Source organism: Sinohyriopsis cumingii, chromosome 13 (assembly GCF_028554795.1).
Source record: "Sinohyriopsis cumingii isolate HCF-2022 chromosome 13, ASM2855479v2, whole genome shotgun sequence".
NCBI lineage: Eukaryota > Metazoa > Mollusca > Bivalvia > Unionida > Unionidae > Sinohyriopsis > Sinohyriopsis cumingii.
Window position 1 is genome coordinate 51466796 of NC_142973.1, and position 144179 is coordinate 51610974.

The 144179-nt window shown below is 36.4% G+C and overlaps 2 protein-coding genes and 1 long non-coding RNA gene across 6 annotated transcripts; all 3 read left to right on the forward strand.

The window, feature by feature from the left end:
* Positions 1-33281: 33281 nt before the first annotated feature.
* On the forward strand, positions 33282-81420 carry LOC149785547 (syntaxin-7-like). Of its 4 annotated transcripts, none has more exons than XM_089979347.1 (11): positions 33282-33440; positions 41576-41710; positions 43094-43159; positions 43839-43908; positions 50434-50521; positions 53938-54012; positions 57753-57836; positions 59832-59963; positions 68098-68170; positions 71599-71681; positions 74413-81420. In XM_089979347.1, the coding sequence occupies exons 2-11, from the start codon at positions 41611-41613 to the stop codon at positions 74506-74508; spliced, it is 867 nt and encodes a 288-aa protein (XP_089835473.1). In that variant the 5' UTR covers positions 33282-33440; positions 41576-41610; the 3' UTR covers positions 74509-81420. The 4 variants fall into 4 exon arrangements, with proteins under 4 accessions (XP_089835473.1, XP_089835476.1, XP_089835475.1 ...); XM_089979349.1 differs by lacking the exon at positions 33282-33440 and adding an exon at positions 33598-33756; XM_089979348.1 differs by lacking the exon at positions 33282-33440 and adding an exon at positions 37413-37533.
* An 8897-nt stretch (positions 81421-90317) lies between these two features.
* LOC149785548 (uncharacterized) lies at positions 90318-99153 on the forward strand. Its single transcript, XM_089979351.1, has 3 exons — positions 90318-91048; positions 97740-97883; positions 98627-99153. The coding sequence occupies exons 1-3, from the start codon at positions 90853-90855 to the stop codon at positions 98887-98889; spliced, it is 603 nt and encodes a 200-aa protein (XP_089835477.1). The 5' UTR covers positions 90318-90852; the 3' UTR covers positions 98890-99153.
* A 3335-nt stretch (positions 99154-102488) lies between these two features.
* Positions 102489-110107, forward strand: LOC149785549 (uncharacterized). Its single transcript, XR_016413517.1, has 5 exons — positions 102489-102765; positions 107835-107993; positions 108270-108379; positions 108752-109002; positions 109330-110107. It is a non-coding gene; the product is annotated as an uncharacterized LOC149785549 (long non-coding RNA).
* The last annotated feature ends 34072 nt before the right edge of the window (positions 110108-144179 follow it).

Below are 144179 nucleotides of genomic sequence, written 5' to 3' on the forward strand. Positions count from 1 at the left end.
GCTGTTCCAACTTGCATGCATGAGATATACGCCTATGTGCATTATGTAATAATCGGTATCAAATTACAAAAAAAAACCTGTTTTCAGCTGTTGGTGGGTAAATATGTTTTGGATGACTAATATGTTCTTGAATACAGTATATGTTGTCTTGAATTTTGTTTATTAAGAAGAGTCCATGGCAGAAAAGAGGTTCGTTTTACTGTGAATCTCTTGTCGCTAAACAAATGTATAAATGTCGGAGTCTTGAATATATGGCCAAACTGGACAAGGCCAGACCGTCAGCTAATATCACCTCACATGCAAAGAAATAAATTTTTAAAAAATACAGAATATAATTCTAGCATTACCAATCAAATCTTGTATTCAAGATAAGAAAATCAGATAATAAACTACACTCTTATTACAGTGTAAAAAATGTCAGCTTTTAAACAAACAAAAAAGGCTACTTAAATAGGAGACACTTTAATTTCCAACCAGGAAATATTTTCCATTATATGGGTGGAACAAGTGAGCAAATTTTAAAGAGACTTGCCTCTAAAACGACATATAAAATATTTAGAGCAGGAGTTCTACAGGGATCAGTATTAGGTCCACTTCTGTATCTTCTAAATATAAATTATACTGCTGATGAAATTGTTAATCTTTAGAAATTATTTGGTAACGACAGTTCGATGTCATATTTGCATGACATGGAGTGGTTTAAAAACCTGTGCTGAAATACTTGTCAAGCCAATATCATGTCAGGTTAATTCTAATAAAGAGATATAATGGTATTTTTATTCATTGCCATGTGACATTTTTCTCTACTTATTTGCCACGTTTCTTCCTAATTAGTTCATTGATAATGAAAAATGATTTTTTACAAATCGTCATAAATACTTGCGGTTAAGTGCAAATGGAAAATAGTCAACACATATACATTTCTTCTTTAGCTCTGTTTCCCAGCATTTAGATTAGGCAAAAAAATCTAGAGACATGTTTTTGTCATTTATTTGGCCATACTTATGGTATGACAATATTCTTTGATATACCTGCACAGGAGAATATTCGGATAAGTAAGAAAGAAATATAATTAAAATCAGCATGAATTGCAACTAAACCCTCTACATGTACCAGAAGAATGAATCATATAAGGAGACTGGTTGGCCAAAATTAAGTGAAAGACTAATATTCCATAACCGCATATATTTTTTCTCCCGCTTTGTATAAAAATATAAGCAATAATGTCCAGGATACCGGTATGACTTACAATCACTACTAATTGTTCCTATAAAAAAAACTTATATCTGTAAAACGGAATAATTTTTGAAATTCCCGAATGTTATAATAAGAAAATAAATGAAGATCGTTCATTCTTTCGGCCATATCGATGTGGAACATTCTTTACGAAAACATCAAACAGTCCCCAGCTATTTCTATTTTGCAAAGACTACAGCATATAACAAAACTAGACACCACTCCACTACACATAAAAGTAGTATTTGAATAGTTCTGAATATCAGTGCGCTTTAAAAAAAAAAAAGTTCTGTATTAACGAACAATACGTTAGTGCATCCATCAAAGTACTCCCCGTGCGCCTTCTGATACTTTCTCAGACTGATTGGTCGAATAATAAATGCCATTTCTTTTACTATTCTTGTTCATACACTGAAAAACACCCAAATGTGAGTTGCTTTTCAAATCGTTTAAGGAATCTTTTCATAACATGATTCAGCCAAAAATCACTTGGAGCTAAGTCAGGACTGTGTAGGCATGTGACAAAATTTGGATGAGTACTCGTTCAGGAAGTCTGTCACGATGGCAGATTTATGCGCCGATGCGTTATCACTGAGTTGAACGATATATTATGCATCGGTACGAGGACAAGGTGGTTCGGTACTGTTCTAAATCATTTTGTAACCTTTTCGAGTAATAAAAGTGTCCAATGACATGAGAAGAGTCAGGCATATATACCTAAATGATCCAGATACCTTTCAACAGAGAATGCAGTGTACCTTATATTAAGGTGGATCCTCTACTGCTTCTTTCACTTAACAATTTGAGACCAAATTATCCATACGATTTATACAGTCTATCGGTTCCTTCAAGTCTTCAATTAATGTTTTGGAAGAGTTTAAAATATTCCAAGAAATCACTTATCAATATATATCTCATTCGACAGTTATTAAAGAAAGCAGGCAAAACGTAAATGAATAGGTAAATTCTCAGGAAATACCTCTCTGCAAACTGGGATGGGATGTCAACACTCTTTTGAGTTTTGGTCTCTAAAAACGGTTTTTGTCTCCAGAGGCCTGGACTTTTGTCTACGTTCCAATACATCTACCCATAAATCAATCATGCAATAAATAATAAATAAATCTTAGCAGTAGAGGCATTCTGGGTATTATCACATGGTTATGTTCTGCCCAATAAAAAGAATGTTCCTTACATTTATGAACTGATGCAGCTGCAATTATTGTTCAGTGAACCATACCAAAGTAGACAATTAATCCAAGACAGACACACGCAGAGCAAAATACACGAGAAGGATGATATTATCATGAACTCAGCACGTATGGTGTCCTGTATAATTGTGATAATTTCATGTGACTACAACGCTGAAGTGAATGCGACAACTTTGACAAGAGAGATGTTATGAGAAATGGCCTAAAGAAACTAATTTTGTGTCAGTCATTAACAGACATTCCCAATGCATGTCACGATGATGACTAAACAACGACTTACCTCCTTTTAGTAGACCCTAAACCTAATTATATCAAAGGACTCTCGCCTTCTCCCTTTCGTGGAAAAACTGCCTCAACAAAGCTCTGAAAACTAACCTCTCAGATAAGACTCTTCTTGTCCATATTGGTGTCGTTTTTTAATATCCCAGGAACCCACATTAGGAGATAGCCGAAGCATGCAATGAAGAATGTTAATAGCCAGCATGAACCTTCCACTCCTACTGACTATTTGGCCAAGAGTGTAATCCAAGTTCTTAAGTTGAACATTATTGTATTCAACAATCAACATTTCTTGAAAGTCAACTGGACTGAAATGGGTAATAAAAAGGCATATTCGTACGTCCATATTTTTATTGGAATACACGAGAAAAGACAGTTGTCTGCGTTGAGAAAACGCTCCTCCATAATATATTGAGATAGATATTTGAGTTGCGGTAGATTAACGGACGATATAGAATACAACTGGATGAAAATATGTTTTAATTTCATCAAGTCTTGAATTTACCTATGCCTTCCACTCTACTCTTAAATTTAGGTCAGGATCAACAAACCGGTCATCCAGGATACCCAGAGTATTTGCTTCGGACCAGCTGCCAACAAATGCACGTAATTAAAAAAATATACCTTTACGCACCAAACGCATCTGCTCCAATCCAGCTATTTTTTTTAAAAGATACTCAGAGAGCTGAATTAGTATTTTAGATACCGAAGGAACCATTTTGACGAGCTTATGAACAAAACTAGAACCCTCGATAGAATTTGACAACCGAAGTATGAAACCAATAAAGACAACAAATCAACTGGAACCAGACCGAATCTTCAGAACCTCTGAAGGGCATATATTTCAAGCAGTTCATAAAGCTACATACGATAGATTTAAAAATGCCAAGGACCATTTGGTACGTATCAAAACAATTTTGGACAGGACCAGATATGTAAGCAAATCAACTGCAAACAGATGCGTTGTCTAATCTACAAAGGAATTCACGATACCATATCCTTATTATGAAACATAAGTTAGGATGTGGAGCCAAAATGTAATCTATGAGACGTATTAGCGAATCCGTTGATATCAAGAAATGAGTGTGCGTCTGTAAGAGTCACAGTCGCAATAAAATCAATGCGAAACTTGTAAAGCCAGTGCAATTCAACTTGACATTCAGTTGAGTCCCTCGAGATATTATCGAGTCAAACGAGGGTCGGTCTGATGTAGAATATATACGAACACCTAAGACACGATACTGGATTCTGTAATTGAGAACTGATGAGGAATTTTGATGTAAATCGGAATACAAGCTGAACATGTTTAGACAGACGTAAGTTTATGACACTTAGGCAGGACTTTGTGAGAGCCTTTAAATATGATACTATTCCCTGTACTTTAGCTTTATATGAACAGCTACTGTTTTTGTTGTTGTTAATGATGATGATGATGATGATGATGATGATGATGACGATGATGATGATAATGATATTCTTCTTCTTGTTCTTGTTCTTGTTCTTCTTCTTCCTCTTATTATTATTATTATTATTATTATTATTATCTCTTTCTCGGTATTCCGTTGCAACATTTTATTGACACATTTCCTTTAATACCTTCTCCAGGCACAACTTGACCAGACTATACGTTTAGTACATATATGGTCCTGGAAGTTTTTCTCTAAGCATTGGTTCCGTTCTTTGTTCTTAACCTGGAACTGGTTCAGATCAGTTCTGTTCCGGTAAAATAAGCACGCAATTACTCAGATCAGTCAACAAAACAGACGTTTGCTATTGTCAGCCCAGAAGAAATCGACTTTGTAGTTAGTACTTTCCGTGACTCTTTTTCACTTTTTGTGTTCCATTATTAATTATTTTAGTCAATCAAACACAGATATATTTAAGATTTTCTCTCGGTGTTTATGTTACGCATTTGTGTCGTTTACTTGAGCTGTTTCTTCCCTGGACGAAGAGGTTAATGAACTCGAAACATTGAGAAACTGTTTTGTAGCTACTCTGCACTACCGGAATCACGTTTTTATCATGTTGTTATGGCAGGTTATAACATTTGTCTTGTCTCCATCGTTATATTTATTCGTTCAATAAAATGCTTTCTGATAACACATACTAAGAAATCTATACCGATAATTGTTGTGAGTCCGATTTTCATGCTGCTAATAAAAACAGCACATAACAAACACCTTTGACCGAAATTATAGCCTATACAATGAAGTTTAACATGCATCACCATCGCTTTAAGCTTTATATTTTTTCTATTTAATAATGGACTTTGGGTTAATATTCCATGTTTATCTTGGGAGCCGCGATATATCAGTTGGTAGAGCGTTGATCTAGTAACTCAAAGTTACGGGTTCGGTATTGTATTTATCATCCCAAGGCATTTGTAGTGCCCTTACGAAATTACCAGTTCCAGCAAAACAACTAGCAAACGTCAGTGACATGACTCTTTGCTGGTGACTAATCTCCCCAGTTTTATTCCTCCATTCTATCGAGAGACAACGTATTATAAACGAAGATTTGGAAACAATTGAAGAATGGGTTAATGAATTGCTGGTAAACTGTAGAAATCAGCCACTTTTGCCAAATTTAAAATTTCTTGACGAGAAATTTAATTATGTTAAACGACATAAACACCTCAGAAACATGTTTAGTGGCGCTTAGACACAGCATCTCAATATAATTATTATTACAGCTTCCAAGAGAAGATGATAATAGGCAGACATATATATATATATATATATATATATATATATATATATATATATATATATATATATATATATATATATATATATATATATATATATATATATATATATAGTTACGTTTGGTCTCTTACAAAACGTAATAAGAGAAGATTGAAGAAAACAAGCTTTGTAAAGTTTAACAAATAATTTATTACCTTAGAAAAACAAGGTAACAATGAGATACAGAACTTACGGATCAACGAATCGAGTTAAGAAATAATCCAAGAATAATCCAAGAATTAAAAAATAGAAGTCCTAGTAATAAAAAGTCCTAACGAAACTGAGTTTGAATCCCGATGAAATCCGAAATGGAAGGCGATGACTTATGATGTGGGCAGCGTAGTACTGATGTGTCAACAGTTCCTTGTTGAATCACAGAAAATAATATTCCAGTGTTTGAATTATGTTTAAATTTCGATAATTGTCCTTGTCCAAGAATTGATATAGAGCACAAGTATTTCCAGGGAAAAATAATCTCATAATCTCTTGGAATTCAAATAATTTGAAGAAAAATTAAAAAATTCAACTAAAACTGGTCACAACGAAATACCTTTTATGTGTCAATGATTTAAAGCCCGACTACCCACATTCACTATAGAAAACAGTTGTACACTAACAAAAGACGCAAAACAGATTCCCGTATGAGGGTCACATGATCACCCTTCTACAACAACACAGAAGCTTTTTACATGCCTAACATCACATACTCCAAGTATGGCCTTCACTAAAACCAATGATTTTAAAACAATTAAAAAGTTGTTTACTTCAACCCCTAATGATTCTCAATCAAGGTCAAGAACTAGGTCAGCATTAGATTCAAAGTCTTTATGATGTTGTTTCTAAAAACGGCCAGGTCAAATAGAACTGAACTGAATTTCTGGAAAATGTTAAATCCAGTAAATAAAGTTACATTACAATAGCATGTAATGGAATATTAAAAAATTATAACTAACAAACAAACAAGTCAATTAAATCAAACATAAATTAAATCAAATACACATAACAATATATATAATCAGACCTACACTTGAGTAATACACCTGACCTGAGATATAAAGAAATAGATAAGAATAAACTTGAAAAGTTTCAACTAAACGTCGGTCGATTAGTAACAGGATTTCCTAAGTATGCCGCAAACATTTCCTTTATTAAAAACAACGGTAGGAAGATAATAGCAGAAAGGCGAACGTAAAAAAAGTATATCAACATATCATTAAATCACCTTCTCATCTCGCTTTTTAGCCATGACTAGCTGAACAGCCCGTTAAGAAAAAATCACATTTACCCTAGACAACAACAGCGTGGATCAGTCTTCAACAATCGCATTTGAACGAAACATCCATCACATTTTTATAGATCTCCTGCTAAAGCGACAGCATTTATTAAATGTGGAAATTGTCATAATATCGTAATTCACACTGGTCAATCGTAACGCAGTGGCAACGAAGGTCAATCATAACACTATGGCAACGATCCCTACGCAATGGCAGCAACAGTTATATGTAAAACGATAAAAAACGGTTGAAGCAGAGACCACGCGTATGGTTTGGGATCCATTTCTATGTTTTATAAAGAGACAATAATGCTGCTGCAGCTAATAGTCACATGGAATGTCTACAAGATTCATGTTTTGAAAAATGTAATAAAAGTATACGTGCAATATAGATATGTAGACAATACTAGTTTCCATCAAAACAAAGATCACATATTCTCTACAACATGGCTGAATGGCAAATGCGCAAGACGAAAGATTTTGCGCATGCATATGATGGGATTCAAGTTCAGGGACTTGACACTATTTGTTCAAAGGGTAATCCTCTTAATCTGAGAAATTAATTAATTAATTAATTAATTAATACCTATGTGGATTTTGCAAATATCAATTAATAAAAATATTGTCAAGTTAGTTTATTAAAGATTTATTTATAAACGTTTGTATGGGGTTAGTCAGGGAACAAACTACAAGACAAACGTTATTCTGTGTCACTTACGTTCAGCAATAATTACTTATTTAGGCATTGGCTGTGAAAATGACCATCCTTTGACAACTACGACCGTAATTAGCCGTTTTAACAATGATTTTCATATTTTCGTAATTATTTCAGGATCTATAGCCAACATCCATGTTCGCTATTTATAAGAACATAATTTAGAAGAAAAAAACTCCATTCAATTTTTGAAGATAAAGTACATATATTTATTGTTTTATAGTTGTGGGGTAATGTATCTTTAAAAGTCTATCCGAGGTTGGAAGTCAGATGGATGTAGTGCAGAAATGAGGAGCTGCATTTGAAGTGATAGCCACGAATCAACCAGCTAGGCCCCAATCTACATAATACATTTTAGTCACTTTTCCTATTTTAGTATATTATTATGAATAATTTAACCTCAGTCCTTGTGCGAATAAACATGTAACATTCGTTAACCTGTTGACTTACAAGCTTTTTGGAAGTTGTTTATATATATACGTATATATATAATCCTTGAATTGTTTAGAGAAATAAATTAGTGGTGTATATTTTTGTTTTTGACAGTCAAACCACTTCTCTTGTTGCCAATAAAGAGAACAATCGTCAAGTCAATTAAAACTGCAGAAAACTTTTATAGCATATACTAATAATATCTCTAAACTGAGAGTAATAAGTGAGCATTTTAAGTTCATATAGTGGTGTCGTTTTCATATCCAGGATATCTTTATCTTCAAGGTGTTTCTTAATAGAGTGGCATATGAAGATTAGAAAAGGAATTACACGCACAAACAAAAGACACTAACAAAACTCCAACCCATGCGCACATACACGCACAGATGTACATATCCAGAAATTTAGCATCACTGTTATAGCATCGTTAATTAGTTGGTATCTTGTCAGGCCTGAGCAATACATATGAATTTATCCTGTCTGAAAATTATTAGAAGCGCTAAACGATTCTATTGGTAAAATATTACTTCAGAATTAAAATGAATATTTATAGGGGAGATTACCCAGAGAAAAAGGAACTAATCATATTTGCCAGACTTGTTGTATTCGAGCTAGTTGACTTCTGGCTGTTCGAGCAAAAAGATAATTATCTTTGCTACGCGCACACAATGATAAGTCACACGCATCTAGGACTTTTGGTGAGAACGAAAGATCATCCAAACGATAGATTTCTTGTACATACTCTTTCGAATTCGAAGGTAGAATGATGATAAGAAATCAAAGGCACAATGAACGGAATTATGACGAATAAATATATATATTGGACAATTGAACTGTTCATGGTATCGTTTTTTACGAAATTGTTTCGATTAAAACATTGTGCCGAAAACTATACAAATAAATTTATCTTTAACAACTGACATTATATTCGTCTGAACTGCAGTTCCTCTTTATTCCACCACCATATGCTACAATCCCTGATAGAAATTGCTCTCATATCACTAAACAATTCCCCAAAAATATAAACATCTTTTTCAAAACAGCCAATTTAATGACGTAGTCGTCAAACTGGAATCATGTTTAGAGTCAAGTAATTGGCTACTGCGGAAAGAAAGGGTCCAACGTTTGATCTTGCAGAGATTCCGTGTGTCTATCACCAACAGCAACATTTTTGTCTTTACATAAATAAAACAAAGAAACTGATTATGAACCCTTTCGTGGCTTCAGTTACCGTTATCATTTCGTTGCAAGTACAGTGCGAAGAAATACCGTTGCAGGTGCGCTGTGATTAGACAATAACTATTCATCCACTTGCGACATAACTATAGTACTGTCAGCTTTAATGTATGTAATGTTTTTTAAATAATTAGCCCTGTCTACTCGTGTGATTCATACTTTAAAACGACCTTCAGTGAGTTATTATATCTGAGAAACTGCTATGGGCTGAATAAATTTATTAACATCAACCTTTGCGGAGAAAGGAATAGCATTCATGTGCATTGAACAAGTCCATACATACAGAGGTTCAAAATTATATGAGAAAATGTAAAACATGCGATTAAATATTAGTTAGTTAATAGGCGTTTTTCAATAAGCGAATCTGTCTGTATGTACGTGCGTATATATGTATGTTGGCGTATATAGCATTTCAATCATAAGTAAAATGTATACATTTGTTTTGTCATCAAATTGTAGCATTTATGCCAATACAGTTCTATTTTCTTCTCTTTTTAATGTGTATACAATGTAATTTAAAAAGCCCATTATACTTATGTGCATAATTCATGAATCATGTACCTCGTTTACTTATGCACAATGTTTTTGTTATGCATATAGCGTATATGATAGTAACGACAAGAGTGATGATGATGGTGGTGGTGGTGGTGGTTGTGGTAGTTAACATGATATATTTGTATTTCAACTTTTTATAGTATTCAGTTCTTGTACATGTTGATATTAATGACAATAACAGCTATCAAGGACTTGGTCGGCAAATAATTTTCTTCTCATTATTTTAAAAGGTAAAGAATACTATAAAAATTCTCACTGTACGGAAATGATATGAAATAGATCTCCAAAGAATTAAAAATGTTTTCAAAATCGATTTTACATCATTTTACACGTCCAAGAATGCATAAATAATATATTTTTAATCCCCAAAAATTGTTTAATTCTTTTGAATTACAGAACACATTGCGTATACATTTCAGAGGGTCAAGCATACAATTTCATAGTGGTATAAAGGTTTAGAAAACAAGCAAAAATCAGTTACAAAATATAAAAGGACTAAACCTTTTCTCAACTTTACTTTTATAGTATTTTTGAGGGCTAAAAATGCCTAAGCAATGCATTGCATAATTACAGGAATGATATCACGTAGAATGCTTAAAAATTAGATTTATATGTATTCAATGCAGTCCACAATCATATAAAATCGATTTTCAAAGGCTTCTAAATTAATTGCTTCTAGACGTAATGAATGGTATGGTATGTATATAATGTTTTAGAGATTCGTATTGGAGGGTTTCAAAAGTGATATCTAAATCGGTCCCCTTCGATGTTTCTATTGTGCAGTTTAAGTTCGGGAACGATATGCTTGAAGAACGTATAGAAAGATGTCTATAGAGGATCATTCCTGATATGATCATAATGTTTTATAAATATTTCATAATGATATTTGAACTGCATTCTTGAGTGGGTTGAATGAGACGTTTCTTGGATGTGTTCGAAGATGATTTGTTTATGGCATCAATGATATAAATGGATAGATTCAAAATTAATGTGTTTGTAGTGTTTTCAAGGTGCTGTCAGAAGTTAGATATCGATTGTGTTTACTTTTTATTTAATAGTATTTTAGGAGGAGTACAATGATGATGATATATTAGGATTTAAACATTGTGTAATTAGTTCACTGTCTTACCCTTACTTACATTTAAAATTTTTATCACATTGTTCTTTGTCAGTATGATTTTCATAACAGCAGTGATATCACATATATATGTCATGCAGCTGATTGACTGCTGGTCCAATTTTCGAACGGATCTCCAAGGACATCGTGTCTATTTGAAGGCAGCATCAGTTTCCTCCTTTGTAACAGTATCAAGATGAAGTTAAGTATGTCCAGTGTAATGCATTTTTACAATTTTTTATCAACATAATCATATAATTGGTGGCATAACTGTTGTTTTCTTTCTTCTAAATAGGTTGCATTTACCATGTTTAAATTGAATGTGATAATATTATATTAAATAATCATGCAGCATAGTGCATATCAAGAGAGGCAATTAAATGTGTTTTAAGAGTTTATAAAAAAAATTACACGCATGATGAACATCCATATGAAATTGATAATGACGTAAAATTATTTGAACAAATTGTTTGAGAGTTGCATGAAAAACACAAAGTGGATTCAACTATTATCAAAACATTGAATAACTATATTGTCCGGAATATCAATAGCTAACAGGATACCACCATATTTGTTGAATCTATCAATGAAATAAAAGCCCGTCTGGATAGTGTATACACAGAACGAAAAAGAAAAAAGACGAATAAAGACTAAATATCATAAAATATTTGATATAATTGAAAAACTGAAATATCGTCCTTAGAAAAGTTATATCAACACAGACGGTTTCAACGAAATTACTTTGAGCATGACGTTTCGTATTGGAATAACCGACGATCAGACTTGTGTTGCTTCTTTTGGTTTAACGCCATTTTTCAGCGCAAGATAGGCTATATAAATATTTTGCCAGTATAACTGATTGAGGAAGAACCCGGGAAAACTCCTGTAAGAACCACCGACTTACAGGAAGCTACTGGCAAGTTTTTCATATACCCATATTGGGTGAGCCTGGGACTCGAACCCACGCGGACAGAGGTGACATTTGATCAGTTATAGTATTAGTCATTAGGATGCATATTTTTAGATGAAATTCTCTTATACAATCAATATTAATTAAACCTAATAAAAATGGTTGTGGATATTAACCAAGATAAGCGCGTATTGTGCCAGGCGACACTGATCAAGAACGCCATTTTGCCTTTGGAGTTAATAGCACAGAAATAAAATAAAAAAACAATCATCAATTATTTTGGATGAACAAAATATTTAATCATCACATTCTTCTAAAAAGAGATGAAAGGTTAACTAAGGGGTCTGATTAAAACAAATGTTCTAAATTTGAAAAAAGCATGTATACCTACCTAAAATATGATGCCATGACCAGGACCGTAGAAAACGATCATGGGCCCTGGAGTAAGAAACACGCGGGACACTCCTAGTTCTCGTTCAAACAAAAATTTTCTTTTATAAATATAAAAACTGTAGTTCGGCCAGGGACCCCTTACGTGATTGGGCCCCGGGGATATATCCCCGGTTACCCGACACACACACATACCTCTTGTCGACCCTGGTCATAATTACATTTATGAAACATGGAATTAACTTTATTACGCTCATGAAAGACGTACAAATATATATTTGTTTAATTTCAGATACAATGATGTCAATCTGCATAACTGGTCCAAGTATTGCTCTTAAAGTTTAACCTAGAAAAACAGTGGCTATGTTTTTCACGAATAAAAACGAAACCAAACAATCCTGAACTTGCTTTTTTTTTATATAATATCGAACTTAACTATGTGGATTCTCATCGCCATCAAACACCAGATGGACTTGTCAAACTGATAGTTTTTAAAAACAGCAAATCTACAAAAACTAAGTAGACAAATTTTATCAAACCTTTATATAACTTATATCAGGCCTATCTTGGAATATGCGAGTGTGCTCTGAGACGGATGCTCGGTGATCGATTCAGAAAAATTGGAAATACTACAGCGACTTCCAAAATACGTTAGTAGGCAACCTCTGTGTATTGAAACAGGGTGGGGAAGTCTGCAGTCTAGAAGAAAAAGACAAAAATTACTAACACACTACAGCATTAAAATGAGCCAAACTCCGGATTATATATTTGAACTGCTCCCTTCCCCTGTGTCCGAACAAACAAATATAACCTTCGACGTTCAAATAATATTGTCATTTGCGGTTTCAGGCTACATTCTGTCCAATCATATTTTATACCTTCAACAGTATATTATCTTTAGGGAACAACCTCGAATAGGTTACTCAATGTTATATGTCTTACAGTGCTTTGAAAAAATGTTGATGTCCAAAAATGTTATCTAGCAAAATGCCAAGTTTTATTAATCGGACGCTGGATATTATCCATACTAGATTAGGACATAATGTAAATTCATTAAAAGATGGTGTTTACCGTGTTCAACGTGCTGACACTCCTTTTTGTTCATGCGGTGGGATCGAAACCACCATTCACTTTTTCAGGTTATGTCCCAAATACAGTAGACAACGAGCTGAGCTGATGAGAAATTTAATTTAAATGTCATATGCAACTTTTAGGTCAGATTTGCTAATTTGGGGAAATGGCGATGCGGATAAAAAATATAGAATTTTGTATCATATTCAACTATATAACTGCTACTGGACGATTTCAATAACTTAGTCAAATCGTGATTACTATCATATTCTCTCTCTCTCTCTCTCTCTCTCTCTCTCAGAAATTATTTTTCATTATTATGTTGTCATGTTAAATATTTTGCAATACTTGTGTCATGTAGGGAGAGGGATAATTTAAGCTGTTAGAACTTGTGCCCAATCCCATTGTACCCTATTGTGACAATAAAATATGTTGAAAACAAAAAACAAATTCAATACTAAAATCTGAAGGAAAGAAGAATCCACCATCATTGACCCAATGGATTTTCGATACACTAATTCACGATGAGAGAAATACATTTCTAGGATTTTGATCATATCAGTAGAAACCACGATATCACTTTAGAGGCTGCATATTAGTGAAACCCTTTTCAACATTTTTTTTTTGAAACATAAATATATGATTTTGTTTAAGCATGCCAACAACAAATGTTTTATAAACACTAAATATAACATTATTTAACTCCTAATATACCTTAAAAATGTCGATTTTTAAAACCGTTTAGTATACTACAAAAAAAAAATTCGAGGCTACCGTAGCCTATAATGTCTACATTTTGAAAACACAGTAATATTATTTTACTTCTCCTACAATATTATAAAAGTGATACTTGACTATTTTTTAGACCCTTTAAAACACTTTAAACTTTTTGCTCCTTCTAAAATGGTATAAAAATCAAAGTTAAACAAAATCGATAACGGACTTTTTCCTAGACCCTTGAAACCATTTTAAAAAATCGTTTTCGAGCTATCCGAACATATCATAGAAACCATTTTAAACATTGTTTTCGAGGCTATCCGAACATATCATAGAAACCATTTTAAACATTGTTTTCGAGGCTATCCAAACATATCATAGAAGCCATTTAAACACTTTAGACATACTATTTTGAAGCACATCCAAATATATCATTCACGGTCCTCTAAAACACCATAGAAATGGATAATACAAAATCATAATTTAAATTTTTTCGGCAACACGCCTCATTTAAACCTTTCAAGAATGCAGTCAAAATTGTAATCATAAAACACCTCTAAAAATCTATAATCACAGTATAAACGAGCCTCTACATGTATTATTCTATTCCTTCTTCAAAGATGTCATTCTTGAACCCAAAGAACAAGATTTTAAAAAATCAAAAAGATATAAAAGGGACATATGATTCCCGAAGCCCTCCATTTATATAATTCATCACCCTCTTAAACACTATAAACAAATACTTATTTGACCACTATATTGCAGTTAACTCAATCACCTATGAAAAGCGATTTAGATACTTTTAGAACGCAAAGAATGTATAGAATTCTCATTTGTCAGAACTTTGTTTGATATCATTCATGAAATCTTCCAATATGTCAGTATGCATTCCTGACCATCAGACACGCATTAGAAGCAAAAAGTTTAAAATAGAATCGTTTTTGTTTCGCAGTTTATTTTAAGTCATTGTTCTTAGCCTCTAAATAGAACATTTTCAAATCTCCTTCTGGGTCCTCAGATAATATTAATGCAATATGTTTTGTAAGAATGCATCATTTTATGTATTCTTGACCTATACAGTGATATAAAATCGGATTTTGCAAACATGATTTTTCAAGTTTTGGAAATCGATTTTATATCATTTCCGTATTGCGATAATTTTACAAGTGTTTTCTTTAGCATTTACAATAATGGACAAAAAAATATGTGCAGTACAGGACTAGCTAGAAATCACTACATTTACTACCTGAAACTGTGTTATAAAACTGCAATTTCTTCCTAGAACTGTGTTATAAAACTGCAGTTACTCCGTTGAAAGAAAAATAAACGTCAGATGTTTCTGTAGGTATCAATACAGATTTGTCAAATACTGTAATGTACTTATTTGCTGAAGAACAGCTGATAAGGATTAAAATTGATAGGAAACTCCCACTACAACCTCCTTCATCGGAAGTGATGCATTCCGGTAATTTTAAGATGCCATAGTGGATTTTTGCTTCGATTGAACGTAAGTTTTACTTTAAATTCCGTATTAATCAAAACTTTTCAGGTAAATGATGGTGTGTACCAAAATCAACATATTATGGTCTAATCAGTTATCTTTGTTTATATCTTATGTGAAGTGTCATTTCTTCAAACACCTCAACCGATCGATTGGTTAAGGTGTTTGAAGTTTCAAGTTATCAGCAGCGCTTGTGATAAATATATAACAGCGATAATACTCTGAGAACCTGCTGACTTTGGTACACTAGATGTTTTTGCATGAAAACTCTTCAAAGATACGCATACATTAAATTTATCTCGAATCGACACCTCGTTCAAATATGGCGGCTCAAATTTCCCGCAATGCATCACTCCTCGTGACCTAGATTGTTGGCTTTGACAAAGCCCTGAAGTAAAAGCCACCATTTTCATTTCTTTTCATTTGCCAACATTATCCCTTTATCTGTTTCACATCATGCCTTTCATTTTTTCTTTCCTATCTAGTTTATATTTAATCTTTCGTTAATATTGTTCATTATTTTCAAGTAGCCGTAATATTTTCTTTCGAATAATGAAGAGACACCTTTAAAATGTCTTGAGAACTTGATTTAAATTCTTTTGCCAAAGCATATGACTTGTACAGCAGTAAAATATGTTTAATCTAAACGCCAAGGGTAAATACTCATTGGCGATTTCGTATTTCAACTAAACGGTCGCATAACTGGCAAATGACAGAAGATGGTACGCGTTGTTTGATATGTAGGGGATCTCAAGTGGGTAATGATTTAATATTGAATTTATGAAACTAGTTGAATAATATCAAGCTTTTCTGAGCCTTGGCTAGTTACATAGCAGGATAATATTCAACGAGTTTGACAAATTTAAATTTAAACCATTACCCATTTGAAATTATATTTATCACGTGGTTTTATTTTAATCTAAATTCTTTAGAGAGAAAGATACATAGTTTTATTTTAATGAAAATTCTTTAAAGAGAAAGAAGGAATAATTTCGTTCATTCTGACTCTAACGTTGCACCCTAAAGATGCACCTTTCATTTATTGTGGTAACAAATGGTCTGAGACACAGATTTACAACCATTCACATTTAAAAGTAGATTACTTATTTTACAAATAATAATTTAAAGAGCAAGTTATCTTCTGAATAAACATAAACGTTTACATAGATATAATCATTTTTCAACACAGAATGTCCCATGCGTGTGATGTCACATAATTTGATACTGGTTAGGGTAGACAATGAATGTTAACACTAAAGTGTGTCGGTTTTACTACCAAACAGTCCATTGTTGTGATATTCATGTGAAAGGATAATTGCTGCATGCAGAAATTCCTCGATTTACTGCAATGTGCTTGTGACCAGATATTTGCATTATTTTATTTGGAATAGAATACTACAGAAGACATCAAACACATTATTTAGAGTCGGAGTTGCAGCACATAAGAAATATTACTCAGTAGCTCGTTTAAGCTATTTTACAGCGTAAAAATGTTGTGGATGGATAAAGTTCTGTCATTTAAGAGACTAGTTTATGTCCACCTTCTGCTGTGAACAGAAGTGAGTTTATTTGCTTCTATAAGTTATCTGTTAAACCAAGCTTGTATGTAGGGCGGATCCAAGGTATACCTCGCATCCCACACCCATACCCGCTTCAAGTGACGAACACCCTTAGTTTTAGTTGCTGCTGTTGTTTTGTCTTGGGATTTAACCCAGTTTTGTTTCAGACATGATATACTATACCCCTGTGGGGTAAATTAGTCATATTCAGGCAGGCGTTACCTTTTTCTTCCAATTCCATTTCGAGTATCGATTCGAAAAATGGCCGTCAACATGTTCACAGTAACAGTAATAACAAAAAGTCCCAGAAGGAGAGGCTACGACAATTTTACCACGATCGCAGCCAGTCAGTAAAGAGAATAATGCGCAAGAATTTCGTGGGCTTATTTTGGACCAATTAGAATCACGAAAAGTGATATGCTAATATGTTGCAATATCAAAACTTTTAAACTGCGCACACTATAGGAAAAGTGTACCGACTATGTGATAAATAGAGAATCTCACATGGGTAATTATTTAATACTGAATTTATTAAACGAATTTACTATCATCTAGTTTTGCGAGCATTTAATGTTAAACCATTACTCATTTGCGACTCTGTTTATTATAGTTTTTATTTTAATGGAAATAGTTTAGAAACCAAGAAGAAGAAATATATTTTTTTATCTTTCTCATACGCCGCACCTTTCAATTGCTGCGCGTTTCAACAATAGATCTCCGATGCAAATTTCTGTGTGACGTCCCAAATGAATTGTATCAACTATGTGATAATCAGCCGACACACTATATGCCGCACTCGACATAGTATTTCCATAAAGAAACACGCTTGTCGTGTGATAAAAATATACAGATAAGTTGCCCTCCAAATGTTCCTTCACACCGTGATTTTTCTGGCACGTCAATGATGACAGTTTATGAACTTTACAATAAGGAGACAGAAAACCAATCTTTATTATTTCCAGCAGAATCAAGCAAAATATTTTGACGTTTCAATAAGACAAGCGGCAAAATAAAAACATTTTTGCAAATTAAAATCTTGGAGAAGTTAAGACATTACATTAACATCAAGAACTGTTACTCTATATACAAATTAAAATGGGGACGGATCGTCAAAACTGAATTGTTTATGTCATAGTTTTGCCATTAAACGGTTCTTTGTTCATTTTCCAAAGTAACCCCGTTGTTACTATTCGTATTAGCTTTAAGATGTTCAAGTATTTTTATTTTCAAAAAATAAGGAGAAAAGAGGAACTGTGACGGAATTTGTGGAGAGCAGTATATTTCACTTATTATATATCTATTATCGCTTGTATGTCTGTATGCATTATGTATGCATGTACGTTCGTATGTATGTATGTATGTATGAATAAGGTTCAATGGCACATCAGCACAGTACAGACTATTTAGTGCGGGGGAAGAAAAAAAAAGGTAGGTGGCAAGCAGTTTAAATACAAAATGCCCCAGAAGACAAACAACTTCAACCAAAAGTAAATAAGAGACAACAAATAAATGGCAAATATGTATAAAGTCCCATCCAAAAGAACAACGACAAAGGCAAAAAAAAAAAATACCAGTTCAACATTTAATATATAAACCGCTTCTTTCAAAAGTCCTTGACCTCAGCTGTAACGTCAAAAATGGACGCATTGCACGGCAAATAGCTGTTCTCAGCTAGTCGCCCCATGCGACATACATGATAGTCAATCGGACTATTCTTCATCCCCAAGCCAGCACTGCGAAGCATCGATTGTACGGACACTAACAGCAATCATGGTAATTATAACCTACTCAGAGAACCAATAATACAGTCAAAAGCGCACATTATCTTTGATTATGTACAGTATATCAAACATCTCGCCTCGTTCACAGAGGAAATTACTTACCATGCATCTTAGTTACATTAGGCAGCGTCATGTCTTCCAAACCTACTGAGGATATTGAGAGGACATAAGACTAATATCCGTATTTGATAAGGCTTCTAATTAAATCATGTATAATTCAGAGAGAAAATGTCTATTATGTGCATAGTAAATCAAAGTGTGAATATTAAGGAACGGATATGAAGTTATCATCCACCCCAAGCTGTTTCGGCAGGAAATTGTGCGACTGATCCTGCACGCACTTGCGTACGTTTGTCCCTGAATGTATCATCCTCTGAAGGTTGAAGGTGGGGAGACGTGACAATAAAGCGGACAGATAAACGCCATGAGTTACTGAGATTTTCGCGAGAAGATGCTTTTTTGCTGCAATATATTATGACTATGCTATCATACGCCTGACTTACTGTATTTTTTACGTATTCGAAAAAAATGAATATTATAACAAAATACCAGCAGCATTTACCACGTAAATCTATTGGAATAGTATGTACATTACCGCCATCAAAACACTACCAAGACAGAAGATACCAAAATACCATACCGAGAGGGGAATAAAAACGATATATGTAAAGTTCGAGTTCGAGATAACTACATGTTGTTTCAATGGTTTATTTATCGAGAAAGAGAAAAAATGTCATTAAGAGCTCGGCAAATATTTATGACACGTTCAAAAAATGTACAATTATAACATTTTTGTTTATATAAAATACTCCTGTATGTTTATAATGCTTTAAGTTATCTGCTTCGAGAATAAGTTCTTTTACGTTTTCATTTGAAATTAATTATTAATTTCCAATTTCATTACGTAGGTTTCGACTTCAGTCTAAAAATATCTGATCGGTGAATGTTAAGTCAAAAATAGACTTCCACTTTCCAATCACCAGATTTGTTGGTGAATTACAGACAGGGAACATTACTTACAATTAAGTTTGTTTCAAAATAAAAAGCCTAAAGGACTGCAATGAAGCTGGCTAAAATAAAATCATTGGATAATTAAAAATTCATTTAAATTTACTTTTTTGAGCTTTCCTTTGAGCAAGATTTTCAGTTTTTGAAAATCGAGTTAAAAATATCTACCATGTTCATTGTATCACAAAATTAGAAGTACCTCGTAACAATTAAAGGCAGAAACAGACTTCAGAGTCTATTGCTAGCGATCATGACTGAATGAATTTTTACATTATTTCAATACGCTATTTTATCTGGTAAAAGGCGACTTTACAAAAACGATGGCCTCTCATGGGGTGGGATGGGGAGAGCCGGCCTTTTAGTTTGCTGGACCCAAGGCGCCACGCTAACAGCGGGACCCGGCCGGTGGAGCTAATGTAGTATGCCTAATTATTTTGACAATTGGAGTGCGGAGCTACGAATTGGCGTTACCCAAGGCAACATATTTGCTCACCTTGCCCTAACGCCTGTCCTGGGGAGTGAGGATGGTATAAGTATACGATTTTACTCTAAAGTCACGGTACTCATGTTCAAGTCACTCTTAATAGGCGTCTTTGAAAAGAGGAGCTTGTGATAGGTTGAGTTGAATTTGAAGAAGACCACCCCTCCCTTCCTCTAAAAAAATTCACAAAAGGAAAATTAAATAATAAACATACAAAAACCCTACAAAATGCCAGTTTTAATCATTTTGAGCTGCGAATTAATTGCTTGATAATGTCAAAAACAGCTTGGAATTTCCCTTTGCATCATTTTGCCACAGTAATAAAATTTACCGCTTGAAAGCTCTTTTAAAAAATCATCCTTAGTGAACTCCTTAGCACCATGGGGAGATGTCGTGGGTTGATTTCTCGAACAATCATTCTAACATCCGATTTTTTGATATTTTTTCTCGAGTGTGACGATGAATATTTTATGAGAAATTATCAGGGAATGTCGTATATTAAAAAGATAGTGCGGATATGACACGTGTAAAGGGAAGACGCTCAATCAATATGTTTGCATACTTCTTATTGCAATAAATATTTACTGTGAAAAGTTGTCCTACAGCCTGCAAATTCAGGAAAATACTATGATTTATTCATTTTTCGAACCGAAAAATTATATTACTGAAAACACTTATTTTTCTATTGCCACACTATTTATTTGTTTTAGATTTTTATCTGACACGAGATAAGAAAAATATTTTTAAAAATGAAAGTGTGGTACGAATAATAGCTTGATGAAAAGGCTTTAATTTCAGTCCGAGCAGAATCTCAAATGAGGACATACTAATATTAGGACAGAATATCATACACATGCATACGTAAATACACACGTACGTACGTAAGTACGCACACACATACATACATGCATACATACATACATACGTACGTACGTACCTACATACATACATACATTCAGGTTGCGATAACGCTTTATCAATGCCGATTCCATAATATGTAGCAACGATATAAAATACTATATAGTGAAAGGATATTTGATGCAATAGCGACATTTAAGTGAAGTAAAAGCAAGAAATTGTAAATTCTCCATCCAATGGTTCAGTTTCTCTCTATTTCCCTAATAACGCAGGCTCAATTTAAAGTATGTTTATGCACTGCCGTCAGTTTACGTCATTAGACTGGTGTATGCATCCTGTTTCTTTTTCAATGAAGCAAAACAGTATAGTATTTTATAAGCTTTACCATTATTAGTGATATACTAATCAAATATTCGATCTTGTCGTTAAATGTGTCTTCTGGGCAGACACTGCCACTGTGTAAGCATTGTCCAGAGTGATGAAGCTATCAAATAAGACACCGTACTACGTCACATAATATACATTGTAGTTACTGGCAGCTGCGTTAGCTCAGTTGGTAGAGCGGCAGGCTCGCAATCCAAGGGTCGCTAGTTGGATATACCGGGGGATGCAGCCCGGTTCGGCTTCCACAGCGTGTCCTTAGCTCCTATTTTATGCATGACATAGTCAATAATATGTTAAAAATGTCGTTAAAGCCAGCAAAAACGAAGCATAGAAAACTTTATATATATATATATATATATATATATATATATATATATATATATATATATATATATATAATGGTATTTGCATATGTTTACTGTGGGAGGTGAATTGGTACCGTGAGTCATGTAGTTACCATGTCAGATAATGTGACATTGTACCGAATTTACTAGTATTTAGCACGCTTTCAACTCACTGCAAACAGTATACCTGCCGTCGGATTAGATAAATGGACAGAATAGGGTCTTAACTGAAATTTCGCCTTAAATTCCAAGCAAAAGCTCAGTGATTTGTAGCTGAAACGAAGATCTAGATGTACAATACGCTGTTAACAGAAGTGTGTGTGTGTGTGTGTGTGTGTGTGTGTGTGTGTGTGTGTGTGCGCGCGCGCAGATAGTGGAGTCTTTAAAGATCACTCACCTCCTTAATTGGGATCTCATTTTGCAAGAACGCTAGTTCCATCAAAAAACTCTTCCGATAGCCATTAAAATGTGATATAATATGCCTAATTTATCTTTAGAACATTTATTAAAAGAGAGCCCAACTTCACCTTTTGCTTCGACATGTTCTCTCATCAAAACATAACCATAGCGTAAGTCCACCACTGTTCTACAACTTTCTCTACGTGTATACGTCCATTCTATTTCGCGCCACACCTTGACATTTGTAACTTCCGGTCATTTAAGCCCAAAACCAGTTTGGCACTCTGTACCATCGCCGCTATGTATGAGACTTTGTTATCTGGCCATATAACACAATTAATTTTACTATATGTTCTCTAAAACTGTTTCTCAGTACTGGCCTTTCCACTGTGTGACAATCAATACAAATCATACGTTAATCTAAAATACCTTCAAATATGACTTCACGGTGAAGTTCTTGTCAAAGGTTGACCTGCTCTTTGTTAAGATACTGGACTGTCAACAGAGCAGCATGTAAACAGAACACAGATTTCACTTCCAGATCATCACCAATGCCCTATTACTCACTGTGCACTGTCGCCGAAATACACACGGACAACCACACCCTGAGCTCATATTCTCAAGAATAAATAACTACCTTTCAATCCCTACCAAACATGCATAAATAAAATAATGACCACATTCGTGGGTAATGAACTGGAAGTACTAATTGTGACCCGATTCCATCTGACGATTTACTGGCGATTTGGAATTTTTCCCTACAGCTATCAGCAACGCGGACACAGATGTGTGTTCGGAGCTTAGCAAAATAGCTTCCAATATTTGGTGCCTTTGCTTTCTTTTCTTGAAACGATTTGCTAACATCAATGTAATGTATATTCTGACTTTAATTTGAAATAAGTAAAATTCTTAACAATAAAACTTCTCAAAAAACTAATTTTAGGAGGTATGTAGTTTTTTTCACTTTGTCAAGGTCTTCAATTCCAATCTTGACGTATTCTGCAATCCCGTGATTCGTACATGAAAATGATTGGTTTTGAAAAATACCGGAATTGCAAAGTTTGCTTTTTTGGCCCGCAATCAGAAACTCCTATGATTTTCCAATTGTATGCGCGCGCGCACACACACACACACACACACACACCGACTCATGGTGTAAATAATGGCCAGCTTGGTTTTTATTTCGTCATAATACTTTTATGAACATAACGATGACTAGATGACGTGTCGTCTCTAACAGCAACGTAAGCAATCGCTAAAAGTTCTCGAAACTGAATGATTTTTTTCTGAATTGTGTTCATTGCAAAGGTGCAGGAATAACAATAAAAATTAAAACTGCGAGTATTTCATTGGTTGTTGATAGGTCGCCCAATGTTATTTTCATCATTTTGGAAGAATGGGTTCTTCACACATAGAGCTTAAGTTCGTCCACCAAAGACGGTGCAGGAAGTATTACTACGATTATTTCCGAGTTTCTTTCTGAGACGAGGATGTTCTGAATGCTCTGCCCGGGACGATTTGACCCAAATCTACATTCCGTCAGCGCGATTCTTCTCGGGACGTTTCTATGAATTTACATTTGATTGCTGATATAGTGTGTGACTTGAATAATGCTGTGTTCCTTAGAATATTTCTGACACGCTTATAAAGACGCTTGAAAAATGGTAGTACTATTAATAGGTTTATGGAATCACTATCACTGACCTGTGCCAGTCAATGAAATGAGGTTTACTATCCACAAGGGAAGTAACTCTTAATTACTGACCGAACATCAGAACATGGCTTGAGCATAATCTATTTTGATGTGCCAGTGTTGTGAATATATATATATATATATATATATATATATATATATATATATATATATATATATATATATATATATATATATATATATATATATATATATATATATATATATATATATATATATATATATATATATATATATATAAATCTTTGCAGATGCTCGCTGCTGCCACTTTGTGATCAGTTTTATAAGCAATAGAAGTGGAATTATTATTGTTATTTCAGCAAAACTGAAACATTCTCCAGCTAACAAAAGCTTAAAAATACCACTTGAAGGTGTGTGTGTGTCCTCTTGGTCATTACACGATGTATTCTGGCCACATGACTTCCATCGAGCACAGATGAAACTAGGCTCTGAAATCAGCCTTCACTGATAGGAACACCTGGTTTGCAATATTATAATTAGAAACACGAACAGCTATTTAGTCAACTGACACTAAAAGAAGAAACTTCTTTATGTTATTTTCTAAAACTTCAGCGGTAATTGACAAAGCCAAAAATATCTCAATACAATTTTGACAGACAGCCCCTGTAAATATACATGGGAGCACGTGTACATGTTTCTTCACGCCAGAGTGTACATCTAATGGCAGATGATTAACTATTTATACCTATTTGTAATTACAACAATGGAATTTAGGTACCCCTGTCAATCAGAGTTAATTATAATGTATAGTATCTGCTGTTTCTATTGGAGATCATATGGCTAAAATGCATGGCGCACTAAGCACGCTAGGCACAAAAACATAACAGTATATTTACACTGGTGGATAATACGTCTAAGACGCATTAGCACACACATGTTACGTGTGCCTTGTGTGGGTGTGGTGCAAAATTGTGCGATGCTGCGGCCATATATGTGGTGAGAGTAAGGTTGGTGTGGTGAGAACGTGGTGTGTGTGGTGTTGTGCAGTGTGTCCGTTATGTGTGTGTGTGTGAATGTGATGCGGTTTACTATTTTGATTATTATGTGTGTGCATTGGGGAGATATGCGCGGTGTGGTGACACTCTGTCGTATGCTTATACAATACAATCCACCATGTCATGTGTGTGCGGGGCAGGGGCCGTGCTGCGATGCACAGGGGCTCGTGTCGTTGCTTAAAACTGACCTGTCGTACATGTACTATACATATATGACAAGTCCATTTTAAGCAACAATACGAGCCCCTGTGCCGGGATGTGCACCGCGCCACGTCGTTTGATGTGTGCTTGCTTGGTGCGGTACACCGTAGCCATTCGTGTTCGTACTCGTATGTGTGTGTGCATGCGTGCGCGCGCTGTGTGTGTGTGTGTGTTTCTAGTGCTGTGTATTGTGGCCCGTCATGTTCGTGCGCCTAGTACAGAGCGCAACACTATATTGTGCGCATGGTATCGTAAGTTTCGTCCTGTCGCGTACATGCGTGCCCCTGTGTATGTCTCGTGTCGTGTGAGCCAATGCGTGCGTGCAACTGAAACGGCGAGCTACTCTCATCTGCTTGTGTGTTCCTGGCGCCCGTGCTATGAACCCTGTCTCATATGTGTGTGTGTGTGTTCATGTATGTGCCAGGTGCGATGCGTTTCGTCCTGTAGTGTACATGTATGTGCCCTTTGTGAATGCCTGGTACAGTGCATTGCGCCCCGCTTTGTACGTGCATCTGTGCGTTTGGTTGGTGCTGAGCACCCAATCGTGTGTGTGTGTGTGTGTGTGTGTATGTGTGTGTGGTACGGTGCGTTGCGTTACGGCCAAGCGTGCCTGTTGCAGTGCGCACCGTTATGTGTGTGCGTGTGTGTCTGCATGGTGCGTCGTATTGCACTCCATTATATGTGCGCATGAATGACTGGTGCTTTGCGCCCAATTGTGTGCGTGGGTGTAAAATTGTGTGTGCGTCCAAAGAGCGGTACGATGTTCCTTGTCGTGTACGTTTGTGTCCCAGGAACGATGCATTTATCGTTCCCAGTTGTGAGAGTGCGTGCGTGTTTGGCGCGGTGCGTCGAGCCATGTCTCGTGTGTGTCTGGTGCTGTACGTCGTGCTTCGTCGTGTGTGTTCATGTATGTTCCTTGTACGGTGTGTTTTGGCCCCTCATGTTTGCGCGTGTGTGCCTAGTGCGGTGCGTATCGCTAGTTCGTGTGCCTGGAACAGCGCGTTGCTCCAAGTTGTGTGTGATCATCTGTGGTACTTTATGTCGTGTTTTGCGAGTGTGTGCATTTTCTTAACGTGATGCACACGCTCGTGTACGCGTACTTGATACGATAAATTGCCGCCGCAAGTGTTTGTACGTGTGTGCATGTGTCAGGTTCTGTTTTTTGCGCTCTTTTTGTGTGCGTGTTTCTCTCTGCAACTGTTTCAGCGTGTAGCATCCCGTCTTCTGTTTGCGCGTGTCTGCCTGGTGCGGTGTGTTGCGATCCGTTGTGTGTACGTGTGTGTTTTCATGATGGCCTGATGATGTGCTCACAGTCGTGTGTGTGTGTGTGTGTGTGTGTGTGTGTGTGTGTGTGCAATTAACATTACTTTGCTTTGTGTGCATGCGTGCCTGTCAAGTGTGTCTGATGCCCATCGTGTGTGTGTACACCGCGCGCGCACGCGAGAGAGAGAGAGAGAGAGAGAGAGTGTGTGTGTGTGGGGGGGGGGTGACAGGTGCAGTCAATGAACGCCTTGTCATGTTTGTACATGCGTCGGCTACGTGTGCAGTGTTTGCTCTGTGTTTGATATATATATATATATATATATATATATATATATATATATATATATATATATATATATATATATATATATATATATATATGTGTGTGTGTGTGTGTGTGTGTGTGTCTGTGTGTGTGTGTGTGTGTGTACGCGCGCGCGCGTATGTGTGTGCGCGTGGTGTTTGCAGTGTGTAAGTGTAGTCTGTGTGCATGTTGTATCCGATGTGGAATGTATGTGGGGCTCTGCAATTTTTGTGTATCTTCCTAGTGCGGTGTGTTGCTCCGCGTCGTGTACGTGTGCGTGCACCTAGTGCGGTGTGTGTGCACGTGTGTGCGGGATGTTGTGCGTGTGTAGATAGTGGTAAAAGTTGCAGAGGGTCGTGAAGAAAACTATACATGTGGGGCTAGTTACCAACTAGGAGGTCACCCCACATGAAGATTCACACATGATGAAGGCTTATCATGGTCATTTTGATCATGGACAAATCATCCAAGATTACTGTGAAGGGCGCATTAGATGCCCGCCCCATATGTAATTGTCTCTAATATAGTTAACATGTATTTTCGCAGAAACAATTTTTATTCTTTTCCACAGAGTGACATTGACCTTTGCCCTTCTTACCCAAACTTCAGAAACTTGTTTTAACCTTAATTGCAAGCCATCTACAAAGTTTGGTCCGAGTATTTTTTTCTTCTTCAGTCAATGGCACTGACCCTTTTTAACTTAAACTCAGCAGCTTTCTTCCCTACCCTATATGCAAGCCATCCACAGTTTGTGGTTGAGGTGTGTCAAATGGAACAAATAATGTTGTGTGGAAACCTGAATTTTTATCCTATTAGTTCAGTCACAGTTACCTTGATCTTTCACCTTTTGACTCCAAAATCAATAATGTTCTTTCTCGTATCAATTCATGCAGTTTACAAGGTTTTGTAACTGTAGATGATATAGAACACGAGTTATTATGCAGAAACCATTTTTCTTACAGTGACCTTGGATCTTTAAGTATTTGCATTCCTAAGAAATATGCATTTTTATCTATACAAAATATGCCATCAAGTGGCAGATAAATGCAGAATGATACATATAAACAAGGGAAGAAAAAATGGCCCTGTGTGTCAAATGCAGAATGAGCAGATGCCTGCACTATGTAAATAGGGACAAAATAAGTGGTTGCGCACAGACAACACAAATGTAAAACAAAATACGTTAGGACACAAAGTCCCATTGTAACAATGCAGTCAAGGGTACTCATCTACCCTAATGTAAATAATGCTCAGTGAAAGCACGTCATCAACCCGACTAAACAACATCAAAAATGGGGACATACAGTCAAAACAAGCGTAAACAATGTAGGCGAGTGAACACACCTCAAACCCAATATAAAGTAACCCAAAATAAAAATGGATAGCAAAAACAAATATTCAGACAATGAACATATTATAACAACGAAGGGAAGATACTAGACACCAATACAACATATTTAGGTCACTAATACATCACCTGTTCATTGTGGTATAGATTAATTATGAATCTGTGCGTGTTAAATTACAATGCAAGGAGCATGCATCGAAACTGGAGAAATAACGGCTCTAGGTGTTACATGCCGAAAATGTATATGTGTTGTAATGTTTTAATAGGAGTCTAGTAGAACTTCTGAATTTGATATATATTATTCAAATCATGTTGTAATGTTTAAAATGGGTCACAGCCATGTTTACCGAAAATGAATTGCTCAAATAACATTTACAGTAAGTCTTGGACCGTTAAAACTATCTGCGTAATAAATGTTCTGTTTTGAAGTTCAGCCTCCAATACACAAATAAACGTACACTCCCATGCTTCTGATTTAATCCTGCAATGACTTCATGCGTTAATAACGTGCTGTATTTCACGGAATGTCAGCCATGCAGTATACTTATTTCAACCAACATTATTATCATTTCAAACATTTCATTTTCTTTAATTTTACTATTTTTGACTCCTTAAGTTTTGTATCAATTATATCTTCTTTTTCTTCATTAGTGAAATCAAGTTCATTTTCCAATAATTGGTATTAATAATTGTTATGTTATTTTCTTTTCTTGTTTGGATCTCAAATCATTATTTCTGGGAATTTTAAACTTATTACAGATTATGTTAAATGTTTCATATATATATATATATATATATATATATATATATATATATATATATATATATATATATATATATATATATATATAATATATTACTATAATTAAAACACATTTCTATCCTCAGAAAAAGTGTACTTCACTCGAAAACAATAATTTTTACTTGAAGTAAACAAGAAATTTATTTTTTGTTTTGTTTGGCTTGGTTTTGGGGGGTTCTGGGGTTGTTTTTTATGTTTTGTTTACTTTCCCACTCTGGAACTCTTTTGCTTGATAAATGCCAGAATAATATGCCACAGCCATATGGTGTCGTCCACTCTGCCCAGTTAATCTGATTACGCTGAATTTGAGGTTAAGTTTACAAACACATGAAGAAAAAAGTTTACTTGCTTTATAAGCTTCAGTTTTTCCTCGTCATTTGAATCCAGAAAGTATGTTGCGGTCAATCCTCAAGTAAAAATATATACGGATTTTTGTTGTATTTCTGTTTTTCGTTAATCTTTTAAATTTCAAAAACACATAAATCTAGTTTGACAGCAGGTCGGGTAGAACTTTTGCTCATTAGCTGGGTATTTTATGACGGGACTTTGACACATGAAATTGGGGATATTTTTTAGTATATTTTGGCACTGTTTTTTATACTAATACTAGCGTGTAAATGATACTTTAGAATGTGAGTTTCTTTTTTTAAAAATAATTATTCTAGTACTGTTGTGACAATTTTGATTCAGTTGATTTGGCATCGTGGTTTTAAAAAATTAATTACATTGTTATGTATATTTAATTTGGAGTTGTTAGTTTTTTTTTCTGGGGGATGATATGTTATGTATAGTTGTATTTAGTACTTTACCTTATCCAAAATCAAGTTTATTGTGTACCTGACTAGTAACTTTTATTTTGGTAAACAAATAATACATAGCTAATATTTCCCTATGAGTGTGGGTTAAATATTAGAATCATTATCAATATCGGTACATAAGTTGTTTTTTTTTTTGGGGGGGGGGGTCTGGGTCTAAGACATTAGTATTCCCTTATCAAGAACCTGTTGTACCTGATGTTTCCCGTGTTCTTTATTATAATTTTAGTAAAGATTGTATCTGTTTAAAACTTAGAATTGTTTGCTTGAAAAAAAAACAGTCATTTTTGCATTTAACATCTTTAGCAAAATCATTCTTTTGTTGTGTTCATTATTCGAGAATTCTTTATTGAAATTATTATTCACTGGAAATACAAAATGATCTTCAATAATATTCTTGGACAGAAACATTAATTTAGAATTATAATGAATTCAAACAAGGACATCTTGGAATATATCACTGTGGTTCATCAAACGACTGTTGGCACATCTCCACGTCACAGGCCACTACAGCCACATCAACGCATTCAGCGTTGGTCCTTATTTGGAATACCAATGGAATTTAATTAGAACTTTATTCATTAGGACTGGTGATAGAACCTTTTAGACTATTTGGGATTAAATTCGCAATACTAAAAGATAATTAAAGTTTTCACTTTGTTTTCTAGGGAAATAAATTATTTGTTGAATTTGACAAAACTTGAAGGTTTTCGCTCTCTTCTATTACTTAATTTAAGACCAAATATTTGTGAAAAAATTTCCATATGTTTTTCTTTTACGCTTTTATTTCAACTTTAATGATGTTTCTAGGAATCAACAAACCAATGAACAAATAAGTTCAAACAAATAAATAAAATTGATACAGTACTATGGTAGTCAATGGATAGAAATACAAACGAATGAACAAATAAAGTCAGCATTAAAATAAAATAAAACCTAGCAGCTAAAGCGAGTCAGAGACAATACTGTTTTGCTGCGTATCTCCAGCAGAATCTTCATACAGGTAAGCTAAGTGCACACAAATTCTCTACATTATATATATATATATATATATATATATATATATACACACACACACACACACACACACACACACTATTGATTGCAAGGGAGTTAACTCCTGGTGCACTTTAAACGGTGTTTATAGACCTATTTCTCCACCTTCACTACAACAGATCCTTTTAACCAGGTGCAGTATAACCCACTATTGCTCTATGCAAGCTTGATGTTAAAAACAAAAAAATAAATATCTGAAGGGGAAAAAATCATACCGAGTGACAAAACTACCTCAGATTACCCTCAAGACCCGTTCCGACATAGAATCATGTCTATCACACTATAAAAAAGACCCATCAAGCTCGCGTCGAGCACCCCTGGTATATCCCAGGAACATATTACGATGCGTTAAGTCTCGTTCGGAAGAGTTATGACCCTCTGATTGCTTGCCCTCTGGACGTTTTCCGCAAGATAACTTCACTAAACTTGGATTTCAACCAAATCTGGCATGTGGCTTAAGATTTATGAGATCTTCGAACAATCTGATTTACAACAATCCACAACATCACTGTAAGCACGTTTTACTTACACGAAGTCGATGGTTTCGTAATGCATGCTATCTAGCGTGATCAAGTTCACGAAGGCATTCTTGATAACGATTGTGTATGTCAGATTTTCTTTTTGCATGTAACGCAATCAAAATTTTCTTGGTATGTTGATTACTAATTGATTTGTCTGTCAGTTACGATATTTTCTTTCAGAATTTTTCACAATCACGTATCCTTTGTGTTAAATTGTCTATGGTCTATGAAATTTTCTTTGTAGAAATGGTCGCACAAAATTATTTTATCCAGCGTTTTGTTTAGATCAATCGGAAAATGGTTTTAAAAAAATACACGTCTACAAATAAAGATTTTTGGAGGCTTGCGGAGGGTCGCAAAAGGGTTACAATTCTTATTCTTGGGATGATTAAGGAACGGGTTAATTTGACACGCCCTGAAGTGGTCGGCTTGGCCCCCGTGCTGTTAAATACAACTCGATAATATTTTTAATTATGATGGAAATCTACAGAAAAAAACGAACGACCCCACCCCAAAAATTAAAATCACGCTTCGTGCAGATATTACAACACGTCCTATCGCATACTACAATTTATTTAGGTAGACCATTGGTTCCCGAACTTTTTCGGGCCACCGCCCCCTTGTTGCCATAAATTCATCCTTGGAGCCCCCTACCTTACCCCGTAAAAGCGCCCCCTTCACCCTCTCGTCTATTAACGCCCCTTTTGGTAATCCCACCGCATCGTGGGGTGTGGGGGTGTGGTACCACCCACTTTGGGATCCACTGAGGTACACCGTACAGTCCTTCCAAAAACAGTACATTTGGTATACCGGGAAGATAAGCTAAAGGAATTAAGATAGTTTGTGTTTTTGTTAGAATTTTTATTTTAAAAAATAACCTTCTATCTTAATATTTGGCTGTATCATCTTTACAGCTCTGGGGAGCAGGTAAACTCTGTCCACAACAAGCTCATCCCCACCATATTACACCATTGTTCGCAAGCTCTCCACCATTTTATGTCAAACTGCTCACGCCCCAACTTCAGTGCCAACTCGCACCCACCATAAATCACAGGTGCTCGACGCGAGCTTGATGTTGAGCCCGTACCTTCAGTTTGGTACAACGTAGAAAAGTCAATGATGGTTGGATGAATAGAAAAATATCTCAGGAGTAAAACAAGCCATACAGTATGGTCATGTGCCTTTAAAGACGGAACTAGCATAAGGAAATTGAGGGTCGTGGGTGGAACGAAGTATTTGGAAGTTACGTACCTTCTCTCTTATATATTATGATCGAGATGTTCCTGTGACTGAACGGGTAATGGGGGTAATCTAAGATATTTTTGTCACTCTGTATGGTCTTTCCCTCAGATTATTGTGTTTTATTTCTCAACATCAAGCTCGTGTCGAGCACCTTTGCCATGAATAATAAGTTTATCAATGTTGGACAATTCATGAGGCACTTTTGTCCAACATAGACTAATAATTTTTCAATTACTAATTGTCTAATTATGAAATAGTAGCAATAAAAACGTACAAAAAATACAGAAAAGATAGAAAAAATCGGAAGACGTACATGTTGCCTAAAAAGTTCTATTAAAATTAGGGCGAGTTGGCACAAACGGATTGTTTAATCGGAATGGTAGTTGGGGCGAGATGACTCCAAAGTAGGTTGAGTTCATTTTTTTAATTTAAAAATATTTGGTAAAAATATATTTTATTATTATTTAGACTGAACTTAGACAAAAAGACACATTGACCCCATTCAAGAGTGCTCTCAAAACTCACTTATTTCGACTGCAAGAACAAACTTAAAGACCTAATAATGTTTACTACCTTAAATATTCTCAGCATGTTTTTTTATGTTTTCTAATTTCGTGGTGTTTGTTTTTGTAATCATATCATTATGTTTTTTATCTTATAGGTGTTGTCTAATGTTGTAAAGCGCTTACAGCTTCTAAAGATTAGGCGCTATACAAAGTCCTCCTCCTTATTATTATTATTATTATTGTTATTTAATTTTTTAATTTTGTATTGTATGTAAGCGAATGTGGCGCAGAGTGAACCATAGCTCCGTATCGTTTTCGTCATAATGGATGGTAAGCATTTGACATACACAGACCGAAAATCAATGACCTTGTATAACAGAGATCGGGTGTGATCCTTCCGTCATATGATGATGGTGATGAATTTGACAGGAATAGACCGGCTGTTTGACAGGTAAAACCCCAATATTTTAGTGTGTTTTGATGATAGAAAATAAAATATTGTTTCATTTTACAAATTCCTACCCATGGTAATTATAACACTTGTGAGAAAAATTGGTTGCAGTCAAGGGAAGAATGGACCACAGGGGCTCGTATCGTTGCTTAAAATTGACCTGTCATAGATGTACTAGTAGTTATTATATAGTACATGTATGACAAGTCAGTTTTAAGCCACGATACGAGCCTTGTGGAATGGACATGATACATCGAAAACAGTGCATAATGTCAGCTGCTGAGCTTCCGTAGTCGGAACGTAAACAAGACTATAGGTAACAATATATATCGGTGGGGGGGGGGACGAGAGAGAGAGAGAATTGAAAGACAGTAACATACGGATAGAGAGATTAATCCCTATATTCATTTGCTACTGTCTTTTTCCATACCAATCCTTCATTATATTCAAGTATGGGAAGTCGAATTTGTTGCATCGAGCTCGAGTGAATAGGGCCCACACTATGAAAAGAACAGGAAGTTATATTCCCGTCAGATGGAATTGTTCACAATTTAAATGGATCTATAGCCTACTTTCATGCATATTCTTTCACAGTTTGAAAACAAAATATTTGACAAAGTTCAAGTCACTAGACATAATTAAACACCATTAGTGTGATGAAATATCGGAAGAAAAGACCTTCAGTAAAAGATATACATTTTTTTTGTTCAGTTTCAAATGGGCATTAGTACAAATTAACAAGCTACTATAAACACAGAAATACACTGAAAAACCGAGATACACTGAAATACACATGTATTTACATGTTCTCAGAGTATATATCCTTGTAGACACAGGAATTATTATTTAATTTTGCTTCAGTTGTAATATTGAGCAAAATAAGATATTATTGGAGCGATTTTATGCATGATTTACTTTCCTTCTAGTTACAGCACTCGTCAATTGGTCATACCTTATTGGGCAGGTATTATAAATGGCTGATCGTTCTTTTGCGGAACACGAAACTGTGGTAATCTCCATAACGGATTGTGCAAGTCGGTTTAATTCACATTATTCAAAAGTTAAAGTAAATATATAATTTAATGTTGGCGAATACTTCTGATTATTTTCACTTTCATTCTGTGTATATATTAAATCTGTGATTCTCTGCTTATATGTGTTGAATCAAGTATGCCCAAGTGACACCATTACTTACAAATCATATTTTATAATACTTTATATTATTATTGAAACAAAAACAAATAATAATTCCTGTGTGTGCACCAATATTGATACAGAGAACGTAAATAAATGTGTATTTGATTGTATATTTCAGTTTTTCAGTGTATTTCAGTGTATAAGTAACTGCAAATTAAGGTTAAAAATTTGATGACTGCATAAAAGATAAAAACCAAATTTTCAATTTAGTTAAATGATGGATCACTTCAAAGTACTTACATAGAGAGAACAGAACAAAAAGTTCTTTTTTTTCTCACGTGACTGGTGGCATGAACAACCATATAAGCCAGAATCCCTGGTGGATGGTCACCCTCATAGAAAATAGAAATTTTTATGCAGCTTGCTGCTAATAAATAAAATTGTTTCCACTGACCATTGTATCCCGACGGCGAGTATATTCCCTTTTGTATTGACCATGGCATTAAACCTGTTAGAATAATCATTTTTTTATATTGATCCCTATTTTAACAGAAATCTGCTGACATATCCGTGGAATGCAGCATCACCGCAATGCATGAGCATTATTCTTTAAGCATTTAAAGGTTCTTATATCAGCTGAAAAAGACTAATCCTTGGGCCAGACTTAGTGGAAAATCATGCCATTATGTTAAGAGAAAGAGAGAGTAAATTAATAAATAAAGAAAAACAATTAAACAATTCTTGCATTGAGGTGTATTTACCTATAAAGGATATAAATAATGCTGCACAATATTATTTTTTTCACTGGTATATATTAATGTCTGAAATACTATTTATGACTATCAGGAAATACATACATACTGGTATTTACACTTGTTAAATTACTTACTTCATACTGGGACAGGAAGATATCCTGTCACTTTATTCCTTTTGTCAAGTTTTGTTTTTGCATGATTTAATTTACATGGGCACTGTATTCGTCCATGCTTATTGCTTTTGATATGTCCTGAAATGTTGTAATGCCCAGTGGTATCTCCCACGAGCTCTTGTAAAAGGTTCTTATCCTTCATTAGTTTAGCATATACTTCAGTATTACTTTTCCTTGAAATGTTGATTTTCCTTCAAATTCAGTTACATTTTTAGAATATATTCTGGTCTAAAACATGCAAACCCCACCAGCCAACTTGTTTTATTTGTCCAAAGTGGCATTGCACAGCTGATGATATACTGATTGCATGCTCACTGTAAAGAAAATGTATAACAGATGAGTATGAACTATACTTTAATATTTTATGTATGAATGGAATCCTGTAAGCAAATTTTTTCCCAACACACAAGATTTTTAACCACCAGCTAGATCTCAAATTAATCATCTGAAAAGATGCTTCAGTAGTAGTATATGTAATACACAACCTGTCCACTAATAGTATATGTAATACACAACCTGTCCAGTAGTAGTATATGTAATACACAACCTGTCCACTAATAGTATATGTAATACACAACCTGTCCAGTAGTAGTATATGTAATACACAACCTGTCCACTAATAGTATATGTAATACACAACCTGTCCACTAGTAGTATATGTAATACACAACTTGTCCACTAGTAGTATATGTAATACACAACCTGTCCACTAGTGGTATATGTAATACACAACCTGTCCACTAGTAGTATATGTAATACACAACCTGTCCACTAGTAGTGTATGTAATACACAACATGTCCACTCATAATCCTTGTATACCCTTGTTTAGAGCAGTTATCTTTCTCAAGGACACCATGTAAATGGATGTATGCATGATGTGACCAGAGAAAAATTTACTGTTGATAGTTAAATACCATGTTGCAAACTTTAATTCAGCAAAATTTAATATCAGTATTACATTTCTTCCATATCAATACTTATTTTCCATGATGGTAACACCCCTGCCCCCCCCCCCCCATTATCAGACTTTTGTTCACTAAGGGGTCATATTGGTTACCACAGTGTGCCTCCCCCCCTCCGGGTTTAGGGTACATTTATGCTTATATCAAAATTACATCAGGATACGATTGAGTCACAACAAACCCTAACATCATAGACATTACACAGTCATGTAATTTGATATTTGTTCTTGGACTCACCATATTAATGAGGGGTAATAGTAGGAAAGGTAATCAAAAGATGATTGGATCGATATCTCCTTTACTATTAATCCTATGAATCTTTATGGGATGTGGGGCCTTCCACCTCAAGGAAATCGGTCCTTCATGCCTCCATAGATTACTACACCTTTCTCCGGTAGTAGAGCTGATGCTGAGGATTGTGAACTGCCATCATCACCTTGTCACATGGCATCAACCAGGAGGTTTGGAGATGTGCCATACTAGTAATTACATCTGGGAAAGACCACTGGTCTTGTTTTCTGACTGGAATTTCTAGTAAATACAGAGCCCCTACTCACTGCATGGAGTTGCAGGCATTGGTGCAGAGTGCTCCTATTTCACCAGTGCTTCTACTGGACAATAGTGAGGCCAAACTATTTTGCTGTATAGAGTGTCCTAGACAGTTATCTGTTGTCTATCCTTGTCAATTCCAATGAGACTGATGTAGATGAATCCCCATTGTTGCCTCCTATCAGGCCTACTACCTCCTCTCAGTTGGATGAAGAGGAGAAGATATGGTCCTTTGATATGGCATCTAATTTTATTTGCAGACTTGAGCTCAAAACCACCAGGTGCACAATCCAAGAAGTTTTTTTCCCAGTTTCCAGCCATAGTAAAGACCTTCTTAAGGCTGCAGTTTCCAGCCATAGTAAAGACCTTCTTAAGGCTGCAGTTTCCAGCCATAGTAAAGACCTTCTTAAGGCTGCAGTTTTGAAAGGGGAGACCTTCATCAGAGGACTTGTTCTTACTGTGGTTTCCAAAGATCTCAACGATCATCAACACATCATCTACACCAAAGTAGAGAGGGTTTGAACAATCAGTCTCCTGTATTCTACTGCTGATATTCCTGGAAAAGGGGGAAATTTTGTCTCATAATTTATTCCTCCCCTTCAAAATATGTGGTAGAAAAGAACTTGTAAATCTACCAAATATAAAGCTGTCCCATTACTACCATTTTACTGTACATGTATCAAGTACTTAGCACCTTGACAAAGTTTATGGATATCATCCAGTCCAACTAATAAATCATTTTGTGTTACAAACATGTTGTAAAATAAGACAGTGAACATTTCACTTCAGTGTGATATTTGGTTGAGAGATTTAAACTTTTAGAGAATAACCTGTACCATTCATTTTCTTCCCATGACTCTGTTTAATATAATGAGCTCCTAAGATTTTGATTGTGACACAGAGAAAAAAGGTTATGCATTTTTAGAAAACTTTTTCCAATTTGGCCTGAGAAATTACTTCTACTAATCAATCAGGCTTTAGACAGAAACATTCATGTGAGACTGCCTTGATCTCCCTAACAGATAAATGGCTTCAAGCACTTGACCAAGGTAGAATAATAGGATCTGTATTTGCAGATTTCAGGAAAGCTTTCGACATGGTGGATCATGAAATCCTTTTGAAGAAACTGAAAATCTACCAATGTGATGAAAGAACAATTAGATGGTTTACTTTTTACTTAAAGTGAGATAACACAACATGTTTACATAAATAATGTTCTGTCTGAACCTGGAACAATTATATATGGAGTACCACAAGGCTCAATTTTAGGTCCATTACTATTCATTTTATTTATTAATGACCTACCACTTTTACTAAGAGACCCAATATCGTCTACAGATCTCTATGCAGATGACACAACATTGTCAGACATCCAAAACACAAAGCATGAACTCGAAACTGGAAAACTGGTGCACATGCAAGGCATGGTGGTAAATACTGGTAAAACTAAAATACACATGTATTGCTTATCTCAACACAGCAAAAAAGGACAAATCTTGATAGTGATGAACTATATCTGACATGGAAGGATAAAAATTTGCAAATGGTCTGTCATGATAGACTACTTTATGTTCAGGTAGAAATAACCTAACCATGGACTGAACATATCAAACGTATCAGTAAAAAAAAGTCAGTTTATGGCTTCTCAGTAGGATAGAAAGGCACAGAAAACTATTTTATAACAGTTACATACAATCCTATTTAGACTACTGTAATACAGTATGGGGTAATTCAAATGATAAAAACATAGGAAAGCTGGCACATCTTCAAAAAAGAGCATTAGGGCTAATATCAATCCAGAAAGAAAGCAAGGAAAATTTATCTGATAAGTTAAAAATTATACCTATTAAAGACCGAATCTGTTTGAGAAAAGCCAAATTAATTTAAAGGATATCCCATAATACTTGCTCCTGCATATTTACAATCACTATTCCAGTATAGGCTACCTGGTAATACTCCCCACCTGCGATCAATGACTACCAAACAGTATAAAATTTCCAAACCAAATAAGGAGTTATTTTAAAAAAAAGTTTTCAATACTCTGGAACTCTGCTCTGGAATATAATTCCATTTGAGATTAGAAATGTACTCTCTATTTCATTCTTCCAAACCCAATATATCCAGTGGCTTCAGAGACGCAGCTAAAATAAATAAATTCCTTTGTTTGAGGGCCTCAAGGTAGATTGGTTCTTAGTTAATTGTGTTACCCTTTTTATATAAGGTCATTATTATTATTATTATTATTATGTGCACATATGCCAAGTATTGCCAATTATTGGTCATTATGACTAAACACTGCCCATGTCCTCATATGCCAAGCATTTGTCATTAGGACCAAACACTGCCCATGTCTCATGTGCTAATCTTGCATGCAAATAGTAATAAACCCATACAGTGCTCTCCCCATGAATATTTGATAGCTTCAGACCAAGTGCATGGAGGCATTGCAACGGTTGCTTTCAAAAATGCACAGTATGATCATAAAAGCGAAAATATCAATGAAATCTCAAAGAAAATAAATGCAGCTTTCCCTTATTTTAATGTACCTCATTTTGATATGATTCCAGAATGAACACTATACCATTATGAACTGCATGACCAGAATCTTACAAATCTCGAACATTATAGATTGAAAAATACAACATAAAGCTTTGTGTTTTATTTTTATTTCTGTTTCAATCACAGATATTTTTAAAAAATTAGATTATTACCTCTTTACTACAGTTTGGTGTATTGTTCAATCAATCGCAGTTTAATATATTTTGTTATTTCTAATATATCATGGTTGGATATGTAATTCAGTCAGCAGATGTGGGCCCAAACCTTTCACAATGTTTACACTCATGCCTCGTCATTCTGCTTGGAAGTTTGAACATCTATAGAGGAGATTGCTTTCAGAGTCTTTATCATTAGAGGCAAGAGGAATGGTATGGTGGACAGCATGCTGATACAGGGGTAAGCAGTCCTCATGACAAAGTCTCTGCACCATTTGTTAACAGATCTACTTTTTTCATCTGTGGGGGAATCCAGTGGTGGACTTGTTCACAACAGTCTTTGTCTTTATTTCTCACCCATGTGACAGAGAAATCTGGCTGATTTGCTAACCTTACTTTTCTTATCTGAGTCTGGTTGACTCAACCCGGTTGTCTCAGTCATGGTGTCCACTTGCTGGGAACTACTTTTGAAGGGAAGAAACCATTGTTGTCTTCTGCTGTGCCTGATGGAGTTGTTTTAAACTTAAACAATAACAACAACAACAGAGATAAATCAAAAAGAACTTCACTTATAAAGCAACTTAAGGTCTCTCCAGCTTTGATAACACATCATGCAAAACTACTGATTGATTAAGAGAGAAGGAAAGAGAGAGAGAGAGAGAGAGAGACACACACACACACACACACACACACACACATGCAATGAATTCCTTTAAATACCTTTTCAGCAGTATAGTGCCCTGTCCTTCTGTGGATTCTTGTTGATTCTAGACCTCTACTTACTATGTGGAGAAGATACAATGCCCTTGAACTGGAGACTAAGGCCAGGAAAATAAATAGCAAGGCAAAAATGGCAGATGAATATTAATAATTAAAATTATTTGTACGTCACCCTCAATTTTGTAAACTTTCGTCTCCCAGCACAAGTTCCCGTGTTTATTGTCAGGAAGCAAGTCGTAGTGAGCAAGGCCCTTTTTTATGCACCCGTTGCTGATAGCTCCAGTCTTGAAATTTATTTTGTATTGTAAGTCTCAGTTGAATACTTGATGTTGAAATAATCTGTAATTTGTTTATTTGCATTTTGGATTGTTTCACTTGATTGTAGCCTCACAAAGATTCTGAGGCCAGGATTTACCATAAGTAGGATAGCATATTATGACCCAAATTTAACAAATTGAAATTACTGATGGTCCTGTGTGATGAGTACTGTTTTAGGGGCTCTTTGTTCCAGTTACATCTTTACCTCATTATAACATGATTCTGGATATGACACGGTACCACTATGGACCCCATGACAAAAATCGTATAATTATATAACAATATGGGTTGAAAGAAGAGAAGTGAAGATTGGAGTTATAGTTTTATTTCCTTTTTAAGACCAGATTATTTAACCAATTTTGACAGTTCCCACTGTGCCACAATTTGATATATTACACTGTTCTTGGCATATCATGCTCTAATACACAATGCAGTTTTCACTATAACATGGTGCGGTACATAAAACAGTTGATGGGTATGTGCCCTAATTTTAATATAATTAGGGAAAGCTATTCAAACTTAAAAATAAAAATTGTTGCTTCCCCAGCTCACAGTTGGCAGTATAAGGCTACATAGCATCAGTTTCCATGGTGAAGTTGCATATTAAAGCATGACTTTTCTTGACTTTTTTGCATGAGTATTCCCCTTGAACATTATCTGCCTTCCCCAGTTCGGAGATTTCGGGGCCAACAAAAATGCCAATTTTCAAACACCATGATCAATTGATATCCATGAAAATGCATGTATGTGAATTCACAGTATCTCCTGTTTTTGAACATTCATGTCAAGTAATCTTTTATTTTCAGAACACACATCTGAATAAAAATTCATTTGAGTCAAAATGTCGAGAGGCACTGGATACGGGTCTACACAACGTCCCTATTTTGATGACCCCAGCAGAGAGTACAGGGATGAACCTGGTGGACGATACCAAGACAGCTGTAAGGTTCCAATATGATGAATCTTTTATATTTTATGTAAACTTGATTGCACTCCCTATATGAGGTTAAATATCTACTACTTTCTTTTGGTTTTAATTGCATTTGCCGTATTTTCTCACTTACAAGATGATCTGCATCATACAGTGCATTGGCATGTCTGGGTCTGCGCAGTTTATATGGAGTAATGAGTAAAACAAATGACATAGACCCTGATATGTAGGTGCATTATGCTGTGGAAGATCAGGATCAAAGTTGTTTGCAGTTAGGTCTGACATAAGCGAGCAAATATGGTATGTGCATTCTTTTGTAACTTGAATGTATAATAATTACTATTGTAACTTTTTGGGTTGATTTTTAATTTGCTCGTGAAGTCAAGACAGGTTATGTTTGGCTTCTTGATTTTAATAGCACATTTAATACATTATTTGCTGTACCAATTCATGGAGATGAAAACTGTCTTTCCCAAGAACGCTGAGGAGGCAGCCAGGATATAATGGACATGTGTGTACACAAGTATTTTGAATGTTTCCAGGTCACATCTTAGATCTGCTCCTTAAATATATTTTAAACTCACAAACATTAAAAAGTAATAACTCTGCAAAATAGGTCATCCCCGTCTTAAAAATTCTAGCAATGTAGATTATGAGGATTTTTCGAAGGGCGAGACTGTCTCTCACTTTGAACAAATTTTATTGGGTGATCCTACCATCACCACGGCACCACCTGTACCTATTGTAAAATGTGGGTTTCATCTCCTGGCAGAGCGGAACAACTATATATTATATATTTTAAAAAGATAAGAAATGTAACTTTGATCTTGAGAAAAATAACAGATACTGTGTTGGCTTTTTCCCCCTGTATATAAATATCAGCAAGGAACAATTCAGAAGGATTCATTTTAAAAACTAGAAGACAGTACTGCAATTTCACATGAAAGCAAAACATTCTATTGTGTCATCTTATACATCCGATCACATGTTAGAGTTAACAAGTACATAATTCTGTGAGTTTTTTTAATGTTATGCTAAAGAGTTAATGACCTTTGACCCACTAATGTGCTAAAATGGTTGTTCTGTGGTGTCATTGGTATTTTTCATCTTTTCATTGTGTTTGCAGTATTATTTATCATGATGTCATTAATTTGTGTCAACATATTTATCAATCATATTTCTATTTGACTTTATAGGGAGAGTCCCTGACACTCAGAAACTTGAGAAAATTAGGTTGACACTATCCACATTTCAAAAGTGTTGAATAATTAGCACTGGGACTCTTATAGGGCTGATCAGTGCAGAAATCCCAAATAAACCCATTGTTTACTTTTATCTTTAAATTAACAGTCCTTTTACTGTTTCCAGCATAACACGTGACCATTTCTTTCAGCCTACTCTTCTTTTGATGAGATTTGTGACCAAATTAGCAGTAACATCTTTACTGTGAACAATGGAGGTAAGAAGCTTTCAAATTTTACTTGTCATATATACTGACTTATAAGACAAGTCCAACTGCAAACTGCATAGACCGAGATCTGCTATCGCATAATACACTGGTAGATCTGGGTCTGTCCAGTTTGTTAGGAGTAATCAGTAGAACAAACAACTTAGACCCTGGTCTACAGGTACATTATTACATGGCAGATCAGGATCTTTGTTCTTTGCAGTTTGACTCGACTTATAAGTGAGTACGTACAGTATGTTGATTTACATTCGCCAATTAAAGCAAGACACATACCCATATTGTTAATGTAATCAGAAATGTCATCTTTTGATACAACCTTTTCAACACATTTCATAGGCTGTTTCTGTAATAATAATGAGATGGAGACAAGAAGTTAACATAAAGATTAATTAATTAATTAATTAATTAATTACTAAAATGTAATAATATAAGTATAAGAATTAAAAGAAAAATGAGAATAATAACAATTACAAAACTCCTAGAACCTCTTATTTTGTTATTGGTATGTTTACTTCAAGAAGTTGCTGGAATAGCACAAATTCAACAGGTTATTAATTTGTTTTGTTTTGGGGGTTTTTAAAGACAAATTTTACTTTTGGTAAGAAAGAAAATTTGTGGTTTCCAGTTACATGGTTTTATGTGCATTTGATGTCCATTTTTATCTCTTCAGCCAACAGTATTGACAGGGCAATGAAAATTATAGGAACAGACAAAGACAGTCCACAGCTAAGAGATAAAATGTAAGTGATCTGGTAAATAATAATCACAGAGTGGGAACTTAAGATATGTCCTTGATTAGTAAGGAAATACAGTCAAACCCACTTATCTCGACCTCGGTTATCTCGACAACCCGCTTATGTCGAGCGTTTTGGTCCGGTCCCGAAAAAATTCTTCTTTGTTATGCTATTTTTTACCCGCTTATCTCGACCTCTGTTAAGTCGATAACCCGGTTATGTCGGGCATAAGTTTCGGTCCGAAGTAACATGTGGACCCGCTTAATTCGACGAAATGCAACTTTTTAACGTCAATCTCACAGAAATTGTACAAGAAATAGTCAGCAAAAGCGATCGATTTTCAGGCACAATAAACGCATACTATATATGAATAAAAAAATGAATACTTTTTTCATTTTGAATCTATACATCTATAAAACACACAAGTACATAAACATATCATAATGTGCACTACATTATTTTTGTAGAAAATATGAAGTAATATCAGTCTGCTTTTGTTTACTCCGGTGCTGATTTGTAACGAACGATTCAAAAGCACTTACGTTTTCATACATATGCTCGGCACCGTCGACACTTGCCACAAACAATTTCATTTTTTTAATGCATTCAGCCATTTCACTGTAGCTTGGGATAGTGATAGGCTGATCATCATCATCATCATCATCATCTTGCTTGCATGATTGTATCTGCTTCGTTGTCACCGATTGGATTATTTCCTCATCAGTAAGTTCACCATAGGCATTGGCATCATCATCCACGTGAACATAATTAGAAAATTCATCCCAAGCAATGCCTATGGAGTCCGCAATCTCATCAGCCATCGCTTCAAGACCTATTTCTGATTGAGGCTCTTTAATTTCTTGTGCAATTAAACACTGCTGGTGAAATTCTTCATCAGAAATTTCCGGAAAAATACAATGGAACCAGCAGTTTTGAATGGTTTTCGGCGATACACTGTTCCAAGCTGCACGGGCATACATGATGGCGTCTAGCAGAGTTGGTTTATAGGATCGCTTTTCCTCAACTGCAAGCAAATAATTGCAAACTAAAGCTTTCCGATAATGGATTTTAAAAGCCTGAATTATTCCTTGGTCGAGTGGCTGAAGCTTACTGGTAGCATTGGGAGGAAGAAAATACACTGTGATTGCTTGTAACCCTTCTACACGTGGGTGAGCACGGCAGTTGTCTATTATCAATGCGATCTTTCGTTTTTCAAACTGTAAGTGGCAATCTAACTTGCGTAACCAGCTGGTAAAGATACAATAAAATAACCTTTGTATTTGATATCCTGCCGGTAAGTTCAAAGAATTAGTTTACTGCTCGCTACCGGATGTGTTTATTCACCACCCGCGCATCTATTTATTTGCCATCTGGAATCATAATTGATACAAACTCGCATTGATGCCTGCGGGGTAAGTAGTCTACTCAACAATAACTTGCTTTAATAAATACTCTTTGTAACCCATGCTAGCGAAAGGAGTGTCATTTGCACTCACAGTCAATGTACATGTACATGTACATGTATTTTCAAAAACATTTATTGATCTTTATCTGCGAGATACTGTCATATATTAACCTGGATATAATACAATCTTGGTTATTTTGCACCTAACACCGCGTTATGCGTGAATGGCGGGTGCCTGAAAGCAATCGGTGGATGTTTCTCTCTCACTCTCTCGTTTGTGATTTTCTTTGATCCATTTTTCAATCTGATAACATATTCAAACCTCTGAGTACAACCAAACATGATTTGTTTTTCAATATTCACATCAATTATAAAAATGCGTCGTGTGTTATCTGACATAAGTGATGCACACTACAGTAATGGATGCATACGCTACATGTGATATAAGGAGTTCATAGATATATTTTTTCTTTAATAAATTACTTATGATGATAAAAAAGGAATAAATGATAACAACACCAGGTTAGTTCATTTCATTTTATTATCAATTAAGCGTTTTGTTTATTTTATTGTAACATGCAGTGGGAGGGGATTCCAGTAAACACCAGCAAGAGACAGGAGTAATGCTCAAGGACATTTTTAAAATTACCGGTTTTTATGAACCCGGATATCTCGGGACCCGGTTATGTCGACGATTTTTTTACACCCCCGACGTAATCGAGATAATCGGGTTTGACTGTACTTTATAACATTTAGAAGGGCACCTGGGACAAATTTAAGGAATTTGCAGTTAACAAGCAATCTGACCAAAATAGATAACAGATTTTGGTAACAATTAATAAATGGAATTGATGTTCATAAAGTCTTCTACTCCCAATTTTTATCTGAGGATGGATAGGTTATCCCTCGGCAGTAATTACAACCAAGATATTTTTTAAAGTCAGTAATATTTATTTGTGGTTTGAAACCAATGAGATGACGTTTCACAGATCCTAAGTATGAATGAACAAATAAAGAGACTGAGAAAATGGTTAAAGCTAAAGAAGTGAGTAAGTGAATGAATAAATAAACAACGCAATGAACAGATAAGCAAACAAATGAATAAATGAATGAATAAATTGGAGAATGACCATGTGAATGCACAACAATGGAGAAAGAAGAAAAAAAAAATTCTGACAAAAGGGTTAAATCATCAGATTAGATTGAAATATATATTCACTTAGTAACACATGCAGACACAAACATTTCACATTTACTAAGTCAGGAATTGAAATACTTTTGTAAATTAGGTAACAGAGGTAGTATTTGATCTTGGAGCTTATTACCCTCAATATGTGCCCAATAAACTTTTAAAATTGACTTCAACCTACAAATCTCTTTTTATCAGAGAACTCAAGACAATAGAACAGGGGTGTTGATTTTATTATTATTTGATAACACTTGAAGACATTGCTGAGTTTGATTGTAGTAAAGATTTCCATACCAAAGACTTATAAAAATGGTACAAACAACTGCCTCACTAAGCGCACATCATTTAGAGATTAGTGTTTGAACTGGTTGACATGATGGGGTGGGACATGTCTGTGGCATGATGCCCCAGTGCTAGACATAACTATAAACTGCCACACTGCAGACATCATAGTAATATGACTGAATTTTTTTTAAAGCTAACTTAAAAATCCAAATCTGTCTCTCACACACACACACACACGAAAGATTTCTCCAGTGTCTTGAAGAAATTTGTTTAGTTTCTCTTGTCAATGGAAACCTTGCAAATTCTTGTGGGATTTAATGTTATTTGTTAAGGACCTTTGGTATGCACATACAGAATGTGACATTGTCTTTATTCATTTATTCAAAAGATGATGTACAGTACTCAGTATTTATCCTGATGGCTTCTTTAACTTTTAAATTAGTGGTTAACAAAGTTTGTTAAACAGCGCTACTGTTTGTATTTGAAGAAACAAATCTCAATAAAAGCCATATAACATTTACACACATCTTTTTATTAGTTATACACCTCTCCCTCGATAACTTGCGCACAACGGGGTCCACAAACATAGACCGCAATATAAGCAAGGCGCAAGTTACCAAGGGACCTCCAGAAATTGAAAAAATTTGCTTTGACATTGAGAAAACTGTGGAGAGGGAGTGGCATTAGGGAACTGGGCTGTTTAATAACTGAATCCTCATTTTACAATCACATTGATAATAATATTTAATAATGCGCTTTTTCTAATAAAGTTCGTCATTCTGCTTAAATAACATTTATTTTCAAAATATCCAACATACGAAATATCGTTCCAACTGGTTTGAACAACTATCATGTGTATGCGAAAAATCTGTGTATTACATCACTGCTTGTTGTTTTCTTGATGAGTCTGGTTCCCGTAGTGGTGTTTAATAGTATCCTGCCAAATTGGGAGTCCACAAGCAATGAACTAGACTAACTGTTGATACACCACCAAACAAGATTTCTTTTTTTCTCAAAAACACGCAACATTTATTTCGTGACACGTCTGCGTCAAAACTTTTACTGTTCAGTTAGTACAGTATTGATGTTGTGATTTCATTCGAAGTAATAATGAAATTTTTTATCATCCCTGAGGATATCTCTTAGTGCCAGTTCAATAATTCTCTGAAAATCGCTTGCCCACAATGGTCCGTATCTGTAAAATCAAGCTCTTTATTTTAGGAAGTGTTCATTTTGCTTGGCTGCCTTGTTATCTTTGATCACAGTTATGAAAGAGTCTGTTAATTTAAGGTAGCTTATGTTACATACACAATAATGTTTATAATGGTGTTCGGTTGATAAAATTAAGTGAGTTCACCCAACATACGACCGAAGCCGCTGGATTTTAAGTTAGTAGGATTTTCGTGCCTTTTAACTTTTCTTTTATTTGGTCTCTTTTTTTTGATTCAAAACACGTAATTAATGTGATAATACAAAGGAGACCAACTTTTAATTCAGTGCAACAATACAACAAATACTTCTGCAAGTCAGTTATAAAAACACGGTAGGCACTTAATTAGGTTCTCAGAGAAATGCTCACAGACATAGCTGTTACGGTAGATTGATGCATTTTACGTTTAATTACAAGAGGACACATTGCATTTATGATGATTACACTTAAAAGGAACTAAAAGATTGAACTAGAACACAGATTTCAATTGATACAAAAATTATTTAATTTGTATATATTTATTAAAGTACTGTCTCCACTTGGCATAAGTGACATTTTCTTGATTGAAATTTCCTTACGTAATGTTAATTGCAGTGTACTAGGAATGTCGTTTGGATAGAAAATGTAAAAGATTGTATGACCATGTTTAAATTTGATATTTCATAGTGTTGATTAAAACTTCCAGGTCCTATCTACCATTTTTGATGATAGAAGGAGCAATACATCAAAGTTTCTGTTACCAGTTTTGATCACAATTTTCTTCAAGTTCAACAAATAGGAATCAATTGTTAGGGTATTTTCAGGTTAAAAAAATGGGATCCATGCCTGATCCCGCATTATAAGCAGGTTCGCGAGTTATCAGGGCATGCGTTATTGAGGGAGTGGTGCATTTCAAACATTCATGCATTTATAAAAAAAAAATTTACACACAAATTTTACTCATTAGATCACCTAGTCATAAATACAAGCGAGTTTATGATATGGTCCTGCATTATGCATATGCTGTGTGTCATGCATCTATCAACATTTGCTATATTAAGCTTTCCTTAAAAACCATTAGATCATTTTCAACCAAATAAGGCAGAGAACATCTTGACATGAAAGGCCTTTATGTTTATACATATTGTGATAATCTGCTATCAAATATGACTGTCATTACTGCAGATAGAATCATTTAATGACTTCTCAAAAACTGCTGAAAAGATTTAGACCAGATTTGACAGCACCTTGGCATGAAAGGCTTTCAGATTTGTGCAGATGATGTCCATAGACTATCAAATATGGCCACTACAGTAAAACCTATCATGAGAGACCACATGTTTTGAGAGAGCAGAATTCCCATAAACAGATTTATTGATTATATAGCGTTACAACCTGTTTTGAGAGACCACCTTTTTTGGCAGAAGGGGTGGTCTTTCAAGACAGGTTCTACTGTATCACTAAATCTAGAAAAACCTTAACTGACTTCTCAAAAATGGCTGAACAAATTTGATCAAAAGCATCCTAGAAAAGAGGGCTTTTAAGTTTGTACAGATAATACAGATCTGCCATCAAATGTGACATCTGTTACTAAGAACAGAAAACATGTACATGACTTCTTCTCAAACACTGCTCAGCAGAATTTAGCAATGTTTGACAGAAAGTATTCTTGCATGAAGGGCTTTTAAAATTACATAAATGATGTCAAACCACCGTTAGATTTGACTATTGCTAAAACAGAACTACAATTAAATAATTACATTTTTTATTAAAAAAACTCAACAAAATTTGACCAAATTTAGAATGCTTCCTTGCATGAAGGGCTTTCTGGTTTATACAAATGATGCCTATTCATTGTCAAATATGGTCACTGTTTCTAAACATAGAAAACAGAAAAACTTTTGATGACTTTTTCTCAAAACCTACATAACAGAATTTTACCAGGTTTGACAGAAAGCATCTTGGCTTGTTGGGCTTCAGAATTTGTACAAGTGCCAGTACAAAAAAAAAGAAAAAGAAACATTCAGACAAGTATAATGATGAACCACATATAAATATTGCCATTGTTACTAAAAATAAAACATTTTAAATGACATCACAAAACCTGCTGAAAGAATTTCAGAATAGAAATTGACCAAAATTTAATGCAGAGAAGTCATTAAATATTGGACAGATTCTATTGTACCATTAAATATTGGTAAAAAAAAGACACCTTGCAACAGTTGTTTTGATAACATATGCAATCACCCTATTGGAAGATGTTTCTTCAGAAAGCAACCTACTCAGATATCTTGGCCAGCTGCCTTTTCTTTGTCTTTTAGACAGATGAGTGATATCAGGCCTGTTTGGGTCTCATGTTTTATTCATATAGTTTAGAAAAGGTCCTAGTTAGCGGTATGTTTTCACCTACCAGAAACAAAGACCTAACCTGTATGTTAAAGATGATTGCTTCCTTTATTTCAGTCATGAAACGTCACAGGACACAAACACTGTCATTTCCGAAACAACCAAGTTGATAAAACGGCTTGCATTGATGAGTCAAGCCAACAGAGTAAGTCTCAGCCTCACCATTCTTGTTTCCTGCCTCTTTATAACTAACAGTCTTTTCAAAGTGCTCTGGCAGATCTTTTCCTGGAATCGATTTATTTGTTTGCAAAGACTACTTAAAATTTAAAAGATTTTAATCTATGATTTATAGAATGAGCACATCATGGAGATTTAGATAAATCTTAATTTTATGTATATGTTTGTAAGTGTGAGATCCATGTTGAACATCTGAATGATTGAAATTAATTTTGTACTTAAATTAGACCACAAATAATTAGCTATGGATAATTCATTTCATTTGTTTGCAGTATGATAATTGTTACCATGTTTTATGTATGTTTTTATTTTATTTTTTCAGTTATATTTTTGTTCCTTTTCATTCAACATGGCCACATTGGAGAATAGTATTTCACTAAGTCAACCATAGTTTTTAAATAAATCAAGAGAATGATGATTAGAAGAAGAATAATATTGCTAATGTTAATATTGTTGCTACTGCTGTCATTGGTCCGTTATGGTCTGTCTCATAGACACAAAGAAAACTTTAAAAAGAGACATTTTTTTCCAACATTTTTGTCTTGCTGCTGTTTTCTGGCAACAGCAGTAGCAACTTGGGTATTAAATTTTATATTAAACTTGCATCTTTTCCACCTTAATTAGACATGTTTAAAAAATTTCATAAAGACCACTACAAATCGGAAAAATGTGTTTCAGTCAGATCTGATAAGAAAAGATTTTATTTTGATTTGGGAATGGTGAAAACTGTTAATTTTTGTTTCAGCAAAAGAAAAAGTTTTATGTTATTATTCAAATACACATTAAACAACATGACTTAGATTATACTGTGTATTGTTGCCTTTAAGTGTCGGGGCTTGAATTTAATGCTCACATTCTCACAAATGACAGGCTGTTTGTAGAAAATGGGAGTTGAGATTTCAAACTCTTACATCTTTTTGCAAGTGCTAAATTTTCTAGTGACTTGCAGGAGATTATAAGTAAAACTTCATATTAGTAAGTAAATTCAACCAAATGCATGTGTCAGTAAAACGCATATTAGTAAGTAAATTCAACCAAATGCATGTGTCAGTAAAACGCATATTAGTAAGTAAATTCAACCAAATGCATGTGTCAGTAAAACTTCATATTAGTAGGTAAATTCAACCAAATGCACGTGTCAGTTAAACTTCATATTAGTAAGTAAATTCAACCAAATGCACATGTCAGTAAAACTTCATATTAGTAAGTAAATTCAACCAAATGCATGTGTCGGTAAAACTGCATATTAGTAAGTAAATTCAACCCAATGCATCTGTCGGTAAAACTTCATATTAGTAAGTAAATTCAACCAAATGCACATGTCAGTAAAATGCATATTAGTAAGTAAATTCAACCAAATGCATGTGTCAGTAAAACTTCATATTAGTAAGTAAATTCAACCAAATGCATGTGTCAGTAAAACTGCATATTAGTAAATAAATTCAACCAAATGCATGTGTCAGTTAAACTTCATATTAGTAAGTAAATTCAACCAAATGCATGTGTCAGTAAAACTGCATATTAGTAAGTAAATTCAACCAAATGCATGTTTCTGTAAAACTTCATATTAGTAAGTAAATTCAACGAAATGCATGTGTCAGTAAAACTTCATATTAGTAAGTAAATTCAACCAAATGCATGTGTCTGTAAAACTTCATATTAGTAAGTAAATTCAGCCAAATGCATGTGTCAGTAAAACTGCATATTACTAAGTAAATTCAACCAAATGCATGTGTCAGTAAAATGCATATTAGTAAGTAAATTCAACCAAATGCATGTGTCAGTAAAACTTCATAATAGTAAGTAAATTCAACCAAATGCATGTGTCTGTAAAACTTCATATTAGTAAGTAAATTCAACCAAATGCATGTGTCAGTAAAACTTCATATTAGTAAGTAAATTCAACCAAATGCATGTGTCAGTAAAACTTCATATTAGTAAGTAAATTTCAACCAAATGCATGTGTCGGTAAAACTGCATATTAGTAAGTGAACTCAACCAAATGCATGTGTCGTTAAAACTGCATATTAGTAAGTAAATTTAACCAAATGCATATGTCTGTAAAACTTCTTATTAGTAAGTAAATTCAACCAAATGCATGTGTCAGTAAAACTTCATATTAGTAAGTAAATTCAACCAAATGCATGTGTCTGTAAAACTTCATATTATTAAGTAAATTCAACCAAATGCATGTGTCAGTAAAACTTCATATTAGTAAGTAAATTTCAACCAAATGCATGTGTTGGTAGAACTGCATATTAGTAAGTGAATTCAACCAAATGCATGTGTCGTTAAAACTGCATATTAGTAAGTAAATTCAACCAAATGCACATGTCAGTAAAACTTCATATTAGTAAGTAAATTCAACCAAATGCATGTGTCAGTTAAACTGCATATTAGTAAGTAAATTCAACCAAATGCATGTGTCAGTAAAACTTCATATTGGTAAGTAAATTCAACCAAATGCATGTGTCAGTAAAACTTCATATTAGTAAGTAAATTCAACCAAATGCATGTGTCAGTTAAACTTCATATTAGTAAGTGAATTCAACCAAATGCATGTGTCAGTAAAACTTCATATTGGTAAGTAAATTCAACCAAATGCATGTGTCAGTAAAACTTCATATTAGTAAGTAAATTCAACCAAATGCATGTGTCAGTTAAACTTCATATTAGTAAGTGAATTCAACCAAATGCATGTGTCAGTAAAACTTCATATTAGTAAGTAAATTCAACCAAATGCACGTGTCAGTAAAACTTCTTATTAATAAGTAAATTCAACCAAATGCATGTGTCGGCAAAACTTCATATTAGTAAGTAAATTCAACCAAATGCACATGTCAGTAAAATGCATATTAGTAAGTAAATTCAACCAAATGCATGTGTCAGCAAAACTTCATATTAGTAAGTAAATTTCAACCAAATGCATGTGTCAGTAAAACTGCATATTAGTAAGTAAATTCAACCAAATGCATGTGTCGTTAAAACTGCATATTAGTAAGTAAATTCAACCAAATGCATGTTTCTGTAAAACTTCTTATTAGTAAGTAAATTCAACCAAATGCACGTGTCAGTAAAACTTCATATTAGTAAGTAAATTCAACGAAATGCATGTGTCAGTAAAACTTCATATTAGTAAGTAAATTTAGCCAAATGCACATGTCTGTAAAACTGCATATTAGTAAGCAAATTCAACCAAATGCATGTGTCTGTAAAACTTCATATTAGTATGATGTCAGTTATCTAAGATAACATATTGTTTGAACTATTGAAGGGACATTTTCTCATGGTGTTTTGTACATGTTGGCTGTACTTTTTTGTTTTTTACCTGTTTGTTTATGTGTTAATTGACCAGCTAAACAATGTTTTTTTTCTTTCTTTCAGCAACAAAAACTTAAGTTAGACAGAATTAAAAATGATTATCAAGAATGTATTCAACGATTTTCTACTTTACAAAAGGTGAGGAAAATCCAGTTTTCTTTCTTATTACTGATTGCAATTTAAAGAGAATGAAGATTATGTTAGAGGGAATTTAAAATGAGCTTCACGAATGTATTGATTGATTTTCTAATTTACAGAAAAGTTTGGAAAAGCTGATTATTTTTTTTCCTGTTACTGATTTATGTTTAAAGAGAATGGAAATTAAGTTAGAGACAATTAAATTAGTTCCAAGAATGTATTATATAATTACAGAAAGGCGAGGATAATCAAATTATTTTTGTCTGTTTCTGATTGAAGATGAAACGACAATTTGTAAACATTTTTAACAAAAATGATGAACTTTTTTTTTAACGAAAGCCTTGTAAATACAGTAAGTCAGAAAGCACTTTAGGTAAACAAGTGAAGTTCGGCGAGTGTTTAGCACTTGTATGCAGATGAATTGATTAGATTTTGATTAGATTTGTTTTCAGAGATACACAAAGTATGATGCTATTAATAGCACACACACATGTACCATGTTAACATGCAATCTCTTTTGCCAAATAATGTTGCAGTGTTTTAAAAAAAATTTATACAAAAGTTGGGGAAAATCAGATCAGCACCAAATAGGTGAAGAATAACCAAAGATGAATTGTTTTCTATCATCTGTATATAACAGATGTCAGCATACATATTGTACAGAAAGTAGCTGTTTTAAAAGCTCCAGTATTTAAAAAATTGTTTTCACTACATTGTAACACTAACTGATTATCAACAGATGTAATCATTTTGTTTGATAACTTGTTAAAAAAAAAAGCATCATACAGTGTGCTGGACAAATGCATCAACTAGTTTCTAAAAGCGACTGCAAACTTTCCATGTTCAGGTCAATAATTGTATGGATCATTAGTTCTCCACTACCGTTGCGGTACATTCATGCCAGTTGATATTGTCCATACAATATTTCCATGCCAATCAATATTGTGCATATAGTACATTCATGCTCATGCCAATTTATATTGTTTATACAGTACGTTCATGCCAGTCAATATTGTCCATACAATATTTCCATGCCAATCAATATTGTGCATATAGTACATTCATGCTCATGCCAATTTATATTGTTTATACAGTACATTCATGCCAGTTGATATTGTCCATACAATATTTCCATGCTAATCAATATTGTTCATACAATATTTCCATGCCAGTCAATATTGTGCATATAGTACATTCATGCTCATGCCAATTGATATTGTGCATACAGTACATTCATGCTAATTGATATTGTGTATACAGTACATTCATGCCAATTGATATTGTGTATACAGTACATTCATGCCAATTGATATTGTGCATACAGTACATTCATGCCAATTGATATTGTGTATACAGTACTATCATGCCAGTTGATATTGTGCATACAGTACATTCATGCTAATTGATATTGTGCATACAGTACATTCATGCCAATTGATATTGTGTATACAGTACATTCATGCTAATCGATATTATGCATACAGTATTATCATGCCAATTGATATTGTGTATACAGTTCATTCATGCCAGTTGATATTGTGTATACAGTATATTCATGCTAATTGATATTGTGTATACAGTACATTTATGCCAGTTGATATTGTGCATACAGTACATTCATGCTAATCTATATTGTGTATATAGTACATTCATGCCAGTTGATATTGTGCATACAGTACATTGATGCCAATTGATATTGTGTATACAATACATTCATGCCAATTTATATTGTGTATACAATACAGTCATGCCAATTTATATTGTATATGCAGTACATTCATGCTAATCGATATTGTCCATACAATACATTCATGCCAATTTATATTGTGTATATAGTACATTCATGCCAGTTGATATTGTGCATACAGTACATTCATGCCAATTGATATTGTGTATACAATACATTCAGGTGGCCGAGTGGTATAAAGCTCTCTCCATTATGGATCACTGCCGTCTCACCTCTGTCTGCGTGGGTTTGAGTCTATGATTCGGCTAATGTGGGTATGTGAGAAAGCTTGCCAGTAGCTTCTCGTGGGTCGGTGGTTCTTCCCTGTGTTTTCCCGGGTTCTTCCTCCACCATTTATACTGGCCACCATGCATAGCCTATTGTGTGCTGAAAAATGGCGTTAAACCCCACAACAACAACAACAATACATTCATGCCAATTGATATTGTGCATATAGTACATTCATGTCAATTGATATTGTTTATACAGTACATTCATGCTAATTGATATTGTGTATACAGTACATTCATGCCAGTTGATATTGTGCATACAGTACATTCATGCTAATTGATATTGTGTATACAGTACATTAATGCTAATTGATATTGTGTATACAGTACATTCATGTCAATTGATATTGTGTATACAATACATTCATACCAATCGATATTGTGCATATAGTAATTCCAATGAAAACTAGAAATTAGAATATTTTTTTTTTTAAAGTTTTGAAAGGTGTTCATGGTGTTACTGCATTATTTCTAGAATCTGTTATAATGATGATGAGCTAGCTCTACATAAAACAGATACTTTTTTCTTTTTTAATAATTAAACCAGGTTTAGGTTTTCTTAAGAGAATTATAGACTGACTGTGTAAATATTATATGCTTATATGTCTGCATGTAAATAATGGCAGATTTATTGCGAAGATACCAGCTATAATGTTACCAAAAGGAAAGTGTAACAAACAGAAAATGGAGGATCTAAGACTAATGTCATTTTAAAATGAAATGTCGGAATCAAGTTGAAGGATTTTAAATGCCATAAAGATAAGCAGGGTTTGTGATTAATGCCTAACATTTAGAATTTGGTCTAACTCAAGGCCGTTATACTGTGTGTTTCTGTTATGTGTATGTGACAATGTTTACAAAGATTCTTATATCATTGTGTCATGGCACACAAAGGTAGTCATTACTCAATTATAAGTCAAACTACAAAAAACAAAAATTCTGATCTGCCATAGTAGTATAATATGCCTGCAGATCAGGGTCTATATTGTTTGTTCTACATGTTGCACAGACTCAGATCTATTGGTGCATAATGTACTGGAAGATCTGGGTCTGTTCAGTTTGCAATTTGACTCTTCTTATAAGCAAGTATATATAGTAAATGTGTTGTGATAAATGAAGAATAAGGGTGTACTTAACATTTATGAAAATATTTTCATATCTTTTTTTAATCATTCTGTTGCTTATGTTTCTCTTGATAGATTTTGTACATACTTGGCAGGAGTTATTATGAAAGTAAGAAAATGCATTCTGCAACATGCTGGTTTGCTCCTTTCACTTTGCTATCATGGTCACTGTCAAAGAATATTTGCATTAGAGTTTTGGGTTAAAGTTCTTCCATTTGCTTATATTTCCCCAACCCCTTTAAAAAAAATTTCAGACTTGGGATACACACTAGCTTGGCTCATTGGTGTCTAGGTTACAGTTGTATAAATTTTTTATGTAGTTTTTGGTTAAACATCTTGATTGATATTCATCATACTTTGAATGAACCTTTATTAAGCAAACAATTTATTCTGTGACATGCTTGCTCATCTTTTTGACCTTTTGGTCAAGGTCATACAGTTTAGAACATTATTTTGATAATTGGTTTGATGCACAGGCCCTGGCCGCCTTAATGAACAGATTCAGCTTAACTCAACATTTTGATTTGTTAAACTTTAATTTACTCATGGAATTAAAGTTCAGTTTTTTAATGTAATCAGATTTTAATTTATTTTCAACAGAAAGCAGCAGACAAGGTGAAAAAGACTGTCTCACTTCACAAACCAGCAGAGAGACCTGAGCCAAAGCAGAGTGCAGGGTGGCTGGTAAATATACAAATAAACCTCATTTACTTCAGTACTGTAATATTTTGCAGAGTTTCTTTTGACTATATTTCACATAATGTATAAATAAATAAGTGATAAATGAATTATAATTATCTTTAACACTGGTGCACACTTTTAATAAAATATAACGTTTTTGAACAGAAAAATAAGACAAAAAATGAAAATCAGTTTAAATTTTTTAATTTTTTTTATGTACTAATAGTATATGAAATATTAGAGAGTATGACACATTACAGACAATACAATATCAATTAAATATTATGCAATGCTTAGATCTTTGGAAAATCAAATTGGTACCATTTCAGAATTAGCATAGCCAAATCAGGATCAAGAGATCTTGCATATTTAAGTCTTCTCTTTCCTGTAGAGAGCTTTCACAATCGAAACCTCAAACAATTATTTTGGGTATGCAACATTTTCAGTTCTCAGTTTTACTGCATTTTTTTAATCAATTCAGATTTCATTATATAAACTTTCTTTTTTGTTTTAAAAAAAAATGAAATTTTGACTTTAATTATTACATGTATAGGATTTATCAATTTATGATTCTTAGTTCTAAGTGCACCACAGAGATTGTGTGCCATCACATGTTCCCGATTTGTGCCAGCAGATCTGGGTCTATGCAGTTTCAGTAGGACAAACGAAATAGACACTGATCTACCAGCACATTACATGACAGCATATCAGGATCTTGTGTTCTTTGCAGTACTTATGGTAATTAGAAGGACCAAAAATGAATAGAATCAAGTGTACAGCATTAGCTACTTAGCTTACATTTTATCCCACTCTTCTGACTTTATCAAACCTGAGTTTATATGAGCCACTCAGAACAGTGTTTTGGACAGGTTACCTTTATAACAGGTAAAGAAATATTACTTATAACTGAAATAATTGTATTAGATTATTATTCACCTGTACACATTTGGTCTTTTTATGCATATGGTCACTTGAGCAGGTTTTTCTGTACATAGTTTGAAGTTATGATGGAGATTTTTCCTCTGTATATTAGTGTCCTAATTTTGGATTGTGAATGCATCATTAGTATTGACAGTGTAGCACTTGATTTCAGGCTGTGATCCTTATTTACTGTATTTTATTATGTATTCATTTATACCATGTGTCAGACTGTGACCCTTATTTATTGTATTTTATTATGATTTCATTTATACCATGTGTCAGACCGTGACCCTTATTTATTGTATTTTATTATGATTTCATTTATACCATGTGTCAGACTGTGACCCTTATTTACTGTATTTTATTATGTATTCATTTATACCATGTGTCAGACTGTGACCCTTATTTACTATTTTATGTATTTTTGTATACCAGATGTCCGAGCTCTAGATAAGCATTAACATATATTTACACAGCTCATCCACGAAATAGATTTTTTTACTGCATTCACATTATGCAAAACAATTTAATTTTAAACATTTTGACCAAAGTTGACAGTGTATTTGCTACAGGTGATTCCTTGGTTCATGTTTTGTCATTATGCAGTGTGCTTTGAGTTAAAGTTCCAGATGTTCCATGCACATTTGAAATAATAGTACTCAATCGATGTTTACTCACTGAAATAAAATTATGTGATCAAATGCACCCTGAATTAATTTTGGTCATTAAAACCATTTTATGTATTTGAAAAATCATGATTAACACTTATTCTTGGTAGTGTAAGTTTGTGTTCACAAAAAGTTTGATAAAATGCAGCAAGTTCCAAAGTTAGGGAGGAAAATACCCAATTTATTAAATTCTTATAATAAAACTATGGTGTGTTCATCTTCTAACGGCAGAAACCCAGATCAGCTGTTACCTAATTTTCCAGCAAGTAAAGGACTACTCTGTCCTGTTTCTTTCTCCTCCTTATTGTTTCCATACCAACAGTGAACTGTAAACAGCACACAATTTATATATTGCAAAATCTGGAACCAGTATTCACAAATGAAAGAAGACTTATTAAAACATTTTCAGGATGATGATGATGACCAGATGAAGTTGGTGGCTCAGGAAGAAAAACGTCAGCAGCTATTAGTACATGACCAGATAATAGATGATGACCTCGCTTTAATCAGGGAACGTGAAGAACAAATACGGGCTCTTGAGGTAAACTCGGATTAGCTTTCACACAAGCATGTATTCAGTATTAGCTTGGAAGTGCCAGATTTTAATGCTTTATTTCATTTTTTGCTTGATCAGTCAGAATCTCCTGCCCAAGGTATCTGATAATGTTTCATTTGCAATAGTAACACTTCATAGCAAATACAATGTTTTGTAAATAGATTAATGCTTTTTATATGCTTTAGAGAGACTTTTCAAAAATGGTACGCAGTTTCATTGTATCTCAAAAGCTTTTAAATTACTACTTAAGATGTTTCTACAACAGATTGACAATGACCAAGGAAATCAATTTAATGTAAAAACACAATTTAATGCCAGACACTATTTGGTTATCTTGTTTGCCCAACACTGATTTAAGATTTTTTTTTTTAAAGCAGAGCCATGACGTTTAGAACAGCAGGCTTTATTTGAGTAGGTTTACTGACTGTAATGAATAACTATTGAACCCTGCTGGTGATAATCATGAACATCTTAATAATTTATTTCATTTATGCATCTTGTCACTTTTTATTGTTTAATTCCTATTCTGCTGATTAAGTTTCATCTGTACAGTTTCTCTGTTATTCCTTGCTTCAGTCTTTAGATTATCATGGTTATTTACACAGCCATCTTCTAGGTGTACAGTATTTTGATCAACTTGTGTTGGATGAACTTTTTTATTCAGTTCATGCCAGGTTATAACTGCTGCAGTATTAAGACACCAATGTTTTGATTTTAAATTTGGAAAATTCAGACTCAGGACAATGTTTTTGCTTTTCACCTTCGAAAATGTTCCCAAATCACATTAGCATTAGGACTATAGGCTGCTGTATCCGGAAACAAGCCATGCTAAAAGAACAGAAATACTTGATTTATGTCTATATCATATAGATAAAGGTCAGTATCTTTTGTCCATTACCTCCCCTAGCTGCCATCAGGTGTCACTAGTTTTGAAGCTTCACTGTTGTACAGATGGCATCATACAAAAACTCCCAATATCCATGTCGATATAGATGTGAATTTTAGAAAATTGTCCAGAAATTTGGATTTATATTATATAATAATCATTTCTCTTCAGGTGGTATATATTATTTAAAAAAACTTTTTTCCAATATTTTCATGAATTTGTAACATTCTTTGATTTTGTCTATTTAGATCACTTTGTACAACATGCTATCATTGATGCATTTTGTGATTTGCATTTTAGCGTGCAGTGTCTAATGTTCCCACATGCAGTAAGTAGTGTGGTCTTAGTGAATTACTAACTGCACTGTTAATTTATTCATTTTTTAGTACTGTTATTGTTTTACTGAAATACGTTGACAAAAGGCAAATAATGCAAGAAGATCATGCACTTTGTCTGGTATGTTCAAAATGTACTTCATCCTTACCTTGCAGTATGTGCACAATTTGATCTGAAGATGTATGGGCCACTGTCTTGGAGATATTGGCCAAAAATAAGCAAAGAAAAGAGAGGAATATCTCACACATGACACAGATGAATTAAGTATTCATCCAAAATTGGAATATCCTGCCAGCCTTCCAGAGGACATTGGTAGGATTCCCAACCTAAAGTGTGGTGGATACAGATGTCAGATACTATTACTGGGAGATACAAAATGTTGTTGTTGTTGTAGGGTTTAATGCCATTTTCAGCACAAGATAGGCTATACATGGCGACCAGTATAACTGGTGGAGAAAGAACCCTGGAAAACCGCGGGAAGAACCACCGACCCACAAGAAGCTACTGGCAAGCTTTCTCACATACCCACATTAGCCGAGCCTGAGATTCGAACCCACACAGACAGAGGTGAGATGGCAGTGATCTGGAACAGTGAGCACTTTAAACCACTTGGCCACTTGGGACTTAAGATACAAAATGAAGAGGTTCTGTAGTCACAACTATCTGACCATCCTTCAGATTGCAGACTGGTTCAGGAGATGAATACACAATGAATAAATTTTTGGGCAAATTTTGCCCTTGTATCTCTCTCTTTCTTCCACAGGTAATTCTGACACATTTGGGAAGTGTCCCTTCAGTTTTAGGCAGCCCAGTGGAACAATCTCCACCATCCATAGCAGAAGGATGATAAGGAAATGGGATCTTTTACATCACAGTAGGCAACAACCTACCAGTTTAGGAGGCAACCGTATGGGGAGGAGGATGCAAGAAACCAAGTTCCTCCTCCAAGCATTCAACTCTTGACACTGACCTACAACCCCCATTGCAGCATTTGGCCTTCCATTTGGTGCCAGACTCCTGTAATTCCAATCTCATTTAATCAGCCTATTTCCTCAAAGTGAATGGGTGATCAAGTCATTTCTGAAGAGCTTCAGATTTATACAAACCTCATCTCTTTCTTCCTCTCGCCTTCTGATAGACATACTGTCATATCAGGTAAAGAGTGATATTCAACAATAGAAGGTATGGTTGCTCTTTGACCAAAGGGCTGTGGACATTGTGCAAAAGCTTCGTTCTCTGGGGTTTTATGCAAGGCTTTTCCTTACTAAAATAATGCAAACAGCCAGTTGAGTCCAGTCATTGACTCAAGTCATTTCAATCAATACCTTCTTTCACCAGAATTCAAGATGGAGACAGCAAGATCAATTTGACTTGCCATCAGATGGAACAAGTATGCCATCATTCTCAATCTGACCAATGCTAACTTTCATGACACTATCCACCCGGCATTGCAAAAGTTTCTTTGATTTGCTTTCCGAGTCAAGGTTTACTAGTTTCAACTTCTTATATTTGGTCTAACATCAACACGTGTGTTGTCATCGAGATCATGGATTGGATTGTGATCCTGTTCTAGTTGACTTCATTTATAGTGATTGCAGCATACAGGGACAACAACCACAAGTTCTATTCTTTGCAAAGGCAGAAAAGATCTTCTATCCCTTTTGAATCATCTTGGTTTTCTTGTGAGCTGTGAAAAGTCTGACCTTCATCCATCACAGTGGGTTTATTTTCATCTTGGTATGGAGTTTATCACAAATATCAATCTGGTATGACTCTCTTAAGTTTCAGTGGAATAGAGTGTAAAATTTCCAAAATGTCTTACATTTCAGTGAAAGAGTTCTTTTAACTCCTCACATTATTCAATGCAGCAGCAGACTTGATTCTTCTGGATCATCTTTTTATGCATCTCGTACAGATGACCTTGCTGGTTCAGTGGCACCCATTTTTTCAGTCCACTGGATTAAAAGGTCAGGATCATGAATCAGGTAGGTTGTGTCACTGGTGCAACCAGAGTTGGCTCATGACAGGAATTCTTCTGGAGAAGCCACAGTTGGAAGCGACAGTATATGTGGATAGCAGTACATAATGTTAGGGAGTCCACCTGTTGTTTATGGGCAGCAGCACTTGGGAGTATAGGGAACTGCCTCTGTGGACCATCCTTCTCAAAATGAAGGTTATTATTATTGCCTTTCATTTCTGGAAAGACCAACAGTCCAGGAAAACGGTCCTGTTTATGTTAGACAACACTGTATTAATGATGTACCTCCACAAACAGGGTGGCACCAAATTACCAGACCTTTGTCTTCTGGTATGACAGTTTCTACATTGGTGCTCACCAGCACCATATCAACATACAAATCAGAAAAGTTTGCTTCAGTTAACATCTAATTCTATCACATCATCCTACATGCTAAAAGGCAAAGATGCACCAGGATGCATATCTTGCAATGAACCATTTACTGTTAAGCACTTTCTGATAGATTGTTTCAATCTCTAACCATGCACAATCAGTACTACAATGTGCATAACATGAAGGAACTTTTTGATACAATAAATGTCTCTTGCATTTTAAAATTCCTGAAAGAAGTAAACATTTATTATAAGATATTACTTTTATGCATTCACCTTGAGCATTTTTATGTAATGTATGTACATTCATTCATATTCAAAACATTTTCATCTAAATCTTCATTGACACACACTATTTACATTCCCATTGATCGGGAAGCTTTATATGTTACCCTCAACAACATCATTTTGCTTTTAACTGTTCAGTTTTATTATCGCTGGTCAATAAGAAACCCTTTATCTACTGTTATTAATCCTATATACAACCTTTTCTATCATACTAAATGGCCTAACAGTGCTGGTGTGCCATAAAACTAAAATCGGTCAATCTGTCACTTCATATCTGACGTTCAGTCATCGTGACAGAAGAAATATCATTCATGATAAAGATCCATTAGACTTACTAGCCAGTTTGATTTGGATCAACCAAAATCCTTCACCCTGTTTCCAGAATGGAATCTGTCCTGGGTTTTAACATGGCTCATCTTGATAAATCTGAGCCTTTAGCCTGAATCTTGCTGCAGCCACTATGATACAAAATGTGTTTTCAGATAGCTTTAATTTTGGCACTCTATCTTCGGTTCAGATCGGACCATTTGGCAGTCCTCATTACAAAATCAGACTTTGTGGCCAAACATAGGTTGCAGTCGATGGGCAGGCAGCCATGCAAGACAATTATCAACACCCACAAGCAATAGATGAAGCTGTTATTTATAAATTGTATTGTGTTTTTGACTTTTGTCCATGATTGTACACTCTGTCTATTTAATGTGTATTGTGTAACTGACCTTTGTCCATAAGTGAGGGTAGGAGTTGGGCCAACCAAACTAATGTATTTTATTTATAAACAACACATAACATATCTAATTGTTGTTTATGATTGTAGATTGTATTTTAAGATTATTATTACTTGGAAATAAACATGTTTACAGGTGCTAAGTTCAAGGTCTGATTCTTTTTTTAGAAATTAAGAATGTTCCAGAAGCAACATGTTTACGAATTTGTCTCTGTTTTAAAGCCAAATTCTGCTTTTTTCCTGACTTAAATCAGATTTTTCTTGATATAGTTCATTTTTTATATCATCTCCAATCTTTTCTTTTAAAAATGGTCGGTCTGGTCCCATTCTGTAACCACCTTGTAAAAATTATTTGCTCCATATATTAGCACATGAGTCTCGTAAAGACTATTCTGATTGGTCAAAGGTTTAAATTCATCCACTGAATCTTCGTGTAATGGAAACTGATGGAAAGAAGAAGCATGCTTGCAAAACATGGCTTCCTGAGTTGTTGAGAGAGACCATGACACGAAAAGTTTAGATAAAGGTTTAAAAAACATATGGAAATGTAAATGGCTTGAGCGAAAAGTTGACGGAAATTTACTTGGTCAGTTTATAAAAAACCTGAACGCTAGAGGACTGACATTTTGTGACCTCTGCAAGAAAGATCTGAATTATGGTAATCACAGTTGGAAGAGTTTGTAACAGCACCTACAAAAGAAGCTGCATATGGAAAAATTGAAGCCTAAAAGGCATCTGGAAAAAGTGCAGTTAATTATTATAAGAAGAAAGATTTCTTGCATGAGAGAACAGATGTAGCCCTCTGTCAGAATATGTGCATTGCATGTTGCCAATACAAGCACCTGCTTGAAAGTAAAAAGACTCACATTGAGAAGGAAAAGAAACCATGGAACATTGAGCAAAAAAAATCAGTGGTGACAGAAAGGAAGGTTAAAGAAATCTTTGCCAGAGCCACAAAAAGAGCTTGACTGGCATATCAACAGGTTGTGTCCATTGGAGAAAAAGACAAGTGAATGTATGGGATTATTTGTATATAGTTGATGTACTTGAGTGTTTATTTTTCAGATTTGTTATTAAAAGAGAGAAGTATAATATATTTGCTGCAAAAATTGACAAATTATTGTGACTTAATTATGATGTGAACACTGACATGCACATGAAATAACGTAAACATCAATAGTATTGGAGAACACATTCATGTGACTATAAATATTGTCAAATTGTTGAAGTCAAGTTGAACATTTTTGGTAAGTTTATTAGTTTTTCAAATGATTATTTTGGTTTATTTTATGATCTTAAGTTGCACCAGGAGCAGTTTTTTATGAGTGTTCAGTGCACTTTTCGCAAGGAGCCTTTGGCCCCCTGAACCACTGGATCGGGAGTGCAGCACCTCGAGACCCCATTGGGGGAGGGCCCCCAAATCCCCTTTAAAAAAATTTCAGCTTTTTTTTATGGAAGACCAAAATCATGTCTCTTTTGATGGAAAATTCCATTAAGATGACAATGTATTTTCAGAAAATGATTATTGCAATATAGTTCAAGTGGAGAGGTATATAAATTAGTTTACTTCAGAATTACTCATTCCATATCTTTAGACTGGATTTAGTAGAATCAATTTAAGTTGTGTTTCAGCTACTATTTGAGAGGATTTATTTATTTAAATTATTCATCGAAATTACAAAGTGCTTATACATTATTTTCAGACTATATCACGATTTTGGAATTATTAATAATTGTACATTCAAGAGCATTTTGGATTATGCCATTGGAATATATTAAAAATGTTGGCACATAAACACTTTCCTGGTTGTGGTACATCAGCACTTTCAAGATGAGAATTAATTCAGAACACCACTGAAATTCATTTGGGACTTAATACATTTCAACTTTTAGGGCTAATTAGGATTTAATTCACAATTCTGCAAGTTTTTAAATTTTCACTAAAACTCATTAGTTTTTGCTCATTTCTGTTGCTTAGTTAAGACCATAGAATCATAACAAATAACTCAGAGACCAGTCACAGCACACACAATTGACTGTTTCCTCTAATGAACACCACAAAGTAGAATATAATCCATTACTCCCTTTCTTCATGCCTGAAGTGGTTTATATTCTTGGAGTAATCTCTGTGAGCCTTCAAATGTAATATTCAATCCAAGACATTATAAAAGCTGTTGGTTGGCATATAAAGTCAACATTCTCAAGTTTTTATCTCGGGGATTAAGTTTCACAGAGACAAACATGGAATCTGGTATGTCCTATGGTAGTGGCCCAGATGACCACCAGACCCAGTTAGAACCAATACAGCCTCTTAACTTTGCTGAATTCACCAGTGAAATTTTGTTGGTGAAAATGAATTCAGTATCATCTTCTTAACTGGATGTAGGAGTCACAGATCATATGACTGTAGGCTCCATTGCTTTTATGTAAGGAAGATTCCCATGAATGATGCCTCAGCATTCCCTCTTCCTATTACCTATTCTCCAAACATTAATGTAATTGGGTAACATATTTGAGGGAGAAAGTAAATTTTTGAGTAATTTACATTTCGTCAAAAATATTTATCTAATTGCGTTCCTTAAAATTATACCAGCCATCTGGGCATCCTTGTTCGTATTTCACTCAGCTCAAAAACTAGTGACACCTGTTGGCAGCAAGAAGAGATAATGTGCAAGATAGTAAGGCTGGAATTAGGAGGTTGCAGGCTTAAGTCTGTAACATTTGTTATTTTTGGGTAGGTATTCTTGAAGAAACTTTATTTACTGGAAACATTTGCATTTTTTATTAAGTTAAACTGAATTTTTTTGCTACAATATGGCTACAAAAAGTCTTGTAATAAAGTTTGTTTTGGTATATTTTCCATTGGAAAGTATTTTTATCACTTTTTAGTCTCATGTCTGGAAAAGAGGCCCCTTAATGTATGAATATATGCAGTGTCAACCCCTTTCCTTCCCCATGGGACTTTGGTTTGTTTTGTTTTATTTTGTTTGCCTATTTTAGTCCTTAAATGCCTGGAATTTTAATTAAAAAAGTTTTGAGAAATATGAACTTGTATGTTACATGGACTGTTATAGTTGCCAACAGTTACCAGTTGTAGCATGATGCCATCATATTCTTTAATAATCAAGTTGCACTGGTTTAAATTAGGGACCATCCTATATTGAGGACTGTATTGTGAGGGGCTACTATAATCCAATCCAAGAGTTTTTTTTTTTACAATTACCACCCTAGTTTAATAGGTTATATTTAGATTAATGACATTTGTGGTCCAGTCAATTCATTTGGTCATCACTGATTAACTATTTGTACATGAGACATTTGTGGTCCAGTCAGTTCATTTGATCATGACTGGTTTACTGTTCGTATATGTAAGGGAATTTGGCTTTTTGCCTACTGATACATGCAAACATCAACTAAATACATCCCAATGGCTAGCCAAAATATTTTGTTGTCGGTTTTCTATGACAAGGCAGCTTTTTATTGCTAATCAGATGGTTTAGTAATATATTGATAACTGCTCTTTCTATGCACAGGCTGATGTTTTAGATGTTAATGAAATCTTCAGGGACTTGGGTGCAATGATTCATGAACAAGGAGAACAAATAGGTAAGAATTGTTCCTTGTTCTTTATAACATTTATAGTAGAAAAAATATTTTTGACTGAAAAATTAGCATTTAGCTTTGACTGATGAAGAGATTTTTTTATAAACTTTTTTTATTTTGATTTTAATAATGACTAAATCTATGATAAAATCTTGCTGATACAATAAATTTATACTAGTGGATACCAGTTAATAACCTTTTTAAGAAAAATTCAGTTTGGTGGTGTTTTAGATTATACTAAATATCAACTCCTACTTTTGTATATATTACTGTATTTGTCTCATTATAACTCTCTCACACACGCACACACACACACAGTATCAAGTTTTATTATGCAAATTATACATATTGCTTGGACTATTATAGTTAAGTGTCACTTGTGAGTTTAAGTTAACAATCCATTTACTTTAAGAAATGGTCAGTCTTACAAACAAGAAAGAAAGTAGTAAAAACTGATATTAATTATACTGTTGAATCTGACATTTTTGTGGGGTTATAATTTTCTTGTTTTTATCCCTTAAAGTAATTTCACAGGGACAAGATTTCATGGATTCATACAGTAACCAGGGCTAGGGGCATGTATACATTTTGTTGGGTTTTGAATTCAAGGATATAGTAACCTGGGTTTAACTGAGTGAAACATTTTGGGGTTATAAATTCATGGATAAAATGAAATTTAAAATCCAACAGAAGTCTGTACTCACTCTTAACCCCAGTTAATGTTTGAATCCAGAAAATCATGTCCCCATGAAATTACCTTCAGGCATAAAACAAACAACAAATTTAACCCTTCAAAAATTTATGATTTTACAGTATTGTGATAAGTTGACACTCATTATTTAGTTGGGCAAAGGTCCATGAGATGACATTTTATTATATTTGGGACAATGATAGTCTACTTTTTTTGCTTTGGTGCAAAATTAATGTCTTTATTTTAAAGGGGACAAACATGTAAAACTGAAATTTGCGCAAACTTCATATATAATTTGCTATAAGTATAAGGTTTATTCTTGAAAATTTATACCTTTTATTCTTACTCATTACGAAGAAATTTATGAAAAACTGATCATCTCTCCCGATCCATCTTGAATAGAACAACGTGCTTTCCTCCCCCTGTAAAAATAGCGGGTGTGATGGCATTGGAGACACTGTATACACACTGGCATTGTTGATAATGAATTATGGAGAACTCACCCAGGGAGAACTCATCACAGGTGTTAGGAGAAGTCACCCCATGGTGGTCGGAGAAGTCGCCCCACTGCGCCTGAAGAAGTCGCCCCAAGGATCATATATACTAATTCTGAGATGTCGCCACGTGGTTGTTAAGGCTTTATTTATTGTTGTTTTTCTTCAACTTAATAACTTATTAAATCTATAAAATTTGCAACTTTCAAACTTTTCCGCTTCTGTACTTAACGAAAAAGAAGTAGTATCTATCCCGTTTGCTCTTCAAATCGTTAAATGCATTTTAATTGGAAAAATAGAGCGGGTGTAAGCATGATATGACGTCTGCAGTTTTATACATGAAAGGGCTCCAATCTAATAACTAAAGTCATCCTGAGATGACTTTATGGCATGGACCTCTATAACCCGAAATCGACTGAATTCTTGCTGACAGTCAATAAACCAAAGGGTTATATTATCATCTCTCAAACCGAACAATTTAATCTGATTTTTCATTGAGATTTGCTAACCATTGACGAATGATACTTGAACTCGATAAAAAGCATTATTGACGCCTACTCAGGAAATCCGATCGCTATTGAGTTAAACATCATGGCTAATGCACAGAATTTGGATGATTTCTGAAAGCTCATATGTACTACGCCCATCATTTAGTTTATTTCTTCTTTTTTGTCAGTGTTCGTAATTTTATTATTTCTCAGTAAAATAAACTATTTAAAGTTGAATGAGGAGTTAAAAAAATATTTCACTACTAAATTGCAGATGCACAATAAACATGATTACGTTATTTTATTATAATTAACAATACCATGATGATGCGTACTAATGGGATTTTGTGACTTTAAATGCATATTTAAACTGCTCAATGTACTTGGGACATAATGAGAAGATCATCTTTAAAAACAAATTTAAATGTCACATTTAAATCCTATACTAAACTGAATAACATTTCACATGGTCCGAATCAGCTTGGAAGTTTGGAGAATCAGCCAGATACATGGGCCAAATCAGTCAGCGATTTGTACTGAATCAGCCTGGTCCGAGTTTGAGAGTAATTAACACAATTTATTGAATAATGTTACTGTAATAGATTTATCAATCAAGAAAGTTAACAGTAGCATTTGTTTAAAAAATTGTATTGTGGTGTTCTGGTGTGTGTAGTTATAAGAAATCTAACGAGTTTATACACAGACTTTCAATTATAAGTGATTTATTTTTCTATTATTGACATTACACAAACAAGATGAATGCAGAATGGGAAGGAGTGGTTTATTATACAACGAGTGGAAAACAGTCTTGAATATAAGTGTGGAAGAAAAATGCATATTCATCCAATGCAGTTACATACAAAATCAAACGTGCATAATAAATCAATGTTGGAAACAGTGAATGAAAAATTGTAAACATTTCTTTAATGTTATTTCATTTGGTAGATAATTTCTTACTTTTCAAAGATGGAGAAAAAAAAAGAGTAAAATAATTGAGGATTGTTCCAGAAGTGCTATTATTCACACAATTTAGAGCTGTGCATTGAACCATCTTGTTTCTACTTGACTATTCGCTGCACAAATTGAATACAACTCTTATACGTTAATCGTCTCAAATGCCATCACATTCTGTTTGTATGGAAGGGAGCTAACAAATTTGTGGCAGGTTCTTTCTGTTTGATCTCGGAATACAGAACAATATTTTGTATGAAATGTTTGTGTAAATACAATAGATGCAAAGAAAAAAATAGTCCCCTTTAATATAAATCACATTTTGCGCATGTCAGTGTGTTATGGTATATCTTGCTTTATTTATAAGCGACCATTTTGGTGGCTTAATGATTAAAGCGTCAGCCTCAGATGCAGGAGGTCGCATGTTTAAACCCCAGCTGAGTCATACCAAAGACTTATAAAAATGGTACTAGCAGCTACCTCACATAGGTGCTCAGCATTAAGAGGTTAGTGTTAGGACTGGTCATCCTGCTGTCAGGATAATGTGACTGGGTGGGACATCATGCTACATGTCTGTGGCATGATGCCCCAGTGCTAGACATTACTATAAACTGCCACACTGCAGACGTCGTAGCGATATGACTGAAAAATTGTTAAAGCTATGTTAAAAATGCAAAACACATACATCCTTATAACCAATAAGCTTTCTGCTAGCACTAGCCAAGTTATATCATCTAATAACATTCCATGCTATCAACATTCATCATTCATTCATGTCACTGTACAGAATATTTCATCCTATTACAGATACAATAGAGGCCAATGTGGAAAAAGCATATACAAATGTTGAAGAAGGAACAGCACAGCTAAATAAAGCTGCCACTTACCAGGTACTGACTCTGTACTTTTTATGTCCTCATATTGATAAATTATGATCAGCCATGTCATTCCATCCATGGGTGGTTAGCCCTGTAACCTGAACTTTGTGTAAAGTGATTGATGGAGCATAGTCTTATTGGGTATCATGTTTTGGAATGAAGAGATGATTATGAAGGTTCTGGATTCAGCTTGTGATCAAGTTATAAGTCAAAGGGATGGGTGATGAGGTGATCTTGCATCTCATTGGCCAAACTTTATACCACTCTGGAAGCTATATTTCTTGTCCAGCTTCAATCAGTCTTGGGAATATTTACTTGTATACTTGGAATGATTCAGTAGTGAGTGAGAAGCATGCATATTAATGAGATGTTCTTTCATCTGATTGACAAAGTTTGTTGTTGACCCTCTGCAGGACATATTTCTAATCCAGTTTTGATGAAACTTGGAATAGATGTTCAATAATGAATGAGATGCAGGCATAATAATGAGGAGATACTGCATCTGTTAGGATCAACGTGTTACGACTCTGGAAGTCATAGTGATGACATAATTTTGGTAAGACTTCAATATGGGCTTATATTTTCATGATCATGGATGGTTCAATAGTGGGGAAGTTCAAAACACATTAATGAGGTGATCTGTCATCTAATTGGGTGAGCTTGTTTCCACTCTGCTAGCCATATCTTATGTGATTTTGAGAGGCTTTTATGATCACGATCTTTCACAAGTTTGTTAATGTGCAGTATCTAGGCATATTAATGTGGTGATCTTCCATGTGATTGGCTGATCTTGTTATCACTCCAGAGAGCATATTCTGTTAGAGTTTTGATCAAACTTGTTAAAATGGCTTAATTCATCAAGATCTTGGACAAGTATCATTGTGAGTGAGATTCATGCATTTCAATGAGGTGATCTTGCATCTGACTGGATTATTTGTTTTCCCACTCAACAGAATGTAATTTTAATCAGAATATGATAAAACTTGGATGATAGACCTCTGTCATCAGTATCTTGGTTAAGCATGATTTTATGAGTAAAAATACATGCATGTTAATGATGTGACCTTGCATATCATTGGATGATCTTTTACGACCTATCCTACAATGAGGACTGCTCTGGTGGCCTAGTGGTTAGAGTGTCCACCTTGGATGCGGGAGGTCATGGGTTTGATCCCTGGCCGAGTCATACCAAAGACTTAAGACTTACAAAAATGGTACTAACAGCTGCCTCGCTAGGTGCTCAGCATTAAGAGGTTAGTGTTAGGACTGGTTGGCATGGTGTCAGGTTAATGTGACTGGGTGGGACGACATGCTACATGTCTGCGGCATGATGCCCCAGTGCTAGAGATCACTATAAACTGTCATACTGCAGACATCTTAGCAATTTTACTGAAAAATTGTTAAAGCTACATTAAAAATCCAAATCACACACACACACACACTCAAAACTAAAGAATATATTTCTGATCAGATCTTGATCTGAGCTGCTAAAAAGTCTTATATTATCAAGATGCCGGATGAGTTGGATTAATAGCAAGATTTGGGCATATTAATAAATTAATCTTCTGTCTTACTGTTTATGCTAGATTTTACATTACCTTAAATTGGAAAATAAGTTTATATTATCATTGTCATAGACAGGTTCTATGGTATACTCTACAGCTCTGTAACAAGGGTCACAGCAAGATTTTATCATGGTATACTCTACAGTCCTTTAACAAAGGTCACAACCATAATTCATCATGGTATACTCTACAGCCCTTTAACAAATGTCACAACCATAATTCATCATGGTATACTCTACAGCCCTGTAACAAGGGTCACAACCATAATTCATCATGGTATACTCTACAGCCCTGTAACAAGGGTCATGGTAAGATTTTATCATGGTATACTTGACAGCATTGTAACAAGGGTTACAGCCAGATTTCATCATGGTATAATCTACAAACCTGTAGCAAGGGTCACAACCAGATTTCATCATGGTATACTCTACACCCATGTAACAAGGGTCACAGTAAGATTTTATCATGGTATACTCTGCAGCCCTGTAACAAGGGTTACAGCCAGATTTCATCATGGTATATACTACAGCCCTGTAAGAAGGGTCACAGTCAGATTTTATCATGGTATACGATACAGCCCTGTAAGAAGGGTTACAGTCAGATTTCATCATGGTATACTCTACAGCCCTATAACCACAGTCACAGTCAGGTTTCATCATGGTATACTCTACAGCCCTGTAACAAAGGTTACAGTCATAATTCATCATGGTATACTCTACAACCATGTAACAACGGTGACAGATTTCATCATAGTATACTTTTGTTGACTTTGCCAGAATAGTTTGGGGAAAAAATGCACTGAATATGCTTGTATTGAAATATTGGCCACCCATCTTTAATTTCAGCAACTTGAAGTTTCAGATTTCTCCTCATCCTTCATTTGTATTTTAATTTTTTTCAAATAATATCATGTTTTCTTTAAAAGTCACAAATACTGAATAATCACCTGTCTTAAAAAGTCAATTTTTCAAGGTTTATTGAACGAACATATTATTAATCAATTATCTCTCTTAAACAGACATTTATCAGGGTCTGTTGAAGACATCGACCTCTTTTAAGGAATTATGTTTTCAGAGGCTACCTTTCTCACATCCAAGAAATGGCTGTTTCAAAAAGATTTGACAGACTTCATTCTATTAATGAGTCAGTTTAATTACTCATACTTTTATCTTTTTCAGAAAAAATCCAGAAAAAAGCTGTGTATCCTGGCCATTATATTTGTGATTATTGCTGCTGTCATTGCCATTATTCTTGCAACCACTTTGAAAAAATGAACAATAGATGACCAAGATTCTACCATGTTAGTGACATTCCATTATTTTTTTTTATGTCTTTGGAGGGAATCTATTATTTACTGATGTTCTTCACTCTCCACATGTTCTGTTGTATCGGTCACAAATTTCATTTCTGCTTAATAGCTTTTGAAGATATACATGCATTGAAATTAAATTTAATTTAATTTGAGGCTAGTTGCTTGTTATGATGTGGAAAGGTGAATGGTGCTTATTCTAAATCCTGAGCCCCCAGAGGGTCAGAGTTAATGGTATAACACTTGAAAATAATGGGCTTTTGTGGTCAGTTAACTTTCACTGAAGCATGGATACCAGCTTCTACTAAAAATGCAATAAAAAAATTTCAGACTCATGACTGGGTGACTATTCAGTGTCAGCCTTGTATTTAATTTAAGCAGTCAAACATTTTCCATATATAATAGGGCACTGTTGCATGTTGTTCACTTGGTGTGAACACCATGTCTTTAAAGGGAGGCAGCTGATAGAATCCAGTAGATGTCACTAGTACAGTGCCCAGAAACATTGTGTCAAACCTTGTCTAGCAAATATGGAGTCACTTTATTAGCTTTGCTTATTAAGAAGCATCCTAGCTTAGTTCAAAGTATACATTTGATAATTAATCTAGATACAAACTGTGGTCCGCCTTTTAAATTCCACCTTTACACAGGTAGGTAAAAAAATTTTATTTTTTCTAATAACCAGTCTAAATATCATGTTAAATAATAAATTATCTTGTGTGTGACTATCTTAATGTTCAAAATGTTTAATTAATATGATTATTAAAATTAAAAGTTCCTAATCAGTGTCGCAAGAAAATGAACTACAGCTGTTAGTGATGGGTATATTACAAATGGCCTCACTACAGTTTGTTCTGCTGGGCCTTAAATAGGATATTGTGTTGGAAAACCAAAATAAGAAGAACATGGGCATGTGAAGGCCGTGACACATCTAAATGAAGACATGGAATTCGAGAAATACATCTTATTCACCGCTTCAACAGTATAGAGGTGTGTGATAACCTTGGTTGAAATGGATTATTCCTCAGCAAAGTTATGTTGTGAAAACCAAAGATAGAATGATGGGCAGTAAAGGGTATTGCCTCTTCCAAATGACATTGTGGATTGCTGGATTTGAAAACTGTTCAGATTGGCCTTAGTAGAAAGCTGCATTCCAGATTTGCTTGAAATCCAACAATTTTCAGTAAAGAAGCGCTGCGTAAAGACAGTGTCAAGAAGAGGGGCAATCAGCAGCCATAACTTCCGTATATGATGTTTTGGAATGCTTGAAATCAGATGCCATCAAGGTCCCGTCACCATAAAGGTGTGTGCTACATTTGGTTGAAGTTTTTTGTTCCTTAATAAAAGTTAAGCTGCATCAACCAAAATTTAGACATTGGGAAATCAGGGGTCATAAATGATGTGGAGCACTGGGAATTGAACTCATTCAAGGTTTCATCCTCGTAATGCTGCATGCCAAATTTTGTTGAAATCCTATAAGCCTTGGTAATGTAATGCAGTAAAGTCTGAAGGAAGGATGGTGAGGGGACATAACTCATGTAAATATGTTAGAAACCAAAGTCCAGGGGGCAGGGTCCAGTTTTTATGTACAAATTTAATGCTGCAATCAGTGACCTAGTATAAAAAATCATAAAAAATCAAATACACAAGTGAGGTCAAAAAGGTCCATATTTTTAGATACCTATATTAAAACAGAGCATAAGAATAGTATTCACTTGACCAGAGAAGTCAATGGCAGTTCATAGCAGAAGAGGTTTATGCACCCCAACCCCTATTTTATACCTGCATTTTTCACATCCAAATGCCATTTTTGACAGCATGTAGTACTCACAATGCAAATGCAAGCCCTTTCCCTGGATGAAACTTTTGAAAAACATTGTCTACTAAATAGTTTGATGCAATTCAGAATAGTTGTCATTCAAGCCGTTTTTGAGATACTCGGCTTGCCTTGAACCCACGTGTCTACTGCTATGGGAGGCTAGCTCTTCTTCCTAGCCAACTATTGGTATTTCACTATCAACATACTGCAGAGCAACTATGGAAGGTGTACATGACTGACATCAATTTCAAGAACAACACAAGCCCAAAACACCTAGTTCACAAATATATCCATATCTATAAATAGTAAACAATAGTAGCTGAAAAAGTCACACCATAGCCTTAAGTTAAGAAATTTGCCAGGGGCCAAATTACGAAACTGGACCCTGCCACCCCAGAGGATGGACAGTGAGGGGACATAATTCATGTAAATAATATTGAACACTGCTGGGAATTAAAATCATTCAAGGTTTCATCCTCGTATCAGGGGTCATAAATGATGTGGAGCACTGGGTATTGAACTCATTCAAGGTTTCGTCATTGTAAAACTGCATGGTAAATTTGGTTGAAATCCAACAACCTTAATAAAGGTGTGCAGCAGAATCTTAAGTCAGGAGGACAGGCCATCAGGTGACTTAACACCTATAACTGATGTTATGGAATGATGGAACTGAAATGCATTAAGGGTCTCATCACTATAAAACTACAAGCCAGATTTGGTTGAAATCTATAAATTCTTTGTAAAGTTTAGCTGCAGAAACCCATGTAAGAGACAGGCAATAAGGATTCAAACTCCTGTAAACGATGACATAGATGGCTGAAAATGAACTCTTGCAAGGTCTCACAGTATGCAATTCTACACCTAGTTTGGTTAAAATCCAACAATTTTGAGGAAAGTTATTTTGTGGAATCCAAATTGTTGATGGACAGACAGACAAATAGAATATGTGACCACCATATTGTCCTGTCCTAATATTGCAGTTGTTACTCTGACGGACAGTTTTGGTTTTGTTTTTTTACAAACCAAGGTAACAATGTTTCTAAAATGTATGCAGTGAAATAATAATGCATTATTTTAATTTTTAAACATATTTTTCTAGACTGTCTTTTTGTTATTTTTATTTCAATTGCATGCTTAAGATAAAGGTAAATTCATGTTTATCCATAAAATATTATATTCACATTGACTCTATGTTTTGTCATGAATAGTTCCTATCTGCAGTCTTCAATAGAGCATCCTTAGCCATGTCACCCATACCAGGAGCATAGAGAGAGTGAGGCAGTGCAAAAATCACCCAGTTAAACATGGCATACTATTTATATTTCTTCTTCTTCAAATACATTACCCAATCATAATACCTTAGGAGAACTACCACTACCTAAGTTATTATGATTGGGTAAGTATTCTCAAAGAAACATTTTACTAGGAAAAATTGGTTTCTTCTTCAAATATGTTACCTAATCATAATACCTTAAGTAGTAGTAGTTCTCTGAAAGTATTATGATTGGGTAAGTATTCTTGAAGAAACATTTTACTAGGAAAAATTGGTATTTGAGTCTGTTAGCTAGCATTGATCATCCTTTACATTATTGCTTAAGATTTGCTTGTTTCCTTTTTTCTGCTGTTACGTAAAGTGTTTGCCCCCCATCCACTTTGGCAAAACATCATCCAGTATAGAATATTTATTTGTTTATATTTTCATTTATATTTCAGAGTGAAATTTCATTAAAAGTAAGGTTATGCAGTTAGTATATACACTGTATATTTGACTTGAGTTATTCATACCTGGTACACATCTGTTTACTTTGTACCACAGTCAGCCAGGTATCTTCACCTGGATCCATGCAGAATATTGCCAGTGACAAAGATGATGTTTGCACTGTATTAATTATGTTTTATTGTTGTTTTTTTAAGCAATCACTCTGTCTTTTAAACACTTTTTCGTCTTTAGCCCATATCACTATCTTTATTCCACACTATATATTCAGGTCCCACCCTGGGCAGCTATTATTCCCTCCCATTTTAAAACAGAAAGCATCAAGTATATAACAAATACACAAAACTTAATGATTTTCATATATTGATTTATGACTTCTAACTCCATTGTTCCTAACGCAGTCAATGGAACATCAACCTTAGTACAGAATCCATATTTGCATGGATAAGTGTGTGTTCTTCTCACAACAAGAGTGATGTTCATAGTGTAATGTAAGCTTCAGAATATTGGGCATATTTTTACACATTTGTATTCAGTTTTTGTTCTTAAATATTAGAATTAGACATTTCATACATTGGATGCAGACAACAAAGCGTTAATCTATGTTTTAGGCCTTGCATCCTTTCCTTCATCAAAATGGACTCTTCAGCATTTTGCATTGAGGAAGCTTATTTACATTGAAAACGTTTGTTTTGTTTGAAATGCGAAGAAGATAATGTTAGGGAATACTAAGTGAAAAAGAGTTAGAAATTCTAAATCAGTGAATTAAATGAGTAATGAGTTCCTCACAGAAAACACTATTGAATTTTCTTTAAGCATATTTCCATGTCCTTACTACTAAAACGTTAACCAGCTGATATAAGTTATATTAAGGAAATAATATATGGTGATTATCAAATGAAATCATCAGTCTTGAAATATCATTACAGGTAATTTAAATTCTGTAAAACCCAAATTGGCTTGCAGGTTTTCTTTGGATGATGACTGTTACACTCACCTGAGTTGTTGGCTTTAGGAATGGAATCAAGATTATAATATCTAGCTTTTGGATATATATATTCTCTGACTTGTTTTATTATTTCTATTTTACATTCAGTTTTAAAGGCTTTCTTTCAAGCTAGGTCCATTAATGTTTAAGAACAATGAACAGAGCTATGATTCCATTTGTCTATACTATTTCAGACATGCACCATAAACCTGACATCATTATTCTTTTCAGTGATTGTTAAACTTGTCTTTTGGCAAAGTTTTCTCTTGTCACCAAAAAAGCACCAGGATTCTGATTCACTAGCAAATCTAATACACTTTCTTTTGGTATGAATGTCAAAATTTATGTCCGTAAAATGCCAGTTTAATGTCGGAAACCTGAGCACCATTATGACATCTGGTATCTTCCTGAGCAGTATAGAAAGGAAAATGTGTTGGAATGGGAATAAACCGTCTTGAATGTTAATATAAGGACAATAATAGTGTTGAAAATATAAATTGTACCAGATCCATCGACACATGACCAATAAAACCACCATTATTGTCCTCACATCCTCGTATACTTCATTGTAAATTCACTAATTGGAACTCTAAACCAATTATGTTAAATATCTTAAGGACATTTTTACGGTAAAGTTGATGAGTATTTTAGGCTGAGGTTTATTGGTGCTGAATGATTTGTGAATACATAACATGATGCATGCCCATGAAAATGTAGGCTAAATTAAACAATCCATGTTATTTCAATCCCAAGATCATAAATTGTCTGACCTGAAAAGATAAAACTTTCACAGGTTCATTTTTATAGAATTCCTTCCACATATATCTGACAAAACGAGAAAAGGGTGGTCCTTTGCTTGTACTGTGGTTTGTTTGTAATGATGTAACCATTTTGCAAAGCAGATGTGGTCATGTAGAATGGGTATCATCGGGTGAGACACATTAAGGCATGGTATCTGGTGAGGAGTACAAGAGGTGAACTATGCTAAAGTGGTTTCAAGGGGTGGCCTTTGTTTAGAGGTACAAGGGATGCTCTGATAAGGGGCAAAATGAGTGGCCTTTGGTAAGAGGTAAAAGTGATAACCTCTGGTGATTGGTGGAAGGGGTGGCCCCTGGTAAGGGGTAAAGGGATATCCTCTGGTGAGGGGTACAAAGGGTGGCCTTTGGTGAGGGATACAAGGGGTGGCCTTAGTAATAATGTGCTATTTTCGTGCTGGGCAAAGTGGTTTTTTGGAAAAGCTGGCCTTCAGTCAAATGAAGGTGACCACTGTAATAGATCTAAGTTAGAAAAGGTCTATTTTACATAAGTTTCATATATCTGTATGTGATAATGAATCCTAGATTAGTTTTGTCATTTGCAGTGACAGCAAAATGCACATTGACCTATGTGGACACTTCTTGGATACTGACTCATTATTTTTCAAAAATTATTTTTTATTTAAGCAATATTTTATTTTTCTATCTAACAATACACATTGTTTCATCATTTAAAGCTAATGGTATGTGTAAAGTACTTAACAGAAAGGCAGCGAGAGATGCTTATAAACTGACGTGATATAAATTGACATGTCACATATTTAGCATGGAATAAAAATGAATGAAAATGACTTTAATTGAAAATAAACTGAAAAATAAGAAGATAGAGAAATAAATTCAGACCTAAACAAAAATGTGTTGTCATAATGAAAGTAAAGACCGGTTGCTTGATTAACTAGAATGAAAATGTTGCCAATGTCACTGTTTTCCACACTAATTATTGGGGCATTGTTTTAATTAAAATATAACATCAGCCTTTGTAATCAATTTTATTACTTGGACATTTCTTCTTTTCACGCTTTTTATATCTTAACACCAAGAAAACGACGAATAACATTCTTGGGTAGGCTATATAGAGATGAAATCAGAAGCATACTTTAGTAAGCAGAGCTCCTTGTTAGACTAATTCGTGAAATTTAATCTTGCCATATGCCTGTGTAGAAACGGTTCTGACAACAATTACGCCTGCATAGACGTATAGATTTAGTCTTCATGGGAGGAGACTTATTTTCTTGTAGTTACTGTTGCAAATGAAAAATAGTGCAAAATAGCATCACATATTCCATTTTTTCATGACTTGTCAATTATTTATGTAACGTTGCTTGTAGCTAGAACGAACGGATGAGTTTAGGATAAATTTTGTACCATATGGTATCGAAGTTCAATGGGAAACAACTGTCTTCCGACACATTTCTTTTTGTCACTTTTCTGTAATTTGCTGTTGGAACGAATCACAGCCGCTTGAGTTTATTTCAAATAATGTGAAATAGTACAGGTGTATATGACTTCGAACAATAAATTTCGTTTGAAAATGTTGAGTGAGTATTATTGTTTTCCATAATATTAAGTTTTATAATTTCTATCATTGGTTATCGTCTTGCTCAGACGGCGGCGTGATTGATTTATTAGCCACGGTTGCTATATCGTTGTCATAAACTTTCAAAGTCAGATAACTTTCGAAGTCGATCAGATTGTGTTAGAATCGTCAAATGCACAAGATATAACCGTCCATTTTGAAACTTCAAGAGAGGATGAGATGTAATATGATGGAAAACGGTTGAATTATGACTTTGTTAAATGCTGACAAAGCAGACGTGTTGCCATCTGAATGGAAGTAGCACGACTACATTTTTGCCTAACAAATATTTAAAAATGTCAAATTTGTTTTTGTACCTTGTATGATTAGGCATCGTGACATGGGCATTTGTTAGTCATGGTTCATCCATCATGCATTATCCGTCCAGCACTTACTGTTTTGAACTTCCTTCAAACGTTTGTCGTAATTCGACTTATTCAATAATTCATATATATAACTAGTTGATGATAATAATATTGTATAGCAATCTAGTGCTCTCCAATACATTTGGCCAACCTCCAGCTCAAAAACAGGATATAAGTACTCAGTATAAGTGTTATAATGGTGTACAAGAGGTGTAAATAATCCATATCTAAGTTCATATTTCAAGGTCGAGGTCAGTAGCTATAATTGTATTCAAACTGTTCCAGTTTGCATTAACCCCAACCTAGTTTTCCAGACAACTCCGACATTTCTTTGCTATTAATAAACCAGCAGAAGAAGAAGAAAACAAACATTGGAGCGACAGCTAAGCATTAAAGAGTACTGAACACGTGGACCACTCTAGTCAGCGACTACGCCTTCCTGCAAAAGTGTGCAAAACAGAGAGCTGATATGTAACGTTCTTCCTGTAAATGCGTCCCATTGTGTGAATATACATTGGCCGAATTCCAGCTCAAACGGGGGCAAAATAAGTCAGCAAAATAGTTATAATCGTTAACAAGAGTTGTAGATAACTATTCATATTTCAAAATTGAGGTTAGTGTCTCAACAGTATTCAGTGTCCATTGTGCTTTCACCCCTTCACAGCTTTGCATCTCTACAGTCAATAGCTACATTTCTTTCGTGTCAAGAAAGTGAGAAAAAATAGAGGCACAACGAAGTATTCGAGTGTCCAGAACAAACGAAACACCGTATTCAATTCTAACGTTTATTTACGAACATTATGTATGTCAGTAATCAGACGTATAGCTTTCTCCCAGTAAATGCGTCCTTTGTGTTAATACCTTGGCCAACTTTAAGGTCGTGCGTGAGTGTGTTTGTGTTGGATTTTTAACGGAGCTTTAACAATTTTACAGTCATATCGCTACGATATCTGCATTGTGGCAATTATCCTGAGACCAGGGCTGACCAGTCCTAACACTAACCGCTTGATGCTGAGCGCTTAGCGAGGCAGCAGTTAGTACTATTTGTATTGGTCATTGGTATGACTCGGCCGGGGTTCGAACCCGCGACCTCCCGTACCCGAGGCAGACGCTCAAACCACTTAGGTCACCGGAGCGGTAGTATCAGGTCAAACACGAGGTATAAGGAGCCAACAAAACAGTGTAATGATGCACAAGAGTATTAGATAGTTCAATCTTATTCGTGTTTCAAATGTGTTGCAAGTATATATAAGAATATTCTACCTATTTTAATTTACATTCACCCTCTAACGGCTTTGTAGTTTTCAAGACAACTCTGACTTTTCTTTACTGTTAAGATACCGTCCAGAAAAACAATGGCGGCACAAATAAGTATTCACATGTACTGAACACGTGAACCACTATAGTAGCCGACTACGCTTTCCTACGAAAAGTGTGTACAATAGTAAGTTGACTTGTAAATGTCTCCCAGTAAATGTGTCACTTTGTGTAAATATACTTCCCATATCACGATCAAAAGTACCGCATAAAACTGTTAACAGTGATGCACACGAGTTGTATATAATTCATTTCTTAATTTATGGTCTACATCTGTGATGGTATTTAGTTGTTGTTTCAGTTTTTCTTATGACATATCAATGGCTCTGCTGTTTTCCGACATTTTCTTGCTATGTAGAAATTATCCACAAAAAAAAGAATATAAAACACGCAGCAAACTAAGCATTCAAATGTACTGAATAAGTGAACATCTATCGTGATAGACTACACTTGCATCCCCCACTCCACCCGGATTAGCAAAGGCTTTGCCTTCTTTGACCCTATGTAACTCGGAACATAATGGTGTGAATTCCATTCATGTTCATGCAACCGATCCAGCTTCTTCAGTTAATATGACCCCTTTCTAAACGTTTGACAAAAAAAAGGAAAATTGTGGAATAATTTCTTCAAAATTTGATTTCAATAATTTAATGTCATGTTTCAAAAAAAAAGCATTTCATTATTTTTGCTTTTACAATTCGTACAAATGATGTCGCTATGCTAACCAGTACGGGCATAGAAGTTAAAAATAAGTCAATGATACAAACGATTTCTCAAATTACTGGACTACTCTGAAACCGACTGGAATGATCTTGACATTTCAACCCACATCATCAGTTGATATATTGACCAAACGGGGCCACGGTGAAATTAAAATCCCAGTTTTCTTGATTTATTAATTACTCTCTAAAAAAAAAAAAAAAAAAAAAAAAAAAAAAACCTTGTATAAGCTGACTGTAGTATTTTGAAAACAAAGCGTACAAAAATATCAGATCAGCCAGGCGATGACAGTTGGGACTTTCACAGAGTAACATGGTTTTGTGACTTCATTTGGATACTATCCCACATGGCAGAATTGCAGCAGCTCAGTGTGGACAAGGGTTATTGTAATTAAAGTTCGTCATAACCAATATGATTTTCCAATAAATAATACTAAATAATACATTTCTAAACATGATAAACCATTCTCATTTGACAACATGACAGAAGACGCGTAAACTGGCTTTCAATTGTTGATTCAATTCGTAACTGCCCGTCTTAGTTCCTGGAGCCGAGAAAGCTTAGTTGATAGAGGGTTGGATTCGTAATCCAAAGATCATGGGTTGGATACCCGCCCAGGCCAGTCTGGATTGGATGCCTAGGTATGGGAAGGGCACTTAGCTCACATACCTTTGGCGTCATATAACCAACAATGTGTTAAAGGTGCAGTTAAAACCAATAAAACCAAGCCTTCACAGTTCCATTTTATGTTTGCCATTTACTGTATTAGCACTGTGACGTCATCTAGATAAATAATCAAAATCCATATTAGGTAGCAGAATAAAAAAAATATTAACTTTTTACAGTTAATTAATAGTGGAACTAGGCTACATTGTATTGAATTTAACTGTTGAACATTGTATTGAATTTAACTGTTGAACATTATTTCGAATTTAACCATTAAACATTTTGTTGAACTTAACCGTTGAACATTGTATTGAATTTAACCGTTAAACATTGTAGTGAATTTAACCGTTGAACATTGTAGTGAATTTAACCGTTGAATGCAGCAATGTTGGTATGTGGAGATAATGCCTATTTCTTCACATTATTAGACGGGCTAAATGTATGCCCAAAGCTAGCTGTTTTGAAGAATAGCATTTATAAGAATGAAGGTCTTAATTGGTTGTTTTCAGAGCATAAAAAGATATGCTCCAATTTTTTTATATAGAAAAGATGCAGATTAGCTAATTACATTTAGTGATGATAACATTAAAAAAAAAAAAACATTATCAATCCTAATGGCAAGATGGTGACAACAATATGGTCTGAAAAAGGAAGAAATTATATTAAGCATTTGATGTGTGCAAATGCACATATTTACATATGACTGAATTTACATTACAAGTTAGAAGATATTTCCAGCTTTACAATGGCAATCTACAACTATATGACAAAAGCAGGTAGAACTGATATAAGATTTAAAACAACACACGAATAATCAATTAATAAAATAGCTGCAGATTCTAATATACAAATAGCAAAAATGGAATAAATCAGGAAGTATTCACACGTATGGGAGGATGAAAGAAACGTTGCACACTGCTGAAACTAAATGTACTTGTTGTAGACGGTCGTCCTGTTTAATTGTTCATAACATCTAACGACAATTATTAAGCATGATGTATTATCTGATGTTTGCATTTCGCTTTTAACGATTAAAAAAAAACAGTATTTAAGACATAGTTACTATGGTCCTGAAAAGTCAGTTTATTACACAAATATAAATCAGCTGCAGGAACAAACTAAACAGGAGTAAAAGAAGATAAAATACGCTGAATTCAAAGAATTTTTAACTCTGTGTGTGTGTGTGTGTGTGACAGTTTATAGTGATGCCTAGCACTGGGGCATCATGCTGCAGACATATAGCACGATGTCCCACCCAGTCACATTAACCTGACACCAGGCCAACCAGTCCTACCACTAACCTCTAACCTCTTAATGCTGAGCACCTAGAGAGGCAGCTGTTAGTACCATTTTTGTAAGTCTTTGGTATTACTCAACCGGGGATCGAACCCACCACCTCCCGCATCCGAGGCGGACGCTCTAACCACTATGCCACCGGAGCGGTCCAAAATTTTTAACTGAACAGTCTCCCTAAAGATTACACAAAATGACATTATTACTTCCATTCAGAAGGGTCAATGTTAGTCCTGTGGAATATAAAGTGGCAAGGAGACGCTGACGATAAGCAAACACGTGAAACTTACAACAATCGATGCGAACATATATTGACAGTGACATATATTCACTCAAAATACAATTGGGCTGAAAAAGTAAAGCAATAAAAGGAGATGACACATGGGGACATATTTCGAAAATAACTTCAAAAGATACAGTTGACGGAGGAAAAGACAACAGGAAAGTTAGGAAATTGATGTAAAAGGAAAACGCTGAATACAGTTCAACTTAGACAAACAAGCATATGTACTGGAAGGGTTCAACAGAATGTTAAAGACCTGAATGCGGAAGTATTCTACGCAAAATGAAACTCAGAAAGTGGGTTGATAGTTTGCAAAATTGAACTAATGACTTTATATTTATCTAACCTTTAGCTAACCTTTAACTCCCAGTCACCACAGTAAGATTGAAATTTACTAGGTAAGTACTGTATATCCATTGGCGTTTCAGCAAATGTAATTAAATCATCAGAAAATAGACCATTAAACAGGTTTAACATTTCATTAATGTCTAATGCACTTTGAAAGTCTTAGAAAAATAAAGAATAAGGTGAGGGTGATATCTTTTTCACGACTCTTGGAAAAGCCTAAAAATCAGTGGACTATGGTAACCAAGACTACAATCAGGAAAACCTTTTTACAGTATGATAATATTAATTCAGAATCAATTGCGCAATCAGTTAATGACTAGGACAAAAATGGGATTGCTTTCTGTTATGACGACATTACCAGAGATAGTCTAATTGACATTGCAGACAATGCTAGTTTAATGAAACTCATACTTGGTTCTCCTCCCGTGAAAAATGCAAGACAAACTGCGGGACTGGTAGTGCTAACGCGACTGTGTTCTACATCCACACTAGACCAACAAGCAGGTCGACGCTTTTTTCTGACATTTCCGCTACCAGTAATGTCAAAAAAAAGTGGAGACCTACTTGTTAGTCTACATCTACGCTGCATTAAGCTGAATAAAAAACATAAACAATAACTTTAACAAAACAAGTCTGTAGTTCAACAATAAGTATGTTTCAAGAGTTAACAATGCACTGTGCAATAATGTAACCAGCAATCAGCATCAAATTTACCAAAATCAATATTTGTTTTTGCCTCCAAAATTCAAACGCATCACAATGTACATTAATGATATTTACTGCGGACTCGAGGTTGTTCGGATTTTACCTTTCGGTCAATGGTGAAATCCAAGACTATCCGAATGCAATAGACCACTTCTAGAAGGCATTTGTCCAGACGTCAAAATCGGCGAACAATTATTACATTTTCTCCATTATGTCACAAACTAAACGAAGTGTGTCGAGCTTGTTTGAAAATTGAACTATTCATGATTACGACGGGCTTAAGCTGGAAATTAGCAGACGCAATTAGGATAAGCTAGCAGTGTTTGAACTACCGAGGGGTGCGGACTGGTATCTTCCCTTGTGTTATATTGTTACAGGTTAGAACCCCCATCCCTTGGTTCATGGACGGATACGCCAAATTTTCTTTGTAACGAACCCTTGTGATGTGCAGGACTCCTGTTTGTAGGTTATTTAGTCGCTGACTTAACTAATATTGAAGATGTTCATATATACATACGAGTTTTGGCATATCATATCTTTTCTTAGCCAATCAATGATATGTCATTCGTACATTACAGAAAGTCGCACATTAAGGAAATAGTTCAGGTGTGTTGATATTGGTTCGATCGACACTCTCTGGTATTAATCTGAATGATAATCAGAAAACATTATTTGGAAAGTTGTTTTCTCATATTCAGCTGAACATGTGTGGATGACTAGGTCTGAATAACTAGGTGTGGATAACTGGGTGCGGGCTAACTAGATGTAGCTAGAGACCGTTGTAATAAGGAGAGATGACGGACCACCAGGAGAAGTGCCAGCGTGTGTGCGCATGGAAGGCCTGGGTGGTTAAAGTGACCGAGCCGGGAAAGTCGGTCAAAAGCTTCATATGAAATGTCAAGTAAACATTGGCCATATGTATGAGAAATGTCAGTATATAGTATTTGACTATAAAAAGAATTGTCATTATAGTGTTTGACTCTAAGATAAATGTCACTATAGCGTTTGACTAGTGTTTGATTATAAAGCGTAAAGTCAATGTAGTGGTTGACTATAGAGACAGGACACATAGGATACATGATAGTGTTTGACTATCTGCGACAATGTTATAGTGTTATTGAATATTCCATCTAATTAGTTATTTCTTCTTCTTCATTGTTTTTCATTGGGTCCATACTTTGTACTCTTGTAATTATTTCAGTATCCTGTTTCTTTATTTTACAATCATTAGTACGAGAGGATAATACATTTGTTTCCATTGTCACTCACATACGTGTTATTTCTCAAATCCCATTCAGTCTCAAAAGGGTGATAGCTCGATTACGTTGCAATCGGTATATGCATCTTCTGTCGATGGTCATAATATTTACCCAGTTTCATGTCAGTCCGTAAAAACCTGTGAGACTAGCTGTGCGACCGAGTTTGTGTCACACACTCCATTAGGCTACAATACAAACAGTAATAATTGTAACAAAATCTGCAGGATGAAATCGATTTGTCGATACGCGCATCTTCAGGTAATGACTATAATATTAACTATGTGTCACGGCAATTCTTCAAACACTGGGAGACTAAACAGATTGTTTCATGCACGTTCAGAAGACAAATAGAGCAATATGGTCGATATGCGCATATGCGCATTTGCAGGTGATGACCATAATATTTACCATGTTTCGTGGAAATCCATCACTTTCTGCCTGATAACGTGCGCTATTGAATGCCAGATGGAAGTACAGACGGATGGACACTAGGATTACCCTATACCTAATTGAATGAGCTGGCGTATACAAAGAGCGGATTTCCATTGTTTTGAACGTCTTTTTGACGTAATAGTAAAACTACGGATTGTCTTTATTTTGCTTTGTGTTGTTTCTTGCCTAAGTATTGTCGACACACTAATTATCGAACACAAACCACTTATCCTAGAAAAAGTTTAAGCTAGATAGGAACAAAAAATAACAAAAGAATAAGAGTGGATTAGTATTAACGGGTGTACCTGTCAGTTCTAGACTAGAAATCTTGATTGCGTTGAAATGTAGTTCAGACCTCTCAGAAAATCGTCAGTGCAAGATGGCTGGTTATAAATATTCTGCTATATTCTAGCCCCATTTGAAGTTAGAAAGTCAATTTGTAGACGATCAGGTTGATGTCAATTTTAAGGAAGCCACTTTAATTTATACTCCTTCTGACTTATTGGAATTCTGTCAAGATTAAAGAAACTCAGCTGATTTACCCTTGGTAACGTACTTGATTTGCGATATATGATTCTTCAAGATCAAAGACGGAGAAGGACATTTAAGTTTATGAAAATTAGAAAATATAAAACTCTGCTGACAGGATATGTAATATATAGATTAGCCCGTCAGTGACCAGGTAATAAATAATAGCGGATAATTTTTTTGCCTTATTTCGATCAGTTGTAACATTTTTTTTTTTGTAACGGATTTAAAATTTGAAGTTCACTAAGCTTATTTTTTTATTTTTTATTTTGTAGGGGGTATTTTTTATATGAAACACTGGAAAGCTAAATTATATTTTTTAATTGCACTTGGTAGCCCCTCCGTTTATTGCCGGTGAATTCTTAAGCAATACTGATTCATTGAATGAAGGGTACTATTGACGTTGAGGTACTGAGCAATACTAATAGATTGTGGGATGTTCAAAGGCGTTTCAACACATGAAATGTTAAATTGTGTTGAGATGTTTGTTTAGAGTGATTGTCGTTCCCAAAAACAAACCATCGCAGCCGAGCAGACCTGGGTAAGGATCAAACTCGTACCCTTTTGGTTGCGAGCCACCGCCGCTCCTGAGTACTTAAAATTGCTGGCTCCAGTTGACAAAAAAGTGCCACCACCCAATCAGATGGTAACCTACTGTATTATGGTCTAGCGACAATGACGACGATAATGATAATGAGAAGGATAAAGTAGAGGGTTTAATACAATCGATCACACCATTTACTGCCGCCATCACCAATGTCAACCCCAAAATACACAGCCAAACTCAGAGGCAGCTGAGTACGAACTATTTTTGGGTAATGGCTATGACAAATACACTCGGGATCACTCCCCTCGTGTTGATTAGAAATCTGAGTACTTCAACACTTGTACAGAACTAGCACTTGAAGTAGCATGTACCCCATGTAAACACTACAATTTACAACACTAATCAGGATAGAGGGCAGTTGTCTGGGATATAAAGATATACTAGAAGGCGTTTCCCAGTTAGTCATATTGTGTCAGAGATGATCACCAGGAAAACATCCAACCCGCTTTAATGTCTTTGAGGAATATTTGATCTCTACTCTGCGTGAACTTTAAGATCAGCAATTGTTCTTTTTTTAAATATACATATATGAGCACGGTCCAGTTCAGTCAAAATTATTGATGCGAAAGGAAATACATACATGGGAAAACTGTAGTAACTGAGAAGGATTATGATGAAAACTTCTGTATTGATTAAATTAGTATTTTATTTTATGGCGCTGATGCAAAATCAGAAGTAGAGTTGGAATTTTCCTCCATTCTTGAAATTACATCTTGATGACATATCCACAAACAACCAGACGCCTGATATCCGGTAAAGAGGCGCACACGTTATAAACTTGATCACTGACTACCACAAAATTTTATTCCCAAGCTCCATGAGACCAAGAAAATACACAAGGTGACCGCCCATAAAATCTGAAACTTAGAAAATGAATATTTATGATGTGGTGTCACTGTTTCTTTTGCTGTCTGCGACAGTTTTACATATCCTTGGACTTGTCTTGCCGGGTTGGTGGGTCGTGCAACAAAGTGATTCAGTGAGCTACTTCAACATCTGGTTCGTCATCTACTGCACAGATGAACGCAACTGCTCAGAAACCACATTCACGATGACCGGAGACAGAGGTGGGTATCGTTAAACTTTCTTCATATATTATTTTTAAAAATGAGAATCGGACATGGCCCTTGAAGGTTTTCTTTTCATTTTGTCTATCCTGTAACCTGAAAAAACACAAATAAACAAACAACGAACTCACTCGAAAACTGGTAAAGATACCCCTCTTTTTTATTTCAGACTCATCGTCTTTTATCAGAACTTGTTTATTATTATTGGCATAGAATCTGTACTATAATAGAATGCACATATTTTTTAAAATATGGTTATGATCTTTGCCACAGCTATAATACATATTCGGAACTCTTGTGGGGTTTTTGTTTGTTTGTTTGTTTGTTTGTTTGTTTGTTTTGGGGATTTATGTATGTGTTTGCATTTTTCTGGGTTTTTTGGGAGGGAATTTGTTTTGGCGTGGGGGATTTGGGGGATTTTTGAGGAGGGTACGGCCTGAGGTAAAATAATAACATTGACGACCAATATTGGTAATGTCACACAATATTATTGTATATTATATATTATTTACATCTTTGCTTTTTGAATAACCTTGAGTCGGCATTATTTAATTTAAATTTTTAAAAACTGTAAAAACTGAAAAAGGACATTTTATTCTAAGGGATTTATCACGAAGTGCAATTTGTGGACGTGCTGTGGTAAATCTTCTCATATGCTACAGTTCGTACACTGCAATAAGACTTAGACATGGATCCTGTTCAAGCTTCCTCTGACCTTCCAAAGTTAGGCTGGGGTGTGAGGTCAGAGTGTATCACATGGTCAAGATTGGCCGAAACCGCGCTGTGGGAAATTGGAACTACCCTGAGACATCATGGGGTAGTCAATGGGTTCTTAGGGTTTAGGCAATATTTATTTTTAAAAAAGCACAATACTGGCATACAGTACACAAAAAACTTCTGAAATTATCATTGATCCTCAATTGATAATCTAATAACTAGAAGAAAAGTCTTGTATTAGGCGTATAGATATAAAAACATGTAACTGACGCGACAGAAAGGTATGTTTGACAAAACAAAAACGTTTAATGGGTAAAATATAAAAAATTCAATTATATAACGATGATATCAATGCTATCAGAACATGAATTTTACCATTTATCATTTGATTTACCTTAGATTATCTTTGCTGCGTCCAATAGACAGCTGAAAATATCGTTTTCTTCTATAAATAGTGGGGTAGGATAACTTCCAATAATATTATTATCCTTTGTATTTAATTGTTATATTTCTTGGTGAAGTATGTGTTTTAGAAAAGAAGACAATGAATTACGGCTGTGACTGGAATTAAATGACATTTTAGTGCGAGTCTAGTCTCAATCAGTCAGAAGTACATGTAATTTGATTGGTATAAAAAACTACATCCCAGGGCCGATTCATGTCAAGTGCTTTTTGTTGTTTTGTTGGTGGGGGGGCTGTTTTCAAAATTACAATAGGGTCCTGACTTTTATCGAAAGGGCACCATTGCAAAAGTCTGCGTGTCCGTTTACTCAAGGTGTACATAATACCAAGTAAACGTAAGCAAGAATAAAAAGATGGCAAAAGTTCAAGTCAGCAGTGACTGTACGTTGCGTGTGTACAGGATATAAGTTTGGCTAATGTCTGTAACTATATTAATTTTTATATAACTAGAAGTAAAGATCACTGGGAATACCAGATTGTTGGGGACATGTTATTACTGGTCAAGAAATAAAAGATGTAGCTAAAAACACACATTGCAAATACCTCTTATGACAGCATAGTAAAGAAATAAGTCTGTATGATTTTTCTCCCTTTTATTCAACTGCGATTCATGAATTTCGTACCGTGTAATCGGGAAAATCTATAAAGAATTATTAAACATAAATTAGATATTACACGCAATCCATTTGACGACTCGCAAAAGGCAATTTTGGAAAAGTTCGCAGCGTAACATCTCTCTCTCTCTCTCACACACACACACACACACACGCACATACTGCTAACTTTGATATTTTTTACTGCGTTCCATTATATATATATATATATATATATATATATATATATATATATATATATATATATATATATATATATATATATATATATATATATATATATATAATGTGAGAGAGAGAAGCATAAAATAATTAAACCTCATTTACATATTTAATTAAGACAAATTACTGACAAGGAATAATGATTAAATGATTAAATGATCAAACTGAGTGACTTTAAATGATTAAATTGAGTGACTTTCAATCAAGATTGGATTTTGACATAAATATAATTCAATAAGTAGAACTCGGTTCATTATAATAACCAAGTAATGTAAAAAGTAGACAAAAGGATATATGTTGATGGAATATTTTTAATTCCATGTAATATGGTCATGATAGTAGGAAGAAACGTGTGTGTGTGTGTGTGTGTGTGTGTGTGTGATTTGGATTTTTAACGCAGTTTTCAACAATTTTTCAGTCATATCGCTACGATGTCTGCAGTGTGGCAGTTTATAGTGATGTCTCGCATGATTTCCCACCCAGTCACATTACTAACCTCTTAATGCTGAGCGCCAAGCGAGGAAGCTATTATTACCATTTTTATAAGTCTTGGTATGACTCGGCCGGGGATCGAATCCACGACCTCCCGCATCCGAGGCAGACGTTCTAACCACTAAGATTTTACCATACAATCAACTGATACATTTATGTTTTTGGGTTTGAATGCTTGAATATATTTAAGATGATAGAATTTACTTTTTAGTAGGAGTAGACACTTTCACGCTAATTTTTTTAATGGTGTGGGATTACTACACTTAGATTGCTATAGGTGTCAGAACCACCTCTGATGGCATTCCTTAGCGAAAAATTTCAACTACTTTAACTCCATTAAGTCTGCAAAGTAATGTTAATGAATTTATGCTAAAGAGTTCATAGAGACGTTCTACCATTATAGCAGTTCCGTTACTATGACATTGTATACCCATTTAACTATGTTTTATATGCATAATCAATCATTATTGGCAATTACAAAATGTGGCCCCAGCGACAATTTATGGGGTATATTTTTACTGCATCCATCATTCTGAAGTCTACCTATCCTCAACTTTCAGTTTCATTTTTAATTCAATTGCCTGTCTCCTGTTATTGTTGTCCTTCCTGTCATACACAAGCATCTAACCATAAAACTACTTAAGATTGCGTAAGTACATTTATCAGTGGTGTGATGAAGTTTTGTCTACATTCTGAAAAGTTAAAAATCTACGCCAAGAAGATTGCTCTTTTGAGGGAACAAACATGTTGGGAAGCCAAATTCTTAGATTTTACAATTATGCCCCTAAACTAGTACTTTAAAAGAGGAATGAAAAAGTAAATAAGTGAATCAGTTTTTTTTATATCTCTTTTTCAAATCCGGTTTCATGTGGCTTATGGTGGTTAAGTGAGTAAGTACAAAATGTATTTTGTGGGGTTAAGCTTTGTTATTTGTTACGAGCAAATGCAATGCACAAATGACATTGTTATATGGTACAGAACGTTGTCTTTCGGACTGATACCGCGACAATAGTAATCTAATCTCTCTCTCTCTCTCTCTCTCTCTCTCTCTCTCTCTCATTGTGTAGACCGTTCCGGTGGCCTAGTGGTTAGATCGTCCGCCTCGGATGCGGGAGGTCGTAGGTTCGATCCCTGGCCGAATCATACCAAAGACTTATAAGAATGGTACTAACAGCTGCCTCGCTTGGCGCTCAGCATTAAGAGGTTAGTGTTAGGATATCCTGGTGTCAGGATAACGTGATTGTGTGGGACATCATGCTACATGTCTGCGGCATTATGTCCCAATGCTAGACATCACTATAAACTGCTACACTGCAGACATCGTAGCGATATGACTGAAAACTTGTTAAAGCTACGTTGCAAATCCAAATCACACACACACACACACACACACACACACACACACACACTCATTGTGATTTATTGACATATATACTTTTGTACTCTTTCACCGTAACTCACGCCAGTTCATAGTCAAGATATGTTGTGACATGGTACTGTTGTAAGTCAATTTTTGTGATCGGCTTGGATTCAACCGAACTTTTTAATCTAAGTTATAAAATAAAATTACTTGAAGTATTGGGGCCCCGAGTGGTCGAGTGGTCTAAAGCGCACACCATCATGGATATATGCAATCTCACCTCTTTCTGCGTGAGTTCGTGTCCAGGATTCGGCTAATTTCGGTATGTGAGAAAGTTTGCCAGTAGCTTCTCGTGGGTCGGTGGTTCTTCCCGGGTTCTTCCGCCACCATTTATAATGGCAGCCTATCTTGTGCTGAAAAATGGCGTTAAACCCTACAACAACAACAACATTAAGTATTAAACTAAAGGCCAGAACGTATATATAAATCTCACATTCAAACAACTATATCTTTTTCATGGCACCCTTAGTTTCGATCTTCCTGCCTACAAAAATCAAAAGATTGATTCCTAATATAAAAATGGATTAAAAAATTCTTCTGCTGATTAAATTAAAAGTAATTTTAACAGAAACAGTATTGTAACTAAGTCTTAAGCTTACTTCTCAACAAATCGGACGGAGAAATAGACGTTTTGGTATAAATGCATACTTTTTTAAAACAGTACAAATATAACATCAATTATTTATTTCAGATACATCTTTCTTCCAATCATAATTCTAAACGGAGGTTAGCGTTATTAGGTCTATAACCACATAGCGAGAAAATCAGTTCCGTTGTATTTCTTTAGCTTATAGGGATACCATGCAAAAAACAACATTTTAGAGGTATTAAAGCTGCATTGCATTATTAAAATTATAGAAAATCTTCCATAACTTAGATGTTATTTAAAATACACTGCTGGTCAGTCCAGAATTCAAGTCGTCAACGTTTTCGTGCTCGTCGCCATCAAAGTTCAATCATCAATCACTCGAAGTTACTGAGTTAACATTTCAAACTCGAAATTTAGGACTCAAGTGGTGTTATGTCGGTTGCGTACATACGAAAACTATGAGAATGAGGCAGAAATACAATTGGTTAACTGATAATTATATTATTGTTTATTGCCTGGCAATGGCTTTTATTGAGAAAGACAATATTGCACGGAAAATATCTTCTGATATTGTTCTATACGATAAGTATTTCAATAGTTCTGAACATTAGTGGGCTATATAACGAGGTTTAGTAAACAGTACGTAAGTGTATCCTCCCAATGTACTTTCCATGTTCCCCAACACGCTTTCTAAGTCCGATTATCAACTTGTTAAATACCATCTGTATTCACCTTTTGGAGTATCGTTCATACATTGGAAAACAGAACTTACAATCAAATGTCGGCTTTAAATTCGTTTGCCCCTCAACGAATCTTTGATAACGGAATCCAGACAAAAGTCACATGGAGCAACATCACGGCTTTATGGAGGACGTGGCAAAGTGTGGATGCTGCGCTCCTTCATTAAGTGCGTCACGATGGCGGATTTATGCGCCAGTGAGTTCTCGTAGAGTTGACGGATACTTCTTAAACTGGTGCGCGGACTGATGGCTCGGTAGTGTTTTACAATGGTTGGTAATACTTTAGAAGCATAAAAATGTCCAGTGGCACTAGCTTAGTCGGGGGTGGGGGGGGGGCGCGAGTGGCCGAGTGGTCTAAAGCACTCTCCGTTACGGATCACTGCCATCTCACCTCTGGCTGCGTGGGTTCGAGTCTCGGATTTGGCCAAGGTGGGTATCTGAGAAAGCTTGCCAGTAGCTTCTCGTGGGTCGGTGGTTCTTTCAGGGGTTTTGCCGGGTTCTTCCTCCACCATTAATACTGGCCACCATGTATAGCCTATCGTGTGCTGAAAAATGGCGTTAAACCCCACAAGAACAACAACTTAGTCAGGTACAGCTGATTGGACGACTGGGCCTTTTCCATAGTAAACGTATGGGCATACTTCTTTTCTTTTAAATCTGACTACGTCGAGTGATTTGTGGTGTATTATCATTTTCTCCGATCTAAATTTTTTGTTCTATTTTTTTTCTTCTTTCAAATCCGGTTTCAAAAAATATATTTTCGGCGATTTGTCAGAGTCAAACTGTAACAAACAATTATAGATGCACTAGAAATATCATTGTGATTATCATACTGCACTGAAATTCATCAGAAATAGTTCATGCGAAAGATTTTATCACACACGCAAAAAATAAGCGTAATTGAAGTACTTCTCAGTTGTTTATTATAGCTGAATACAACTCAAATTAAGATGTATCTCCCTTCTTTTCGGGGCTATTTCACGCTATTGGAAGTTTTTTGGTACGAAGACACGGAGGATCCCCCAGATTTGTTTTTATTTGGGTTGTGGGAAGTGAAGCATGTAATGGTCATTTATTATGTTTAACGGATGTAGGCCAATACATGTTTAGAGCTGAATGGGAAGAAGCGCATCTTCCCCACCTCCACCTTGTCCCTATATGTGGGCGCCCATACTTGAAAGAGGAAACTAACAGACAGAATAATAATAAAGAAGGCCACAGACGGAGAACAGTTAACGAATGTGTGCTGATACATTCTAATTTTCTCATATTGTAGAGGATTATGTTTGCTTCCTTTGTCATTATCTACAACATTCCATTAGTGTGTATCATGATTTACAATGATGATAACGGTCTAAATAAGGTATTTGTCAATGTCGTACTACACGTAGGACTGCACAAATCAAAACCAATTTTCTTTGTTTTGTTTTTTCAGCATGGCTCACTGGTCCCGCCATACTGGAGGTCTTGGCACTCGCCACATTTGTGGCATGCGCGTTATTGAATATCTACTTCCTGCTGAAGACAAAGGCGGGAAAAGCTTTACGAAAGCTCTTCTCCATTCTTCTAGCTAGCGCAGGTATTCAGTTACTTTTGGTTTTAATTACATCAAGTTAGTAACCGGTTTCTCATATTAGAAATCATTTATTTATTATATTATATTATATTATATTATATTATATTATATTATATTATATTATTAATGAACGTGGACGTTTGCTTGCATGAATTTTAAAAAAATCAGCAAGTGGTTTTCGATAATGTTGTCTCGTCTGCGAAAGTAGCACTTGATAAATTTGGATATTGAAGAATATATGATGTCATATGATATATGATATATGATATGATATGATATGACTGATATGATATGACACTTTAGCGACCAATACATTCATATGTATCTCAGTGGCGGCGCGAGGGTTCGAGGCTCCCGCGAGCAATGCTCTTTAGTAGCGCCCCTAAAATGCTACAGAGAACGGTTTTGGTGTCACTTGCCAACTTGTCTCCACCCTCACCCTCCTAAACAAAAGTTTTGTAAAAAAAAATTGCCCCCTTGACACTATCCTGAAGGTAAAAAGGTATGAAAATTTCAGTTGCAATTACCCCATCACACACCCCTCGCACCACCATTGCTGTAACCGTCACAGTCGACAAAACACATGTGCTAGTAATTTTAATGAGTAGCTGCTTAATTGTCGCTCCTGACCGACGTTCGTGATTCGAAAAACACAATTTCCTACATTTGTGGTTAATGAATCCATCTTCTGTTAAAAAGCAATTAACTCTTTTTATGTATTTTCTTTTGTTTTGTTTTTTCTTCAGGTTTCATAATAATCTTTGGACTCCTGATTTTTGTAAAGAAAAAAGCGGGCCTTTCTGGGGCCGAGACAGAAACATCTGAAGGAGAGCCTGGATGGACGATGATAATATCCATTGTGGCTGCAGTCGTTGCCGTGTTAGACAGCATTTTGGCTTGCATTGGCATTTCGAGGAACTTTGAAAAGGAAGATGAGCCTATCACAATCCCAGATAACATGGATATATCCCTAATCGTCTCGATTATTGGTGATAACAAGAAATTCTGAGTTAACTTTGCCGATAGTGTTATGGAACTGTAATTCATATGTAGTTACATTTTCGGAACAATGCATCCAAATCCATCGTGCCGTGAAACGGTGAGGGGGAAGACTTAATCATATAATAATAAATTATGAACTCATTTGTTAATGTTTTAAGTGTAAAATTCGAACAGTGAGGTTTTATATATGGCGTGTCAGTTGTCAGCAGATATCAAACATTATCCCAGTATCCAATAAAAGATCTTGAAGGTTGTTTTCATACCCTAGCAATGCAGACTTTTGTTATAAAATATACGTGGGCGCAGATGACATTAAGGTTGTTGTTGTAGGGTTTAATGCCATTTTTCAGCACAAGATAGAATATACTTGGCGGATATTATAGACGGTGGAGGAAGAACCCGGGAAAACCCGAGAAAGAACCACCGACCCACGAGATGCTAATGGCAAGCTTTCCCACATAACCACACATTAAGGTTGTGTGTAAAGTGTTGATTCAATCACATGTCGTAGATGGGCAAAATTACTTTACGATTCCACGACAAAACATGATTTTGGGTAGTCACTAAGTTTAATGCTTCAAACAATCTGATTAAAATCAGATCTCCACTGTCCAACGTGAAGTGGAGATCTGCTTTTAATCAGGTTGATGCTTCAAGCAAAACGTATGTTCCAGTGAATTTCAAGTGCAGAAGTTGTCTACCTGAACCACTACGAATGTAATATATATTAGTCAGAATTAATAAGTGGTCTACCTGAATCACAGCAAACGTAATATAACAGCCAGAATTAATAAGTGGTATCCCTCACCTGCATCAAACGAAATATAATATCTAGAATGAGTATGTAGTATTCTTGAATCGCTACATATGTAACATAATATCGAGAATTAGTATGTGGTCTACTTGAACCGCTACACATGTAACATAATATCCATAATTAGCAAGTGGTCTAATGGAAGCACTACACATGTAACATAATATCCAGAGTTAGTATGTGGTCTGCTTGAACCGCTATACATGTAACATAATATCCAGAATTAGTATGTGGTCTTCTTGAACCGCTATACATGTAACATAATATCCAGAATTAGTATGTGGTCTACCTGAACCACTACACATGTAACATAATATCCAGAATTAGTAAGTGGTCTACCTGAACCACTACACATGTAACATAATATCCAGAATTAGTATGTGGTCTTCTTGAACCGCTACACGTGTAACATAAATATCCAGAATTAGTAAGTGGTCTACCTGAACCACTACACAAGTAACATACCATCCAGAATTAGTAAGTGGTCTACTTGAACCGCTACACTGTACCATAATATCCAGAATTAGTAAGTGTCTGCTTGAACCACTACACATGTAACATAAATATCCAGAATTAGTAAGTGGTCTACTTGAACCGCTACACGTGTAACATAATATGCAGAATTAGTAAGTGGTCTACTTGAACCGCTACACGTGTAACATAATATCCAAAATAATTATGTATCTTTTAATACACTTGCATAACTGTATATATTGGGACTTTATGAGATGTAAACATTATTATCCTCTGCACATATCTCCTACATACAGACATGGGGTGGTTAATTATAGTGCTGCCACATTTTGTCGTCACCATAATGGACCTTTCGTCTCTCGGCCCCAGAGGAAAGCATACATAAGGAATTAACCTTTGAAACAATAGGATCATTGATTGACAAGATCATTAGCCTTACAAAATTACAAGGGACGTTTCATTTGAAACAGATAATAATTTATATTCCGCAATCATGTAAGTTCGTGTGAATTTTATGACACATTCCAATGGCAAACATAGAGATTATATATATGAATGTTGTTGTTGTTGTTATAAGGTTTAACACAATTTTTCAGCACAAGAATGCATAGCGGCCAGTATTAATGGTGGAGGAAGAACCCGAGAAAACCCGTGAAAGAACAGAGGTGAGAAGGCAGTGATCTCCGTAACGGAGAGTGCTTTAGACCACTCGGGCACTTGGGGCCTCATTTATATATATATATATATATATATATATATATATATATATATATATATATATATATATATATATATATATATATATGCATGTATGTATGTGTGTGTGTGTGACATAAAAAAGCTATCGAATCGTTTTCTCTTTCTTTCATCACTGAACTAATTTTGATATTATTTTTTTTATTAGTTAGAATCATGTTAATGATTTGCATAGCTAATTAAGACCTTAATGTTATGATCAAGTCTCCGATCAGATTGATATTTTGTAATAAATATGTTTGAATTGGAAAAGAAAAATTATGTCAATAAATTTTAGATTAAAACATAAAAATGGGATTTAGCTGAAATGATGCGAAGTAGATCGTTACTCAGATAAATTTTGAAAATCCTAAAAAATACAACATGCATACGCAAATATGGGCGGTTGATCAGCCTTTATCCGACTGGTCCACTGTATCGTCCGCAAGAGAAAAGCATCAGGAATGCTCTATGTAGTTTTCGTTTGTTGTCCTCAGCGTATGCATTAACGTTAAAGTTGTATATTTAGTTCTGCTTCTCGCCACTGTTTTATTTATATTCATGAAACGTTATGTATATACTTACCGTGGATGGTATTATTCGCTATTGTCAAAAGTAGACCACAATGACCTATTTGTCTGACTTTCATTACTTATAATGATTGTTTGGATTATGTAAGGAAACAGCAGGTGACATAGCATTACCGGGAAACAAAATGTGTTGAAACATTAAAGTTTGACAATAAAATGTATCGACTAGAATTGTGTGTGTGTGTGTGTTAGCTTTCGCTTACACACATATCATTTGTACACAAATTTAATTACAAAGAAATAGCAGCCATTGACGTAAACCATTAAATTTAACCGTGTAGATTGCTAGCACAAACCTCTACCAGCACATTTTGAAAAGTGTTGTGTGACATGGATCGTCATTGTCGCTTGGTATCTACTTTCTCCTTGGAAAACAGATCGTTTAGTTTTTATTTTAAAACTTTAAAACTCTTAACATTTAACGTTGTAGGTGTATGCCGTCGTTCTGAATTTTCTGGAAGTTCGATTTTGCGTTTCTCAAATGTGGTAATATTTTTTTATGGACCAAACTAATTTCTTTTGCGTGAATCAGGACTCTTGGTTTTGTGGCATAAGTTGAGAGCATTGATTCAAGCTCAGTTATGTCGTCTTCGATATTGCTGGCATGGATTTGAGCTAACACTTCAGCTCTTGTGTGAGGCGACACGGCACGTCATTGCCTTTTACTTTCTCAATGAAATCGTTTCATCTTGTCGCAAAATTTCATTTGACAAAGTTTTATACGCAGAAGGTCCCTGTTTATAGGGAGAGTGTCTTAGAGTCAGAGTATTCATTCATCTCTCAAACGATCAAGAAGATGGAAGAGTCAGCACAGATCAACCTGCTGGTCAAAGATTTGCTAAGAGTCATACAAAAGCATAATTCACAAGCGAAAATGTCAACAAAGCTTACCCTTCTGGTCGTTGATTTAATGAGAGTCATACGAAAGTATATAAGTGCTGATGAAGTTTGCTATGTCTGCAAGGTAAATGGGTATTTGTGTCCAGAATACCTGCTTCGTCCAAGAAAGAGAGACAAAAGTCTAGATATCTGTTATCGTTGTCAGGAGAAAGGACACTGGGCGTCAGGGTGACCTAAGAGAAAAGAGAAGAAACAGAAACAAGAGGAGAAAGAGGAGAGGGGTTCAGAAGAACAAAAAAAAATGACAATGAGGAAGAACTTGTGGTAGTGAAGAGATGGAAATGGAAAAATTGACAATTTGAGCCGATGCATTGGCCCTGATGTAAAATGTCATACTAACTTCAAAAAGAGAATAGACCAGAAAGAAAACGTAAGTGTTTCTTGGTCTTGAGGTTTTATCATAAGGATGGTGTGTTTTGTTTTTACTGACACTGTATGAATATGTGCTCTTTCACCTTTCTCTATCCGTCTGGGGCATTTGTTAATTAGAATTGCGATGAAAGGGATGTTTTCTTTCACGTACGCACTTTAGGCATGCAAGTGGGAAAAAATAGTCAGTCTGTTCATCCATCGTGTGTGTCTTGATTGTTTATAAAATCACACACTGACGCCATAGCATAATGGGTTAAATGGGTTTTTGAGTGAGTGAGTGCGTGTGTGTGTGTGTGTTTGGAAGGGGTGTTTGGTAGAGTTGGTCATTGTTGGTGAGGGTTTTAGTGCCTTCAAAAAAACTTTGTCTTCTTCACTCTGTGTTGATAATATATCATGTTTTATTTCCTTCACTCTGAGTTGATAGTATATATAATGGGTTATTTCTTCACTGTATGGTTACTATATAATGTTTTTTCTTCTTATTCCCTCTGTGTGGATTGTGTATATTGGGTTATTTTTTCTTTCTTCCCTCTGTGTAGATATTTGATATAGGGGTTTGTTTTTTACGTGTCACCTCTGTGTGGATAGTATATATGTTTTTTTTTTCTCTTCCTCTGTGTAGATAGTATATTTGGAGTTTGTTTTCACTTCCTTATGTGTTGGTAGTATATTTGAGTCTTTTATTTACCTCTTCCCTCTGTGTAAAGTAGATTTGGGGTTTGTTTTGTATTCGTCCTTCTCTGTGTGTGTGTGTGTGTGTGCATGTGTGTGTGTGTGCACTCCTACGTTTGTGTGGACGCTTACGTTTGGTTTGTGTGTTTATGTGTATGTGTGCGCGCGTACGCTTGTTTGTGTGTGTATGTATTGGTCTTTTTTGTCCCTTTAAAACTTCCTTTGTCCCTTTCAAATTCATTTCACCTACCTACCTACCTACAGTAGCGCGTATTCAGGTCAGCCACTTGCAACACTGTTGCCATTATTCCCCTAGTGTTCAGTACAGTGACGTCATTGAAGCTAGAATTTTTGAGGCTATGAATATTGACTTGGGTTTTTATAAAGGAATTTCCTACAAGTTGTGACAATAAATAGACACTAGGTTAGTTCATAGGACTTTCCTCCAAGATGAGATTATAAATAGATAGTGGTTTTTTTCATAGGAATTTCCCACAAGTTGTAGCTAAAAATAAATACTAATTTTTTATAAAGGAATTCCTACCAGTGGTGACTATAAATAGATACTAGCGTTTTTCCACATATTATTTTTGGTAATGTAAGAGATAGTCCATCTTGTGAGATTTTATCTCCTTCTCTTACATTTTAAGTTAACACAGGGCATTTGGATAGTGAGTATGATACAATGGATGGTATAGTACGTGTCATATTTTTGTGAAATTTCATCTTCTTTGTTCACATTCTAAGCTAATACCTGACGTTGGATTGTGTATGTGTGTGTCTTGCCCTTAACAGACCCGTTGTCCCTACACTCATGAGTGTTTGTTTTGTGTGAATGTGGAGTAGTGTCACTATAAATATAGACTTGGGTTTTTCCATAGGACTTTCCACATGTTGTAGCTTTAAATATATATTTGGGTTTTTAAATAGGATTGTCACACAAGACGGGGCTATAAATATGCAACGGATATTCCTGCTGGATTTTTATATAAGTTTCGGTTATAAACAGTTACTAGGTTTATCAATAATAGTCTAAACTAATGTAATCTAATGTCCCGGGATATATTCAGTCTCCGTTAAATTCTGGGACAATTTCGTAATTTTAGCGTTACTTTCAGTCACACCCATTTTGGTGTTGGTCTTTTCCTTGGTTGTAGCTATTTATATCATCATTTTAGCTATGCAAATTTATGAACAACGCCAGTATAATTTCAGATCTAGGTAATGCTTTACATATAAATCTCGGATACAAGAATATAGTGATTATGCAACAGGTACCTGTTACACACGTGTGCAATCTGAGACCAGCCACTTGCAACAATGTTACTAACTCCTCCACCCGATTGAGGTCAGCCACTTACAACAATATTGCCATTGTTTCCACATTGTTGTCACCCCTGTTTAATTCTCCTTGATGCTAGACAGGCCCAATATGCTTTGTTAAATTCCCTATGTTAAATTCCCCTTATCGCTAGATTGCCCTATCCATGTTAAATTCCCCTTGACGCCAAAGTGCCTTGACCCTCTCTGTAATGATAATTCCCATTGACACTAGAGTGCCCCCTATTACTACTACTGGGCATTCACTTTATGCACAGAGTTTCTATTCAAACTATGTGTTAAGCATACTGAGTAGGATACCAAAAGGATCCAGTACATATGGAATTCTAAAATAAACATGATTCATGCAGATTCCTTTTAAAATAACATATCACATTGGTCAAATGCTGAGAAACTAAACTCTGTGCAAGAGACGAAATTTTGGAATTGAACCTAGGTTACATTAGCTTTAATAGCTGGCGATTGTTTTGGACCACAACTTTATTCAACTGATCTTTTCCAACTAGCAATATTTTTGTGATTTTTATTATTAGTTTTCTTAAATTTACCAAAAAGGTACAAAACAAAACTTATGAGAAGCAGCAACTGAAAACATGTTAAATAATTTATTCTTTGGTGCACTTTGTCCGTTAGGTTAGCTCTTCAAATTTTTCACAAAATTTCAATGTTCAAGTCACCTAGTTGATTAGAGCATTCATCTTGGATGTAGGGGGTTGTGGGTTCTAACCCCGACTGAGTCATATCAAAGACTTTTGAAAATGGTACTAGCAGCTACCTCGCTAGGTGCTCAGTATTAATTTAATAGGCTAGTGTTAGAACTGGTCGGCTTGGTGTCAGGATAATGTGACTCGGTGGGACATGATGCTAAATGTCTGCAGTATGATGACACAGTGCTTTACATCACTATAAACTGCCACAGTGCAATCATCGTAGTGATATGGCTCATAAATTGTTAAAGCTACACTAAAAATCCAAAATCACTCTCTTCCAGACACGTATGTGGTCTGCTTAAAGTTCAATCTTTGGAGTGAAAACTGTACAAATCTGATATTTTCTCATATTATCTGATGTAAAATAAAGTGTAGCTGGTTAAAGTATTGTATCTTTAAGTCTGACTTGTTCTTTATCTGTTTAAATTGTGCTTGTGAACTAGCAAAACGGCTTCATAAATAGTCTTAAGTCTGTGTATTTTTGCCCTATCCTTTTTCAGAAAAATTAATTTGCTCACACTTGCAATCATCAGATTTTAGTACCTTCGTCTGCCTTTTTGATGATGAAATTTGAAGAACATCTGATGGACCTAACTTTCATAATGTCATCTCTAAATGTATGACACTCTGGATAGAACACTTAAGTACTTTTCTTCCCTCCTATGTCCATGTAGAAAACTTCTCATCAAAAATTGTATCCCTGAATTTATATTTTCAGCTAAATATGTCAATATAATTCAAAGGAGGAGTCTGCATTAAACATCTAAAACAAATTCTGCAAAATCAGAAAATGTTGGCATCTCTATACTGATAATTTATCAAAAGTCTTCATCCAGTCATTGATAAGGAGTTGGGGGGGGGGGCTATGTCAAATGACAGTCACATTTTTAATTTAAACAAATTATCATGATAACATGTTATATTCTGCCTTATAGATGACATGCACAAAAGTATTGAATAAGGTCAAACATATGGTATTTGAATTCAGTTCCTTCCTATGAACCACAAACCAAACCTTAAGCAAAATCCTTTACCTGCTCTCTATATACAGCAACCTTATACGCAGACTTTAAAGGTCTACTAGTGCGCTCACACGACTTTCGTTTATGTTATGAATTTAACCTTCACGAAGCGATTTGTATAGGTATTATGCCATATACCTCAACATTAATGAAAATAATGACTACAGAGCATCGATTTTTTATCGTTGGAGACAAAACGCTCCTAGCTGATTTCGCGCTCGGTAATTTCCGAAAGGCAAAGCGGAAGTGATGCAGTGTAGGGAACACGGCTTTCCACTTTTCATTCTAGTTACGTTCAACAAGTAGAGCCGTGTGTGAAAAAATGGCAAAAAGGTGTATTGTTGGAGGTTGTAGCAATACAACACGAGAAGGAGTGAGTTTGCACACATTTCCTACTAATCCTGTTTCAAGAAAACAATGGATTAAGCAGATACGAACGACAAAAGGCTGGACTGAGCCGAATAGTGACAGAGGAACTAGTCAGGTTGTCTGTAGGGACCACTTCAGAGAAGACGATTTTGATCCCGCCACTAAACTGAAACGGTCATTTGGGATTAAGACCATTAGACGAATCCTGCCAAATCCAGTTCTAAGTGTCAAATAACCCAGAGTACATGCACACCAAATCCCAAAAAATCAAGGGTTACAGCATGCTTTACAACACGTAGCCCGTGAGGAGCTTTTTAAAAATAGAGCGAGCAAGGGTAAAAGTTTATTGATTTTAGTAGGCTATATTATTTGTCGTCAACCCTACACTCTTGCCTCAAATATACCAATCTTACGAGCGATTAATGCGAGGGGGGTGGTTTTAGTGTAAGGGTGTTTGCAAATCGTAATAGGTCCACCCTTACTTAAAAATTTATAAAACCTGTCTTATCATGAATTGTGTGTGTATGTGTGTGTTTGTGCATGCAATGGTGCAAAGCCTAAATCAAAGGGATATTTTTCTTGCCCCCCCCCCCGCATTGTTTGGACCTCACCGTAGAAAAAAAATTATTGTGGCTGCCGTAGCTTGTTTTCTGTCTGTTGCCGTTTTCAACAATAATAATAATGATATTTCACAAGTTGATGTATTGATTGTGCTTAATTGTGTCAGTGGATCCTGCTCTAGGTCGGATTCACACTCACAACCCATGGAATGCAAATGGAAATAATAATGTTTGTTCGATGTGGAAAGTAGATTATTATTATTATTATTATTATTATTATTATTTACATTGTGTACAGAATCATATACGGTAATATAAGAAGAATTTAGCCTTTAATATTGTTAACGTTTTAAACTTCTAATGCCGCTCGATTTTTTTGTATCATTTTGTTAGGTGTTGAAAGAGATTTTTCAGAACCAGCCCCCAGAAGATAATGTGCAAGAGAGAACCCAAAAGACACCAATCACACAGTCAACAGTAGATGGTGTGACATATCCTTGTGTGCATATTGATGTGTCCGAGAACTTTCCATGCATTTCTAGTGTTTAAATGGTTGGTATAGCTTCATATCATTTCATATGGCCTCATATATGATAGCGTACTAGTAAATCAATAAAGATATGTCATAATGTATTGCTGAAAAGCTCTGCAGTGTGTTGGCTATATGTCAAAATTTATGATCAGCCATAGTTTCTATAAGTAACGAAAGAGGTTTGATGCATTTGTCATTTATTGTTCAAACATACATAAAACTTAAATTTGACCACCATATCTAATGCAGAGGTATTAACTAGAAATTGCCAAACACATTTTTTGTTTTTGTTTCAGGGACTAGACACACCATCATTCAGTATTGCTGTTGAATGTCAGACTGACAGGACAATTAAGAGATCCAAGAGAATTCAAGCATTAGAGAGAGGGAAAACAAATTAATTTTGGTAATAATAATACATATATAACTAGTTCCATGAATGAATGCACACTCCACTACAAGATATTTCAACTCATCAAGTTTAGTAATATCTTTCAGTCATACTGTGCATGTGTACTGTTGTAATTCAATGATGTCAAGTGACTCAATGTTATAATCTCACCATTAACAATTAACAAGCAAATGACACGGGTAACATTATATTAACTAAGTTCAGTATGATGGTGTAAGCACTTGTCTCAGTATACCAAGCACTTGTCCACTTTTTGTTACTGAACAATAAAACACTGTTATTGATAAGCATATTCACGAGAATTACTCATCTGTGTGAAAACCATGATAATCAGTGTACACATGTATGATATTTCACATTTCACAGGTTGTCAGGTAAATGTCCGGCACGTACAGGGAAGGAGCAAAGGCATTCAGTGTTCTTTAGGCATTCCCCACAAATAATGAAATGGAGAACAAAATATACAGTTTTGATGAACCGGACACAGACCCTGATACCGATGTTCATGATATTGGTGATGAGTGTTCCATGATAAGGGAGTCCGATGATTCAAGCTACAAACCAGATGAGAGTGACCCAATGGATTCCAGCTTCAGCTAAAATACCTCTGGAAAAGGGTAATGTAAATTGCATGACTTCAGCATGTATGAAATCATAACTGATTTGATGGGGCTATCAATATTCCAATATTACTACTTAATCAAAACAAAGTCCTGGATTTTAATCAAAATAAAGTTGGTGCAGATTTATATTTGTAGCACATATTCAAAATCATATATTGTAACAAAATAATGATATATTCAAATACTATTTATGTTTATTAATAGCATTTTAATTTTTATTCCTATTTACAAATTTTTCTTATATAAATTTTCAGCGTGTATATAGGCAGTGGATGAAATTCTTCTTTCTTAAATTATGGTGGGAAACATTTCTTCTTTCAGAAGAGTTGATGGCAGTTCTGGAGGAAATAATCCGGAATCCTGTCGCATGATAGTTAGCACCATCTCTATGCAGCCAATCTCTGAGACCAGACAAGTCGACGGCTGTCCAGGCTCTGACATCACGATTTGCAAGATAACTACAAGTGCTTGAAACCTTACCGGGAAAAATCCAAACAATTGTATTTAAAACATCCCAGAAAAAAAATCTTAACTCACTTATTTCGACAGCAAGAACAAACGTAAAGACCTAATAATGTTTCCTATCTGAAATATTCTCAGCATGTTTTTTATTTTTTAATGTTTTTCTAAATTCATATTGTTTGTTTTTGTAATAATATTATTATGTTTCTTATCTTATAGGTGTTGTCTAATGTTGTAAAGCGCTTAGAGCTTCTAAAGATTAGGCGCTATACAAAGTCCTCATTATTATTATACTAATGAAGATACATCAGTGAAATTTAAATGCATATTTCCTTCATAAATGCAATAATCAAAAGCATTACTCGTAAACTTTAACTGCCGTTTAAACTCTCTGAAGCTGCTATATAGGGCTAGTGCATAACCCGCTGTTTTTACCCTCTGATGCAACAGGGCCATAACAAAACCCGCTGTTGATACCCCTGATGCAACAGTGCCATAGCAAAACCCGCTGTTGGTAACCTCTGATGCGACAGGGCCATAGCAAAACCCAATGTTGGTAACCTCTGATGCTTACAGGGCCATAGCGAAACCAGCTGTTTGCACCCTCTGATGCTAACAGGGCCATAGCATAACTTGCTTTCTGTACCATCTGATGCTGATATTATGGCCATAACATAGCCTCTGCTGTACAGTACTACATACAAATGATGTTTAAAAAAACCCCACTGTGTCTATGAATTTTATTTTATTTCACAATCTTGAAAAAAAAAAGTTTGTAAGAGATCCAACGCCTGACGTCTTGTTTGCTTCCTTTTCCAATATTTTTCCAAGCTGCTGATGGAGATCTTTAGCTTTCACTTTCGTCTTTTTGCTTTGTATGGCGCCAGTAGTGAATGGGGTCACTTTAGCGTCAAGGGGAATTAGCATTAAAAACACCCTGGGTAACTTTGGCGTCAATGGGAAATTTAACATTACGAAAACCCCTGGGTCACTTTGGCGTCAATGGGAAATTAGCATGGGAATAAATTGTGGGTCTGTTGAGCGTCACGGGGAAATGGAACAGGGTCGGGGCCCTATTTTAATAAGGTCCCGACCTGATGGGTCTATGGAAATGGAAGAGGGGAAAAAATTGAAACAGGGAGGGGTCTCTATTTTTTTTTATAAAAAAAAAAGAAAAAAAAAGGGGGGTAGGCAATTGAAAGTCTATCTCTTTTCGAGAGATGTGGGTGGCCCTGAAAGGGCCTTTGGGTTTCTTCTTCTTCTTTAACTAACTCCTTAACTTCTTTATCCATCCCCTTATTTTTTCCGTCATTCCTTTCTTCTTCTTTTTCTCCTCTGGCATCCAGTCTGGATGGCCCAATGCTCTAAACTTTTCCTGGACTTTGATCCAATTCTGATTGAGCCTCTCAAACTCTTCCTTTTTCTTTAAATTTTCCTTATTCTTTCTTTCTTTACTCCATTTCTCCTTTATTTTCTTTACTTCTTCCTCCATTACTTTTCTCATTAGTTCTTCCGATTTCTTAAGCTGGTCCAGGCCGTTTTTGACAAATGACCACTCTGTCCATTCCATTATGTCTTCCAAAAAACACTTTACTTCTAGCACATTATCCATGGCTTCTTTCAAGTGACCAATCTTTACATACTCTGGATTTATAAAGCCTCTTAGTCTTTTTACTTCTTCTTCTATCATCTCTTTCACCAGATCCATAGCTAATTTCAGGTTTGTCACTTGCCTTCTGGCAAAATCCCTGGTAACTTCATGCTTCCATTCACGTTCAATCCTTTCCACTACATAGGCTCCATCCACCATCCAATATCAAATATCCTTCAACTGGTTAAACAATTCTGTTACAGCCACCATCTTCCTTGTCTTTATTCCTTAGAATGGTGCGAACGACGAACACTGTAGATTCTTATACGAAAAGCGCGGACGTGATGGAAAACATCCCCTAAGACAAAAGTTATATTACCTAGATCATAACCAAACAACGCGTGTACGTGAAGAAAAACATCCCTACTTTTCTCATTTTATATTATCACCTATCCACATACGTGAAGCAGCAATTAACAAACCCCAAATCTACTATCCACACACGCAAAGCATTATAATTAAACCCAATAATCTACTATCCACACAAACGTACGTGAGCGCTTACAAACACACACACACACACACACACACACACGGAAAAAAGAGTAAGTGTTTATATTCACACTACTCTACATACACACATTGGCAAATCGATTGTTATTTCTTTTCTAAAGGTTTGGGTAGCCCTGAAAAGGGCTGTTTGTTTTTGAACTCCAGTGATACCTGGTTAATGATGGCACCTTCCAGACCTGGCACCACACACACATCTTCTTCCCCAGTCTCCTTTTACTTTTTTTCTTGGGAGTGCAGAGGCGGAATGATTGGCTTCAGCACCCCAATCCTCTGTCGCTGGTGTCTTGTAAGCCATCCTCTCTCCTATTTTCTTTTCCTCCTCTTCCCTCTGTCTTCTCTCCTCCTCTTCCTTCTTTATTCTTCGATCTTCTACTATGGCCTCTGCAGCCAGCTCATTCACTATACCCCTGGCATATTCCAGGTGCATCTGGAGTTCTAGAAGCTTTACAATTCTGGTATTCATTGTCTTGTTAACGAATGAACAGGGTAGCTAGACTGCCAAGCGATTTTCAATTTATACTAAAAGCGCGGACGTGAAGGAAAACATCCCCCTAAGACAAAAGTTAGTTAGTTAGTTAGTTGGATTATAGTGGTTTTCGTTCTTTTGAACATGTACCACTTTTTTATTCACGCACTGCGTGATTTTTAATTACTCCTGGGGGAAGGAAAAGGAGCCTCATCCCCCAGGCTTTTATGTACTCAAAGAGTACTTTTTAATTTAGCCACTCAGGTGTAGGACTAACTAGTCCTTAACAACCTGACTGAAAGGCTAATAGACATGAGTGGGAATAGTCACACCACACACTCGTGTTTCTTAGTTGGATTGAAATGCCCCAGGTGTCAAACCAAGCAGTATGTGACTCCCGCCACGATTGGTCGGCAGCGATGAGGTCACATTAGGACACCCGGTCTTGTGGCATTGACGAAGTGGCCCGCTTTTTTGATATCATCAATTGCCTTTCCCAGTCCGATATTCCGGTAGACAGAGCCTTCCTTTTTTCCACTCTGTTTAGGTGGTGCAGGTTCATCAGCTTCATCGCCGCTGGATGATGATACTTCCAGGGCCGCTGCCAGCGTGGAAGTTTCAAATTCTTCAGTGTCGTCTGCCAACATTGCCTGGATTTGGCTGAGTATGTTAGTAGAAATAGCTGTGGAAGCTTGATTTAAAAGTTCAGCCAGATGTTGTTTAAGAGACAAGGAGACGGTTAGGAGTATTTTTTTTTTTTTTTTTTTTTTTTTTTTTTTATTCATCAATTCCTTATTTATTTTGATTCCCTATCTTATTGGTTTGGAATGAAAACTTGTTTTTATGGTTGTTTGTATGTTATTATGGAGTCCTGTTTTAATTAATTCCTATTTTCCTATTTTAATTTTTTGTGGCCTTAATTGGTTTTTATTATTCGGAGTATGAACGGCTGTGTCAGTTTGTGAACCTACGAGACCTAGCAGGCCGTCATAATTCCCAAACAGTGATTTTGTAATATTCGTCCTTAACTGGTTTTTATTATTCGGGCTATGAACGGCTGTGTCAGTCTGTGAACCCACGAGACCGAGCCGGCCGTCATAATTCCCAAACAGTGATTTGTTATATTTTTAACTGGTCTTTGATTTACTTTCTTAGATTTTTTTGAGTAGATTGGATTCGTGTATAAATCTTATGATATTTTTGAATGTTAGATTAATATTGGGGTTTGTGTTCATCAAGAATTCTGGGTATGTTGTAGGGGATCCAATTTTATGCTGTTTAACTTTAAACTTAGCCCTTTCTTTTTCAAGTGTATGGCAGTTGTTAAAAATATGCTCTATGTCTTCTGTGACCCTGCAGTGGTAGCAGTTAGGGTTATGTGGTTGTGGTCCTATGTACTGTCCGAAGCTGTTAGCCAGCTTGGTTTTGCCCGTGAGTATTCTATTTATGAATTTTTGTTCACTGCCTTTTGTTTTGGGTGGTTTCCTATTTCTACATACTTCTTTAATGATGGTTTTTAGTTTCCTGCCTTGAGTGCTTGTGTTCCATAATTCCTGCCATTTATTATCAATGAGGGTTTTAGATATGCTATTGAGTTCGCATATGCTATAATCTAGGTTGATGTGAGTGGTTTCGTTTAGTTTTTGTTTAGCTGTTATATCTGCCATATCGTTACCTGGTATGTTAATATGGGATGGTATCCACATAAATTCTACTTGTAAGTTATTATTGTTCAGTATTTTTAACAATAAATTGGTTTGCCTAAGATAGTTTTCTCTTGATTTGGTGTTGTTATTAAGTATTGAGTTTATGACGCTTAGCGAGTCACTTATTATTACCGCTTGGGGTATTTTGTTCTCTTTGATCCATTTGAGTGCTTCAAGTATGGCCCAGAATTCAGCTGTGTATATAGAGCAGAGGTTAGGTAGTCTTCTTCCTACTTTAATGTTAAGTTCGGGGATTACGTAAGCTGCTGCTGTTCTGGGTGGTTCTGTAATTTTGGATCCATCAGTGTAAATCTTAATGTAGTTGCAATATTTTGAGTTGATTTCTTCTGTACAGATTGTGTTTAGTTTGAGTTCCTGTTCGTTTTTATTGCCATATTTCGTAATGAGGGTGTTAACTGTGGGGTTGATATTTATCCATGGTTCTTTGTCATAGTGATTTGCAATTTCTGCTTGGAGTTTGTCTATAGGAAGTTGTTCAACTAATTGATGGACTAATTTCCCTGCTGGTATGTTTTGTGATAATTTAGTTCTAAAAGGTATGTTGCATTTATTTATAGCTAGCCGGGTGGGGTGTGTGTCGGGGTGTGTTGTTAGCCTGGCTGCATATCTGAGGGTGAGTTCTTGTCTTCTAAGGTGGAGCGGCAGTTCTCCAGTTAAGATTTAAGTTCCACTAGTGATGTGGATGGTAGTGCACCAGTGCAAATAATTAGGGCCTTTCTTTGTATGCTATCTAGTTTTTTGAGGTTATTTTGCGGTGCCGAGTTGTAAATTTGGCATCCGTAATCTAGTTTAGATCTAATTAACGATTTATATAAAGCTAGTAAGGTTTCTTGATTGGATCCCCAGGTGGTTCCTTTAAGGGTTGTAAGGAGGTTAAGGTCTTTATTACACCTTTTGACTAGTTCGTTTATGTGGTGTCCCCAGTTTAGCTTGGAGTCATAATGCATTCCTAAAAATCGTGCTACATTTACGAATTTAATTTCTTGATTTTGGATGGTGAGTTTGGGAAACTGATTTTGTAATTTACGTTTGGTGGTGAATAATACTGCTATGGTTTTTTCATGGGATATTTTGAAACCCCATTTATCAGCCCATTTCCCTATTTTGTTTAAACTTGTTTGAATATCGCTGATTACTTTGTGGTTGGAAGGGTTTCCTGCTCTCCATAATCCACTATCATCAGCAAATTGTGAGAGTTCAATTAGTTTTGATGTTAAGTTGGTGTCCAAGTCATTAATCATGATGTTGAAAAGGGTTGGGCTGAGTACGCTCCCTTGTGGTGTACCGTTTTCAAGTGTGTGTGGTTCAGAGTAGGTGTCGCCGACTCTGGTTGATATTTTACGGTCAGCGAGGAAGTTTTCAATGAATTTAAACATTCGACCTGTGATGGCGTAGTGGTTGAGTTTGGCTAATAAGCCTTTGGTCCATACAAGGTCGAATGCCTTTTCGAGGTCAATAAATACTGCAATTAAATTCCTATCAGCTTTGCGTTTGGAGTTGAACGCCAATTTAATTGCGGTTTCTAATCGTATTAGTTGATCCGTGGTGGATCTTTTGTTTCTAAATCCGCATTGATTATCGGAGATTAAATTATTGCTCTCTAGGTGGTGTTTGAGTCGGTTGGTGACTATGGTTTCCATGATCTTACAAATGTTGTTTGTTAGGGAAATGGGTCTGTAGGAGCTAATATCGTTAGGGTCTTTTCCTTGCTTGGGTATTGGAATTACTATTGCGTGTTTCCATTTATCGGGTAGTTTGCCTGAGGTCCATATTTGGTTTAGTAATTTAATAATTGTTTGTTTAATGTTATTTGGGATATTTTTGTATATTGTGTATCCTATTTGATCTTCCCCTGGGCTAGTTTCGTTTTTGGTTTTCAATGCTAGGTCCCATTCGTAAGTTGTAATGTCTTTATTTAGGTTCGAGACTTTGGGACCGAGGTCTTTAAAGAGATTACTATGGGTTCTTTCTACTTTGTCCCTATGTAATTGAAATGCTGGGGTGTGGTTGGTGTTGCTACTCATATCTGAGAAATGCTGAGCTAGTCGGTCAGCCTTTTCTTTATTAGTAATGGCTCCAGCTATTTTTGGAGTGGTGTTAGTTGTCTTTCCTCTAATTGATCTAATCTTATCCCAGACTTGTTTGGTACTAGTTGTGATATTGATATTCGTGCAGTAATTATGCCAAGTTGATTCCTTTGCCTGTTTAATTATGTTTTTAAGGTTTTTCTCCTTTTGTTTATATATAGTGAAATCAATAGAGTTTTTAGTGCGTTTGAATTTATTGAGGGCTTTTTTCTTATCAGTGATGGCTTGTTTGCATTCATCATTCCACCATGGGACTCCTTGTTTATGTGGGTTACCACTGGTTTTGGGTATGTTAGTGGTGGCTGCCTTTAGTATGGTATCAATCAGGTCTTCGTAATATTTATTAATATTATCATTTTCCATGTTTTTGGTGTCTATTTTGCTTAGTGTTTCATTAAATGAGGTCCAATCTGCTTTTGAATATATCCATCTAGGGGTTCTTTTTAGCGAGTTGTATTGGACCGTCATCTGCAGGGTGACTATTACTGGAAAGTGGTCACTGCCCAAGGGGTCAGTTTGATCCACTCTCCAGTCCGCCATCTGGGTTATTGATGGCGAGCAAATGGTGAGGTCGATGGCGGACATGAGACCGTTTTCTGGGTTAAGGCGTGTTTTTGTACCGTCATTTAAAATGGCTAAGTTAGATTCTGCGGTCCATTCTTCAATCAATTTGCCTCTTTTGTCCGTCACACCGCCCCCCCCCCCCCCATAGCTCGTTATGGGCATTGAAATCTCCACAGATGACGATCTGATTTACTCGTTTGTGATCATTTATTTGTTTGTAAGTAATTAAGTTAGCTGTGCCTGATGTTCCCCCTGGGTCATAAATATTGAATATTTGTATTTGACCCTTGCCTGTATGAATTATGAGGGACTGAATTTCGAATGCTTCGTTGCTACCTGGGGTTGGTGTTATGGTTATTGTTGTTACATTCGGGATGTTATCTGCTATATAGATGGCTAAACCCCCACCTCCTTGTCCCGTGGTTCGATTTTTGAAGTGACCTGGGGCATATCCTGGGAGTTTGGGTATTTGTTTGGTTCTACTTGTTATTTTTGTTTCTTGAATGCATATAATATCTGGTTTGTGTTCTAAGCTTTGTAATTTGGCTTTGAGTTCACTGATATTACTTATTAAGCCTCTAGCATTCCATTGCCATATTATAATGTTCCGGTTTGTTGTATAATCCATTATTGGGGTGGTCATTTATTGATTCTTTTGTGTTGAGGGTTATTATGTTAACTTCAAATTTGATTCGATTTTGCTTATTATGCTTATTATCTGTGTTATTTTATCCACGATGTAGTGGTGGTTGTTGATAAGTTCGGCTTTGATCTCTGTGAGTAACTTTTCTATTGTCGGGTTTGACAGTGATTTGTTTTTGGTGTTAGTGTTATCTGATTCTTCGGGGTGGAGTTGTGAGTCTTTGTGGGATTTGATTAAGAATGTATCTTGTTTATTTAATCTTGTTTGATCTTGTTTGACCTTGTTTGACCTTGGTAGGTTGGGTGTTTGGGCTGTGGTTGCTTCAGTTGCTGGTTTGTTTGGGGTCATGATGTGGTAATTTTTATTACTGGGGGTTAGTTTTTTCGCCGCATGATACGGGATTTGCTTGTTGTTCATGATATCTATGGTTTGATATTCCTTGATAGTGTTGGGGCATTCGTGGGATTTAGGTAGGTGCGGGCCCCAGCAGTTGGTACATTTGGGTGTGGTTCTACAACATACATCTTTGTGGTTTCCCCCACATTTGTAGCATAGTTGGGTATATCTACATCTGTTAGAGAAATGTCCCCAGTGTTGGCAGTTGCTGCAGAACCTGGGTTTGTTTATGTATGTCTCAAGGCGGTGGCGTGCCCCAGAGTGATCTAGTCTTATCATGGTTGAGAGTGGAGAATTTGATTCTAGTATCGCTGTATTGGTTTCCTGTCCTAAATGATTTTTGAGTTTATACGCCCTATTTATGGGGGTACCACTGTCTTTGAGTTTGGCAGTGAGGGTTTCATTGTTTATCCCTTTATTTTGTCCTGTGAGTTTTAGAACTGCTTTAAATGTGGGGGTGTTCGTGCGGGAGTATGTGGCTAAGTCATTTGTTCGTGTGTTATTGTTTATTGCCATGAGGGTCTGGTTGCTATTGTGTGTTTTGGTTATTATGTTCTTTGTCCCTATTTGTTTGTGTCTTTCGACGTTAACCCTAATGTTGTTAATAATTTCAATTTCTAGGAATTTGGCCATTTGACTGCGAGTGCTGCAGTGTACTATTATGTATCTTGTGTTTGGCCTAAATATTTTGAATTGTCCTTGATGAACCCTAAGGAGGGCCTGTGTGAGACTGTTAACAGTTAAGTTTATCAGTTTATTGGAGTTGCTACTGATATAAAGTGTGTGTTCTATGGGGTGGTATGAAAATTTGGCCTGTTTCTTTGGTTCTTTGTGGGGGTGTGAGTTTGAATTATTTTGGGGGGCAGGTTTGTTCTTGGTAAACATGGGTCCCTTCCCTTTACCCTTGCCATCCCACACGTTAGGTTTTGATTTAGTGGTTGGGTTAGCTTGTGTTTTGTTTCGGCTGCTGAGTAATTGTTCTTCAGTTAAGGGTTTTGATGGTCCAGGGGTCTGACTGTTAGGTTTTGATTTAGTGGTTGGGTTAGCTTGTGTTTTGTTTCGGCTGCTGAGTAATTGTTCTTCAGTTAAGGGTTTTGATGGTCCAGGGGTCTGACTGTTATGATATTTCGGTTTGTTGTTACTGATATGAATGGGTGGAGTTATCGTTACCATGGGCCCCATTTTGGGTGTAGTTTTTCCTTTCTTACATGAGTTGGGCCCTATTTTCGGTGGGTTTCTTATTATCATGGCTATATGTTTTTTTTCCGGGGATTGTGCAATGACCATGTATTTGGGGGTGGGTGGCTGGTCTTGTTTTTGGAGTGGCGATATTGGTGTTTCTATAGGTATTGTATCATCCAGGTCCTTGTTTGCCGATGGATCTAGTAAGTTTTTGAAACTTACAGTTGAGTTGATACTTAAGTCGGCTGCTGATATTTGAATTAGTTCATTTCTCTCAGGGGTGGTTAGATGCGGTGTTGTTAAATCTTTCCTTTCAGGAGTGGATGAGAAGTTGAGATTCTTCTCGCAAAGTTCAAGGTGCTTGGAGTTTTCACTGAGATCCAATTTCCCCGTGATTATTTGCGGGTTTGGTGTCATAGGGGTGGGAGGTTTATGTGATTTCATTTCCTTTTCAAGCCTATTGTTTCTCAGAATTTGTTTTCTAGTGTTAAAGTTAAGTTTGTTTGTGATTGATTGAGACATTCCTACTTTGGTTTTGAATAAGGTTTAGGTTACTTATTGTTGTTAATAGTGGTTGTGGTTATGAAGAAACAATGAGAGATGAGATTCTGTTACGTTCCGTGAATCGGAAAATCTCACAGCGGTTAGCTTGTGCTTGTAATTTGTGAGATTCTGACCAGGCGTGGTATCAGTGTGTTTCCTAGTGCCTGTTTTCGGGAACAGTGCTAACAGCTAGAGTTGTTATTATAAGAAAAAGGTAGTGGTTAGTTGTGTAATTTGTCGAATTTATTCTCTATGATTGAAAATCACACAATGATATTTGGTGCTTGTATCATGTGTGGGTTCAATCCAGTCGGTTCTAGTATGTTTCTTAGAGACTGTTTAAGAGAATAGGCGGCAAATTGAGTAGATACGGAATTTAGTACAAGTAAGGTAAAATATATTATAGTGAGATGTAAACAACATAGAGTTTTAATTGCCCGCAGGCTTAGTAATTTTCCTACCTTGTACTAAAGTACTTAGCTTTTATACGAGGTGGTATGATCCAAAATGGCTGCGTGGCGGGCTGCTTGGCTGGATTTCCTTTGTCTGATATATTACTATCTTACTGCGTGTTCCTATCGTTCCTTTGTGAGAGTTCCTTAGATCTGTGCACTTCCTTTGTTCACGGCTTGCCGGGTTGCTAATCGTTTCCTCTTCTTAGCATTATTTCTTTGCACAAGTTGTCCTGTTCCTTTTTTCTATATTAATTGGTGTTGGTGGTGGCCGCACTCAGTAGAAATTTTAAAATTATACACCAAGCCGGTTTTAAACAGTAAACAAGTCAAGCAAATTCAGAGATAGTTTTCAAACTTGACGTTATGGGAATGACGTCACTAAAATAAACAACGTTAGTTTGTAAATCTATGTAATTCTGAATATATTTAAATGATATTGAAACAATAGTCACAGAAACCTTAAATAATTCATTCTCAGCAAAATGGTGTAATATTCGATAACAAAACTGTATCCATTTGCGAAGTAATTTCAATGAAGACAAAAGTTATATTACCTAGATCATGACCAAACAACGCGCGGACCTAAAAGAAACACTCACTCACTTTTTTAATACCCATTACTATTTTAAAAATTTTCATTAAAAGTAATATACTATCCACATACGCGGAGCAGCAATAAACAAACCCCAAATCTACTACACCTCAAACATTAAAAAAAACATTATCATTATCTACTATCCACACAAACGTACGTGAGTGCTTACAAACACAAACACATACAATCACACTAGAAAAGAGTCAGTGTTTATATTCACACTACTCTACATACACACATTGGCAAATCGATTGTTATTTCTTTTCTTGAGATTGGGGTAGCCCTGAAAAGGGCTGGTTTTTTGTGTGCGAAGTTGAAGCTAGGGCGATCTTTTAGTTTCTAAGAATGCGACGTCCTCTGACGATAGACTTTCTGACGATAGGTCTGCTTCTTCGGAAAGAGAAGAAGAACTCTTTGGTGTCGATACGACAATCTACAAAGCCTCTGTCAGGTTCAGGTTCCTGCTGCTGCTGCTGCTGTTGCTGTTGCTGCTCTCTCTGCTGTTTCTGAAGTCTGTACTTTTCTGCCCATTCTTCTTTCTCCCTGTTCACTTCTTCTCTGAAGAGCTCTTCTATCAGGTTTTCAGTGACTTTTAACATTCTCACATTCTCTATCTCTTCTGGTTTCGGTATCATACTGTGTCTGACCCTGTGCAAATTCACGTAGGCTTCGTTTAGCTTAGCTAGTTTGGAGCACATCTTCGTAAGAGGATGAGTCGATAATGGATGGTTAGACTGGAGGCTACCCCGGCTTTAAAGTCAGAGCGCGGACGTGAAGGAAAACATCCCTCCATGGTTTCCGAGCCGGAACGTTCAATGAGTGTCATGAGAGGGATAGTAAGAAGTCAAAGAGCATGAATCAAGATTCTTATAGCCAAACAAACCACAAAGGCATTTTTTTCAAAACACAACATTTTTTTTATTCAAAATCACTTAACACTAACAAACAACTCTAACATTTTTAACAATAATCCAACAATATAACATCAAACATTTTTTTTTCAAATCACAAACATTTTTTTCAGCTAACACATTATTTTGGACAGGGTTGACAACGTTGTGAATGAAATTGTGATTTCCACTGTTGGAAGTCATTAGGCCATTGATGGACACTACGTTTCCTAGCTTGAGACAAAAGATAAGCATAATGGTCACAAAACCATTGATTTACTTTCACATCGTTTCTAGAAGAAGAACGAGGATCACAATGAGTCACTAAATGTTCTAAGGAATAGCCCAGGCTGCGATGATGCAGAAAATACACACAATATTGTCCACACACCAAGGAATCTGTGCCTTGTAATTTCACATTATTGAATCGGGTGGTCTGAGCATTTCTTCTCATAAAGTCGATGATATCGTCTTCCAAAGGAGGCAATCCATACGAATCGAAATATTCCACACATCCTTCTTGAGGAAAGTAGACGGCTACCCAGTGGGTTCCTGGGAGATGACTGTCGTCCGTGTTGATCACATAAGCTAGATGGTCTTGATGTTTACGATGAGGGAGTTCATCTTTAGCACAGACGACAGGATTAAAAGAAGCCGTGTACGAGCTGTGGTTCAAAAGGTAATAAAGTTCTAAGGCATCCATTGATTTGTGTGTTTTTTTCTTCACAGGTAATGATAAGTGATCAATTCGATCCTGACTTTTTGCTTGAAAATGTCTGACAAGTAAAAGGCGTTTAGATCCGACTTCTTACTCTGGTCAAAGAGAGATTCGATGCGACGGCACTCCAGAGACGTTAATGGAGGAGAAGAATGTTTATCCAAGCCTTTATACGACTCGTTCAACACGAATTCTATTTCGATGTGATCCCAAGCTTTGTCCAGATATTCGTCCAATTTTTCTTCTTGACTTAACATCAGACATTTGTCGTGTTGAATTTGACTGGGATGATCGTTGTGACATCCATAGCACTCTTCCTTGATCAATTCTTTCATTACATCTGCCAGAACTGTAGCAAAACAGGAGACTAAATGGGCTTCTTGTTCTGGCCATCTTGACTTCATCATGATAACTTCTTCGTCTTGGGATTCTTCTTCTTCTTCCACGGTCTCCTTACATTCCATCTTCAAAGTTTCTCCACTAGGTAAAGAGGGATAACAGTCTTCCATAGCTTCTAATAATCTAGAATGACTTCTCTCAAACTGTTGATTTCTATGGTATTGTCAAATTCTGCATACAGGATGACGTTCACTGTGTGATTTGGAGGTGGATTTGCAAACTGAAGTTCCACACGAATCTGACCCGATTTTATAGGGTGGAAATGCCCCTCGTCGCTGCCTTGGTCTGGAGTGAAATCAAAACCCCACAAAGCATAGCCTCCTGCATAATCCTCGTACGAAATACCGTGACTGGTGTTGGTTCCTAACTGTCCCGTGGCTTCATACAGGACAAGTACGATCTCAAATAATTCTTCGCGACACCAAAGTTAGGCTGAAAGGGTCGGGTACACAAGGACTTGCCGTCGCGACTGACTTCGATCTTGGACACATTGTAATGTTGAAACTCAAAAGGATTTTGATCGTGGGTTCCGATGAAGGCTGAATTCCTGACGATACCAACAATCAAACGCTTGGGTAACTGTCCTTGGAACAGATGATCTTCTATCATAGATCGCTGTCCAGCGGAAATGGTGAACGTTTTCACTTCTACGCGTCGTATCGGATACTTGGCGGTCGTTCTGCTCAACGTCTGACTGACGTGGTTTCCCACTTTAGGTAACACTTCCACACGACCCACGTAAAGTCGGGCTTCTTGAATGATAGTTTTGTATTCATTGGCATGGGCCATCAAATGGAAAGCGGCACTGCTACGATTCAGTCTCAGACGGATATCCACCCCGTTGAGCAAATACTTTTCTTGTAACCACATGTCCAAATGCAAACGATCCATCAGTTCTAAACTTCGCCCTTGCAGAATTTTCTTACGATGGTCGTTAAACCCCACATTGTGAGGATTGTCATCTTCTGTCAGGGCTGTGTCGGTAAACGTGGCTACACCTGCCGTGTCAGGTTTCCATACCACGCAAGCATCCAGATGAGTATTCTTGGCTTCTTTTCCGTACGTCAAGAGATTTTCCAGGTAGGCACGATATGGGTAAGTATCCATGCTGCTGATGACCAGTTTGTTATTCAAGTACAAGTCCACTTCGCCGAACAAGGAATGCATGAAATTGTTGACAGGAGCTAATCTAGCATCGCCTCCTAGATTGGTGTTGTCCATTTTGATCACTTTCACTTTCAAGTACAGGTAACTGCTATTCAGATCGATGTAATCTTCGGGCTGTCCTTTGATTTGAAACTCGATGGGAGCGGAATCCGTTAAAGAGGAGACGGGGTCAAATTCCACCCATTGGGATTCTTGCATCGTCATCATGGTGGGGGGCATGGCAAACAGATCCAGCTCCGACTTGGAACAAGCGCAAGACTCTCGGTGCATCATTTTTCTCTGTCTCTCAATAATCGAAAAAGTCTAAGTCTCGGACGGTTCTTCTTTTCTTTGCCTTTCTAGCTTTAGAAGTGTGAAGTCTGGTGAAAGGATGTTTTCTTCGTCGTCTCTTTCTGCCTTGTCCTTGCTGAACGCCTGACTCGGTAGCGTGCAGGGCATTTATAAGTGTTTCTCGTCGGCCCAAAAGGTCTTTACCCGTTTTCAGCAAGACATTTTTGACTGCCCTCATGAAGGCTTCTTTAGGGTTTTGTTTGTCGATGATGACATTTTGGAGAAATTCTTTGCCTTGCGTCAGTGCCACATCTTTCAAGGCGTGCAATCCGCGTGTCACCATCGGTTTCAACACCGGGGCCACCGAACGAAAGGCCGATTTCAGCATATCTCCTAAACCGTGTCCTCGCTGTCGAGCAACCCCTCGGTACACTGGCTACATGATTACAACTAGTGAGAGAACCATTTTCGAAAATGGAGTTTCACCGTGACTTTTCCTTTTTGAATGAAATATTTTGTCCCAGATCTCCTTTTATAGCAATGTTGACCGTGTCCAAATACGACTTGCTGACAGGCAAATAGTGAGGATGTACAAATTCGCGGTGAACTTGGTAAGTGTTTCCACCTTCCTCGTCAGCGTTCGTGGCAGAATCCACTTTGAAAGGAATGACACGCAGTAACGGCACAGAGGTATGTCCCACCACGTTGTACTCCACCACATCGGAGTACACAAACATCAAATTCAGTCCTTGGTTCAGTTCTACCGGGGCACGAAATAACTTGCTAAAAGACTCGTTGTCGTAAATGATTGGTAATTCGTTTTTCTTGAGCATGGCCATTCTCATGTCCATGTCTCCGCCCAACATGTCAAACAATTCAGGACAAAATAAAATGGACAGGATTTTACTCCCGTCAAATTTCATCAAGAAGCGACGAGCTGATTTGTGGTATTCCATGGTGACACTTTTTTTGACACTTTCCAAAACTTTCAGAAACACGACATTAAACCTGGAGGCTATGGTGCTCACCAAATGTTGACCACTAAAATAATAGCCTGGGGGAATGAACAAGTGATAGGTGGTGTACTTTTGATTTTGTGTGCCAGGGGTTTTTATGTTATATTTGCCATGCGTATCCAAGTACTGTTGCATTTGCTCGTCATGAACTTCCACATCAAAAAAGTTTTGATTGGGAAGGACATTGAGGACATGGGTCGGGTGAATGATTTCTACTAAAGCCACTTCCCAATGGGCTTCGTGATCTAAGGGGATGGTCTGAGGTAATTTGGCCGTGTAACAGCACAACGTGTTCTTGGGAAACACCTCCATGGAACTGTCACTGGGTAAGGTTAAGTAAAATTGGTTTTGGTGACTCATAATTCCAGAGTTCTGTGGCTGTCCGAGGGGTTACTGGACGTCAGAGGAGTGTCTCCGCCCAAAATAGGGTTGTTGTTATTATTGGAGTGGTGACTGACACTGGCACTGGACACAAGGTTCCCGTTGTTCCCGTTCGAGGAGAATTTCAGGGAGGGATTGGGAAGCAGGTAACCGATGCAGCTGCTCAATAAAATGGTCCACAATTGTTTGTCTCCTTGTTGCAAACTTAAATTGGCGATGGCTGCCCCGATGACACAATACACCACGAATATTTGGCAGAAAAAGACGATTTGCGTTTTAGGCACACGTTCTCCACACCACACCCACAAACGTTGTTTTTGTAAATCTTGCAGAGAAGAACTAGGTGAAGGAGTGGTCGACGTAGCTGCGTCTGTGTGAAAGGGCATGATGGTCACTTCTTTTTATAGTCGATGACTTGCGAAGCGTCGATCCAAGAATCAAAACTGGGTGGATATCCTTTCCAATGTACTTTGACTTCTTTGACACGTCGTTTGCCCACTTTACGGTTCCTGCGTTCGAGAATGCTTTCGATGTCGTACACGTCGTCTTCTTTTTTGGTGACACGTTGTAACTCGGGCAAATAAAACGTTCCTTTGAGCACTTCTCCGTTCATGTCTTCCAATTTATAGACGGCAGGATGACGACCATGCACTCGTCCGGTGACACGAAACAATTCGGTCGTCCAGTTAGGTAAGTAACCTTTGTCGAAAGTGCGTTTGGTTTTGCCAATCCGCACCCAATCTCCTACGGCCAACACTCCACTTTTCTTGGGGACAGCCCTCGTCGGGGACGTACCAAACAGGCGCTCAAACACCATCACTTCGTTCTCGGGAGTCACTTCTTGCGGGGTACGTCCGATGCTTCGATGGTAAGATTGGTTGTACGCTTGCACCAGGTGTGGTAAGATGTCGATGTACTTCAGAGTGTGGTGATGCGTAAAATATTTCCACATGCGTTCTTTCAAAGTGCGTTGGAAACGTTCCACGATGCTGGCTTTGGTTTCGGGATTCTCGGTGGTAAAAAAATGAATGTCATGTTTCTTTAATTCTTTTTGGAACGCTTGGTTCAGAAATTCGGTGCCTTTGTCCGTTTGCCATCGAAGAAGGTGAGGACCGCTTTGTTTCAACACTCGTTGCAGGGCTCGCACTAACTCGCTGCTCGATTTGGAAGTCAAGGGTACGACCCAGGCAAATTTGGAAAAGACGTCGATGACACAAAACAAATATTTGTAGCCGCGATTGTAGCTGGCCAAATGAGAGACATCGGCTAAATCGGCTTGCCATTGATGATCGATGCCTTCCACTCGGGTGCGACTTCTGGAAAACGTGCGTCGAATGGGTTTGTGTAAAGTGTAGGTAACTTGTTCTTGTAACCATCCTTGCACTTGAGGTAAACGGAGACTTTTCAGTTGCGTTTTGGCAGCACGATACAATTTTTGAATTCCTGCGTAACCTGCAGGATGGGAGGGATCGTAGTAAATGCTGGCTAGCACTTTTTCCATTTTTTTTTTTGTTGTGTTTGTGTGTTAATAAGACACCCACTCTTGGAGGATGCTACTCTTTTTCTCTTGGGGTATTTTCTTGGATTGCAATGCTTTGCGTGTGCGACCAGCAATAGGTGTCGAGGAGGAGGATATCTGAGCGGGGGATATCGGTTCTTGTTTCACTTCTGTCTTCACTTCTGTCTTCACTTTCTTTTTCTCTTCTGATGAAGAAGGAGTGGTCATCATCTTTTTAATCCATCCAATTCTGGAGGTAGGTGGTGTTGTTAACTTCCGTACTGTTTCTGGAGGAGTTTGAAAGCCTTCTTCTTCTTCTTCTCCTTTTTCTGTCTTGGTCACTGGTAGTGGTGATGGTGCTGGACTTTTCATCAAGGTCTTAAAATCTTTCAGAGTGGGAAGAGCTGTTTCGTCTGAGGCTTTCTGGTGAAAGAGTTGTAGTCGTTGCAAGAGTTGACCGTACTTTTGCGATTTTTCTGTTTCGGACAAATCTTGGCGATCCATTAAGGACTGCAATTCGTGTTGTAACTGGGACATCTCGCTCAAATTGGGATTGGGAGGTAAATGCGGGGTGCGTTGTTCTTGCCAACGATGGTATTCCATCCATCGTTTGTAAGGCACTAAAGCTAGTTTTCGTCCTTCCATGGGATGTCAGGGGTCGATTCTGAGATCTTGGGACTTCCGAGGGCCTTTTTATCCTGCTCCCACCAGTCCTCCCAACATGGTTCCCAAGACTACTTTCAGCAATGGGCCTAGCAAGAGGGGTAACATTCCTCCACGTTGGAAAAACATCTTCTTCTTTTGACGAATGGGAATTTTCTTTTGAACCATTTGGCGAAGAACGTGACGATGTTTGCCTAAGCATTGTTTCTGGTGTTTGGATAAAGGGATCGTGCCTTTCAAGACGTTCAAACAACATTCGCACACGGTATCAATGACCTCTTTGGAGGCTGATTGAATGAGTTTTTTTCGTAGGGGTGGAGAAGCTTTGGACAGGACAGATAACATGTCCCCATGTTTGACTATACGAGGAGGTAGTCCTTTCCTTTTCTTTCCTTGGGGTTTTCTAGAGGGTGACATCTTCAGGAGCACAAAAACACTGATACCCTACTTGGTCACAGGCCTTTTTTATACTGGAACGCGTCGCCACTGATTGTCTTTACGTCGTATCAGTTTGAGGACAGGCATGACACGTCGTGCAGGGGTACGTAACGGACTAAATCGAGCCAGTTCTTGCTTGGACAAATCCAGTAAACTTTGTAACATGCCCGATCTTTCTTGGACTTTGATTTTGGGAGAAGGTACTTTGTGAGCAGCAGCCACTGCCACTAAATTGGAGGGTCCTGCCACTGGGGCAGTTCTTTTTGGGGTCATCAACGGAAAAGTTCTTGGTGTGATCAACGTGTCCAAGTACTCTTCAGTTCTTGGTGTCATTAACGGAGAAGTGGATGAACGTGAGGCTGCCGGAGACGCAGTCACCGCCGTGGCAGGTCGTGGTTTGCGAGTGTAAGGTTGCGTCCTGGCCGAAGTGCCTCTCTTTCGAGTAGTTTTCTTCTGTGGGCTTTTCTTTTTCTGGGGACTTTTTCTCTGTTTCTTTTTCTGGGGGCTTCTTTTCTTTTTCGGGGGTGGTGTCTGGTAAGAGGAGCGTCCCGCCACTGGAGAAGTTCTCCTTGGGGACCTGGTCTTTTTCTTCTTCTTCTTGGATCTTCGTTGGACTTTTTTCTTGGGGAGAAGTTTGGGGGCATTTGGATCCCATCTTAAGAGAGAACGAATGATGACCCCTCCTAGAGAACCGCTCCCTCCAGGTTTCAAAATGATTTGTTTTTTGGTTTGAGTGTCGATGCAGGGATCGGCCAGTTGGACCAAAGCGACTTTGTTTCGATCGAAAAAGCGTTTGGTTTGATGAGGAATCTGAATGATTCCTTGGAGTAATTGACGTGCCGTCACCGTGAACCATCGTAAGACTTCTTTGAGACTAGCTTCTAAGACACGAGCTCGTATTTGTGGATTTTTTTCTCGACTGATGCCATACAAGGCACGAATCAATTTGACGGGAAGATGCGACTGAAGGGACGTCATGTTCAAAATGTGTGAGACAGACGAAAAGGGTCTGAGGTTTTTATAGATTTTTTTGTGGAGTGAAATTAAGTCGAGGACGGAGACGTGTACAGGACAGGCCCTCCGTCTTGGCACCAGTGGTGAAACAAGTGGGTACGAAATCGCAAATCCTCGGGGGTCGTAGGTTTCAAATCGACGAGTAAATAGGCGTGTGGAGTTTGAGTGGCATCGTCGTACGCCTGAGTCAGCCAAGGCGTTCCTAACTGTTTGGCTAGGACTTGCACTTACGATTTATCTCGAGGGCTTTTAAACAAGACCACGTAATGCGCATTCAGACTGATGGTGCGATGGGCTTTACTTTGTTGAAACAAATTTTGGGTGATGTAAACGACACTGGCATTACGGTGATGCCCTTTGTGCGTGAACCACAGTTTAATTTCTTCTTCGTCTTCTCCTAACATGTCGTCGAAAATGACCAAATGGGTTTGACGGGAGTCAGAGACGATGCCGTCGTCTTCTTTAGGAATGCCTTCCACAAACACGATGGAATCGCCTTGACTTTCTCGCAAGAGGCTGTACGCCGATTGCCACTCTTTGTAACACCACACGATGCGTTGAGGTGGACGATCGATCAAATGATGTTCATGTTCGATCAAACGTTTGACGAATTCGGTTTTGCCTGAACCGCTAGCAATGTTAAAGGGATGGCGAAGATACAAAGCCTCCCAACTGGCACGATCTAAGTGTTCGTCGATGACTTTGACAGTGGAGGGAGAGGGAGCAGAGACAGCAGAGTAGCCATAGTGTTAGGAATGTCACTTGTGACACGAAAACAAACAAGACGAGAGTTTATATACTTTTTTCAGGACACGTTTATTGAATGTTTCAAATATGAACAACACGAAAGACAAAAATACATAAAAGCCAAATAGTTATGTACAGGAATAAAAAACACATCAAAACGATCGAAGTGGAATATAAACAAGTCTCTGTACAACATGTTCTGGGTAACCAAGATGTCCTAGGGACAGTGTGTAATGTTCTTACAGTCTCTACATGAGGTATTGTCACACAAGTGTCCTCCCGGAATGACCTTTCAGGAATGTCCATGACAGTCCTGTCCTGAAGCGAGTGGTTGTTCTCGGTGACGGGTTCTTCTGGCACTGTCACTAACACAGGTTGAAAAGTAACTTTTTTCCTTGAACAACTCTTGTGCATACTGGGCCACTTCTTGGGTCAAAGCCTCAAAACCCCCCTTTTTCCAGTCACGAACATCTGTCTAATGGGGGTGTAAGTCACAAGCTACACACACATCGTCATACACGTCTTCGGTAGCTAAAAGTTGACGAATCTTTTTTTCCTGTTGAGGTCGAGAAGTATCCAGATGAAAACGCAAGGCTTTGAGCAAAAGGAGTCTTTCGTGACCATTTAAGGCCATTGGGGTGGTAAGTACTGATCGTAAAGAGTCCACAAGAAATCCCAGAAAACAAGTCACTAAGACACACACTATGCGTCGTCCCAAATTGAATGGACACAGTTCTTGTAATAATTGATGGTAATGATCCACGGTTTGAATATGGTCATTGAGTTCCTTCCACGGAATCTGTTCAATCACTTGTGACATAAGCCGTGGCATGGATTCCTGATTTTATAGTCTCTTTATTTCGGAAGCAATAAAGGTACTTTCTAACAAGACATCTTCGTTCTCCAGTAGGGAATCTAAATCTTGCATACTGTAACCTACACTTCAGAGTTTGTCTAGATGTTTCGTCTTCCGCTAAGCAGATTCCACGTAAAATATGTTGGTAATCCTTTAACTCGTCTTCCTCAATACGTTGCTCTAGATGAATCTCGAAGTAACCAAAATTGCGAACATTTAGTTCATTCACTAACTGAAAGTGATGAACAAGGTCTGACCACTGAAACAATTTCTGACAAATCAGTCCTCTTATACCATTCAGGTACCAGTGGTTAAAGATCTGGTGACGTAACGGATGCAATTGTTCTTTACGTTTGACTTGTATTTTGACCAGCTCTCGGTAATTGCGTTCTCTCAACTCCACAGGCAAAGCACGAATGTTCTTTTGTAAAGTAACCATGAATAGGTCAGTCCGTACAATTCACAATCTTCTCCTAGAGCAAAAGTAATCCACATAGTGAGTAATTTCTGACCACTGCCATTCAGGGTAACGTCCAAGAATCTCACTGAACACTTTTGATGTAAACGGTCTAGAGTGATATAATAGGACGAATGCACACTTGACCCAGAGAAATCTAACACACTGATTGACTTTTTTCACTTTCCTCTTGTGAATTTCTCGGCACAAAAGTTCTACAGTTTCCCATTGAGATTTCACTCTGGCAAGTCCCTGCCAAACTTCCTTGTAAATCTTCTCTTGCAGTTCTTTAGGTAATGATTCAATATCGCTTTTGAAATGAAGTTTAAATACTGGTCTCGGTGATGTCCAACATTTCACTCCTAGCCAGTCTGGTTTCTTCTTCAACGACATGGTAAGTTACTTCAATGTCTCGGTCCCACTAAAGGTAAGTAATGACAATTCGGTGACCAAAGAGCATGTTCTAGGTAGGCCGAATCTTGTGGTTCCCAGTGGTGAAGTGACACACCGCAACTGAAGCACTTGACTTTATCCCCTTCACCCAAGTAGAAAAATCCGGCTCTGGCTAATTCTTCGGGGGTCGGTCCTCCCAGATACTTAGGCCATTTTCCTTTGAACGATTGAAGACGATTTTCAAAGTCGCAGTATTCCGACAAACGCACAGGGAACGAATATTCGTCTTTCACAGGTTCGTTTCGATGAGGATTGGGTGAAATGGACAGGAGTTTGCTCAGGGCTGGATGACATCCGTAGAGAGGTAGACGTGAAGGTGGACATTCACCTTTAAAATGAAACCCAGTAAAGTGTCCAAGAGGACGAGTGGCATCGCTATCGTATCCCTCAGGTTTGACACCCACAGCACCACTTTCCATGATAGGGGTAGTGAGAACAAAGTTCCCATGATGCTTTACGGCATCGCTAAGGTCACAACGTACAGCATCGTTCCCATCGCAAGGCTCACAATCGCATTCCACTTCAGAGCCCCCAAACTTGAATTGTGCCTTTCTGAACTTGTTTTGTGTTTCTCTGAAAGTATTCATCTTGTTCGCTTGGTCTTGGTAGTCACAATGAACTATCTATCTTGCCTAGGGTTCCTTTTTATATACAGACCAATACCGACGTGTCCATACGGTAAGGTGAAATGATTAGGAAGTCGCACTCGCTTCTGGTACACGATTTGATAGACTTTTTCCAAGGGTCGAATGACGATGTGGTGAGTGGGTAAACGTACAATCTTGTTGGGTTGATAGGTGGTCACTTTAAAGTGTTCATCTTCTCTAGACTGCAAAGCTTCTTTCAATACGCCAAAGTTCACCACTCGACTGGTACGATAATTCAGAGTCAATCCTTTCACTTTACACGTCGTGTGTACTTCTCTTTGTTTGTCCCGGTATTCGTAGCCTTAATTTTTAGGACCACCACTGGCGAAACTTAGAATCTTGTCGTCGGGGTGCTCGTCTGTCCAGGCTCCTAAACGGTCTCCTTCGATGTCAGGGTGCTGTTGACTTGGGTGATGGATGTAAATGCAACTGTCGGTGTCAAAGTACAGGACACGTTCCCCTAACAGTTCTAAAGCTTCGTACAATTTTAAGCGAGTATGAGATGTCACGTAAGCCGCAATGATGACATTTCCAAAGGGGTCGTCTTGTACAAAGTCCAGATCTTCTTCGTAATTGACCAAGATCAAATCCTTGCGAACGACGTCCACGTGTTTCATGAATTTGGTTTTGTCGTGAATCATCTGGAAGTAGCGGAAAGGTTCGGTCAAATATTCCGTCTTGGGTTTGCCCCACAAGCAATTTAACATCGCTTTGGCAAACGATCGCCTGCTTCGTTTTTCTCGATGTGGTCTAAAGAGATGCCTTCTTGTGCCCAGTATTTCTCTTTGAATGTATTTTGGTCTTCGGGAGTGTGACACCAGGAAGGATATCCGCTGGCTTCTTGCTTCAGTTTCAAAAAGGCATTCACGTAGTCTGCGAAAATGCCTTTCTGCGTGGGGTCACCCTTGTGGTATTGTTCTGTCTTGGGAAAGTGACAAATTTCGTACACTTCTAACAGTTGGTATCCCATGTCCAGAGCTTTGAACAATGCTACGCTGACCCACGTCCCCGTCAAGGCCCGTTCTTCCTGGGTGTGCTGACAAGGTTGGTCTTGGTTGCATATTTCGGCACAAGTAAGGCACAAAGGAAACATCAGTTTGCCTTGGCAATGGTAAGGTAAGACGGGATGGTATAGGTTCGTGGGAGGCAAAACTTTGCACTTGATCAAGCCTTAGTATTGTCGAACGTTTTTCAGGTCGATGTGTTCCGTTAGCAATTGCGGGTGCCCTGCAGGAAAGCGACAATATTTGCACACGTAGGGATACAGCGAACACACGTCCAAGTATTTGATTTCTTCTCCTTTCTCTTCGTCGGCTTGGTACAGCAAACAGGTGGCATTGGTCCTTCCTCCATACAAACTATCCCTCGGGTTCAGGGGGTCCATGAACTGGTAACTTTCCACGAGGCGTTTAAACTCGGGATCGGTTTTCAAACGGTGATCGTACTCGTGTTCCCACATTTCCACCACTTGGTATCCTTCCTATTCTAACTTTAGGCGTCGCTGACAAGTGGCCTGGTACAAGTCTTCCATGGTTCGTTGTAAAAACTGATTTTTAGTGCCTCGGTCAGGGTAACAGACGGGGCATCCATGAAATAAGCAACCGTTAAACTCGTACACGATCTTGGGGTTTTCTAAGTCCCAGCCATCGACCGAATGCGCTCCGATGATCTTTTCGCCCCCTCCTTTGCGGGCATGCTGAATCCATTTGTCTTCCTTGTCGCACAAGTAATGTAACCAGCGTAGGGCTTTGACCGAGTATTGACGTTTGACATAGTTGGTCGTTTGAGGACTGATGATAGCAACGATGTTTTAAGGCATGAATCGTTGCCGGTACACTAAGGAACACGCTTTGGCAAGCTTCTTTCAAAGGATCGACCCCTCCGTGTTCCATGAACAGTTCTCGAAATTTTCCACAGCAACGTCGTAAAATGTCCACGTCGGAACGACAATACTTTAGCATTTCTTCCTGAAAGTCGAAAGGGTCCGAGGCGTCATCCTGGTACCAAGCCTAGAAAGCTTCTCGTTGTTCGGTACGCATGTTGTCGGGGTCGTAATAGTGAGCCTCAGGCAAATGGGGTAGAACGGCGTGTTAATTGGCTTCCGTAATGAAAAAGAGTGGAAAGTACCCTTTAGCCATTTCTGGCATTCCAAACGTTTTAGGCATTCGACTCAAAGGCATGGCCAAATAGCTCATCGAATCTTTAAACTGTACTTGTCCCACTTCCATGAAAATGATTTTGGCTCCGTTCAAAGTCACTTTAGGACGCTCGGTACCATGTCGGTACCATGTTCCGTATAGTATCTGAGAAGAAACTGTCCATCGTATCCGGAGAAATTGTGAGCCATCACCGTGGCATGACGATGACAATCTCCGTAACGTTCGATGTCCTCTTGGCTCCATGTCTTGTCGATGGGGTCTAAGACCCATCGGGCAAAATCGTCTAGCGTCTTTGGTCCTCGAAAGATTTTTTCACGTCGTCCAGGAATCTTGCTGCAGTGAAGGCAATGACTGAAAATAGGTTCTTGAATGCACTTCTCGCACGCTCGATGAGCCACGTAGAAATTAGGAATGTGAATGCCGGTCTCTTGCATGCATTCGAAATCGAAAAAGATGAAATTGCCTTTCTTCTTGTGTTCATCCTCTTTCTCTGGTGGGGGTTGGTATTTTTGCACATAGCATTGGTGTTCCAAGTCCACGATGTGGTGACAAATGTGACATTTTTTCTTTCCTGAACATACGTGTGCCTTGGTACTATTGGTACGTAGACCTTGTCCACACGTAGGGCACAATCTCAGCAGTTGACAAGCACATTTCTTCTGTGAACCTTGCATCTTCAAATGTTGTTGGTAACAGGCAGGGCTGACAAACTTACGCAGGCAAGCTGGACAATGCACTGGTTCTTGCCCTTCGTTCAGACAGGGTGGAGAGGCCAAACATCCTGAGCATTTCGATCCACAATGCTTGTGTTGTTCTCGATTGTTATAGCCATAGTCACATTTCTCACAATAATAAACGTATCCCAGGAATCCGGTGATACTGGTAATGGTATCGAAATGTTCATCGTGATGATAGACATGAATTCCATCCTTAAAGTCTTTCCCTCGAAACAACAGAGGCCCACGCATTTCTTGAGGGTGCACTTTCAAGGTGTAGCGTGGAGCTAGGACATCTTGCAATGTTTGCATTTCAGGAATGCCACAGGGTGTGTCTTTGGACAGGCCGGCTTGTTGTAACAGGAGTTCTGCTTCGTTTCGTTGTTTGGCTCGGTCCGATTGTTGAATAGTTTTCCAGGCTCTTTTCCATTCTGCCGTGTCGTTCTTGTTGGCATAGGTTCGTCCCACCACGATAGCCCTGGCTAAACACATCTGGTCTTGAGGGTTGCGAATTCGGACGAGACTCTTTTTGGTGCTGCGAAGGTCGTTCACCAATAAGACTTTTTTGCGGCAAGTCCCTTGAGGAGGAGAGACGTGGGTCATGTCCAGTGTGGCTTTTCCATCGGTGATTTCAAGCTGGTCATTGGATTGTTGTACGTGTTGAATCTTATCCATGACTTTGGAAGCGGTCAATTCTGCAGGGCTGCTAAACTCGATCCAAACTGGGGATTTCAAGCCGTCGTGTTGTATGGAAAGTCTCAAGCGATCGTCTTCTTTGGGTTGACTTTGTCGCTTAAGTGTGGTAAGCAAAGAATCCCACATCTCGGTGATGAACCCTTCTGCTTTCTCTAACGGTACTTCGGACTTGAAATCTTTAAACTTCACCGTGTATTTGTAAGCCGTAGTTCTAAATTTTCTAGAGGGACGTTTTTCCGTCTCTTGAATGGAATAGTACTTTTCAGGGTTGACTAAGGGTGGTGAACTTTGTTTAGATGGTTTGGATTCTGGTTCACTCATGTCCTCTTCAAAATCACTGGCATGAATTTGTGCCAAGACTTCAGCCCTGGTACGAGGCGATAGATCACGTTTCTGCCTCTTACTTTCTTCTTCTTTCTTCTCAAATGAATTGGATCGTTTCATCTTGATAGGAAAACGTCAAATGACTAAAGTTTAAACACCATGGACTAATTTATAGTCATGGCAGACCAGCGTATATAAAAGGGTGTGTGTCTTGTCCTTTCACTATTCATTTCACTCTCAAACCGAGTACAACGATGGAAGAGACTACACAAATCGAACGTTTCATCAGAGCTTTGCGATGGGTCATTAGAAAATTCTCTTCAGACCAGCCGACGGACTAATTTCCTTCCTTGCGAGATAAAAGTGAAGATACTTGCTATATCTGTCAGAAGAAAGGGCATTGGTCTTCAGAGTGTCCAGACCGTCAAAAAAAAGGGGTTAGAAAAGACAAAAGTCAAGATACCTGTTATTATTGTCAAGAAAAAGGACATTGGTCTCCAGATTGCCCAAAAAAGAAACAAGAGGAGTCAGAAGAAGAGAGGGATTCTTCAGAGGAAGAAGAAGAGGAGGAAGAAAGCAGACAGGTGAAGAAAAAGAAACAGGAGAAGAAAAGAAGAAGGGAAGAAAGTGAGGAGGAAGAGGAGGAAAAGACTGTGACGGTGAAGAAATTCAAAAAACAGAGAGACTAAACAATGAGACAGAAGAAGTGTATGAACTTTTTAAAGTGCTCTGTTGTGAATTGTGAATTGGATTGTAAATATTTATAAAAGAATAAATTAGGTATAAGAAGGTAAGTGTCTTTGGGTTTTGATTTTAAAATAAGAACGTACACTCACACATCCATACACACGTACAATAGGGGTAAAATGGGTTGGGTTTTTTTTGAGTTATTGGCAATTGAAAGTCTATCTCTTTTCGAGAGACGTGGGTGGCCCTGAAAAGGGCCTTCTTTTGGTGTAGGGGTAAGTTTAAGCAATCAACTTTAACTGTCTTAAGCCTTTGCCACGGCCAAGACCTACTTCTGGACTGCGTACTGTTGATGATGATGATGATGATGATTTGGTTGAAATCACTAAGGGTGGCACGGTAGGCTTAGTCACAGGGTTGGAGTGTTTAGCTCGGGAAGGTCCTATTCTCTTCGGTCGTAATAAAGAAGTCTGATACATTTGTTTCAGACTTCTTAACTCCGCTAAAATGTCTAACAGTACCGTGACCGTTTGATTTTCACACCCTTGTTTCTTTGCTGCTGATTCTTCTTCTTGTTGTTTTTTTTCTTACCTCTTCTTCTTGCTGTTGTTGCTGTAGGAGAAAAGCTTGTTCCGCTTCTTTTTGCTGTTGTATAAATTTCTCCAATTCTTCTTTCTGTCTCTGTCTAAAATTCTCCACGTGCGGTAATGGAGGTGACGAAGGTTCCGGAACAAATTCTTGCGAGGTAAGAAAATCCACAAAATCCCAATTCACCTCTTCTGAAAGTAAGTCCGGGTTCCCTTGGGTGGTATCCACTGCTGGTGCACCCCGATTTATCGTTTTCTGAGTTTCCGTCATGTTTACTGCGCACAGGCGCTAGCGAATCTATATAGACCACGTGACGTCACAGACTGCTCTCTTCGGATTGGATGCGGGCTGGCTGAATTTTGTATCGCTTGTTTGGATTGGTCAACAAACTCAATCCGCTTCAATCCTTTCTCTCTCTATAAATAAGTGCAGTTCACTGCATTCCTTCACTTGTTCTCGGCGCCTCAACATGTGGACCGATGTGCAATCTTCTACGCTTGTGTCAACGATGATGTTCAGGACGGACATACCGATGTATGTCCGATCCGAATGGACAGTTGTCCAAAGGACCGCCACAAGCCTATGGATACGTAGGATTTACGTGGATTGGCAAGGATGCCTCAAAAGAGTTTTAGTCTATGGACCTACCATTAGACGAAGCCTAAGACGAAGAAGATGTTGCAGATGCCCTTTTTGTTAAGGGCATATTAACATAAACCCAAAGGCCCTTTTCAGGGGCCACTCCAATCTCTCGAAAAGAGATAGACTTTCAATTGCCTACCCCTTTTTTTATTTTTTTATTTTTTTTAAAACAAAATAGACACCCCTCCCTGTTTCAATTTTTCCCCTGTTCCATTTCCATAGACCCATCAGGTCGGGACCTTATTAAAATAGGGTCCCGACCCTGTTCCATTTCCCCTTGCAATTCAACAGACCCATAATTTATTCCCATGTTAATTTCCCATTGACGCCAAAGTGACCCAGGGGTTTTCGTAATGTTAAATTTCCCTTGACCCCAAAGTGACCCAGGGGTTTTCGTAATGTTAAATTTCCCATTGACGCCAAAGTGACGCAGGGTGTTTTTTAATGCTAATTCCCCTTGACGCTAAAGTGACCCCATTCACTACTGGCGCCTTTACTCTCTATATTATGCACAGGTCTAAAATTTCCAAGCTGGATTTGAATGGACTGATTGTGAGTCTCCAAGCATCACTGTTCAGCATGGAATTGAATAAAAATGTTTCATTATTCGATACAGTTCTAACTTGTACTGTAGGAGTCTCACTTAAAACTGACAAACTGCATTCACTATTTGCCTTCGATGTCAAACTCTGAAAGTTTACACGATCTGACCCGGAAAAAATCAGAAACTTTTTTCAGTCACATTTCTTCATCAAATTTCGCTATGAAGTTGAAATATTTACTCAACAAATACAAAAATCAAAGTAAACACTTGAATAAAACTCCATTAAACCACAGAAAAATGAAACAAAAAGAAACCTATGACTGAAAATCTAAAGATTGAACTATTTCATTCATAATGGATAATGCACAGATTACCTATGGGAGGCAGTGTCATGCTGCTTTCAGCTTCAATCTCATATCTCGCATACGATCATTCAAGATACAAGTTTGATCATTCAAGGTAAGAGCTTGATCATTCAAGTTATGAGTGTGATCATTCAAGGTGCAAGTTTGATCATTCAAATTATGAGTATTGTCATTCAAGGTACAAGATTGATCATTCAAGGTACGAGTAAGATCATTCATGGTATGAGTTTCTGATGCCTGCTTGTTCACGAGTGAAAGGAAGAATAACAAAGTTTCCAACACTGGAAAGACACATTTAACCCAATTTTCAAAAGACATGCCACATTATACCAAAAAGACTAATTTTATACATATACTGCCACGGATAGTTGTTTTAAAAAATTTAAAAAATATACAGAAGCCGAGCGGTTTATATTGACTTATATAGCAAAATGTTAGTGAAATGAAATACTCAAGGTAGCTGCCAATGAGTTGCAAAATTTCAATTAGAATCTTAATTTCAACATACTGCATAGCAATCGCCAAAATCACCAATGGAAATCTAAGTTCTCAGTATTCATTTATATTTAAGATACTGTTTGGTGAAATTATGGGGCATGTTCTGATTTTTGCCCAAATGGCTGCTAAACTCCACTGTTATAATGCATTTTAACAGTCACTGATGTCCACTGTACAGTTATAGTGCATTTTCAAGGCCACTGAAGTCAACTTATAGTATATTTTCATGGTCATTAAAGTCCACTGGTATAGTGTGTTAATAAAACTGTTTAATTGATGCAGGGAGCAAACTTTCTTATCAAATGAATATGCATGACTGCATTAAATGGCAATAAATGAAACATTTGATGGTCTGAATATAACCATTTAGAGAAGGAGGAGAATAACGAATGAAATTACAGGTTAATAATGGGTAAAGATTAATGTTAATTGAAAATAGTCATGTCAAGACAATTTTCTAGTGCAGCTTCTCTTCTGGTACGCTTGAGAATTTTTGTGTTGGTAATTTTTTGGGACAAACTTTGGGCAACTTAGAAAATTCAACCCCCAACACAACTAGTTTAAAAGATGACTTCCATTCAAGTTGATTTTTACCTCTGCGCCCCATTAAATTTTGTAAAAATGGTCACTTCTTTGTGACCCTCTTGTCAGTGGAGGTGTATTTGCCATGAAATCTGCTGTGAAAATGGGTGGCAATAACAGTATTAACTACATTTCATTGTTTTCAAAGTTTAACTACCATTAATACCGGCTTAAAAGTATATAGTAAATGATAGTTTGGTAGCATACTGAACTGGCAATTTGTTTGTCTGAGACACATTGATGGTTTGTCTGAGACACAGTGATGGTTTGTCTGAGACACCGTGATGGTTCATTTGCCTCAACATTGGAATTTTCTGAAGGGAAAGTTCCAAACGTCCCTAGACAGCATCTAAGTCCCTGACTGTATATTAGATCAAGCATGTTCAGGTAATATTTCCAATCTGTACATACCGAAGCCATAGTAAAATTTAGATCTTACTAATATCCTGCATAACTGGAACATTCCCTTCAGATCCACTCCCCAATCTGTGTGTACCACAGCTTGTAATAAATCCAGAGATTTCTGATATTTGTTCCTGAAGTATTGAATATGTGGAAGAATAGATAGTTTATGATCAAAAATAATCCCTAAAAATTTGTTGTCCTCCACAACAGCAATAAGATAACCATCCAGACAGAGCTTTGGATAATCATGAATACTAAATTGACGAAATGCATAGTCAGTTTTTTATTTGAAAATTTAAAATCCTTTTCTTTTTGCCGATTTCTGAATTTTATGTTCATCTGTAGATACTTCATCTATGTTCACAGAACGTCAAATGTTGGTCACAGTAACCTTCTTTGGTCACAAGGGTGTGGTGCTCACCAAAATGCATCCATTGAACAAGCTTCATGATTCTAAACAAGCAACCAATAAATGACTTTTAAATAAAATAATTCAACAAAGTTGCTGAAGCATAAAAATACAGGTAATGAGACCTCTTTTTTTTGCAATAAGATTATAGTAACTATATAAAACCATCCTCTCAATATGTTTCATATATCTGTGAAGATTAGCATGCAAACAGCATCATAAAATCTCAAGTGGTCTAAGCTAAATGTAAAAGCTTAACCAAATACAATATAAAGCTTAACCAAATACAGCTCAAAGCTTAACCAAAATACAGTTCAAAGCTTAACCAAATGCAAAGAAAGAATACATATATCACAATAAGCAATTTCACAATTATTGCATAAACTTCAAACACAAGGGGTAACATATGTCGGTAAAGCATAAAATATAGGCCATAATGACCTATGATTGTATGAATAGTGCTCATAAAGATGCATCCCCTCACTAAGTTTCATGTCTCCAGTTATAAAAGATGTGCAGCTCTCCCTCGATAACTTGCACCTGATGACTCGCCAACTCGCTTATAACGGTGGACCAGGCATGGATCCCATTTTATATTACCATAAACCACCAAAGCCATCGATATCTATTTCTTGAACTTGAAGAAAATCTCGATCAAAATTAGTAACTGAAACGTTGATATGTCACTTGTTTTATAGTCGAAAAGGGTATATAGAACCTAGCAATTTTAATTTACGTTTTGAAATTATCAGCTTTTAATAAGAAGTCACAGAGTTGATTAAATTTTCTTTCCAAACGACATCTTTAGTACACCGTAATTAAAGACATTAAAGGAAATTTCGATTAATGTGAATGGCACTTACATCTAGTGTACGCAGTACATTAATATTTAAAAGCTAGTTAAATAATTTTTATTAAGTGAAATTTGTTTTTTTTTAATTATATCTCTTAGTTCCTCTTAAGAGTAATCATCATAAATGTAATGCGTATTTACATGTAAAATGTGTCAATATACCGCAATAGCTATGTCTGCAAGCGTTTCTCTGAGAACCTAATTAAGTGCCAACCGTGTTTATATAACTGACTTGCGGAAGTATTTGTTGTATTGTTGTACCGAATAAAAAGTTGGCCTCCTTTGTATTATCACGTTAATTATGTCTTTTTAATCAAATAAAGGAGGTGGAATAAAAGACAAGTTAAAAGGTATGCAAATCCTACATACTTAAATTCCAGCTGCCCTGTTCTTTTATCGGGTAAACTCACTTCAGTTTATCAATCGAACGTTGTTATAAATGTTATTGTGTATGTAACATAATTAAACTAACTTAAATCAACTGACTCGTTCATATTTGTGATCAAAGATAGCAAGGCAACCAAGCAAATCAAATACTTTGAAAAAAGAGCTTGGTTTCACAGATACGGACCATTGTGGGCAAGCAAGTTTCAGAGAATTCCTGAACTGGCACTTAGAAATATTCTCAAGGATTATAGAAGTTTCACTATTACTTCCAATGAAATCACGATATCGATATTTTACTAAATTAACAATACAAAAATGATTTTCGATGAAGACGATTACCTCATGAAATAAATGTAGCGAGTTGTTGAAGAAAGAGGAATCTTGTTTGGTGATGTATCGACAGTTATTCTAGTTTCCTGCAATTTTCACTCCTGACATAGCATTATTTATTCATTTATTAACCAGTACAGTTCCTTATCCCCCAGCCTGTAGTTTTCTCGATGTCTAAGTTGATTTTTTAAAATTTTTAGAGGATCCCTAGGTAACTTGCACCTTCGCATATAGTGCAGTCTATATTTGTGGACCCCGCTGTGCACGAGTTATCGAGGGAGAGGTGTACACAGGACAAAGCAAAATCTATGTTGATCTGAACTAAATGCACAAACTTAACCAAAGCGAGTCAATGAATAACAGTCCATAAAGGGACTGACGCTCGACTTGCCAAATTTGTTTTTACAGGAATCCAGACTTTTTAACAGCTGAGTGTTGAAACCATCTCCAATATTTTGTTTAGCTATAACAAGATTACCAAGATGGCCAACATATTTATTTTAGACCCACTAGATATCGTCAAGTGAAAAGTCCATGTCAATATGATGGGTTCCTTTACAACCTACCAGTTTAGGACGGAACCGTTTGGGGGAAGTGGATGCAAGAAACCAAGTTTCTCCTCCAGGCATCCAACTCTCAACACTGACGTACAACCTCCATTGCAGCATTTGGCCTTCCAGTTGGTGCCAGACTCGTGTAATTCCAATCTCATTTAATCAGCCTATTTCCTCAAAGTCAATGGGTGATCAAGTCATTTCCGAGGTGCCACATATTTAGCCAAACCTCTCCTCTGTCTTCCTATTTCCTTCTGATAGATTCACAGTCATATCAGGTAAAGAACGATATTCAACAATAGAAGGTATTTTTGCTCTTTTACAAAACGACTGTGAACATTGTGCAAAAACGTCGGTGTCTGGGGTTTTAGATAATAATGAAATCTTCAGTGATTTGGGTGCAATGTTCATTAACAAGGAGAAAAAATAGGTCAGAATTGTTCCTCATTCTTCATAAAATGTTTAGTAAAAATAATATTTTTGTCTGACAAATTAACATGTAGCTTGGACTGATGGATATATGACTTTTTTATAAACTCTTTTCTTTATTTTGATTTGAATAATGACCAAATCTATGATAAGATCTAGCCACCAGAAATGGTACAATAAATTTAATTGTACTAGTGGATACCAATTAATAAACTTTGAAGATAAATTCATTTTGTTGGTGTTTTAGACTATACTAAATACCAATTTATACTGTTGTTTATATTACTGTATTTCTCATTAATAATTCTCACACACAGACATACACATAATAACATGTTTTAGCATGCAAATAGCATTTTGTTTGGACTATTCTAGTTGACTGTCCCTTGCGAGTTTAAGTTAACAATCAATTTCGTTTAGGAAATTGTCAGTCATACAAACAAGAAATAAAGTATTTAGAAGTGATGTATACCGTAGACATTTTTGTGGAGTTATAATTTGCTTACTTATTTGCCTAAACGTAATTTCACAGAGACAAGATTTCACACATTAACTAGGACTATGGGCATGCACACATTTTGTTGGGTTTTTAATTCAAGGATAAAATGATAAAATTTTCGGAGGTTTTAATCTCATTGATAATTGAAATTTAAATCCAATAAAAAGTTTGTATCACTCTTAACCCAAGTTAAAGTATGAATCCAGAAGATCATGTCCCCATGAAATTACCTTCAGGCATAAAACAAACAACAAATTTAAACCTTCAAAGACTTATGATTTTACAGTATTGTGATAAGTTGACATTCCTTATTTAGTTGGGCAAAGGTCCATGAGATGATATATTTGGGACAACGACAGTACACTTTGTTTGCTTTGGTGAGACATCAATGTCTTTGTCTTAATATAAAGCACATTTTGTGCATGTCAGTGTGTTATGGTATATCTTGCTTTACTCATAAGAGACCTCTCTTTTGACTTAGTGGTTGGAGCGTCCGCCTTGGATGCGGGAGGTCGTGTGTTTCGAACCCCAGCTGAGTCATACCAAAGACTTATAAAATGGTACTAGCAGCTGTCTCGATAACCGCTCATCATTAAGAGGTTAGAG

Coding starts and splice junctions, on each gene's coding strand:
- LOC149785547 (XM_089979347.1), top strand. CDS start 41,611: ATGTCGAGAGGCACTGGATACGGGTCTACACAACGTCCCTATTTTGAT. Junction 41,711..43,093: donor TGGACGATACCAAGACAGCT/GTAAGGTTCCAA, acceptor CATTTCTTTCAG/CCTACTCTTCTTTTGATGAG. Junction 57,837..59,831: donor AGCAGAGTGCAGGGTGGCTG/GTAAATATACAA, acceptor AAACATTTTCAG/GATGATGATGATGACCAGAT.
- LOC149785548 (XM_089979351.1), top strand. CDS start 90,853: ATGAATATTTATGATGTGGTGTCACTGTTTCTTTTGCTGTCTGCGACA. Junction 91,049..97,739: donor CACGATGACCGGAGACAGAG/GTGGGTATCGTT, acceptor TTGTTTTTTCAG/CATGGCTCACTGGTCCCGCC. Junction 97,884..98,626: donor CATTCTTCTAGCTAGCGCAG/GTATTCAGTTAC, acceptor TTTTTTCTTCAG/GTTTCATAATAATCTTTGGA.